General features: G+C 28.1%; 2 protein-coding genes across 2 annotated transcripts; one reads left to right on the top strand and one right to left on the bottom strand.

Moving 5' to 3' along the window:
- The first annotated feature begins 10,997 nt into the window (after positions 1 to 10,997).
- On the top strand, positions 10,998 to 58,379 carry LOC129984399 (nuclear pore complex protein Nup205-like). Its single transcript, XM_056094277.1, has 40 exons — positions 10,998 to 11,105; positions 13,092 to 13,237; positions 13,530 to 13,701; positions 14,577 to 14,795; positions 16,544 to 16,629; positions 17,285 to 17,513; positions 19,827 to 19,997; positions 20,350 to 20,468; positions 20,677 to 20,739; positions 21,203 to 21,319; positions 22,005 to 22,118; positions 22,917 to 23,064; positions 24,372 to 24,574; positions 26,052 to 26,231; positions 27,315 to 27,365; positions 27,979 to 28,188; positions 28,512 to 28,713; positions 29,649 to 29,838; positions 31,153 to 31,273; positions 31,655 to 31,730; positions 33,858 to 34,010; positions 35,078 to 35,317; positions 36,149 to 36,298; positions 36,891 to 36,968; positions 37,067 to 37,311; positions 39,041 to 39,232; positions 39,790 to 40,033; positions 40,698 to 40,784; positions 41,485 to 41,639; positions 42,631 to 42,822; positions 43,794 to 43,903; positions 43,986 to 44,130; positions 47,604 to 47,736; positions 48,606 to 48,842; positions 49,808 to 49,894; positions 50,583 to 50,752; positions 52,667 to 52,784; positions 52,955 to 53,080; positions 56,127 to 56,287; positions 58,104 to 58,379. The coding sequence occupies exons 1-40, from the start codon at positions 11,075 to 11,077 to the stop codon at positions 58,188 to 58,190; spliced, it is 5,958 nt and encodes a 1,985-aa protein (XP_055950252.1). The 5' UTR covers positions 10,998 to 11,074; the 3' UTR covers positions 58,191 to 58,379.
- A 1,631-nt stretch (positions 58,380 to 60,010) lies between these two features.
- LOC129983788 (catalase-like) lies at positions 60,011 to 69,864 on the bottom strand. Its single transcript, XM_056093417.1, has 11 exons — positions 69,672 to 69,864; positions 68,538 to 68,675; positions 67,951 to 68,098; positions 67,426 to 67,607; positions 65,996 to 66,175; positions 64,932 to 65,123; positions 63,870 to 64,022; positions 63,625 to 63,763; positions 62,572 to 62,723; positions 61,424 to 61,579; positions 60,011 to 60,227 (listed from the first exon to the last, which is right to left on the bottom strand). The coding sequence occupies exons 1-11, from the start codon at positions 69,723 to 69,725 to the stop codon at positions 60,207 to 60,209; spliced, it is 1,515 nt and encodes a 504-aa protein (XP_055949392.1). The 5' UTR covers positions 69,726 to 69,864; the 3' UTR covers positions 60,011 to 60,206.
- Positions 69,865 to 131,276: the final 61,412 nt, after the last annotated feature.

The raw sequence follows: 131,276 nt of genomic DNA, 5'->3' as shown, positions 1-131,276 counted from the left end.
AAAATCTACTCAAGACAATTTCATTGTCCTAAAAATATTAGATCCAATTTTTTTCCTAATATATATACATTAATATTAATATGTTCCAAAAATTCCAGAATTTATTACTTTCTGGGATTTTCTTACTTTATAAAAAAAGTATTGTAATCATCACAAAGTCGATATAGATATTTTGATTAACTTCTCATTTTGCCGTCTCTGAATCCGAAAAGTACATTTTTGGAATTATATTTGTTTGTCTGACGGTCTGTGAAAACAATAAATCAAAAGCTCTTTGAGATGAAACGGATGAAATTCGTACGTAGTCTTAACACCAAATTTATAGATTTCTACCAGATTTGAAATGAAATCCATTTGTAGAAAATTTGTCTGTCTGAGAGCAAGTGAATACCAAAACTATCAAGCATAAAGAACTAGGATAGAATTTGATATAATTGGTATCTAAAGTAAAGATTCATATTAAATTTTGAACCCAATCCATCATCGAATTGACTGTCTGTCGATCTATACAGTTGCTTGCAGCTAACAGAGATAACTCAAAAATGCAATGACTTAAATTAAATTAATGACTTAAAGTAATGAAATCTTGTAACTAAAACTGTTAGTACCTCATCAAATTTTGATTTAAATCGATCGGAAGAAAGATGTTCAAATTACATACACGATTTTCTTCACTTATTATATGAATCACAAGGCAATATAAGCGGGACTCTAAAAATAAAGATCTGCGTACTCAGTGTTTTCGGCCTTGATCAGTTTCCATGTGAGAGATAATACCTTTACTAGGGTGTATGGAAGAACGTTTCGGGAAGACCATTTCCACTAGTTTTATTACAGAGGTATAAATACAGAATCTGTTTAAGTTTTCTTTACAGCAACTATCGCGCGCATCTGTTGATATTTATCATCGTTCATTCATAAATAAAAATACTGATTATAGGCTTCATTTTGCCACATTCTCTAGTGCTTTCATCTCTGTACTGCTTCGGAACTTCAGAATTATTGCCTCTAAAGCAAATTCTTCATCCGTGGGAATCACATAGTCGAGATCAAGGAAATAAATTTGTTATAAAAGTTTCGGCATGTGCTTTTCTGATAGATTAATTTGCAAGTTATTGTGATGGAGAACCGATGTCTTTGCCTTCCCAGTAATAAAAGTTTTAAATGATGGCAATTACGAGCTACGCGCATGCGCTGTATGCGTTTGAATAGGATAAAACCTTTTCTGATTAATCATTCATGTGATATTTTTCTGCGGGAAAAAATCATAATTTTCATTTAGAGAATATTTAAAAAGTATTCCGGAACTTTTGGAAGGTATAATATTTCTACTGGAGAGTGGTGTATGAATAAATCAGTTATTAAAAAATATGTAATATTTCTCTTGGATGGGATAGTCACCAGGCATGTTAAAAAATCTGTAAATATGGGAATTCTATGCTTATTTTCATGTTATGAAAAAGAAAATCTAAAAATAACTCTCCAGCTACTTATCCCGCGATTTCCGCGTGTTGACAATCAGTTCCATTTTCTATTGCATTCCGCGCTTTTCGCAGTTTAGAGTGTTTAATTTTAAGATTGCAGATTTTTATTATATCATATTATTATCGTGTAACATATAGTAATATAACCTTTGTTTGTAAAATATATAAACTCACACTTAAACAGTGATTTTTAAAAAATATGCAATTGTAGGTTTAACTAAAGTACTTCTTTCTACTGATAGTTTTTATTTCTCTTCTGTCAAAATTTAACACAAACCTATAGTTTTAATCCAAACATTAATGTCGAATTTCAATAATCTAACGCCTTTCAGTTTATAATTATTTTTCTCATATACACACTGACAGATACACTGATATAATTCTACGAAATATTTTAAGCATTGAAATAGATCTCAAGCATGGAAATCTATTCAACCTTGAGTTTTAATTTTCTCGCCATTACAGCATTTTCCCTTCTTGTACGAAGTACACTAAGTGTTAATAGGGTCATACAGTGAAGCAATTAGGTTTTAAAACCTTTCCCTAGTGTTCGAAACAGTACAGGTGTTAACCATTTCTCTTTGATCTTTCGAAGATGCCAATTCGGCACCTTTCCAAGAGCATCGCATAATTTCCAAATTACTTCTGAACCTACAACAAGGGCTTAGTTCCGCATCATGGGCCACGTTTCAGAATTAGGAAATTCAAGCATTTTCTTTCTCCGGTTGAAAGCGTTTCTGAACCCAACATCTGGCAGGATTTCCTGACTTTAAAGAATTTGAAGTAGAATAAGTGTTAATTTTTCAGAATTCAAAAAGCTTTTTTTTTTCATCTAAATATAAGCATTCTTTTTATTTTCAAGAATGCGCATTTTTTCCCCCTTCATTTTTTTTTTCTGTATGTTTGAACGGAAAATTTTCTTCTCAACTTCCTGGTATATTTTTGTGCTTAGTCTCGCCATATGCTGACAAAAGAGAATCTATAGTAGTTTGTATCGTGGAATAAAAGCCCTTTCTGTTAATAGATTTGGATCAAATTATAATTCCTATCTACAAGTGCAATGTAAGATTCATGTACTAAAATTTACACATCTAGCTCGTTAGAATTGTATTATTATTTTTATACATACATGAACAAAATTTATTCTTAACAAAAATTAATTCTTTACAAAAAAGTCTTTCCCAAAATTTAATGAACATTTCAATTTTAGTGAAGAATTGATGAGCTGAGATTCATCTATTTAGCACTTACGTTTTTTGATTATCGTTTTCAAGTGGAAATGAACAAACTAACATTTTTCAACAAAATTTTAACCAAAAATCGACAGAAATAACAATTTTGTTCTAAAAAACCCAAATTAATAACTAGTTTGGCAAGTAGTTATTTCTTGGATAGTAAATGCTCACTAAAAAAGATTTATCAAAATATAGTTAGATTTTTAACATATATTTAAGTGTCGACATTTTCCCTCTATAATTTAGAATATTATTACACAAAAACCAATTTTGCACCACTTCAAAATTCAAAATCAAAAATTACAGTGATTATATATATATATATTATATATATAAATATATTACAATACTTTTATTGTTTTATTTACTGGATTAATACGCGCATTTATAAATATATTCAATATGCTTTTTTTGTTTATATTTTTATAGCTGCTGTATATTTAAAATCAAATTTTACAAATAAGATAAAAGTAGATGAATCAAATCTAAAACAGTATGCGATTTCGAACTAAAACTTCGAATCTCTTTCCAATCTCGAAATCTGTTTACCCCTTCCCCCACCTATAAAGAAAATAGATTTTTATCTTTGAAGCAATAACCTTCTTTAAAGGTCGGATGAGAGGGGTCATTTATTTATCTATTTAATTTAAATTTCGCCAATTAAGAAAAATCATTTGTCCTTAGTCAATTTCTTAAGCAGAAATTGACTGAAGATAAGTGCGCAAAATATTCTTGTTAATCTTATCACATTTAGAGAAGGCTCAATAAAAAATGCAAAATGTGTTACAACATTATCTATGTTTCCGTTAACGTCACTTGATTAGATAAGTTCACACATTTTTCCATATGACGCAAAATAATTTGTGGAAATATTTAGTACGGCATTAGAGTAGTAATTATAACGTTTAAAAAACCCCGAAATTTTACCAATTGATAAAAAAATGCTATGAGTAATTAGTTCTCCCTCAATAAAAAATTTTCCGTGCACAAATATGTAAAAAATTGTTAATTTTGTCACGTTTTAAGAACATACTGTTTAAAATACAAAATAGTTTAAATTATTACTATGTTTCTGTCAGTATCAAGTGATCAGATATATTAATACTTTTCCCATAAGATGTACTTATTTATAATTTCTACAATTAAAATATATCAGTTTATACATAATCAATATTCAGGACGACTCAAAAGTTTACATTTACATTAACTATATGCATATATAACTTTTACATTTCTATAGTGGTTTTTGTGAGCGTTAATATTGTTTGATGAAACTACTAATAGATTCGTGTAAGCACCAGGGTTTTTGCAATGTGCAATACTGAGATTAAATGGCGGATAACAGAAGAACTTGGTAGTAATTTAAATATTTTTACATACAAATTATTATTTTTATTTATACCAGGTATGACTAGGATTTCTGTTTTCCTATAAATCATAGCATTTTCAAACTGAAAAAAAAATCAACTTTATTTCAATATTAAACTGAATATCTGAATATCGATAATTAATTATACATTAATATAATTGCCGTTATGCCATAAAATTTGCAGAGCTTTTAGATTACAAATTTAATCATTTGTTTGCATTTTGAAATTTAAAAAAAAAAAAAGGGATGGGGAGGGATTTAATGACAATCGAAAAGATTTTTTTTTTTTTTTTTTTTTTTTTTTGCTGATTGTGATACCACAGAACTTAAAAAATGATTGTACAATATTTCCATCAGAATTTTTAAAAACGATGCAAGACTTTTTGCAAGATTTCTTTACGGATTTGTATTGCTGACTGTCACGTGTTCCATTTTTGTATCATAATTGCTTCTTCAAGGTATAGGAATAGAACAAGCACTCTTTTAGAAAGAGTAGAAAACGCTCCGACGTGAGAGAAAGTCTAAAATTGACATGCAGGTAAGGTTTCTTTCTTTTCTTTTTCTTTCTTCATTTTCTTTCTTTCTTTATTTAGCTTTTGGTTCCTTTAAGCTATCAAATTTCAATATTTGATCTTAATAATCAGGCCTTCCTTCCTTGAATATGTATTTCTAATTTTATTTCATATCTTTACAGTGAATTTTGAAACGTATTTTTAATAGGTATAAATATTTACTTCAGCATTTTATCTTAGAGCTTTTATTTCAAGAGAAACCTAACATCGCACATGCGCAACAAATAAAAAAGAAATTTACAAAATATACCAAATTTTTCTTTCGTATTGATTATCGCATCCTTCATCAATTTTGCACTTTTTTTTTCCTCGGGTCCTCACGCATTCACCCACATATACAAAACAGTGTCATTTGAACAATCTGTTATTATAATTAATAATTTTTTACTACACACATCATTTGGAAAAAGATTTGAAATGACGATTCTGAAAAAGAAGAATGTTATCATTTCTGTAAAAGGCATCTTTGAAGGTGTCTTAATCTGAATTCAAAAATTTCGGAAATTATAATAATAAATACACTGCCTAGGAGAATACCTGCAAAGATATCAAGGATTAATTACTGGAGATCAAGCTTAATCATGTAATAAAGCGCAATATAATAGAAACCTAGAGTTGGTTATGTTATTGATATTTGATTCTATTGAATTACTAGCCACCACAGGCGACCGTTGGTTCTCCGGAAATATTGATTATATTTGATTTCAGATAAAGCTTTAGATGTAATTTTATGATTCCGTCAATTTATTTGGCATTAAAACCGTGTTACTTTAATTGTCTTACTTAAGTTTTGTTTAATATATACAAGAACTTTTTTTATGGTGACTTTACTTATTACAACACAGCGCTATTAAAAACTTAAATAACCAGTTTATCTAAATTTCGCGATATTCTAACTTTTGTAAATTACACACAAATTAAACAGAATCCTTCTTTAGTTTTCAACAAAAGAGAAAAACTTCGCGATTAAATATTTGAAGAAGCAATGAAAACAATTTGAATTTCAGAACAACAATATAATTTATTGTTGAAAATTAGAATAAAAAAATATTCTTTTAAAAATTGCCGTAATTGAGGACGCAAGACTTTTAAAATGCTATCATTAAAAATACAATTTTTAAAACGGTGTAATTGAAACAAATAACAATGGAAACAAATTAAAACGGTGTAAATTTTTCTATGCAGCAATAATTTCAGAAGTTATTGTAAAAAAATGCCAAAATTCAGCTTAATTGTTAATTACTTAAAATTTTAATAAAAATTTATAAAAATTATTCCGAAGTGCACATACTCAGTGTCCAACGTATACATGTGCCAAATGTGATAACTGTAGGTCAGACGGTCTGTCTGCAGAGCACCAATACACACATACCTTCGTCGTTATTATTAGTAGAGATTATATTATTAAATAATTAAAATGAATTTATTTTAAATGATTTAAACAAATGCTGTTTTTGAATTATCAAAAGAAATATCGGCTCTTTTTTAAAAAGAATTTCTTTGGAGCTTAAAAAAGAGTTCGAAGAATTATAGATCTAATGTTCGAAAGTATAACTAAAAAGAATTCGGAGTATTATATATCTAATGCTCTAAGGTATTATTGGTGTGATGTGAAAATTTTGAGGCAAACAGGCATTAGAAAAAGTATTATCAATATCTGTACTCTTCACCCAGGCTTTATTTTAACAACAATCGGTTGTAGACATAAAAATTCAATTAAAAAAAAATAACATCGGAGTGGTTTTTCTGAAACTTTCTCGGATATCCTCCAATAAATGTCTTGTACTCCCCCACCCATGTATAAATTTGTTAACCTTGAGTAAGATTGCGAATGCCTAGCATCGCATTGACGAACTATTCTTATGAAATATAGCACTTTTACAGGATGTATCTTTCGAACATATGTATTGTATCGTGCGATATAAAACCGAATATGTAATTTGGAAGCCTTTTTTCCCGATTCATTGAAATCGCAAAGAGACAGTCAATCCTTTGACAGATTTTGTTCAAAATTTGGTAAGAATTTACATTTCAGGTGTTAAATATGTATGCTAATTTTTATCTATCTAATTCTTTATGTTTTGAAATTATCCAGCTGATTTGAATTTGAACAAGCAGGAATGAAATTTCTGAAGGGATTTTGTTCAAAACTTGATAGATATTTAAAAATATCGTATTAAATTCAAATACCATATTTCATCCATCTAGTTCAAAGCAGTTTTTAATTATCGCGTTCGTGGACATACCTAAAATTAAAAATATGTTTTTCAAACTCGGAGAGTTTTGAAAAAGTGTAGATTCTTCAAAAGCACGAGTTCGAGTTTTTTGACAATTACAATACTTTGTCTGTAATTCTTATATGAGAGAGTAAAAAGGTATACATTTATGTTATGGTAGTTTCTGAGAATAAAAGACACATTTTATAAAAGCTACGGAATATAACTTTTTAACTCTACTTTTAAGACGAAGCATCTTCGTCAATTTTTGTCTCAAGGAAATCAAATTTTTGTTGTATATTCGTTAGGATACATGTAGCTCTTTACTAACTGTAACTGTAAAAAACGGAGATCCGTATAAAAAGAGATCTGCATTCTTGATTTTTTTATAAAATTCCTTTTTTATTTTTAAGTATGTCCTAACATGAATGTGTACCTTATTTGAAAGGTTTGGAAATATATTTCTTCGACCGATGTCTGCAAAAATAATGACTAAATAAAGATCGCTTTGCGCTCTGAATATAATCATGTAAAATGTCTTATGATCAAGAATGCTACAGCCCCCCTCCCCTCCTACATCGATGGTTTTGCATTAAGGTATATTTTTAACATATTAATCTGCATTTTTTTTTAATCTTATGCCAGAAGGCCACCACTTTATTATGACAATCTTATCACTTTTTCGTACTAAAGTTCCACCATTTTATTATGACATTTCATTTACACATATTGCTCGTTTCTCCTTAATAAATGAGCATTTAATCTTACTAAGAAGCTTCTGAATTTATATATTAGAATAGATTTGGCTTATTTGATAAATTGGAAATATCAAAGCAATCTATCGCCAATATTTTATTTAACTTGACAACAATTCCGAAATTTTATTCTCATTTAGATTGGCATATACAAATTGGCTTGTAGATTTTTTTAAAAAAGTATTTATTGGTATAGAAATCAGAGGACAAAGATAAAATATGTACTTCAAACACCGGTCTTAGGAGAGTATTAGTGCATTTATACTATTTTTACAAGCAAATACGACGAAAGAAAGAAATTCTAATATCGTGCCGTGTAAAAATTTATGCATGCTATACAACGAAAAACGGTAAAGACTGGAAATGTCAAGTTTACGTCTTTTCCTTGCTATGTAACTGTATCCGTATCGGTCCTCCTCCAATTTTTATCAGTTATCCATTCTACTGTGTAACAGATGCCGACGTCCTAACATAGGGGTAGTGTGTATTCCCCGTGATCTGGCTGTCCTGGGTTCGAGTCCCGGTTTGGGCTTGGTTGTTTTTCCGTTGTTCTATCTGTGAGATGTGTGAATGTACCCTCCTGTAAAAAGGGGTTGTGCAAGTGAGCGAATGATTCGTGAGTAGCTATGTCGTACTCTTGGCCTTAGTTCGCGCTACTAACAAAATAAGAGACGCTTCCCCCACCGGCTTAAATCGCTGTCTTTGTAACAGCAGGTTTGTCCATGGCAAAATGCCATAAGAAGCAAGAACAGAGATTTCGAAACACGCAGGGAGCAATCTGCAGTACATACTGATTCTTGATGCATCTTGTGGGTACTGGACTCATTTTTTAATGAAAGTTATTATTTATTTTTTATGTTTCAGACCTACAAGAAAAATCCCCCCCTAGAGAATTCTCCCTAGGTGAACCCCGTAGATGAACATAAGCATGCAACGTATTTCGCTGGATCTCTCTTTTTTTAAAAAGAATTACTTATCATCTTGTAATATAAAGAAAATGCACTTTATAAAGACGAATGTAGCGATAATCTTGATGACATCGAGTCATACCAACGGACCAAATTTTGTATTAAATTCATCAAAATCTCAATGCTTTTTTTTTTTTTTTGCAAACATTTGTCATAAATAGCTTAGCGAAATTAAATTATGGCTGTGGCGTGGTATGACTTTTTTTTATTTCTACGGCATGCTTTATTTCAAAAAGTGACATAAAGGAACTAAAACTGGTACACAGTGCATCTATATTTCCTTCTTCCCCCATAAGTTGTTACGCTATTGATCATCTTCAACGGGAAGAACCCAGCTCTACTTGCTCGTAACATTTCTCATCATTTTATTTTTGAAACACTAACTGATTTTGCCTTTTTTTTTTTTTTTTTTTTTTTTTAGATTGACCACACTGTTGGTGACATTCCTCACAATGATATTTTCAAAATTTCAAAATAACTAGATTTTACTTTCATACATTTGAAACATTTGTTTGAATTTTCAACAATCATGGGGCTTGGGGGCAACAATAGCCTGGTGGCAAAGTTTCACTTCCGTAGATGAAAAATTCTGAAACTGATTTTACAAAAAACTATATCTCAAAATAGGAAATTAATTAGCTAAATTAAACAAAATAGCTCACTGTAATTGCTGTAAGCAATTATGAAATTTCTATTCAGTCACCAATTTGAAACTAATATCATTTTTTTTACACAAAAAGTAAACTTCTGTTGTTGTTTTGTTATGTGTAAAATTATTTTGATTGCTAATACTAGCTACTTTTTTTTTTCTCCCATACGTAATATTGATAAAGTATTAAAATCATCAAAAAATTCGAATTCGAGAGCCCTCGTTTCAAACCTCACTGAGTTCGAAAAAGGCTTTTTCTGAAAATTAGTTTTCTGTCTGTTTGCCCGTGTTTCTGTTTGCTACAAAGATAACTCAAAAACCCTTTGTGTTAGACGGATGAAATTTGTATAAGGTTTAACACCAAATTTTAAACAAAACCTGTTCAAATATCTGTCTGTCTGGGTGCCGAATATAAGTTTGTGGTGAAAGCTTATAAGCCAGCTAACAGCTACGCTACATGGCCAATTGCTTTTGTATTGTGGTCATGTTACTCGGCTGCGAACCACAAAGTCTCAGGTTCTATCCTCGCTTAATTCAATTCGCCACAAGTTTAAATGATAACTACAAAGCGAAAAGGGCTAGGTAGATAAAATTCGGTACACAGAATTAAAATCTAAAATGTAAGCATCTATTAAATTTTAAGCGAAACCCGTTAAAGGGTTGACCGACCTTCTGTGTTTGTGCTTTCAGAAACACGTAAACGGGATAACTCAAATATAAAATGACTTAAATACATCGAATTTGGCATCTGATTTTGTGATTACAAATGTTGTACTGTATCAAATTTGTGTTTTAATCGATTGGGATAAACGCGTCTAAAACACAAATTTGATTTTTGAGTTCTATTAACCGTTTGTCAGGGGTTAATAGTTAAAAACTCGCTAAGGATTACATGATAGTTTCATAAAAATGCTAGCTTCACGCCAAGCTTAGTTCTGTTTTAAAGCAACAATAGGTCTGATTTGAGATGTATTTCGTAATTCTGAACCACTGTCAAACGACGAGGACAACACCTGAGCTGTTAGCCCCTCACCAAACTCCCATACCACACCAGGGGGAGCACGCTTGACCTTGACGGTTTAAACGTCCATCCGACTAGCTTGCATGACTGCTCTTCGGTGGAATTAGCACCCGAACCAGAAATTCTACGGTTTCAAATCAGAGACCTTACCAACAGGCCACTGCGGCCCTCAGCTTCACGCCAAAGGTTAATATTTAGTAACTATTGTATGTCAATGCCGTGTAAGGCGCTCTCTAGGATAACACCTTTATGAGAGAGTATGCTAGAAACTTTTGTAGAGATCACTACCACTGGTTAAAAATTGTAATTAACTAATGGCTTTGATATACATTGAAAATACATAATGCTGAAAGGAGCTATAATAAAAGTTTTTCTTCCGAGATAGGCTCGCGTTTTACATAAACATAAAAATCTATAAAAAAAGTATTCACAAATTTGGTATTTCAAAGTAGCCATAATGAAAGGGGGGGGGGAAACATTTGTGCATGAATAACTTCCAACTGAATGGAGAAATTTTGATAAAGCATTATACTGGAGGCTGGATGATACTAGAAAACTTCTACTTAATGAAGACTAATTGATTAAGAACAGAATATCTCTTTTTAGCATCTCCCATCTAATTCTAATTTATGTTTGGTCTCATGGGCAATTAAATTCTCAAACCTCTAGGCGTTAATATTTAAAGATGTGTCAAATATTATAACTGTAACTTTCATCTTTAGTTTTGTGCGAACGCATGGCGGTAAATATTTATTATGAGATTTGAAAATTAATGTTCATATATTTTTTTTACAATTGATAAACCATGAATTCGGAACCTGTTGTGCTAAATTTGAGTAAGTGTAATGACATTAAACTTTCAGGACTAAACAGAAATGTCCTTTCAAAGTGTATAGCTCATTCAACCACAAAGCTGTTCTAAGCTATAAAAATAGAACTGATAGATATATTATTACTCGACATTCAGTTTTATATTTAGCTTTTAAAGAATGCCTGCTATTTAAAATTAGCTTTATGCTTGAGAATCAGATTTATATGAGATTAGATTATTTGAAAAATATTTATCAGTTGATTATGCCGGTTCAAACTCAACGGTATATTATTGTTTGTATCGTCTACACCAACATTTTTGCAAAATTAGTATAATACACAAAATTTAAAATCAATATGATGATTGCAAGTCTGTATTTGTAGAAATTCTTGTAAACATTAGAAATCTTGTCAAATATAGAATTAAATAATTATGGAGAAATCAAACGTTTTAAGGTCTCAACATCTGAAGTCATTGGTATGCAGCGAAATATGTTTAAAAACATAAATATATATGATATTTATTGCATTACATTCTATGAAGCATGTATAGTTGCATTTATAAATGATTTGCATAAGTTATATGAACATTTTACAGACCGGATATTTTAAAATTACCTGATTTCTAAATTTTGGATGTTATTTATGAAATATCTAGACATATTTCTTTGAATTTTTTATATTGTTGATTAGAAATAAAAATTATATATTGTTTTTTTGGGGAGAGGGAGATCCCTGATAATGATTTATAAATGGCTCTTTTTCTATATAAGAGAAAATTAGTTTTTACAGTTTCCACTTCACTTTATTGCATAAATTCATCTTTTGAATAACAGAATCATACCTTTATGCTGTAATCTGATTGATAATGATTTTTCTATTATTCATTTATGTGTATTTCTCTTTTCTTTTCATTTGAGATTAGAAAAGAATTATTTGAGATACAAAGCTATCAAACCTGCTATTAATTTACTAATGTTTCTTTCCATATTGGAGATATCATTAACAAATATGTCTAATCCTGACTATATCAATTATTGCCATACTCGTTATATCCAGAGATGTATTTTTTAGTGAGATCTGATCTTTGTTAAATATGTGGATTCTCCTTATCTGTCAAACTTTATTTTTGAATGACCATAGCATAAATCAAGGTGTATACAATATTTCAAAGTTATATCAGTCATCTGAAGGAGCTTTTGAAAAAGAATTTCTGTATTCAGAATTTCCAAATTTAAATATATTACTTACTTTAATTAAATATATTACTTCTGTAATTTTAAAATTGCTTGAAAATTTTTTGATAAATACCTATTTGTAATTCAAATCAAAAGCATTTTAATGAGTTTATATGAATAACAGCTTTTCAATATTTAAAAAAAAACACACTATGAAATGCATCAAAAAGCTCATTTTAAAAATAATTTATTTAAATTAATATCTAATGAAATTTACAATTTTTTCTCAGGCAAAAATTTAAAGTTATACAATTTTCTGAAAAACATGAATATATAAGAATCTAGATATCAACTATAGAGTGATTGAATCTATAGTTAAAGTAGTGTATTAAGCAAACATAAATGTGTAATATCCAGATTTTTTTTTTTTTCAAATTGAAAATTTTATCATTAATAATAAAATATACTACTGAGAATTGTAATTGGTTTCAATTCATAGTAAGTAATTACAAAAAATAAAATCCATTTTTCTTTGTGTATTGAATTAAATATAATGAATTGAATTATTTGCTAATTTTTTTCCTTCCTAATTTGAAAAAAAAAAAAAAAAAAAAATGTAAGTGTATATTTAAGCAAAGATGTGAACAAATTAGAATATTCAAGGTTATGAAAGCTTATTATAATTTAAAAATTATTTTAAATTATAACAAATCTTAAAAATATTAATGAAAGTTAATTTAAAACATCTATGTTAATTTGCATTTAGTTATGATATTTTTTAAGGGCATTTTTACATTTTCATGATGAGCTCTATAACATCTTTTACTCTTCTAGATGATAGCACACTTTGGGCACCTTATAAAGAATTATTCAATGTTATTTATAATGCTATTGGCCGAAAAGATTCTTCTGCTGTGCAAGATTTGGAAGTTGCATTGAAGAGACATAAACCTGATTTTATATGCTTGCTAAGAAATCCTGTAAGTGAAAATAGCTTTTACTTTTCTTCTGAGCATATATATATATATTTCTTACTCTGATTCGACCCCATCCCTTCTCAAATGCTAAGTTTCAGTATTGTTTTTAAGTATAAATAATAAATTTTTAAAAATAAAACAAGAAAATTATAATCATTTATAAGTTCTTCTATTTGCAACATTATGTATAATATTTTTCTACATTAATATTTCAAAAGCAGTTGTGCATTTTCTTATATATTTCTTTTTTTTTTTTTTTTTCTTTTCTTTTTTTTTTTTTTTTTTTCAAATCTAGCCAAGGAGTCCAATACATAGAGATGCTGTTAAGCAAGCCTCAACTACTGGTATTGCTGTTGTTGGCCGAACAGGTCTTCAGATTTTGCCGCAATCACTTATAGATGAAGCTCTTATTATAAGTGATATGTTTGACCTAAATGAATTGACATCTTTAGAACTTTTAATATCAGGTAACGAGATATCTTAAAAGTTCTCTTTAATTAAAATGCATTTGAATGAATCTTATATTATTTATGAATTAAATCACTTTTATTTCTGTGACCATTATCTGCAAATGATATAATGTTTATATCCTTGTATATTGTCTGTAAGTTTTAACTTGTATTTTGAAAAAAAAAAATAAAAAGTCTAATTTTTTTTCAATAGATGTTTACCATGAAAAGGTTAAATTTTTTTTTTTAAATAGATTTTTAATTAAAAATCAGTCAGAATTGCAATTTTTTCCCAATAATTTCAGAGTACATTATATCAGAAAAATAATTTTTATGCCAGTTTTAATTAAAAAAAAGGGGTTTTCTAGATACTAATTTTACTTTTAAGCATTTTTTCCTCCTTTAATTTCAATAAATTTTAAAAAGTGTTTTTTGAACACTTTATTTACTACACTACTTTTTATGTTTATTATTTTACTGTATTTTTATGTTGGATTTATTTTCCATACTGTGCAATGATATATTAATTTTTATATATAGTCTTGAATTTTTTTTTATACTTGTTATTGTTACTATAAGATTAAGAGCAAATTTTAAAAATAAAAGGAAGATAAAAGAACATGTCTAAAATATTATCATTCTAGAATATTATTATAAGAAGCTATATTGTCTTTAAGAACATTTATTTTTTCTTTATACAGTAGCTTATTTGCCATTCTATACATTCAAAAAACTTTATGTTATTGTTTTACTTTAAAAAAATTTAAATCACTCTTGTTCAGTGCTATTATTTATGTAATATTATAAAAAGGATGTATATTTCTGTTTTGTTTGTTGTCTCATTATGTTTAAAACTTATTTACTGGAATGTTGAATGAAATGATCTTTTCAAGGTCAGCAACAACAACCTCGTTTCCCTGGTTTGACTCGAGGATTGGTTGCCATGCTACTCTACTATGATGGCCGTCGGAATTTGGTGAATGCTCTTCAGCTTCTGGTGCAAGCTCGAGAAGGTCGAACTTGGACTTTAGGAATCAGTTCTGAACTATCAGCAATTATTATGAAATACACTGACCAACTCAAGGAAGAAGGAATTGTTACAAAAATTATTGGTATGCATTACAGACATTTACTTTTGTATATAAACTTATTTCATTTGATATTAAATTATTATTGGATAATTTGCTTTTCTTCAGAATATAAAATGAAATATGTATTCAAATTCAAATAATTACTTTAATTTAAAATTTACTCAAAAATTATAAATATATTTTTATTGTATTCTATATTACCCCCTTTTTATAATTAGCTGGTTTGCCAGGAATAGTGATTGTATTTAATTTTAAGAAAATCTTTGATGTTTGTGACTCCCTCAATAAAATAATGTTATCAGATTATGGCAGACAATACAGCCTTGTTATTTTAATAGCCTTAAACATTTTCTCTTTATTTCATGCTTAAACCTTTCTAATCGAGTAAGTTCCATGTCCATCATATTGCTATAAAAACTATTTTTGGAAGTTATCGTGGAGAAAGGCCAAAAACTTGCTTGATTGCTATTTAACTACTGTTTATCAATGGATTCTGAGATGACTACATTTTGACGATTCCATCTCATTAAGGAGGTAGACGCGGAACAATAAGAGCATATCGGGTATTCACCTTCGACCTTGGATTTCCTCCATTAGATACTTTTTAGTTCAATTTTTTTTTCATGTGTATGTGAGTGTTGTGTTATTTCTGACAGCATTTTATTTTAACTCAAAATTTAATATTGATTTGTGTAGCCAAAAGTGATAAAAAACCTTACAAGAATGGTACGAAGAAAATTTTATATAATATCATTAAATATTGTGATCAAGAAGCTGTAAACGGGGAATTCAAATATTCTTGAAAAAATTTAATAACGTATAAAAATGAAACATTTTAATATAAAGAAGATCATTATTATTTTATAAAAAAGTAATTACCAAATTTTAAGAACAGATTTTTTTTTTTCATAATTTAATGTTTATGTCCCTTATATTAAATAAAAATTGCACTGAAATATTTTACTGTGCATTAGTTTCTTTTTCCTTTTGTATTACTAATTATCTGTAATGTTTATGTCTCATAACACCACAAGTCTTCATTGTTGAATGTAAACATCTCCTCCTTTCAACTTTCCTCTCACCACTATTTTGTTGAATTAAACCCATCCTAATGCATGCACAATAGTGCGGAGGGTTTTACAATCCGTTGTCATACAGTAGTGCTTATATTGCTTTACCTTCTTGTATTGAAATGGTAAAATACTAATTGTGACAGAACTGAAGAAAAACTTTTATCAAGTGCAAATCTCCAGTTTACAATTTGAAAATTTGCTTGCTATAAAATATATGATTGGAACATAACATTCTCTGTGTACTTTTTTTCCTGCGCATTTACTTAATAGTGAAAAAAATAACATTAATTTAAGAAAATGTTTATTAACGTTTGTTTCTGTGGTTCTTTAATATTATTTCTCTATATTTTGATGTATCATAACATATTTAATGGTCCTCCCATTCAATTTTTTTAGTGGTAATCCACTTTTTTTTTTTTGCGTAGTGATTTATATTATATACTAAATATTTCCAACAAAATGCTTTAAATCTTTATTCATATTTGCAATCTGAATTTAAATGGAAAATTTAATTTTATTTTAAATCACATAAATTTTATTTTAAATTTATGTGAATGTTTATATTTTAACAGGTTAAATTTAGTTTTATGCAACTTCTACTCAATCAAGTAATGAATAATATAAAAATTCTTGCTTCAAAAAATTGTTAAAAAAATATAAAATTTTTATGCAAAATTTTATGTTTCCATTTTATAGATCTAATAGAAAAAATGGATGTTACAAAAGAATTGGAACTATTGCATAGGAATCGTGCCTTAGGTGGGCCCAGATATCGAAAACAGGTGATGATACTCCTTTCTAAAATTTTCTTTTGTAAATGAACCTAATTAAGAATACTGTTTTCCAAGATTATGAATTTTTCATTAATTTAAGGTCATTAATATTGCTATTGTTTTACTTAAACATATTCATAATTATGATCAGATCCTTACTTTTAATTAATTTTTTTTAAATAAAAGACAAAAAAATGATAAAAAGAACTTCCTGTATTTGACTCTGAGTAGTTTTTTATAATAATAAAAAAATGAAATTGCATATAATTTTTATCTCTACATTGCATGCCTCAGATTAATTTTGGTGTGATTTTGAATATTTTTATTGCATCAGAAATATTAAGAAATGTGATAAATAATTACTTCATATGTCTTCTGAAATGAATACCATTTCAGCAACAAATTAGATAGCATTTTATGTTTGAATTGTATTTCTTTCTTTCTCATTTTAAGAAATCTAAGAAAATTTAAACATTTTTTCTTATAACTATGCAAGAAACTTACTAAACATATTTTCATATCTCAATGATAGATTGGCAACTTCATTTAATCTTATAGATTTTGAAACAATTTTTTATTTGTTAATTTATTCAATTAATTTTCATATTGATAATTCATTTTATTTCCTTATATATGTCTATCTAATTATAATATTTTTTCACAGGTTACAGATTTAATTTGTGAAATTAAACAAACACTTGCTGAAATTTTATTTGGTTGGGCATGTCAGGGATCTTTCACTGAAGAAGAAGTGTCTCGTTTACTGTCATTTCTTTCAAGGCAAACAGGTGTCAGCAGTGATGGTAGTATGGATGATGCTGCACTTACATCTGCTATGGCATTTTTGTATGTCATTGATGTCAGCATTCTGCAGACTTCTGATGAAATGGATGGTAATTTTTTTCAGTTTTATCACTTGATTTTTAATTTAAAATCATTGAAAAGATTATTATTTTCATGACATGTATATGCTAAATAATTTATAAGTTATATCATTTTGTAAATTTGTTCTTATAAAGATTTTATGATTCTGGTTGTAAATTGTTCGTTAAAAGCTTTAAAAAAAGGGTTTTTAAAAATTATAAATTAAAAGATTATTAGAATTTATGATTGGGAAATAATTTCCCCTTTCATTATCTATGATGAAAATGTATGATATAATTTGCGATAAAATCTGTGTATTAAATGGAAATTTAAATCATGCTGACAAATTGCCTTTCTTAACCATGTTCTCAAAAAAATTCATTTGAGATTTATTAGATAAAAAAGATTTCAGTATTAATAGTTTACACATGATCATTGAGAATTAGTAGGTGCTCAAAATAAATACTTTTGTATAAACATTTTTTTTAAATAATTTTTTGTGAATCCTTTATGTAATTATGTTACAATACGTTTTATTCATTGCAAACAAGTAAAAGATGCATAAGTTTTCTTTAAATAATTATTATTTAATTATTGATATCATTTAGGATTGAATGAAATATTTTAGGATATTAATATTTAAAAAAAAACTATTGGTGGCTATTCTAATTCTTACTGAAAATTTGGTTTGTTAATTCACTTCTGAATAAAAAATAATAGAAATGCATGAATAAATCCAATTTTTGGTTTAAATATAGTTAGATAATGGAACATTGTAAATGGTGCTTATTCAGTTGTAGAAATTATGATCTATGAATCTTAATTTGAGATATAATGCAAAGGATCAAACTTGTCTTTTTTTTATCGAACTGATATTATTGATAAGTGAGTTTCCCTTTTATGTGGAATGCATATAGTTATTAGATTATTCTTTGAATCTGTCAAGTAACTTAGAGAAATCAAGTGAGTAACTCAGTTGTTTTCCCTTAGATAGAACTTTTGCAATTGTCTGATTAAATGTGTCATAATTCAGCTTGAATACCAATAGACAGCATATAAGTACCAATGTTTAAATTATGACATCATAATAGTATCATTTGTTGACTACTTTACTGTTACAGAATTTTTTTATCTACATTAGGTTGAAAACTGCTATTATTGTATTCTTAATTGTTCTTGGTTATTTTAAAAGGTGTTTTTATGTTATAAGGTATTAAATTTTTTTAGGGAACTGCTGATGTATTAACAATTTTTAGTATTGAGTGTAATGCATGTATGTCAAAAAATAAAGTTATTTCCCGTGTTTAGTTTGTAGGTGCATTATTATCATGATTGAAATGATGTTATTCTGTGTTAATTCCTTTTAAAAAAGTTCTTAGTTACTATTAGGATTTCTAAATTGTTCTTATTTTCTGTTAAGTTAAGATTGTGTGGTGCATAAATTTTAAAATAAAAGCTGATTTTTGTTCTTTTTAAATATCTACAAGTTTTCTTTTTTTGTGAAAGAGTCAATGCAATAAATGATCAATTTATGAAAAAGTATTATGATTATCTCAAATTTATACACTTTGGAAAAGTAAATATCATATATATATATATATATATATATATATATATAATCACTAATTTTCAACTGTATTCAACAATGTGTGCTTTTGGAATGCATCTTATTTAATGTTGTAATGTAGAATGTTTGTTGTGGATCATTAAAGATATTAATCCAGTATTCCATTGTATCCAATGAATACTTCTTAATAATTATTGTTTTAACTCACGTGTATATATACATGTAACCATTTAATTTCTGAAACAAAATCATGGCCAAGACAGAGAAAGAAGGCACTTTGAATTTTTAAGTTCGCTTTGTTTCCATCCTAGGAGGCATGATTTATTTACAAGAGGCACAGACAAGGCATGTCCTTTCACAGCGCAGCACTAAAACAGAAGGAGGGAAAATACTTTTCACAGTGCTTGTATACAATGAGATTTTGATATGGATTTCTCTACACATGTTGAACTAGGCAAGGGAATCATAGGGATCTTTTAAAAGAATGTAATAGGCTTGCTATTTTTTATCCCTTCACTCAGTATGTGGGAACTTGCTGGTTTTTAGCCGATTCAACAGTTTTAGAACTCATGTTGAATTAATTAAATTGAAAAAGTGGAATGGGGTAAGGGAATAAGAGAATATTTTAGAATAAAATTAATATGTGCTGAATTGAGTGAAAAATTAGAAAATTAAGTTTAAATTAGATTTAAAAATATCATTATACACACACACACACATATATATATATTAAAAAAAATATTTTTCTAGAACAAGTTTATTTTTTCTTTTATAGCTATAATTCAGAAATTAAATCTAGTTTGTGTGCCAGATCTTGCTTCTACCATCCATCGGCAATTAGTTTTGAATTCTGACAAATGGCAAATGTCAGGGTTAAAAGCCATTTTTCAACTGGCTTGGGGTGTCACACTAAGAACTTTATCTCAGTTTCCTGTTGCCACTATTGGTATGATATTATATATTTCTTAGAGATATTATAAATATTTTGAAAACTAAACTTTTTTTTTGTAATTTTTTATGAAGTTATGAAGCATTTAAAATAAATAGTTTTTAACTTTTAAATAAAATAATTGATATCTCACATTTTTTAAAACTTAAAATAATAATTATTTAAGATTTCAACTAAAAAATAAAAATGTTATTGAAACTTAATATAATTTTTTTTATAATAATTTTAATTATTTAAAGTTAGATATTAAGAATTTCATTCTGTTTTTGTATTTTTAAAAAGAAAACATTTGTAGCAACTAAAATGTAATTTTGAAAAATGTTGATTATCTATATCTATTTTCTTTAAGGCGGAAATGTAGGTGAATGTTTAGAGGATGATGAAAAGACCATTGACATTGCTATTGAAGATAATGCTTTCCAAGCTCTAAGGAATCTTGTTGTGAAGAATTCTGTCTTTCATGAACAAGTAACTTTCCTTAGACTTTGTTTAAATTTAATAATGTAAAGATTTTATTTAAAATATTGTATTGTATTTTTTAAAACCAATTTTTTAACAGTTTGTTCAAAAGTCAATAGTTTATTTTTTATTAAAATCTTTAGAAAATTTTTATATTAAGTTTTAATTTTGTGGCAGTTTGTTTTGTTTAAATTTAATTTCTTTGTGTTCTTTGTAGGAGTTTTTCTTGAAACGCATTCATAATGTAATTACAGATTTTATTGTTCTGATGCCAATTAAGGTAAGTTTTCTTTGATCTTCAGAAAATTTACAATATCTTGAAAGCATGTTTTTAAAATTTTGATTATATTTTTAAAAACTTCGGAGATAATAGTCAATATATTTTCTCTTACTTTATTTAATTTATTTAAAATTTGATCATTTAAAAGTAAATCCTGTATTATATAAATTATTTACTAATTATTATGTACGCAAGGGGAAATAATGCTATAAGAGAATTGAAGAATAAAAACTATTCAGTAGTGCATTCTAACTTTTACTTATAAATAATGACTTATAAGCTGAATATTATTTACTAAGTCATTTAATACATGTGTTAATGTATTTCCCATAATTTTTATTAATGGAATTTTTATTCCATTGTTTTGAGTAATTTTATAAAAATAAATAATTTTAAAAATTTCATTTAAATAAATTTTACAAAGATGTGTTTCTGGTAATTTTATATAAATCTATGTTTCTAGGTGAAAGAGCTTAGGAATCGAGGAGATGAAGCTGCAAGAATCATTGCTTCTCATTCACAAGAAGGTTTAGAACCTCCAACTAATCTTCCATTACATTTTGAACATTTATTAAATTTGGTACAGAATTTATCATTATTATTTTTTTGTTTTTATTTAAATATGTAGAATGTAATTTTGTAATTAACGTTATGTAATTTCTAAATTATTATTATGACTCTTTAAGGTAAACATATATTGCTACCTAAGAGACCATTTATTTAATTGCTTAGCCATATTCATAACTGTATATATCTGTAAAATGGGATAAACCATTATTCATCAATGGATAAAAAGAACAATTTATTTGCCCCCTTCCTATTCAGATTAATATTTCAATGTACAGACTTCAAGCTGGTAAGCCTACATTTTATTTTTAAAGGTGGTTGAATTACTTAATAAGACTCTGATCAGTGTACCTGCTAATATCACTAATATTCAACTATATTCAGCGATGTGTGTTTTTGGAATGCATCTTATCTAATGTTGTAATGTAGAATGTTTGTTGTGACATCATTAAAGATATTTATCCAGTATTCCATTATATCCAATGATACTAACTAATTATTGTTTTAACTCATTTTTGCTTCAGCCTCTATTAATTTTTTCTGCTAATATTTTTTAAAACTTGGATTTCTATTAAATTATGGTTGCATTTGATATTATTTGCTAGACTCAAACATTTATTCTGATGATTTTGAGACATCTTGTATATTGTAGCATTTTATGATATTCTAAAAATGTGTTATTTTCTTCTCTAATACAGATTTCAAGTATATATTGTAAAGATCCATTGAATTTAAAATTAGCATCTGAATTTTGGTGCCCCTCTGAGAGCTTGATGGAACAATCCTATTTACAACGACCATCCCAAAGACAGGTGAACAAATCTTTGATATTATGTCATTTTCATTGTTATAGATTAGTAATTATTTTTTTATTGAAGTTATATATGTTTCATGTCTACTTTTTCATATTTAGTTTTTAAAAAGTGAATATGGTAATAAAATGTAGTATTTGAATATATAACTAAAAAATACATGAAAAGTGCATTTAATAAAATTATTACTGTTATACTTTACTAATAGCATGTTGAAGACAAAAGGATATTCTCTTGATAGGAAATTTCTTCATATCAAGTATTGTGCAATTATTGTATTAATTTAGATCATCTGACTTAGAGAATTAATGATTTCTCTCCGAAAGTACAATAATAATAAAGAATATTCTTGTAAAAAACAATGTAAATTATTCCAGAGATTGGCTGCATCTAAGGAGGAAGAATGTCTTTGCTCAGAATGAATGCTGCATTTAATTGAGTTTATGGAATGACCTTGAGTTCTCCTACAAAGCAAATTTTACACTGCAATATTCCCCATTACTACAAATTTGGGGTACTTTGCTACTGAAATTGCTTTTTAAAATAATATTAAACAATGTTGTTTGTAAACTTTTTCAGATTATGGGCACATTTAATTGATTTGTTTAAGCAATTATTCTTATATTGACATATGTGAATTATAATGTTTTGAATTTTTTGTATAGTGTCAAGAAATTCATAATACCAATACACTTTTTTCTTTATATTTGGAATTAATAGCAGTTTCCAATTTAATATATTGCAAAATAGGCGATTTTAAAATTTATTTTGTGAGAAATTATAATCCTTTCATTTCAGATTGCTTTGTATAAATTTATTCGGGTTGCCGGTGATTTGTTGCCACCACCATTGTTTGTTCCTTATCATCAGATGTTGACAAGTTTATCGAATTCACCAGCTTGTGCTCATAATTGTTTTACAATGTTGAAAATGAATGGCAGAAATGGTAATTTTTTAAAAAATTATTTCTTAAAGGTGCTGGTAAACACATAACACATAAAAATGTGTAGTGAAGAATACTTATTATTTAAAACCCATGTTCCCTAAGAAATAATCTTTCTTAAATATCTTTGTTAAAACTTGCTTGAAATGGTTTAATTAATTGTTCTTAACCTCTTCTCTCTCTCTCTCTATATATATATGATGTTAATGTATGTAGTATAGAAATACTGCTATTTCTTATTGTCAAATATGAATAGTCAGATGTAAACAAATTGCAATATACGTGTATTAGACTGTTCCATTTAACATTTCTGCAATTGTGCTCAATTTAACATTTTATTTAACTAATTGATGGAGTTGTAAAATATTAATAGAAATTCTCAGCAGAAGGCTCAATTGAAATTGAAAACTCCATTCAGTTAAATAAAAGGAGATATAAAAAAATGAAGATTCTAGAAATGAATGTCAAACAACAGGTTTAATCAAATGCAAAATAAGCTAACCAGTTATCAAACGGATAATTGTTGTGACTCTCTTATGGAAATTAAATATCCATATTTTCTAATACTATTATTTCACAAAAATGCTTTTTGCATTATTTTAAAACTTGAAAACTTGACTTTTTTCTGTACAATTTTCTGTTTCATTTCTGTACAATTCTTTATTTTTGATAAATTTTTCAAATTTAACTTGATACAATCTTTAACAATGTTTTTAATGTTATGATGAACTTATGTATCAAGCCATTTAGTATCGTGCTTTTATTAATGTTAAGACGAAAATGACTGTTTTTTGTGGGCATTAACTCCAAATTAGGATATTCACTTACATTTTTATTTTGTAGTATATCTTTTTATTTTCACCCAAATTTGAAATAGACTGATTCAGTTGAATTCTTATTTTTCTGTTCTATCAAATAACAAGAAATAGTAATTAAAAAATTACTTCCCATATTAATAATTTAATTGCCTAAAAAGCCAATAAATATGGGCAAACTAACCAAAGAGTGCTATTGGTAAGAAATATATTTACATTGATTATTAGGAAAGTAATTTAAATAACTTACAATGCATGAAATCTATTTCAAATAATATTTAGTTGTAAATCCAAACAGTTAAAGAAACTTGATTTTGCCTTCAGTATTTTTTAATGATTTTTATATTAAAAATTTACTATTATAATTCATGCTTTCTTTTTTATTTATCACTCACTTTATTAGTTTGTAAATTTAAATTGCTTATTGCAATATGATTTTTTAAAATTATTTTTTGCTTTTGTATTTAATTATTTCTGTGATTAATTAATCTTCAGGATCTGGACAAGGTAGTATTGTGTCATGGGATCATTTCTTTGCTACCTTGCATCGATATTATAACAGTTTACATGAAGAAGTTCCTTCTGCTTTAGATAGGCAATACACATATCCCCAAAGAATGCATTCAAAAGGAATAACACCCCAAGAAGTCCAAGGACTTATTGCTGTTCTCCAATTGATTTCTCAAGTTGTTCGGCTTGTATGTTCTATACTTTTCTTTTGAAATATTTCTCTTTTTTATTTCTAAACCAATTTATATTCACATTTATATGTCTTTTTTTTTATTAAGAAATTTACTATTTAGTTATTTGTCACAAAATTTCCTTTATGTTTTAGTGTTTGTGACCAAAATTTAAAGTATTTACAACCTCACAAAAGTTTTCTTTTATTCAATCATTGTTGTTAATGGCAATGTATTGTTAATATACAGGAAAGTAAAATTATTTGAAAGTAACATTTAGTGAAATGCTAATTTACCTGTAAAATGTTTTTTTTTTAAAATAATATATACAATATTTATATATTTTAAACACTTCTGAATAAACTATTATACATAAAATCATTATTATTAGCAACTCTAATTAAAATGAGAAAGTTACACCAAACAATTTTAAAAACCACTCAAATCTAATTCTCCCTATAAATTATTAATGAATTTTATTGAATGACTCATAATTTAATAATATACTGAATTGTATACTTGGATTCTAATAAATAAAATTTTAAAATATTTATTATTTTTATTTATAGAAATAATAGCATTGAAGATAAAAAAATATTTTTTTTAATGAATACTCATTTTTTTAGGTACTAAAAAAAGAGTGAATTATTTAAGTAGTTGCCACAAAACTGCAGTAGGACCTTTTATAATAATACAGAGGCCGGGATAGCCTGGTTGGTAGAGCGTCGGATTCGCGTCCCTTAGGTTGCGAGTTCGAACCCCGCCAGCCGAAGATTCCCCGCATGCTTGGTGGCTGACACGCGTTAAATCTGTCGTGGTCACAAAGTCCTCCATGTCGAGAGTAATACTACTGGGGGTACTGGATCAGGGGTGATCGTTCTCTGATTCAGGTCTAAATTATGATCTGTGAGTAAATGATATGTGTGAATGAAGTCCGCCCCGTAAAAAGGGTTGTGACGTGTGTGTAGCTAAGTCGTTCTCTTGGCCCTTGAAGGCGCTACTATAGAAACAAGAGGCTCTCCCCCTCAGGCTAAAATCAGCTGTCTTCGAACAGCGAGCTTGTCCATGGCAAGTGCCATAAGAAACAACAACAATAATAATACAGAGTGATTACAAAATCTTTCCCTGATTACATTATATATAATTTGCCTATATGAATGCATGGAACCAAAGAGCAACTGAAACATTTCCCTTTAACTCCATTTAGATGATAATCAAATGTTGCTATTTTTGTATTAGTTGCACTATTTATTGGGCCGAAAAGAAAAAAAAAATGTTAGGAACAAGTCTATTCCATAGTAAAAATACTACAATATTATATTGATTGGTTCTTTTGTAATAATTTTTTGTATTCAGGACAAGATTTTATGACCACCCTATATTTGCAAGTAAAAGAATTAATGAAAGTCTATTTATAGTTTGGATTTCTGCTCTATATGAAATGAATTTTATGTATATAGATTGAAGGGATATTAAATATAATTTTTCTTTATAGGATGAAATTGCACGAATTACTTTGGCTGAAAATCCTCAGTTACCAACTGTTGTGATATTGGGCTTGGTGACATGTAGCATTCCAGCAACTCTGAAGGCTGCTCTTATTAACTGCTTAGCTGCTTTTGCTGAATCACCTGAAATTGCTTTAAATATTTGGCAAGGATTAGAGATGGCACAGGTTTCTTTTAATGATTTTTTTTTATTCTGTATGAAATATTTCTTATATATATTATTTTAATTGGCATGTTGAGGTCATAGGAAATTTTTTATCAAATCTATTCATGATTCAGTGAAAGCTATTTAAACTAAAATAACTCTTAAATTACAGCATGAAAGCATTTCAAATAAAAATTTTGAAGATATACTTGAAACCTATAAAAGGCATTTTGGGACAATTTTCATGGAGATTTTCTTATTTATTTAATGGTATAATAAATATGGGAATTTGAAAGAAAAAAGTTCACAATACAATTTTTAGATATTATTTGGGATGCATTTCAGTTCATGAAGATACTAGTTTATATTATTTTAGTGAAAACAGTGTGTTGATGTTATTCATTTACATTAGTTAAAATTTTGCAGTCACATTGTTTATTCTAGATGATTAAATATCTTATTTTTATATTTTATTTATTTGTATAAGATTAATGATTAAAAATACAGAAAATTGAATTTACACACCAGCGGAATTGTATAAAATATATTTAATTTATTTTTTGATGAGAATGATTTTTTAATGAAATTGGTAATAATCAACCTAGACGATTTTCTTTATGCATTTGTACATATTGTTCAATTAAAAAGACTGAAATATTATTTTAAAAAAATAATTGTGTTTTGTCGAAAAACAACAACAAAAAAAGGTGGAGGATGGAATGATTCTTCAACAGATTTGTAGTCAAATTGCATTTTGATGAGTTGCAAAAATATAATCTATCAATTTTTACATTGAATTAAATTCAATACAAAAGCATTCATGTAATTTTGCACCACCATAAAAATATATGCAATTGCACTCACATTCTCAAATGTGTTAAAATAAAATCTTAACATTACTTTTTTTTGTCCGAATTTTATTTTTTAAAGTTTTATTTAAACAGTTCAAAAGCATATAGAATTAATTTATTGCCTTATGATTTATAGTTTTTGCAATATAAAGTTCTCTATAATAAGAGATTAATTTCGCAGATTTTTCAGTTCGGATATTGGAATGTGTTAATTTTTTTTGGCCTGAATTAAATGAATATTTTTCATTTTTTAGATTATACCTACTGTGAAATCTCTTACTGTCTATCATCCTTCAGGAATATTGGTAAGTAGCAATGGTAATATAATTGTAATATTTGTAAAGCATACAGTCGTTTGCATCTTTTATGATTTTTTATTTCAATTTTTCTAGATCACAGAAGTTGTGACAGTTATTTTATTTTCATTTGAAATATCTGCATATAATTATCCATTATTCATAATATGTATATCAAAAATTGTTTATGTTAATTAATGTTAAAAGAATATCAGTATACATTTAAGAAGTAAAATTATTTTCCCAGTTTTTAAATTTTTATATATAGTATTATTTGCTTTTTTTTAATGTTACATATAATATATGTAAAATTATTTTAGTATTTTTATCTCAGCAGATTTATTTTGATCATTATTGTATTGTTATGTAATTGATAGACAGAAATTTAATCAACAGAGACGTAGACATATTGTTTTAAAGACAATTTGCTACTTTAAAAAATTATTTAACTTTAAACTTTCCATGAATAAAATGTTACAATCGAATTATAAAAAAGAAATGTATAAAGATAATTTCTTAAATTTTATATTTTGTATTCTTTTTCACATATCTATGATGTATTTTCTTTATACATTATGTAATAAAATAGATTTTCCTAACACTGTATTTAAACAAATTTTAGATGGAATTAGAAGAAGTGGAGACTCGAATGGAAGAGTATCCTGTGACCCGTGCTATGCTGTCTCTCTTGGATTCTCTTTTAAACCATCCTTACCCATCTAATCTGGGTTCAGGGTCTCGTCAGCCTGGAATCGAACCATATTTACAATTTGTTAGAGAGTCTGTATTACTTCGATGCAATTCAAGAGCATATAAAACAGGAGGAGAAAAAGTAAGATTTTTGTTTCAGAATTCAGCAAATATTTGTTTATTCACCTCTTATATTTTGAAATATTTCTTTGTTATAAAAACAGTTGGACAAAAATTATAGTATTTGTGACAAGTAAGTGAATATAATTATATTTTTAAAATATAAGATATCACATATAACATTTTATTTCTAGCTTATACTGACTGTATGTACTAATAAAATAAGTTGTCAGGATGAAAAATAATTTATAATAAAATGTTTATCAGCTATTTAAAAGTTGTTGAATATATATATTTTTAATTTCTGTATCATGTATATATATATAATATGGTTCTTTTTTTTAGTGGAAAATTATGGCTTTATGCTTTAAAATCCTTGAAAAAGTCTTGAAAACGAGTAATTTTCAGTCACCAAATGCTGCTTCTAAATCTAGTGTTGGAATGTCAATTTTATCACAAATGTTACAAGACAGTGGATTATTGAGAACTGTACTTTTTATTTTGGATGAAGGAGTAAGAGTCTTGGATCAATATGCTTCTGTTCCAGGTAAATATTTGCTATTATATCATAGTGTAAATTTGGGCAAGCTATTCGTTGAAATAATTATCCAGTTCTTATTTAAGCCAAATGGTGTTTTTACAATTGTAATGCCTTTTAAATATTATTATGCTGTGAATTTATTATGTGCTTAGCACTTTCATTGTGGCAATGACATGCCTTTGTCCCACCATCTGTGCTAATATATATGAGATGGGCTGCAATAATATAGAAAAACCTTGAGTAGTGGATGAGTTATCTCATCCCTTGCACATAGCGAGTGTTCCCGGAAGACGAGTTATCTTTTCCCTTGTGATGAAAGCATTAATTAATTTTTTCTAATTATTTTGTAACTACTTGTAATTTTTCTAGTTATTAAGAGTCATACTTAGGAGATACATTGTTTTCCTATTGAAATACAATATATATATATATATATATATATATATATATATATATATATATATATATATATATATATAATATAGGAAATTTATTATATAATCAATTTATTCCTTTCCAATGATTTTGCAACTATTTTTACATTTTTTTTGTTATTGATAGTCATACATAAATAAAATATTTCTTAATTATTTTTTTGGAAGTTTCTATGGCAGTGGCTTAAAAACTTTCTGGAAAAATGAAAATAATTTCTTCTTGGAAAGAGGTTTTTCAAAATACTTTTATTAAATTCTTTTTGAACTTTCATGCCTGCTTAATTTTTTCTATTTTGAATATTTCTGTGGATTTCATTGTTTTATTTGTCTCATAAGTAAGGCATGTATATACAATATAATTTAGCTGTTTTTGTTTTGCCTATTTTATTATTATTTTATCAATTACATAATGCAACTATTTATTATCTTTGAGTTGTCATTTTGTATATCTAAAAATTTGTAAACACTTTTATTCTACTAAATAAAATATTTAATCATGTTTTATAGGCCAGTCCAATTTAGAAGAATGTACACTGTTAGCTTTGAAGTTAGTTCAAGCCACTTTAATCAAACAAGAGCCTTTCTTGCAGCAAGTACGTGACAGTGGTTTTGATTTGCTTGTTACATCTCTTGAGAACTTACTATTAAATATAAACCCTAGAAGTGGCCAAGCTGATCATCTGCTTGTGATTGCCAAGTAATATGTTTTTTCTTTATAATAACCAATTTTTTGAATAATTTTTGCTTTTTATTTTCTTGTTTTTAGGTATGAAAATAAAAATATTATCTTGTTTTTAAAACTGATTAAAATTATTAAAAAGAAAAATCATAGTACTAATATTTTTAAATGATTTTAAAAATGAATTTATCTGTGTTATGACTTCACTTAAGTCTTGTGAACTGATTGTATATTTTATTATGAAAGCAACTTTTATTTAATTATTACACTAAACTTTAGACATTAAAAGTTATGGTAACAAATACACCTAACAATTAAAAAATGAATTATAATACCTCCTATGACAATATTAATTTTTTCAGATCTGCCATCCCATGCTTAAGACACCAAACTGTACTTTTTAAAATGCCTCTCATATTAATTGAAATTTTTCTAGATTTTAAAACATTACTACATGGATAAATTAAATTAAAAGATTATTACTTGATTTGTTGTAAGTCTGTATGGCATTTAAAAAAAGGTACTGATTTTCTGAAATGCTTTTCTGATATATTTTGATGCATTTTAAACTAATTTACTCAAAAATCAATGCCATTTATTATTCAAAGATTTGGGACTTGGGAAATTTTTATCAAAAATGGGAGGAGGGAGTGGGAAGTCATGTACCTGCATATGTCATCACTGATTATTTTCTTTTAATGCCTTTAACATTTCCTTTAGCTTAGTTAGTCCTTTTGTTACATTATAGAATCATTGTAAATAATATAATCCACTGAATGAATTCTAATGAAATGGCTATATTGCTTCTTTCACTTTAAAAAATTTTACTTGCTTATTTCTATATGTATTATCCTGTTTGTCTTTGAATCAAATAAAAGAGGAGAGGGCGATCATTATATTGCTTAGTTAGTAACGTTTTAGTATGTTTTTTGTACGAAAATTTTTAGTTATTCAAAAATTTACTGTCAAATCTATATTAATTGAAACTAAAGCTGAAATACAGCTCTTCTGTAATCATCTTCATGCTATCAATTGAATTTCTTCATGATATAATTAATGATGCAATTATTTTATAACACTTTACAAATCAAATAATATAAATTAGTAAATTTTAAAGATCCATTTTATTATGCTACTTCATAATTGTGCCCAATGCTTGAAATTAGTTATTATGTGCATTGTTTAAAGTGATGTACCAGGTAATCAAATTTATTTTATTGATGTGTATTAGAATTGTTAAATATTCAAATAATAATTATTATTTGATTCTTGCAAGGTAGTTCTGTATTATATTTAATCGATGTTATTTAAACATTATTTTCTTCTTTCTAGGTATGTCACATATAATGCTTTCATACCTAAACATAGTTTGTATTCCATAACCATCTTGTATGCCTTATGCACTTCTATTCAAATATCTCAACATTTAGTTGGAGTATTTGATAGTGACTCGGTGAGTACTAATAATTTATGTTGAACTCTAAACAGTTTTATTGTGCATATAAGAAATGTTTGGCTCATATTTACTTATTATTGTTAATAGAGTAAGAAAGAGAGTATTAGTTCAGTTAAAAAAATTATTACAATAAAAAAATTACCATTAAAATATCTGAGCTGTTACAAATTAAGCTATTAAAATAAGCTCAAAATTAGCTAAACATATTCACATGATTAATTTTTTTATTATATTAGGAAATTATAAATATTTCAGATTTTAATCTTTATATTTCTTGTTTTTTGTTTGTTAAAAAGTATTTATTTTCATTTAAGATAAGATTTTTTCCACGTTTAAATATCTGAAAGTTATGATTTTTTTCTTTTTCTTTTCTTTCAGATTGAGAGTGAAATATTGTTAAAAGGGTTTGTTGAAATGCTTGAAGTAGATGCTTCTGGAGACGAAGATGAGTCTGGTAATATTTTTGCATTCTTATTTCTTTTCTAATTTTTGACTTTTCATTTCCACTTCAAATAAATGTGATAAACCTATTAATGTATTTTTATTTTCTTATATATATGCTTTTGATTATATTTTTATTCCTTTACATGCTTTTTCATTCAATAACTCAAAAGACTTTTTTGAGTTAAATTGCTGTTTAACTTTGATTATCTGGAGCTTCTGAGACATAAAAATGCTTGTCGGATTGGATCTGTGATATAAGACTAATCTTACTTCTCTTAACTCTAGAAATATTACTTTCAAAATTTGCCAACCTCAATATTGATTGTGATAAAATAATTTTTAATGATGATGATGAGTTTAACTTTTCACTGTAAAGTAACAAAATTAAAAAAAAAATTAAGTAAAGTAAAAAAACATTTAGCAATGATGTGAACAGTAATGAAGTTAGAGGTGCAAATCATATTATAGACTTAATACAAAATGATAGATATGATAATGATACCACAAAAAATGGTTAAAATTCAAAGTAGATATGATGTTCATATTTTTATTCAAAGAAATGCCACAATTAGTAGTCTCGGAAAAAGTTGGTAATTGATGCAATTCTTATGAAATATACCCTGACAAGAAAGAGATACATCTGGAAAATTTTGTTAAATACCATACAAAAATAATTTCAGAACATAATATTTAAAAGATTTTTTGCTTGATAGAATATTTTATTTGTATACACGTATTTGAGTTAAAATCTATTTAAATGCAGTTGTAAAAGATTTGTTTATTTTAAGTTTGTATTGTTTACTGTATTGTATTACAAGTTACTTACTTGTATAAGCCATAGAATTAGTTTTTAATTGTAAAAAAATAAACTTAAAAAAATTATTTTGAATTAATACATTTTTAAAAATAAATTATGAGGATTATTCATTATTTTTAATTATTGCTGCAAATCAGGCAAATGTATTAATTACTTGTTTTTCTTTCAAAAATAAGTTCTGATTATATTTTTATTTAAGAAAATGGCAATGGTAGTTAATTTTAATTAATTTGAATGGTATTTGAAATTTACTTTATGTATTATCATAAATGTGTCTGATTTCAAGATGGATTCTAGAAAAATTGATTTAGCCATTCAAATTGACTATCCTTTCTCTCTCTTTTTTTTTTGTTTTTCAGTATTTATCCTGTTTCTAATCATTGTGAAAACTTTAAAGATAATAATTTTGTCATTGATTTTATTATCATTAATCTACTAATTCCAAAAACAGAAGCCACTTGAATCCAGAAATGCAAAAGTGGCCAACATGTCTGTTGTCTGTTCTTGTGAAGTCTTGGATTGTAATATTTAACAAAACTTCATATATATTTTTTTACTTAGTGTTTACCTTTCTTTCTTTTTTGACATCTTATATTTCCTTTAAGTTCTCAAAAATGTTCCCTTATATTTTCTTATGTCCTTTTCTCTCTTTTTACTGGCTGTGTAATCTAATGGTTGTGAGATCTTGAGGGCAGAGGATTGTAGGTTCAAAATTGGATTGTATTAAGATCAGTTTTGCAGTGTTTGATGATAATATCTTAGTTTTGAAGCCAGAGGGTTGCAGATTTAAAACCATATTCCACCCAAAAAGTGCTATGAAAGTGTGTCTGGTGCACATTATTTTCATTCAAGCCAAATGCCCCTCCCATTGATGTTACGTGGAGGTTTAAAGATGGAGTTTCAGTTCAGGTGTTATCCTCACCATCTAATCACAGATCAGAATTATAAAGTTTGCTTTAGTGTAGCCCTATTATGGCTTCAAAATTGGACTAAACTAAATTAGCTCTGAAATCTTTGTGTTTCTTTATAACAGAATGCTATTTCAACTAAACAAACTATCTTTGTTATTAAGCAGAGCAATCACACCTTCAAACTTATATTAAAATATAAGAAATTAAAAATGCAATTTGACTGTTAATTTAAATGAAAATATTTTTTTATTGTTCATAAATGTTTTAAATTTTATTTTAAATGAATAAAATTTATTGCAGAAATTATATACTTTTCTAAGTTTCTTGTTTCTTTATTGAGTGTTAAAAATTTATAAATTGATTTGCTAAGTATTCTGATTTTTGTATTTTTACCAATTTAATATTGCAGAAGATACCACTATTCAAACAAGAAATAAAGCACGACAACAGTTGCTCCAGTTAATTTTAAAATGTCTTAGGCAACCTGGTCCTAATTTATCTCATTACTTGTTAGGCTTTAATTTGAGAAAGCCTATTTCTCAAACAGAAATACAAGAACCTGGTAAGCTGTAAATTTATGTGTACACTCTCTTTAGTGTTTTAATATGCATTATGTTAAAGTTGTTCAGATGCAAGAAGGAAAGGATATAAAAGATTTAAAAAATGATTATAATATGTACTGTTTTAAAAATGTGTATGACAATTTTAACACTTAAATGTCCGGGATTTCGAATTCCCTTAAACATCTGTTGACGTAGTTTTGACACTGCAATATAAAATATATAAAATAACTGTAATAACTAAATAATTGCAGGACTACTCAGTAGGGTTTAGTTTTAAGACTTTTTAATATTTTCTGCTCTGCGCAAGGTTTGAAAATCGAACAAAATTTTTTTATAAGCAGATAAGCAAATGCTGTGTAACGAAATACTTATACACAACAATTTTAGAATAATTGATTCATTTCCGCTGTGAATCCAATAGCTCTGCATTCACAGTCAAACAAATATGCAAAGAATTTTGTTCTACTAATGGTATTACTATTTATAATGATAAATTGCCTTAGTGTCGAAATGACACCAGCGTACATTCTAGGTAAACTTAGTTGTAAAATCTCTTCTAATTAACCTAGAACCACAAACTTTTTTTTGTGTAATCACCATGGAAAATGATTAAAAGTCATGAAAAATTATCAAATTCCCTGCTAAAATGCGGAAAGGAGAATCAGTGTCCAATTGATACCAATTGTCTGATACCGTTCTAATATTAAAGAAGTTTTGATTATTTTATCCTGATCTAAGTGAGAATAATAATTCAAAATAATTTAGTACATTTAATTGTGCTTTTAAACTAAAATATCTGCATCTCTAATTTCTGTTTGTTTTGGTACATTTTAAATTTATTCTCAAAATTATGAATTGGAGGAGTTCCCATTTTTATATACAATTCTGATTATGTAAATGAAATAACTTGTTTAAATTTTTAAATAATTTTTGATGAATGATTCATGTGTTAGATGATTGTAAATGAAAATTATGTGTTCAAATGTTGAACTAAAGATGAAAATGTTATAATTTTTTTGAATATATATAATAAAGAATTATTACATAATTTTTTAATTATTTGTAGGTGTAATGGGATCCAAACGCACATGTCTCCATGCTATTTTATCTTTCTTGGATTCTGGAAGCTATTCTAACACGTGTCCTTCAAATGTTTACAATGCACCTCGATCAGCTGAATTTGCTTATCAGTTGATTTATGTATTGTGCACTAATAATGATACATCTGGATCCACTTTAAGATATCTGAGGTCTACTCATGATTTTCTTTTCCGCCATCTCCAGTTTTTGCCGTTCAAATTTGCTGGTGAGTTTTTATTTTAGTTTTTTAGTCTTATATATTTTATTTAGCTATATATATTACAGTATGAAAATTCATTTAGTAAGCCCAGTTTACAAAAGCAATGTCTGAAGAAAGATAATTTGAAAGAATGTATGAATTCATATCTCCTTTAAAATAAAACCTGTGTATTTTTGAATTTATATAAACAGATTTATGATTTGCAATTATATTTTTTGAATAACCTATTATCTTTCAATATTTGATTCATCTAAATTTTGTTTTAGCAAAGTGTTTACATATATTAAAAAGATTATTGTTGCTATTTAATAAAGTGCATTACTTTAAATCTTTGATGTTCTTGAAATTAATTGCTTTCAAAAATTTATTTCTGATTTACTAACTTTCTTCCTTGTTCAATTAAAAATGGTTAAAGTGATTTATAAAAAAGCATATTTTTTTATTCTTTAGTTTCAGCTAATAGGCTATATCATAAATTACATGTAATTTGTGATTTGACTTTTAATATTTGTTGTGAATGACTTATTAATTTTGACTTGTAACCTTGTAGATAAAATAGTTTGATATTTAATTTGACTTCTAGACCTCTTAAAAGCATTATTATGTAAATCTATGTTTGCTAATTAATACAATTGTTTCACAGTCTAAGCAATTACACTTTTATTTCATGAAAAAAAAAATCTGTACATTACTTCTACAGTTTTTTAACTAAATGCAATCTTTTAATGGAAAAAAAAGTAGCATTTTTTATTGTTTTTGATTATTTTACTTTCAACTATGTGCTATGCCCAGACTTAATTTGATTTGACTTATTATTTTTAAAATTGTGGTTGATAGGTAACAATGATATAAAGATTCTTCGGCAGCAGTCTTGGTTATTGCGAACATTAGCTGTTGAACTGAGAATCACATCTGCTCACCATCAACGCTCGCATGTACAGCGTCTACTAAGCAGTCTCCTGGATGATAAACCTCCCATAGAAAGTGGTTAGTTCACTTTATCTTTTCTAAATTTTATGTATTAATGTTTAGACTAAACTGTTCAATTTCAGTACAATAATATTTGACATTTTTACAATTAAGCTTTTTCAACATTTTAGTTAGTGAAAGGATGGTGCATCGAAAGCAGCGAATCTCCTATAAATATTTCTTTCTCTAGCATATTTCGAGTCTCAGTTGGGCAAATGGATCATATGTTGTATAGATGCTTGAATTAATATTCATATGATTTTAAGCAAAATTTATCCTTTAATAAACAAGTAAAAATACCTTTCTTGGGAATGCATATTACAAAAAAAAAAAAAAAAAAAACTATATCTTTATCAAATTCACTTTCTAAAATAATTCCTTATTTCTTCAAAAAAAAAAAAAAAAAAAAAACTTTCAGGCATTTTTATTTATTTATTAAAAATTTTTATTTTGTTTTTGTATCCATAAAAGTCTTCTATTTCAGTTTTGCAAACTGTTTAGTTTTGTTTAAAAATATTAATTAGTATTTATAATCTGTTTAAAAAATAAAGATTGAATGGTTTTAATTTTCTGCCTTAATCTACTAATGTATGCATATATGCTTTTTCAGGTACTTTAGATGCTAGCTTAGAGCCATCATTTGGAATTTCGAATATCTCTTCATATTCTTTTATGAAGCCTACTTCTGGTGTGTGTTCTTTTTCTATTTTTTAAAAAAATATTTTGCCATCTGTTATTTTTATTTTTATAATTTTATAACATTGAAAGTTTTACTTATGTTTATAGGTACATCTCGGAGGAAATTAATGCAAATTTTAGATCATATAAGTTTTCAACATTCTTTGCCTATAATACCTGGTTGGGAATATTTTGAAAATGCTGAAGTTGAGCGTGTTTTAAAAGAATGTGAGATACAAGAACCAGACTGTCCACGTTTAATTGATGTGGAGGAATTACACAATAGACTTTCAGAAGAAACAATAGGATTGCAAAATGCTTCTTTTCTTGGGCAAAGACCAGTCATGATGCAGGTGAGCAACATGGAATATTTGCTTTAAGGAATCATTGTCTTAATCAGTAGACTATGGTTTATCACTCAAACTTATTTTGTCATTTCTTTCATATTTATTGAGGGAATTTAACTATAGATTAAAAACAAATCGGGTAAAAGTGCTTATGAATACATGTAGTAAAGATCAGTGGCAAATCATCAGCTGAGAAGCTAGTATGGTACACATTTTTTTCTCAAAAGAGTACTATAACAAAGACAGTTTAACTGTGTATTCAGAATTTTTAATTGTGATAATTTAAATTTTATTTAAGAAAATCATTGGTTCATCTTTTTTTATTAATGAGTGAATTTTAACAAAAAAAAAAAAAAAATGTGGTAAACTAGATTTGATTCTGTTGGAAAAATACAAAAACAGATTTAAAATCATAAAATAGCAAAGGAAAAAAAAAATAGTTTTGTCTGGTTCAAAATTTTTAGTTGAACTGCAACTAAAATCAAGAAGAGCAAAAGCAGCCTTTTGCTTTATTGTTACTTAGTAATGTACAGTGAATAAATTTTGATACTTTTGAGATTAAATTGGTTTCAGTTTTAGATTTATGCATCTTTTACTTGCTAATTCATTTCTTAAATTCTTTATTATCGTTAATTATTTTGTAATTTTTGTTTTGTTTTGTTGTCTAAATAATGAAATTAAACTAAAATTTTAAAAATCTTATTTTATTATAAGAAAAGATTAAAACAAAAAACATGTTTAAAAATAATATCAGTGGAAGTGCAGGTGCAGTTAAATGAACAAATCATAAGAATATAACTCATATTTATGCTATCTCCCATAAAATTATTTTTTTAATCAAAAAATTGTACAAAGTGAAATAATTATCATATCAGCATGGCATTCTTATCTGAAGGCTTTTCTATGCTACCTCTTCTGATTTAACGAAATAAAATGTCATTTTATATTGATAGCCAAAGTATAATGTAATTACCATTTCCCTCCATAAATGAAAATAAAGATTTTTAAGATTTAAAGATTTGCATTCTTTATATAAAGCTATTGCAGGATATAGAATTTGTTAAATTGGCAATTTCAAATAAAATTGTTTTGCTGCAAATATATGTAATACTTAAATTAATTTAAAATAATTCTGATAAATTCTATTATACATAACAGGACTATAGAATTTTGTTTTTAAAACTAACATCAGAAGAAATGCTAGATAAAGCTAACATTGTAATATACAAAAGCATTTGAAACATCCTGGTTGTTTTTATCATTCTCATTGATCTTGATAGGTATAGTATATCAATATATAATAATTGTAGATAATTTATTATCATTATATTATAATTTGTGAAATATTAATTTAGAGGACTAATTATCTAATGAATAAATAAATAAAAAATAGTTTGAGTGACAAGACAGCTAAATTAAGTTGGAAAAAAATTATATATTTAGCAATAATAATGTTAGTCTATTCCAAAAGTTTAATTTTTATATTTCTAAGGCAATATTATGAATTTTTCCTTACCTGATAGCTATAACCAGTTTATATATATATTTAACGTGCAAGGAAATTTGTATTGTTTCTTACTTAAATTATGATTGAGTTTAAAATTAGTTTGAAATTTGAAAATATTACTTTCCTTTGTGTGGTAAGAGGATCTGAAGTTATTAAATTTACTTTAACTTGATCCACATCATCAGATGCTTTTTAGATAATAGCTGAAATATACTTTTTCTCCTGCAGGAAATTTCAAAGGTTTTAGAATATGCTGTAAGTTGTAATGAAGCTCGTGAGTCTATCTTTGCTAAAAGATTATTATTTGATGCTTGGAGACAAGTGACAGAAGTTCTGCTTATTGCATGTCCTTTGGAAATGCTTGGTACAGAAAAGAAGGATCAAATGGTACTTGAAGTATCACAAGAATTATTAACCAAAGTAAGTTTTGATTTTATATTTTAAACTATTTCAAATGCAAAAAATAAAAAGTAATTGTAAATAATTTTCGAGATTTTTGAAAGCTAAATAATATATAATATAAAATAATATAAAATTAATAATATAAAAATATATGATGAATTTTTTTAATTAATTACAATTAAAAAATTTGTTATGAAGCCATATTGCCATCCTCCAAAGTATTTGTGTGCCAAATTTGCTAGCTTGAGTTTTTAACTATCTGTCCTATGAAGTATCAATAGATATACACAGATTTTTGAAAAATATTAGTGAGGTGATTGATTTTATACTTTTAATGTCAAGATTTTGAAAATTATACTTCTATTTGTTCGATTACAAAACTAAAGCTTCTTTTGGATTAATTTGGATTTTTTTTTTAATGTTCATTTATCATATAATAAAGTCAAAATTAGAAATAATTTCTTAATGATTTTTTTTTGTTGTCATTGTAATGATATTAAATGTTTAATTTTTGAAATTAAAAATTAAATAACTGTTCACTAAATATTTTTTAATGCTTTGTTGAACTATTTCAGATAATGCAACCAGATGTATTACCAGAACTTATGCCACCTGCTTCAGGTGTTATCCTAACACTGATGTCAACGTTACGTCATAGCATGGTTGCCTCCTTATTAAAACCTGTCAATCAATCTTTGTCATCCATCAACAACAACACTTTTGATCCTCATGTTGCTGAGGCTTCTATGATCCCACTTACTCATCATTCTTCATTACTTGCTGTTTTGAGAGCTGTTATAGACTGTTTGCTCAAGACTGGTTAGTACTTTGCTTTTCAATATCAAGCTGACCATTGACTTTGAACCTCTAAGTACCAAATCAATCATTTGTTTATTCTGTACAAGCCAGGGTATCAGATCAATCATTTGTTTGTTCTGTTTGCTGTATTATTGTGGTACATGAGACAAATAATACAGCCAAATTTGTCTCATGAACCACTAAAGCATAATATCAGATCCAATCCATCGACTTGAATGGTTTTTAAGAATATGGTCTCTTATATAGAAATATTCTTATTTTAAATAATAAGAACTTTTATTTTTGAATAATAGCCAATTTTTTTCATTATAATTATTTATATAATAATGCTGATTTTTGAATTATATAATTTGCTAAGTTTTTATTGTTGAAATAAACTTTTTATCTGCTACACAAAAAATTTTGAGTAAAAAAATTTCCTACTATTAATTTATTATTTGTGTACGTCAACTGTATTTTTAAAATATTAAAATTTGAATCTTTTAAAATAATTCAAATTATTGTTAATTTAACTGCAATGATGAATTGATAATGAAAAATTATTGTTTGCAATTCTGCATAATTTAAATTACTCATAGGTAACATTTGCAATGTATGAGATTGCTTGATTCTTTGATACCTCTAAGTCTACAAATTACAATTCGATTTTTTCCCCCTCTTTCAGGAACTGGTTTCCAGAGAGTGAGAGCTAATTTCTACAGTGCATTTTTAAATTTATTGTGTATTGTTCAGAAACCTCAGGATATTCAAGGTAAGTAAATATAAACAATCTAATGAAACAATAAATATCTTTATTTATTGTTTCTTTTCTGTTAATGCAAAATTGCTAATTAATAATAGAAAATTTTTATTGTATGCTAATCTCATGGCTGTGCTGAAATATGGTTGATTTATCAGATTTTTGTTGATCTCAAATACATTTTAAAAATTCACAATTGCACTCAAGTATCACTGGTGCTAGCCATTAAATTCTTGCAAATGTGGATGGTTGTGTGACTTCCCTGATTTATAGCAAATAACATGGTATTTAATGATTATTAGCGTTTTGTACAATATTTTTCCTGAAACCAAGACACTTTATCCATTCTGAAAGCTTGTCTGACTTATTTATATAAAGTAATCAGTTTTATGTGCAGCATTTGGTGTGTATGTGTGTGTTGATTGTACTTAAACTGATATAAAGGGCGTATTTATGTAAAGCATTTTAGTTTATTTAAATAAAAGCTTATTTCAGCATTTGATTTATTGAGGAATACATGAGCAAAGTATTAAGAGCAAACTAGCTTTTCATATTTCATAAAATTTAATTTTTAGATTGATTTTAAGGTTTTTACTGCTGAAGTGTTTTATTAAAATTTGTAAATTGCAGATATATATTAACTATGCATTTTTTTACTATATATTTCTAAAAATGGTTGTTCAAAAAGGCTTTATTTCTTTTTTTTTTGTAGCTTCAACACCAAAGGGAGTTGCTTCCTCAATTTTAGATCAGGAATCTGAAGCTAAGAAACTACGTACTGAGTATATGGAGGTAATTCTCAGTTCTGGAGAAACCATAACGGAAATAATTTGCAGAGATGCTTGCACTGGACATGATATTACCAAGGTAAAAAAAAAAAAAAAAAAGTTCCATTTGTGTTTTTCCTTATTATTTTATATATTTGTGTCTTGTGTTAAGATGTAAATTTCAATTTTTGCTTTCTTTCATTTAAAAATTGTGTATATGTATATAAAGGGGAAAAAAAACAAGTAAAAATAGAACAAAAAATATAACAGAAATAACCAATAAAGTGAAAACCGAAGTAAATCGTTGTGTAGAAGAAAGATGCTTAAAACATATGAACAAAGAGGTGGGGGGGGGGGATATAAAACACATGCAAAGTGAATACTGCTAATCAGTTATTTAAAACTAATATTTTTCCTTTCATAATCGTTCTAGCTACTTTTTAAATTAAAAAGGTTTTTAAACTTCATTTTTTTACAATTTATTCTTCAATCGATATCTTCAATGCACTTATTTCTTTAGCCCTCTACTAACAACTTACATAAATGCATGCCAAAGTCGCATTACTTGACATACTTCAGTTACTTCTGACTTCAGTTGGCTTTCTGACATGAAAAGAATTCATTAAGTCTTTTCTTTTTGTCATTTACTATTTTATTTTACTTCCATTTTTGTTTAGCGTTGATATGTTATGCGCTTTCATTTTTACTTCAGATTTTTATTGCTTCTCTATTTCTATACCATTGATGTGCTATAGCATTTGGAGTGAAGACAATATCATTTCACTTAATTGTCTGATATTGTCTGCAGAAAATGTTCTAATCCCTTTTACGATTTACATGTGATTTAATTCCCCAGTCAATAAGTCAATGTGTCCTTTCTAACATTCTTTTTCCACTTTTAATATTAGTTATATTATTTATATATGAAATTGGACAATAATAGTAACTGTATAATTAAAAAAAAAATGTTTGTTAAGAATTTCTTTTTGCGAAATTGAATACATTTTGTGTATACTTTATATGTCTTAACTTATTGATATAATTTATATGTAATTTGTATATTTTTGATAAAGTTTTTATTTTTATTTCAGATGTTGTCCTTAGCTGTTCTTGATGTTGTTGTCTCATTAGATACTCAACAACAGTGGCTAGCATTCTTAGTTTCCAAAGGCTATTTGAGGCATATTTTAGACAGTTTGTCTAAGGATGATGAAGAATTGCAAAATCTTTTTAATAGGAATTCAAACACTTTCAGAATATTTTATGTTTTTGAATCCAAAATGGTAAGTAAAAAACGATATAGAATATTTCCTCAATTTTATTTTTTTTTATTGATCAATAACTGTGGACAAATCATTATGACATCATACAGAATTTTTTAATTGTAATTTTTTTTTTCTCATTTCATGCTAGATAATCTGATGTTTTCATGCTAATTTGTCTCTTTGCTATTAAACTATGTGTTTTCTTCTTTTTTTTTTACTTATTACATATTAAAATATTAAATTATTATATTATATATTATTATTATTTTTTACTTATTACATATTAAAATTTCTTTACAGATTTTTAGTACCCCCCCCTTTTTTTTTTTTTTTGCTGTAATTTGTTTGAATCTTCTAATATTTGGATATTCTTGAAAAAGTCTTCAAAATATAAAAATCGGGTAGCTGATAAATCTGAATAAAAAATTTTGTGATTTTTTTTCTTTGTTTTAAACATTTTGATAGAATTTGAGTTTTTGAAAACTGTGAAGACATATTTCTAACAAGATTAATCATACTAAAAAGTTATTTGGAAATAGTTTACTTTACTTTATGTTCTTTTATTTCTTTTCTTTCATTTATGCTTTAATAATTTATGATGTATTTTGTTATTTTAGGGTTTAAGGAACTAAGATAATGATATATGTATGTATGTATTGCATTGCATGCTATCTTCTTTTTTAAAGGATTTTTTCCCCTCTTATTCTGTGATTGTTATTTTTACTTCCCCCCTCCCCTTCTTTGTCTATTTCTTTAGCTGTTATCTTTCTAATATTTGTATCTTTCTTGTATATAATATATTTCTAATATCATTATGTTTTCAAAATTAACAACAAAAAAGGTTTATTTTATAATATGTATTATATTTAATTAGAAATACTGCTGTATGAATTACATGTAATTGTATCTTAGGAATATTATTATTATATGTAATGATTTTATTAGAAATATTTTAATTTAGATAACAAAACTTTCATTTATTTTAATAGGCATTATTGACCAGAATTAGCTCCTCTACAAATGGTGCTTTATCTTTATTAAGAAATGGTGCTATTCATAGACTTGCTGAATGCAGAGCATTAGATTTAAGACCTGATTTGTAAGTAAATATTTATTACTTAAAAAATTAAATTCTCAACATATTAAATAGCGTTTTACAAATTAATTTTTATTGATTTCAGACCAAGTGAATTCAAACAAGACAGTAGTAATTGGATATATCCTGATCTTTTAAAATGTTATCGCCAAATGTTCATGGCCATCATGAAATTAATTTTATCAATTGCAATGACTTTGGGCTCTGGTCATAGAGAGGCTACTTTACAGGTACTAATAAATTTTAGTTTTAACCTTTAAGTTTTCTGACCTATGTTCTTATTATTAAATTTTATTGATACTCTTGAAATAGAAATATTGAATAGAATTTTTTAAAACATTTTGTCGTGTCTGTATGTGCATCTCATAATTATATTTCAAGAACAACAAAGTTAAATGTTTAGAATTTTTAAAAATCAATATACGCTTTTAATAATATTTATATTTCTTACTTGTAAACTGCTGTTCAGCTAAAGAAATTGTTATTGGTATGCTCAAAATATTGGACTTTTTTTTTTTTTTTACTTTAGTCATAAGCTCACATCTGACTAGCATATTTTGAGAATTCTTTTGGATTTAACTCTCTTTTGTTTCTTTTTCAAAGTTTCCCCTAACTGATTTCTTTAATTTTCTATTTATGTACCTTTTTTATCCATTTACGCTTTATTCCATAACTTGCATTTACGTTATAAATAAAGATAACTGTTAATTAAATTCTAAATGCTTTCAATATTTCTTTATGAATAAAACTGTACAGAGCTGGGACATCGATAGTTGCATGAACCACATAAACTAAGTTTTTGTGTGTGTATTACAAAGACAATAATTTTTTAAAGAAATGTAGGTTTATTTTGGAACACTGAATGGAGAGGGGGGAGGAGTTATATTTTTTTCCTGGCATTTGGTATCTTTTCTTTGTTATCATTTTTTCCTACTTTAAAAGATATCTTGTTCATATCGACTATTTTCAAAACTGACCCATTTTAAATGTCAGTAACTATAGATCTGACAAGTGACATTTTATAAGTGAAAGTTTATGCTTTAAAACATGGAAGTTACTTCATCTGCCAATTTTTCAAATGCTTTAATATGAATCAAGCTTTCTAAGACTCTAGCACTCCAACTTTAATGAATTTAACCTTCAAATCTGAACATCAATAAATCTTAGCTACTGCCATTTGCATACTGTTAAACACCTTTTCTACGTATGGTGAAAAAATTGTGATAAATAAAGAAAACTTTTCTTCCAAGTATTTAAAATCTTCAAATCTTATATTAAAATTTTTTTTCTTAAATGTAATGCTGTTTGTTAAAATTCAGCTTCTCATAAATTTGATTTGCTCATGTTATATGTTGTACTGGTACATCTGATACATGTCCATTTATTTTCTTTTTCTGTTTTTTCTCATAGAGATAGCTTACATCTAAAAGCCTTCTTACTTGGTCACACATATTCATAGTATTCTGATCTCTCTTTTTTAAAATTTAAATTTAAATGGAATTTCTATTTTGAATTAAAATGGAATTATTTTTTTTTTTTTTTAAATATCAACCGTAGGAAGATAAATTTTGCAACCATATTGGATCAGAAAACAAACTATTGTCTAAATATTTGATTATTAAGTGCAAGTTATAGCTATTTCTTTTCTACATTCTTTAAGAATCATAGAGCAGAATATCCAGTGTTCTTTGATATAGTAGAGCGATCTTGAATATTTTATTTTTAATTCACTTATGAAAATATAACTGTTGTGAATTTATGCTACACAATCTTATCAAATGGATAATTTTTTTAAGTACAAGATATGATCCGTTTTTATCACTTTTATGCATAATTCTTTTTGATGTATTTTGTAATCTATCAAGTGCCTGATACATCTGCTGTAAAGTTCACTTCTATTTTCTTCTTCTCAATAATGCCATAATTCTTCGATTTTTCTGATCGTTGAAGGAGCATCATCTGTTGTTGTGGAAGTCAGTTTTGAAAGTGGTAGACTATATTTTTGCAAAAGTTAATAAAGGCAGTGAAATATATCTTATCCTTTATTGTCATTACATTCAATATTAGTGTCAATAATTCTGCAAAAATGTTAAAATCCTAATCACAAGCAAAAATAAATAAAAAAGTCTGTATTCCTTAAAGTCCATATTCCAATAATCAGCAATAAAAGAGGTTTCAAAAATAAATTATTTCCTTTGACCTGACACTTAAAAATTTCAAATCAAATCTTTAACTTTTTATCACACTAGTGTTTCAATACAAAGGTATTTACAAAGGTTCACATTTCCAGGACAAACAATTTCTTTTGCTTTCTTGTAGCATTTAAGTAAACATTAGCTATTGTCTTTCTTCACCCATCTTGAACTTTTTCAATTTCTTTAGTCTCATCAGCATTTCATATCTGTCACACTGATTTATAATTGTTCATAATGATTTTTATGCATTATAACTATGGTGCACTAATAATATTCATACTAAGATTATTTTACATTTTATTTCACAACAGAAATACATCTTTCTGTTCATCATATATTTTTCTTAAAAATTACTGATATTTGTCATCAGTTTTTTTTTTTAACACTTCAACTGAATTTCATTAAAAAATTACTGAATGCATAGGTCTAAAAATAAAATACTGAGCTTGCTTCCAGTTTTGAGCTCACATTAAGAAAAGTGGATAAAATGTTAAAAAAAGAAATAGGTCCCTGTTTTGACTCCTGGTTAGAAACTACTGAAAATTCCTTAACATGGATGATGCTATTAGTAGGGCAATAGTGATCACAGTTAGTTGCTGGTCATTGGTGAATATTTTGTTTAATAATTTATCATTATACATTATGAATTTTTAAAGTTAAGCTATGAAATCTTTTTTTAAACATTTTTACATACTCTTATGTTTGCTACACCATAAAAAAATTCGTTGTGGAATGCATGTGTCTTTTAAACGTGGAAGGCATTCTTGGAATAAAGGATATTTATTAGTTCATATTTTCAGAAAATTTTATTTTAATCACTTAATTATTTTTAAATTCCAAATGTTGGTTAGATATCCATTAATCATATAGGAATGTAATTGTATAGACAAATACTGTGCGCAAACAATGTAAAAATATTTATCTGATTCTTCAAAATTATGGTTTTTTTAAAAACCAGTTTATGGTAATTTACTATCCTAAGAGTATCTATTATTTATTTCAAATATATACTATTATATTATTTGAATCTGAGGACACTGAAATACAAATCTTAATTTTTTTTTTGGTAAAAAATGTTTTTTTTAAGTGCAGAAAAGTTATTAAATTTTTATGTTTTTAATTATAAATGATATATTGCATTTTTTGGTTTTAATATTTTAAACACTAATAAAAATGTTTTTTCATGGTGTTTATCAAGTGCCTAATTTTTAATTTAATTTTGTGGTAATTTGACTTATAGTAATTTTGTGATAATACTTCCCTAAGTAGACTAATGGCGAAACCATTTATTACTAAAATATAATGTGATGATACTGACCAATGATACCTAAACATAGGCTCTTGAAAGAGCTGAAATTTTAAATTTAAGCAAGAGTTAACAATAATTCTGAAGTTATGGCTTATGAGTAGATTTCAGATTGTTTTACATGTCCATGTTCATAACGTATTGTTATTAAAAAATCTGGTTTTTAGTTTACTTACTTATTTTATCATAATTTTATTTTCAGTTGTTAGAGTTTGTGGTTTGCAATGGAGAACTCTTTTCTCATGTGATTCGTGATCCATCTAATTTGTATAGTCTTGAGGCATTGGAGGAATTAAGTGTTATATCTGCGGTTTTATCTCGTGCCAGCTTTGATGGTAAGATTTAATAAATAATTTTTCCCCTTTTGTATGTGTAAAAATTAAGAATTTTATTAGGTCAGTTTTGAAAGTCATTTTTATCTTATGCAGTAAAGCAGTCTTAAGAAAAAAAAAGTGCTTTTATTACTGTAAATTCTGAAAAGAGAAAGTAATACGAAATATAATAGCATTTATTATTTGACAAATTATGGAATCTCTATTGCACATGAATTCAAAATGAAAGCTGCATATTCCATTCTAATATTTTTTTTTGTACTATTAAATTAATTCAATTATTGAATGAAAAATGCGAAGCTTTATAATTAGTTTTGCATAAAATCATTGCTTATTGAATATTACTTGCATTTCTTATTATTCTTAAAATACATTTTTTTTTATCTATACTCATTTTTAATGTTTCCTTTGTTCTCCAAATTATGTTTATAATATTAGTTAAAGATGTCTGTTTTCTAAAATAATTATATAAATTTTTTGAATTGAAATTATTAAAAATTATATAATGAAAAGAATGAATATATTTTCTGCTTAATTATGTTGAGAATAATTTTAATGTGTTTTGTATCATAATTTATTCCATTTAAAATCTTAAACAGTTATTTTTAAAACTAAAATATGAGCAGTTAATCAGTAAAATGCCTTGCATCATTTTTAATGGATTTAATATTGGTTAAATTTAAATTATTAATGATAATTAGCAATTTTCTTTTAAAGTAAGATTTCACATTCTGATTTGAAAAGAAGTATCAGTAGTTTGCATTTTAAAGATTTTATTTATTTAATTATATATTAAAATAAATTTATTTGATTTTTGTTTGGAAGTATTTAAATAAATTATTTGTAAAGGATATTTATTTATTTTCTTCTAGATCCCAATACATTAACTGGGGATACTTTCTTGAGTGAACAGAGAGGGCATCTGTTATTATTAAGACAACATATGATGATGCTAATACCTAGACTCATGGCCATTGAAAGTTCTGAAACTTCTCATCAAAATTTAGGAGTTAATAATAATCCTGAAGTTTTAGCTCGCATGAAAATGCTACGTCTTCAGATTGCATCCCATGTTCTTGGTTCATGTTGCAATGTCATTACAAAATCTGGTAATTGTTAACGAGAGGTGTTTTCTTTTAAATTTTGCTTTTCCTTAATTTTTTTATATGCAGAGTTATGACTTGTTAGTTATCAAATTAATAGTATTTTATTGTTAATATTGTGTAAATAATTTTATGAATTTTTTAAAAATTAAATTGTTTTTTTTTTTTGTTCACCAGATATAGTAAATGGTAATTATTTATTAGTCATAATTTTTTTAAAGATATCATGCACTGAATTTATTCCATTTTCTTGAATGACCAATTATACTTAAATATTGTGCATTTTTGAAATTAATATTAAAATGTTCAAATAATGCATACTAATAATTTTTATTTATGATTTCAGTACTTTCGATAAAATGTGAACTGTTTGTTAGATTTGCCATTTATATTGGCTACATATGTGGTTAGAGAATAATCTAGACTTATATGAAAAATCATGAGTAGAAGAATATTTCTTATTTAATATGAAACTATTATAATTATTTAAATTTTTATTTCTTTACCAATTTCTCTTTTATCAGTTTAAATGACTGTACTATTTTCCTTTTAATTAAATAGCATATAATTAAATAGCATGCATTTGATCTCTTTTAAACAATGTATTGAAAGTGTTGCTTTGAAATTGGAGTTGTTAATGAAATCTATTCATTAAAGCAAGAAATATTGCTGCTTGAGAATATTTAAATTTTACTTAAAAAATTAATTAAAGTATGAAACATAATTTAGTTTAATTAGCATATTATTAAGTTAGATTAATCTTTTAGCATATATCATGCAGTTAATATATGAAGTAGTATATTCTGTACTTTAAATGTTGTATTTATATATTCTTTAAATAAAAATATTTTAGAATAATGCTGCATTTTATAAATTTTAATGATTAGTTTATTTTCAAATACATCAATTTTTAAAATGGACTGTACTTTTTATTTACGATTATTATTTTTACATTAATATTTCATTTTCAGGAATTGATATGCAGAACTCTACTATTCTTTTTGGACCTTATATTGCTGAAGCTTCTACTTCAGATTCATTTAATTTAGCTCCTTCAAGTTAGTATATATGTGTGAATGTACTCTTACATAGTTGATGATGAATTTCATTTCTAACACTAAAGTAAAGTAAAATTATCAATACAACAAAGAGAATAAAATAGATTTTTTAAAAGTCTTCTTTCATTAAATTTTTGAAAGTAATCATACTTTTTTTTTATCTTGGGGGAATTACTCTCTAAATAGCCAAATATGTTATTATTTGCATTTTTTTTTTTTTTTTTTTTTTTTTTTTTTTTGCTTTAAAAGATTTATGGTTAACAATTATATTTTCCACACCAATTTTTTCATTAATTGCATTATAATTTCATTTTAATCTTTTCTGATATTTACAAACCATATTTAATTCCAATATTCATAAAATATCTATACAACTAACCTTTTTTTCTATTATAAATGAAACATCGTAAAAATAAAAATAAAATCATTTTTGATTATTCAGTGCTTATAACATAGAAATGAAATGTGAAGAAAATATTAATGTTTTTATTTATACCTTTTATTCAATATTTGATATATTTCTTTCTTCTGAAACTCTTTACTTTTTCTGTATAACAACACAAAATTATAGTTATAAAAGCAATTGGTTTCTATAATACTTCTGTCTGTTGTGATCCTTCAAAACACTATTTGGATACTTTCATTTAACAGCAAAATTTTTTAAAAACTTATTCTATTATTGTTTCAGGCTTTCAAAAAAGGTTACCATTGAGTATTGGTCGTTCACCTGATTTAGGCCTACTGATTACTCTTCTATACAGATCAGCTTCAGAGTTACAAATCAGCATTGATGAACAGAAAGTTCTCACCCACAGACTTCAAACTCTTTCAACTCTAACAAGCGATGAACTTGCAGAAGTATTAAAATTATTTATTTTTACTTGTATTGTTTAAATGCTGTCTTGAATAATGCTTTTCTTCGCCCTGAAATGTTTTAGGTAAAAATTTCTAGAGAAAAGTGAAATAATCTGTGCTTCATGATTGCTTATATGTGGTTGAGTAGACTGTTATATTATTTTAAATATATCATTAGAATTATATGTAATTTTTAGTAAAGAGTAATATTTAGAGCATTTTGTGAGAATCATAGAAGCAAGCCTCTAAACCAGGGTTTCCCAATTCTTGAAAACTCATCGAATTTTATTTTGCAGTATTCGGGGCCCCAAAATGGTACTTGAATTTTCTCTGGGTCCTTGAACTGTTCTTGAAAATAGACAGAACATACATCCATTATTTTTTGAGACAGTAGAATAAGCCAAATCATGACAGTTTCGCTTTGAGAATGTGAAATATGTACCTAGTAATAGTTGGTGCAAAATTAACATCTATTTGTGAATGCACAGTGATTTATATAGGGTACTTGCATTGTGATCTCAAACCCTATTTTGAACTGTATAAGTATTGATTTATTCACTGCAAGATAAGCGTAACAAGTGTCCTTAGTACTCTTTATATAAAACATAAAACATCTAGCATTGATAGCAAAACAAAATATGGTCCATTGGAAGGCTAATTTGAAAATATTTTATTAAAACTTAGCATTTATATTTTTATGCCTAATATATATTTTATTGTCCTTCAATTTTTAAAAAAGTCCTTCAAAGTCGGTGTATTTTTTGTCTTATTAAGAATGGGAAGTCTGTAAACTATTTACTACTAGTTGAATTTGTGGAAATTCATCTGACATTGGTATATTCAACAGTAATTGAAAACAATTCTTGCTATGTTTCATACATGATTGACACAGTGTGATATCAATTGTCACAATGCAGATTTTGTTTTGTGATGAATTGTACAAGAATAGATTTCTAATATTTTTCACTTAAAAGTGCATTTTATTCATGATGAGAGATACAAACCATTTTTATTTGCATTTGAAATGCTAAATACATTCTTTTGAATTATTTGTCTGCTGTTTATAATAATATTTCCTTTTAAAATAAATTCATGATCAATTTTAGTATAAAGCCGAAGATAGAAGACAGCTATAAAAAAAAAACAAAAAACCCTATTATAAAGAAGAACAATATCTTTTTTCTGTCAGTTACTTGAGAGGAACTTTTTATGAGAATGTGTATAATTGCCAAATTAGCTAATTTAATTCATTTAAATTAATATTAATACAAATATTACAGATTTCAAGTGGAAACACAGATTTCAATATTTTCAGAATCACATTTTATCATTCTTGAGTTGATTAATTTTCTTTTATGTAAGAATCCTACAGAACTGTAATATCTCAAGTACTTTTTATGTATAAACGTTCTTTTCATTGTTAATTAATCTTACTTTTCCCCCGTAAGTGTTTATATTTGATACATTTTATTATTGAATGACATTCAGCCCCCCCCCCTCTTCCCCAAATCTGTATCATATCTGTATTAATGATTTATTATAGTTTAACTTGTGAAATATATTAAATTATGGTGTAAAAGACTAAATGATGTATTGAAAAGTAGTGTAAAGTATTTCTTTTTGTATTTAATTTATATTCTTATGCTAATCACACTTCTAATTTGAATGGTTACTTATTATTTTTTTTTAAGCAAAACTTTTGCAAGATAAATACAAAAATATGTAATTTATCAATACTGTTCACATGGTCTGTCGTAGTGCAATGGAACATTAAAATATACATATTGTACCATTAAAAGAATTTATATTTATCTGTTTTGACAAATAGCTGTCAAGGATTATGAAAATTAAACAGACTTCATTAAATATATACATTTAGGAATTATAAGTCTTAACTAAAAAAATTTGTCTTTATAGTATCTTACATCTACAACTTCTGAAGAGCAGCCAACTGTTCAGCATCAGCGGGAGTTTGTAAGAGCATCTCTTCAAAAATTGATTAAATACAAAACTAAAGAAATATCAATTTTGTCATGTATCCTTCAGTGCATAATAATTTGGTTGTTATTTTGGAAAAAATACTTTTTATTTGCTTGTTTTTAATATGTAAAGTTAATAAATTATTATTATTATTTTTTTTTTAATTTTTGAAGTTAAAAATTGTACTTAAAATATTCTTTCTAGTTTTTCCTTAACAAGCTATAGATATGATTGAAACAGCAGCTTTTATTCTTCTCAAATATTTAGAATTCTTTTTCATAACATGTAAAAAGGAAAATCTTCCATTCTCTGTATCCGATAAATCTCACCAGCAAATTCGCCGTCTCCAAGGTAATGATTCCATATGTATTATATTTTGTTGTAAAATATATTTTTAATTTATTTTGCTTAGTTAATTCATCTTTAGCTAAGTAATGTTGTAGAGGAAGTAATATAGTTTCACTCTATATCTTTTTCCCTCTCTGTAATGCAAATTAATTGTTTTGGGAATTTTTCCTTAAACTTTAGTACTTGATGGATAATTATCATAATTATATTTATAATGTAGTGAACCATATTTATTACACTTGGTTGTATTTTTTATATTTTGAATGAAAATAAAAGGAATACTTTATGTAAGATTATATGATAAGGAAAATTATTGGAACAATTTTAATGTTATTTCCATCTCTGAGAGGATTTTATTTAAGAAAGGGTGGTATCTAAACCAGGAAATTGGGGAAATTAAAGAAAACTCAGAAAGTTTTATTGATTTAGAAAAATCAGGAAAAAGTAAAGAAAATTCGTAAAAATATCTAAACATCGAGGAAAAGGATCAATGAAAGCATTTCTTGCCAAGTATGTGTGCAAACATTGTTTTCACACTATTATTTTTTCTATATTTGATGTCTAATGCTGCCAAAATGATCTTAACAGCAACTTGGAACAGCTTTCTTTCGAATTTCATTTTGATAAGATAAGTTGATGAATGTAGCTTCCATCAATTCCTAATAAAACCTTTGAAAAGAACGTTTCTTCACTTTTCATAGAACAGTGAGAGTGAACAAATTTCGGTTCGACCTGTCATTAACTCAAAACTTTGCAATGATGCTATACCATTGTTAAAGCTGGTAATGATATTTTCTCATGGGAAATGTAATGCTAGAATTTTTGATCAATAAAAATTGTCTATAGGGAGAATTAACACTCTATAAAGTTATAACTCATTGCATATAAAGCTATGACTCCAATTATAAAGAATTAATGCTAATTGCAGGAAAATTGTATATGACAACATTTAAAAAATAGTGGAATAACTAATTTTAATTAAGTTTCAAAACACATATTTTGAAGTCTTTGCAAGCCAATTATGAAGAGTATAAAGGAAGAAATGGAGTTAAATGAATATTTGAAAAGGGAGAAGGAAGCAGAGTATCACTTTAAAGAATTAGATCTATAAACGATCTATTATTTATTTATTTTACTTCTAATTCTCAATGAATTAGAAGCAAAATAAATAAATGAAATTCTATAGGTAGCTCAAAAAGTAAATTTAAGAGCAATGGAAAAATTTATAAATCTCAAACTTTTTGAAAAAAAACCTTTTGAAATTTATTAATTTATTTAAAGTAGGACTGGTTGTTTTAAATATGGTATTTTTGTATTAATATTTTAATCATTGATATTTCAGTTTTGAAATTAATATTTGTAATTTTTTTACATTTTAACTATAATAGGCAAGCAATTGTTTTTATTACATGATTTATTATCTTTAAAGTAGTATATTACGTCTAGCATTATTTGTAATATTAAATGAAAATTAAAAAAAAAACTATAATATAAAACTAAAATTATCATAACCTTTATGCTAACATAATTTAATTTGGTTGCAAAGAGTAGTTTTTGTTTCTTAGGATTCTTATGCAGTTTTAGAAGCAAAGTACTCTGTTAAAATTTTCAGTATTTTTTACTTTGTTGAAATTTCTACTATTTTTCATACATGAAAAATGTAATATATTGTTTCTACAGATTTTTAGTTCTGTTCATTTCATTTAAAAAAAGTTAAATTCAATGAAAATATGTTATTTTTTATAATGTGTAATAATGGGAAAATAATTTATTTTTTATAATTAATTTTAATGAAAATTTTTATTTTTAATAATGTGTATTGTGCATGTACACACACAGTGATTCTGAGCAGGGAAAAGGCAAAAAACTAATATAATTAGTAGCCGTAAATCAGGGTAATGTTGCAAGTTTAATCTGGGAAAACATTTTCAGTTTCTGTAGCCACCCTGAAGAATACTTTGAGGAATCTATAATGCTTTTCTGTAAGGAAATTTGTAAACTGAAAACTAAATTATAAAGAGAATAATTTTAAGTTTTAGTAAACAGAAATGTTGTAATTATATTAGCAATTATATTATTTATATCAGCATTTCCTAACCTATTAGTGCCCAAGATTATTCAAAAGTTTTAATAGGGCAGTTACATTTCATTTCTATAGCTAAACTGAATGATATTTCATTTTGCTTTACTGTATTTAACAAATCAATATGTATTCTCAAAACTTTTGAATAATCTTCTACTGTTATGTACTTACCGTCATTCAGTGCTGAAGTCAAAATATCTGCAATTTGATTGAAAAAAAAAAAAAAAATTTTTTTTCCTGAGATTTATTTTTGAAATAATACAAGAAACTCAAAAGTTATCTTTATTTATCTATTTTTTTATATTTTATGATATTTCAGAAAGTTTTCAACACATATCTAGAAAAGATTTTTTTTAAATCTATTTTCTGCAAAAACAAACAAACAAATAATAATAATAGATAATAAAATTTTATTTTTCTGCTATTTTAATCTTCATACTTTCAACATAATTTACTAAAATCTTTGTTTTATGTAAGAAGCTATGTATAGCAAATTACTGGGATTTGAAAATTTACATGGTCTTTCTTGAAATATAAATAAATAATTAAAAATGTATTTATTTAGAGCAGAATTTTTTCAGATTAACTTATTAATTGTCTTCTGACTTCTTATTTATTTTCCAGAATTGCTATCAATAGCTTTTTTTTTTGTTTGTTTTAAAAAAGGACCCCTTTTTTCTCCCCTTTTCTAGAATAGGGGTTGTGAGCAGAAAAAAAACTTTTGCAAAACTTCATATCAAGATCGTTTGCAAGATCATATAATAAAAATAGATAAAGATGTGAATTATTTAAAATTCTTTTTTTATTATTATTAAAGGTTTTTTTTGTCTGATATTTTTTATTCAATATATAGGGGACTTCAAAATTCCCCATTTTCCTGTTGTAAGAAATTTTTTTTTTTTTTGCTAATTATACCAAAATTTGTTTAATATGAAGCTATACATACATGTGTTGCTTTTCTTGCAGATCCAGGGTCTGTTAGTCCTCTTAGCCCACAAAATGCCAGAAATAAATTTCAGGAGCAGCCAAAATCTATTCCTTCTCAGTTTGACTTTGAAAGCTTTAAAAATGATGTCAAAACAACATTAGGTGACCCCTTCTTTAGAAAAATGAAATCAGTTGAACAGGTAAAAAGTTGATTTATTATTCCTTTGTTTGATATTAATTTTATGCAGTAATAAATTACACTGTTTTCATTTATAATTAATATCATACTTCCCTAATGCTTATATATTTGTTAATTAATATTGTATACATGTGTGTAGTAAAGTAACGTAATTGTTTGTAATAAAATAATATAACATAAAAATCACTGCTGTTAAATGACTTCGAAATATCATAAAAACATTATTGCTGCTCTGTGAAATGGATAGCTATTCAGAATTTAATTTAATCTATAGAAGCTATAATTGCTAGGTGGCAGATTGTCTGTTTCAGGTTTATAGTTGTGTGACCCAATTTCATGAAAGCTTTAATATATTTGTAAACATGTTATATCTTAAATCTATTATTGTGGTTGAAATATTCTCATGTTAATGTAAAAGTTCAGAAACTAGAGTGCTGAATTGATAGGATATTTATTGAAAATTATATATATATACACAAAAGTATTAGAATCAAGTTAATAAGAAAAACAAAAAATCAAATAAAAATTAAACCAAAAAAATATAAAAAAAGAATCCAGATATAAAGAATATAAAGAAAGAATTTATATTTTTTATAATTTTTTTGGTTTAATTTTTATTTGATTTTTTGTTTTTCCTATTAATTTGATTCTAATACTTTTGTATCAATTCATCTGTGTTTTAGAAGTACCTGCAATTGCGCTCTCTAAATACTATGAAGTTCTTTTTTGGTTTTAGTTTAAATAGGTAATAAATTTTAGTTGCGATTTCGAAACTGTTTTGTTTCGTTTTCATTTTAGTTTCATTTTCAAACTTTTTCTTACTTTAGATTGGTTATATATATATATATATATATATATATATATATATATATATATATATATATATATACTGGGATATTTAATACATTTCTAATCTTTATTAATATAAATATTTGAAGATCAAAAGAAAAATAACAATTGGTGAAAATCTTTCATAATTTGTCTTCTCCTAAAACGCAGCTGAAATCCAGCTTGTTGAATGTCAACATCTTTTTAGAATCGTAAGGGTATACAACAAAATTTTTTTAATAATTTTTCCTATATACCTGATATGCTAATTGTGGAAGAAAAATTATGCAATATTTTTTGTATGTGTGCTGTTAAAACTTATTTTATCCATATCTCTTGGATATACAATGTATTTAGTTTGCTTACATTTTCTGTAAATTTTGGTTCTTGATTGAAAATGAACATGACATCTTATAGTTAAAATAAAATAAAAGAAAAGGAAAGAAAATCTGCAAGTGAATTTGGAATTAAGAAAAGAAAAAAAAGAAAAAAAAACAACCTTTATATCTTTGCAAGTATACATGCTATTTTTTTACAAGGGAAAAAAAAAAAAAAAAGCAATGAAGCTTGTAAGGTTATTGATGAAAGCTGCTAGTCATTATTATGCAATGATGAGGCTAAACTAAATTATTTTCTTTATCAGTGGTTGGTCCCTCATATGTCCTCTTGACCAAAGTTGAAGGAAATTTATCCAATTTTTAGTGAAAAAAATGTGTTAATATAAGTTTTTTCCCCTTCAAATTTACTGGCATCTGTGAATATATAAAGTATTTGAATGAAAGAAACATTGAAAATAAGATGCATAAGTGAGCTAGGTGAAATTTCTAAAGGTTTTAGAATTTTCAATGTTGTATATGCAAGAATGGGGGGGGGATGGAAAAAAAAACATGCATTTTAATTTATGAAAATATGTTGAATGTATTAGAATAAATTTCATTACAAATTTCATTTTACATATAAAATTTCTTATTATAATTTTTATTTTTCAGCTACTGGGCCAAGGCAGAAATCAAACAAGCTTTTTAGAAGCTATTGTAAATCGCTTGAAAAGATTAGTGAAAATTCAAATTAGATGAAAAAAATCTTGTTACTTAAAGAAAATATATTAAGTGATCCGTAATTATACCAGCTTTATGATGAACTTGATTATTTATTCTGGACTATAAAAAAAAGTTATGAATGCCTTTGCTATTCAATATATGATATAGTTTTGAAAATTTGTATTTGATATTGATTTTTATTGTAAAATAAATATTTTTACATATATATTTATTTCATTCAAATAGACTGAAATAGAAACTTCTGATGTAGATTGAATCTGCATGTCTTTTTATTTTATTCATAGCTTATTTTTAGTTAATTTAAGTTTGGCTTAATCCTTTTTATCATTGCTAGTGAATGATAACAATAATTAAAATATTATATGGATCTAAAATTATATATTCATATAATAATATTTAAATACACAATTTAAGAGAAAAGTTATATAAGAAGAATATATTGGAAGTTCCAATTTTTTTTTTTTTTTTTTTAAATCTCTAAAAATTGATTCTCATGATCTTTTTCTCTCAAAATAATTACTTTAACTGCATATTCGTTCTTTATCTACATTATTGATATAATAATCTTGCCAGTTTACTCACATTCAAAGGACATAGGAAATAATTATTAGAAAAATATGAAATTTTATGGCATCGCATTTTTGTTTATAGGAAGATGTTTTAATTATGAAATGTTTTATTATAACATTATTTTTAAAGAGGGTCCACCTTAATCTTTCCCTGATTAACAAGAAAAACAAATATGTGAAAAATATACATCTGTAACTTTTTTTGTTTATATTACTTATAATAATAATTGTTTGGAGCCTGATTTTTCTGTTACTATTTATAAATATTTAATTCTCATTCCTATGAACAAAGCAGAATAACTAAAAAACAAGTGCTTTAAGTTTATTATAATTATTTATTGAAATATATATTGACATATTTTCAACTGCTGGAATTTGCATTTTATTAATCCAAATATCTGCAATGCCCTCAAAATTAAAATGGGAATCGATATGAAATGAAGACATTATTGCATCTAGGATAGTGGAAACATAAATTGCCGAAGCTCTTGGACAGTGTTGTTAGACTGATACAAAGTGGTCATTTAAATTTTTTTGGTGGTGGTGGTAGGAATTATTGAATGCTAACTATTTTCTTTTAAATTCCTAATCAAAGATATTTGTGGATTTTTCTAGAATTATGTAGCAAATGGAGTATATTGGATCTAAGAAAAATCTCAAGATAACCTCTGAAAACAATCAAACATCATAATAATTTATCATTACCTTTGATAAATAAACCAATAGAATGTTAAAAAAGACATGATGTTTGATTAAATTAATTGTGTAGGATAATGCTGATTTCTGAGAAAAAGAAGAGAAATGGGGGGGGGGGGGAGAAGACATGTTATTAGCAATTCAAACTTTCTTAGGGCATTTTTTTTAAATTAACAATGTAACAATGAAATAAATATGAACTCATATATGTGCAACTGTTTATTAGAGGAATTCTGTTATTTTTTTTGTTTAGAATTTCTGAACAGTATAAAAATAAGTTCTATATACCTTAGAAAATTGATGAACAAATAACTTTTCAGTTTTGCATATCAGGTAATCAAGATTATTTGCTAATACTTGCATTAAAAGCAAAGGCATGTTTTTCCAATTAAATTCATATATTTAATACTTTTTATGTAAAATTATTAGATTTTCATTAATTAGACTACTGAACTTAGTGCATGAAATGTTTCTTCTTATAATGAAAATTGATTGGACAGTTTAAAATTGTGCATTCAAAAATCTTAATTGAGAATGTGTTATTTTATTTTAAATATTAAAAACTACCAGTAAACATAAGAAAAATATTTATTTTCACATAAAATTTGCACTAATATTTAAAATAAGGAAACACAAAACACTTATAACACAATCTACATTATTGCTGGAATGCTCATATACATTTTTCTCCAATCAAACTCAAATAATGTAGTTTTCATTTGTTAATTGAATTTCAAATGTTCATCATGATTGCAGTCCTTTCTGTTTACATCTTAGCACGTTCCTTCTGAAATAAAATTTTAAAACATAGATATAAATAAATGATTATAAGAAAAACAATACATATCAAGATTGTAGAAAAGTTTTTTTAACTGAAAATTCTCATTTTTTTTTTTTTATTTTAAAAGAAATCAAGTATTATATGCAATATTTAAATTGATTTCTGTTTGAAAATAACATTTCAACAAACTATTTTTATAACTTGATTACTGAATATAAATTGACATTTATTGCTTTAATCTACACATTAATATGTTTTCTTATCTGTTATACATTTAGTTTAAATTATTTTTGTTTTGTTTAGAAATGATAAAATAAGTAAGATATTTAAATGATATATTTGTGTGATTGGAATTTCCATTTAAATACAGTTATTTAATAATGGCAAAAACTAAATCAATAATGTAAAGATTTGAAGATAATTGCATGCTTTAGTGATATTTTCGGATTCATAATAAGGTAAATTTCTCCTCACTAGACATTATCTCATGACCCCCCACCTTCCAATAATTTAAGTAATTGTGATATCTGGTGAGACATGATATTTATTTATTCAAACTGGAGGAGGATTCTACTTTTACTTCCATGTCTGGCAACTCATGTTTTACAAAATTTGAAACCAGTCATTTCATCAACTTAGATTTAAAACGCAGTAACACATTTTGAAATTCCAAAGCATTATATTTAAGTTTCATACCAAACATATGTACGCAAAATATAAAATAAAGTATGCCATAAATATTTGATTATTTTTTAAAGAATATTTATAAATAAAAAATGTTCAGAAAGTTTTTAATAAAGTTAATAATCTTCAGTATACAATTTTCTTCTATGTCATTCAAGTGTTACATGATTTAAAAAAAAAAAAACTACTGATGGCCATATTTGTTATTATAATGGGAGGACAAAATTAAGAAGTCATTATACTGATAAATTAAGTTTAATATTGCAGTCTATCTGCATTATAAAATTGACACATTTGAAATAATAGTTACAGAACAGTAAATTATCTGCAATTGAAATATATGGTAGATACAATTATGAATAATTTGAAATATATCTAATCGTGCATTTCTTGACATAGAATAAAAACTTTATTTTATGACAATTGCATCTGTAAAATTTGATTCGCCATTGGCTTTTATCATTCTAATTGTATAAATAGAGATCATTAGGGTTTCAATTCTGTCTAAAATCAAATACCTTCAGCTTAGCAAGCCCTTCTTTGATTCTCCTTCCATAGTCTGGATCAGCCTGAGAGAAGTTCTTGACTGCTCTCTCTTGAATGAAATCTTTAGCATCAATAACGTGGTGCACGATATTGCTGACAAGCCTAGATTTTTCTTCTTCATTCAAAACCTGCAATTATAATCCTCCATTTAATATGATCATTTTATTCTATTATAGATGTGCTTGAAATAATATTTCACATAAAATCATTGGCTAGTACTATTGTCCAAATAAATTTGGAAATATTTTACTTAAGAATATTTGAACAACTCTATAATTTTTAAAAATTCAACAGAAAAATTTAGAATAGGAAATTGTTTCAAAAATACTTAAAAACTTTTTTCATTTATATTATAAAATCAACTATTGAGGTGTTCAAATTAATTAATGCTTTCAATAAATGTCATCATTGATTTATCAAAAATGTTATCAGTAATTCAATAAAAATAGTATTCTGTTGACTGCAAGAAAATGAGATTGTCACTTTTTAAAACTATTGAAGTGAATCAGACAAATTTTTAATAAATTTAACAATCACAAACAATGAGGAAGATGCATATATATAGCATAGAAATTAATATTATTTACAGAAAATGCATTGATACCAAAAGTTAAGTTTCTGAATTTATACTGCTATTAATTATGTAGCATAATAATAATAAAACAATAATATGTTTGCATCTATAAAAACATTCTTAAAAGATCATTAAGTTAAAAATGTTTTTGAAACTTAATGATCCTTTCAGATGTATTGCAAATTCTGTCATCATCTAATCTTTTATATTGCAATTATACTAAAAAGTAATGCTTATATCCTTGTAATATGACCTTTTGACAATGAGTTGTCAGAAGCTAAGCTAAAAATAATTATTTAATTACTAATTAAAAACTTTTACATCAAACAATTTATTCTACATCAAAACTGATCTAATGATACAAAAATGAATTAAATTTAAAATGTCATTGGAAAGTCAATTAGTAAAGTCAAGATATAATGTGTTTGAAAACTTGATCAATTTCTTGCAAAAAAAAAAAAAAAAAATCAAAATAATTATACATAGTTTCAAAATTAAATTTTTGATATTGCTAGGTAATTTTTTATTATGTCTACATCTACATACCTCTCTGTAGAATATTCCTGCCTGAGTAAAGTTATCATCATCAGCACTGTTGTACCTATCTACATCACCAGTTACCTTGAAAGATGTTTCTTTGGCTTTAATGTCTTCTACTGGACCACTGAAACTGTTGGGATGGTAGTTGGGAGCACCATCTGATAGAAACAAAATATATTAAAAAAAAATTATATAATTTTTTTAAAATAAACTAAAATAAAAATATTGAAATTATAAATTAGAAAGCTGTAAAATACCTGAGTATTTTTATCAGTAAGGAATAGTAACATAATTAACAGTATATTAATTAAATATACATATAGTGTAAATGACTGAAAAAGAAGAGACCTCAGATGCTATTTCAAATAAACTTAAGAGAAAAGTTTTTAAACATCATTTTTTATATTATATTAAAAAAATCATATGAATAAAAAAAATATAACATGTAATTGTTATTCTTCCACTTGATAGAAGTGGACTTCATATATACTTGTACATACTAGATATATTAGTTGATTTTCTGTTTGCTTTTGCTATGTAAGCTGCATTCAAAATTGATAATGCAGCTTACATAGCAAAAGCTTTCCAACTGCTTTATAAATTTGTTTTAACTAAAGTTGGATCTCCCTTTAATATTTGAAATTATCATATATTTTAATGTTTTTGGTACAAATTATTTATAAATAGAATTAAAATATATAAGATTCTTTTCTGATAAAATTACATAAGATATTTGATTAATTTATGTTTTCAAAATAAAAAAATAGTGCCTTGGGATTAAATAAAATCCTATACTAAAATTTTGTCCATATTTGTTTATAGTGAGAAGTGGTCAAGCAAGAGGTTCAATATACTTTAAATCATACAAATTACTATTTCCCCATATCCCTCCCATTTTATATATACTTGATGAAAAAGGAATTAAAGCAATGCATCCATTCCCATGCCAAAATTTATTAAAAATTTAATTTTTTTTATTCCATTAAAATCCCAATATCATTTACACATTAATTTGACTTTTATAAATCTTTTAAATAATATGTGAATTACTACACATACTTTGATTTTCATCCACACACTGAGGTCCATCTCGCTGATAGTTTCTTGCTCTCGCACGGTATGGACAATTGACAGGAATCTGTAAGAAGTTGGTTCCCAGTCTGTGTCTGTGGGTATCAGTGTAAGCAAATAATCTTCCCTGAAAGAAGGAGAGCAAATTATTTTTTACATGATTTAGATAATATGCATATATTATAAATTCTTTAATTACATCATTTTAGTTTAGAATAATTCTTTTTTCTTACTTGAAGCATCTTGTCAGGACTTGGTTCGATTCCTGGCACCATATGGGCTGGAGAAAAGGCGGCCTGCTCAACTTCAGCAAAGTAGTTTTTAGGATTTCTGTTCAATACAATTTTGCCAACTTTAATCAGTGGGAATTCTTTGTGGGGCCAAACCTATTGAGAAGATCATATTTCACTATAGAAACAGATAAATTATTTTTTTTTCTTTTATTAAAGTGTTAATGTACACTGTACAGTACACTAATACTGTACTTTAGTAATGTGTTTGTAAAACTTTTGGTAATGAGTCAGGAGTATTTTCAAGTTTTATTCATAGACACTTCATAACATTTTTTTGAAAATTCAGTATATTTAATGATATCTCTTAATCTAATTAAAAACCTAATTAATTTATTCACTTTTATCAAAAATTGAAATCTTTGTTTTGTTGAAACATGGTCAGAAAGTATTTCTCAGCTATAATTTCAAAAGGACAAGTGAATTATATATATATATATATATATATATATTCACTTTTATCTTAATTTAGCCCATATTAAATCATTCTCAAGTTCTCTCATTTGCTGATCCAAATCCCACTTTTTATTTAATTATTTTTAACACATGCTTGAGAAAATTGACGATTTCAGTATTTTCTCATGTTTCAAGTAAAGGGATAAAAATCCTTTTCCTAAAAAATTCTTTTAAAGGTACCCAAGATTCTCTTTTCTAAGTCTACATGTGTCAAAGAAATTTATCAAAATCTCATAGTAAAATCAATGAAGGGAAAATTTTTTAGTATCTTTTGCTTCTGTGTCACAATATAGACTGAAGTATCGCTTATTCTTTGTAGGAAAAGTATGCCTCCAATGGCGAAATAAATCAAAGTAAAAGTTCTACCTTCTTGGCTAAGCATTGTATATAATGATTTACTTCTAATAATATAAATGTAATATTAATATTTTTATTTATGGAAAACTATTGCTTAATCAAAGTCTTTCCTTCCCACAAATTTTTGATTATAATTCCTATTTTATAAAATACTTGAGAGCAAAACTTTTAATTCAGCAAAGACATATATACCTTTGTTAGATCAAATGGATTGAACTTCCAAGTTTCAGCTTGCTTGAATGTCATAATTTGAACATAGAAGGTCCATGAAGGATAGTTACCAGCTTCAATAGCATTGTACAAATCTCTAATGGAATAATCTGGATCAGAGCCAGCTAAATCATTAGCTTTCTCAACTGGACAGCACTTAATACCCTGATCAGTCTAGAAAAAGAATAAAAATACATATAAATTTTAAAAAAAATCAATTGTTTATTTTAATACAATAAAATAAATTTGAACTGATGCAGAGTTTAAGAAAGAAAGTATTGAACTTTTAAAATTTTTAATCTTATATTAATGTTTAATTGCTTATTAGTAGTTACATATAGTACAATATTTTGAATACTGTTACTCAAATTTGTATCCATCTCAGAAAATTTGAGAATAATAATATATATAACTAAATGAAAACCATATAAATTACTTAGAATACAGTAATGAAAAATTTAATTCAATTATATCATGATGGTATTTAAAAAAATTCACATCTCGGATACTTCAACAAGATTTAAAAAATAAGAATAACACAAAGATTGTTAAGAAATCATTAATTCAATGCAGCCACAGTAATGGAGTAAGACATAATAAAAGTTTAAATATAAGCATTTATTAATCTTCTTATAGAAAGGTATTCGATCAAGACACTATAAGTAAAAAATGATTTCCATCTTTTGAAATTATCTTTAAAAAAATGGATAAAAATCAAAATTTATTTCAGAAAATTAATAATATAGTAATATATTTCTATATATACTAGCTAGTCTTCTAAAGATCCTATAAAATGGTCAATAGAATACAGAAATATTGTGGAATGTTACATTTGGGTATGGAAACAAGATTCAGTGTGAATCTTAATTGGCAGAAGAATTTCGAATGAAAAAAAAAAAATTGTGGTTATACTACAGATATTTGATAATATTTCTATACTAATAGAGGAGGCATTTTATTTTATAAAACAAATTTGCATCATAAAGCATTTTGATGTCAGAACTATCATTCTGTACCTAAGCAAAGAGACAAAGTGCTTTTCTTACTTTGTAATGGAATTTACAATAGACAGCTTCACCATCTGCATTAACAAGCTTGAAGGTGTGGGATCCATATCCATTCATGTGCCTGTATCCATCTGGAATACCCCGATCAGAAAACAAAAAGGAAACTTGGTGTGTGGTTTCTGGTCTCAGAGTTATGAAATCCCAGAACATGTCAACATCCTGGATAATAAAGTATGCATATTTAATTTTTCACATTTTTTTACAATTAAAGATTATATATGTGGGATTAATACCAAATATTATACAAAAATTTACAAGACAAAAAGCAATAAAAAATTTGTTATTTTACAAAGTTGGAAAATTTTATTAGTCAGCATATTTGTATTTTAAGTATATGCTTTGTATTCTCATACCTTCGCACGCAAAAGAAAAAAAATATATTTTTCCATATATTTAAAAATAAAAGATGTTGTACAGTATAGCATATATAAAAGTGTACTATAATTAGAACATACTAAATAACAATTAACAGTCTTATTAAATTATTTAATCTATTGACGGAAGATAGAGTTTTTCTAGGCCTCTCACTAAAAACAGCTTTACAGTAAAAGGAAAACTAATAAGAGCAACTTATGAAATTTAACTTCTGAAGTAAAGCAAAAGAGAGAAGCAGTAGTGGGTAAAAATGCTCTAATGTTAATTTTAAGAAACTTAATCTTTATAAAGCCAAATATCATGAAAAAAGATTTAAAAAAAACTTTTCAATAGATGTAATTTATCTTAACTACCATACTATAAAAAATATTTAAATAACAGCAAATTGATATAGTTGCTTCTTACAATAGTGATTCATCCACTTATTCTTGATTTAAAAAAAAAAGCATTTAAAAAGAAATTGAAAATTAATCGATATTTAAAAAGTGTTGTAAAAATTACCAGCAATTAATGATACTGGCCTCTACCAACTGTCTTATCAAACTGCAGTTTTGAGTAAATAATCATTATGCTGCAAGCATATGTTTTTTACGCCTTAGTTGTATTGTTAATGCTTATGTTTTACATCAATGAGATAATGAATCTTTTGCCTTTCAACATTAGAAACTAATGGGCTAATAAATAAATGTATTAAATTTCATTTATGTAAAAACCTAAAAAATATATCTATATACAGATGCTGAAAAGTAATTGATAGCACATAAAAATTTGTTTTAAATGCATTATTTTAAACAGAACATAAATATGATAAGAAAATCAAAATTTCAATGCTGATGATGGAAAGAGAAAATGTATAACAATAGCTCATTATTAAAGAATAGAATAATAACTAAGTAGTTTTCATATATTATGAATATAATCAATAATCAAAGAAGAATATAAGTAAACATATAGCAAATTTTATATGCAATATTACTTTCACACATTAACAAGATTTTTTTTCTTTCAACTTTCAAATACAAATAAACATTCACCTTCAAATGTGTAACAGGATTTCTTTTTTGGGTGTGAATGAAGCTAGGAAACAGCAGAGGATCTCGAATGAAAAAAATCGGAGTGTTGTTTCCAACCAAATCCCAATTTCCTTCTTCTGTGTAGAATTTCACAGCAAAACCACGAGGATCTCGGACGGTATCAGCAGAGCCAGATTCACCGCCTATGAAAAAATAGTCAGAATTAATCTTATTTATTCTTTATAATTTATACATATTATATATATAATATGCCCAACAACAATATATATATCAACAACAAATGTACCATAAATTTTGAAAAAACACAATTGTTTCTAAATAGATTTATAAAAATAAAACTAAATATATTTTTCCTAAAAATATGTATAATTATGTTCATTCTTTTTACTATTATAGTTCTTTCATTCAATAAAGAAAAAGTTAAAAAATTGTTTCTTATAATGTAATTTTCTCAATATATTTTCTGTAAAACATTACAGAAAGTTTAATATATCTTGAAGTAAGACACTTAAACTAGAAACTTACCAACAGTGGAAAATCTAACCACAAGAGGAGTCCTCTTTCCAATTTCACTGAAGATTTTTGCTTTGCAGTACTTAGAGATGTCATCTGTTACTTCAAAATAACCAAATGCTCCAGCACCTTTGGCATGCACAACTCTTTCAGGGATCCTCTCCCTGAAAATAGACAATAACATTAACTAATAAGTATTTTTATTGTTTACAAAGAAAATTTCATGATATGTTTTTATTTTAATAAAATTTTTATTCATGGTTAAAAAAATATTTAATAGTTTTTCAATAGAAGCAGAATATGCATAATAATAAATCATATTTATGCAACTTTATGAAGTAAAAGAATTTTAATATTTTTTCTTTGTTTAAATAAGTTAATAAAGCAAAAAAAAAAAGATAAAAATATTATTACTGCACATAAATATTAGAAAATAATAAGAAATATAATAATTATTAATTTAATCTAAGTGTTTAAAAAATATACCTATTTATTAACATATTATTAATGAACTAAATTTTAAACTTTTTTTTTGTGCTGAATAAATAATATTTCTTAAAAAGTGCAAATTATTTTTCTATAAATCACAATAATAAAACTTGCCTGTCAAAGTGTGCCATTTCTTCCAAGTAGACAACATCTTGCAATAATAAAGGTCCTCTTGGCCCGATAGTCATAGAATTTAACTTGTCACCAATTGGACATCCTGAAGCAGTTGTTAGGGTTTCATTTTTTCCCTATACACATTATAAAAGTATATGAACATTAGTAAAAAAAAAAAAAGTTCAGTTTTGAAATGCATTATAAAAACATGAACATTTTGTAATATTACAGAATTTTTTTTATCAACAGAATTTAGCAATATGATTGATTTATATGGTATAAAATATATGATATAAGTCAATATAAGAAAGAGCTTGTAATCACAAAAAATTTAATATTCAATATTTCAAGATGATATGTTGATGAACATATCAATTATGAAACACATTACTTTAAAAATAAATTATTAAACACAATAAACAATTTATTTTTCTGTTTATCTTTATTTTATCTGTTGAAGTATGAAATATCTTCAACAGATTAACTACAATAAAAAAATAATAAGAAATTAAAAGTATAACAGGAAACAAATTACAGCAAATCTTATCTGATAAGAGCAATTTATCAGCTATTTTAAAAGTCTTGACAAATTCTACTAACCACAATGAACTTATCCATAAAAAAATTAATATTGCTTCCTAACTCTTATCACACCTCATTATTTTTTAATCATTTCAATTAAAGAATTTATAAAAGAAACAGACAAGCATTACTTTAGTGAAATATTGATAAATACATAATTTTTACCTGACCATACTTCTTGACTTTTCTTAATTCCTTAAAGCAGCACAAAAAATAATAAATTAAATTTTAATCAGTTCTTAAAAATTGATACATATTGACTTTGAATACATACAAAACACTTTCTTGCAAATAAATATATGAAAGATAAATCATAAATTATTTCTCACAACATACAAAATCATGCAATGATTTTTCTTATGAAACAAAAAATATAATTACAAATATATTTATAATATAAGGCATTTAAAATACCCATTCTACTGGCAAAATGCATTAGTAGAAATTCCGAATAACGCATTTCAGATTATCTACTTGAGTATGTATAGAGGAAAGCTGTGTTAATGTAAACAAGGAAAACTGACTTTCAAAAATAACTATATTTTTACCTTTTGTGCTTCTTTGAAATCATTGAGTTGTTCAGCTGCTTTGTCTCTCGGCATCTTTGAATATTATTAGATACACTTTATTAGTTTTATAAAAAACTTAATACACGAAAGTACAAAAATCCGGTGAAAATACTGGGCCAGAGAACTACACCACTTCCTCAACCTGCCAGCAGGAGGACTCCTTTGATGTTTATCATGAAGTGAATGGTTATTATTAACTTCAACAAGGGTTGCCGTCATTATTGTTGGCGACGCCAAAAGCTCTCATTCTCGCCAACCATTTTTATCTCGGATGAGGAGAAACAATTTTTGATTATTATCTTTTTATCCTCCAATGTTTTTGAGTTTTTTCAAAAGTATTTCCTGAAACAATAATGCAACACATTAATATACTTTTTGAAAACTGTATAATTTTTGTAAAGAATATTTTAAAGAAGAAAAGAATATTTTAAAATGCTTATTCGTTTTATATTAAAAAGCATATCTTACTAATTTTTGCTTATGAGTAATTTTTAAGTTAATGGATTCAAAATCTTATTTAATATTAGCCACTTCTGGAGACCAGTCAGTTCACTGGGATTAATAATAAAAAAATTTTCAATTAAATATATTTATGTAGTCTTACTAGTATAGAAGGCTTGCTTGTTAAGTTGATTGCCTTGTGTAATACCCTAATTTTCTATCATCTGCCTTAAAGTGCGAATTTTAATTTGGAATTGAAGTGATAAAACTTCTTAGATGAAACAAAGCATGTTTTTTAAAAACATGAATATAAAAAGAGAATCATTCAACATTTAAGTTTTATGTATTCTACAAAATATTTTTTATAATTTATAGTGTATCTCAAAAGACTACTTTATAAAAAACTCACTGATTTATCATAAAATTCAGTTTTAATTTCAAAGAGATTTAAATTATGTAAATATTATAATGAAAAAATTATAAAATCTAAATTTATAGGAAATAAAATTGATAGTGCCAAGCATAGCTTATAAAACAGAATAATATTGTAAACGAGGAATAAATAAAAATTGGCATAATTCTCCTCTTCTTAATGATCGATTGTCCTGATGGATATTAGAATGCTTCTCTCTAAACTAAACTTGAATTTAAAAAGTTTTTCTTTTCTTTTCTTTTTTTTTATTTGTAGAAAAATACATCTAGAATAATCATGACCTTTGTTCTCTTATATATTTTATGTAGAGTGATATATAAAAAAAGTCCCGAGAATATTGCGTTCCATTCCGTTAACCATATCTGAAAATCATTGTTTACAGCAAATGCAAGACGTGTACAAGAGAGCCACCGACGCGAGACTCAACAAATCAATTGATGAAACATGCCAATATTCAAATGCTTAATTATTGTATATTTTTTCTGAAAATTATATTAACATTAATTTACGCCTTAATAAATTGCAAGATTTTAAACAATTCCTTTTAATAACAAAACTGAACGTGTGTGCTGGCGCTCTTCAGGATATACTGTTAGACCTTGAGCTATCAAATTTATCTTACAATGGAACCTCGTTTAACGAGCTTAATTTCTTTCTGAATCTTACTCATATTTTCTTTTTTTTATAGAAATAATTTTTTATAGAAATTTTCTGTAGGAATATAATTTTTTTCCTATAGGAATAATTTATATAAAATAAGATAAAGAGATCCATTTCGAAAAGAAATGCTCAAACAAAATTATAATAATGTATTTATTATTAACTAATCGCCTCCGGCGACTAGCTAGTTCACTGGAGATGCTGGTTATATTTAAATTGCTTAGAGGTAATTTCATGCCCATAATTGTCAGATATTAAAGTCTTGTTATTTTAATTGTCTTGCATACGATCTGTTTATTATGTACATATACTTTTCTAGTGAGAAAAGTTCAATGAAATCATAGCGTTATTAAAAGCGTAAATTTCCGATTCAACTATATTCTAAATTTAACGGTATTCACTTTTTTATCTTCTTGTATACATCATCTAGAGAAAGTAATCGTCATAATTTGAGATTAAGAAGATTCTCCACATTTTGGACCCCCAAGTTCAAACCACATTTTTGGAAAATGTCCGTTTATTTGTCTGTGATAAAGATGACTCAAAAACGCTTTGAGCTAGACGGATGGAATTTGGTATACATTCAAACCAAATCTGTAGATTTCTATCAAATTTTTAATCAAACTTCGTTCAGAGGAAATTTGCATGTCCGGCTGTTTGAATATAAGTTAACACGATAACGACAAACTGGAGAAAGCTAGATAAAAAAAAAAAAAAAATCGGTGCATAGATTTAACATGATAGCGTAGACATCTAATACATTTTGAGCCAAATTCAACAAGGAATTATCTGTCTTTTTACTTTCAGAAACATGTAAATGCGATGAACCCAAAATGGAATAAAATTTGTCTTTAATATATCAAATTTAGTATATAATTTTGTCATTACAAGAACAGTTTTGTGTCACATTTTTGTTTCAATCGGTTGGAAAAAAGATGCCCGAAGCAGAAATAAATCTCCAAAGATCATACTTTAAATTCATTAAAAATGTTAAAGTCACGCCAATATTCGTATTTTATAACTATTGCACGCCAATGCCATGCAAGCCGTTCTCTGTGATAACTCCTTTATTAGATAGTTTGTGAAAACGTTTCGAGGAAATCACTCCAGCTGTTTATTCGTCCTGTATCGATGTCGTTACTAGCTATTTCTAAACTCATATTTTTGACCATAATATAATTTTGTAGATTAAGGTCAACAGGTACTTGATCAAACTCATCAGAGTCACATTCGACAACGCTATCCTTCCAAAACTTCTTCTATGTCGGTATAATGGCTCTCTACAAACGTTCAATGCAGCCCGATACAGGTCAATTCAGGATGTGACGCCACGGTTCAGCGTTCGGTCCCACTCACTCAGCGAAACATCGCTCGTTAAGTGAGTCATTTTCCTTTCACCTTTTGCTTGGTGCGTGAATTGCTGGTTATGAAAGGTGCTCCTTAAACGAAGTTTGACTGTACTTTGAAGGGTGGAAATGTATATTTCGGAACGATTTTTTTTTTGAAATTTAACTAAGATATTAATTAATTACAAACTAAGCGAAACTTGACGTTTTCTTCTCATAATTACCGAAAATATTATAGTTGAAACAGTTTTAATCACCCTAAAATGCAAAAAAAATTTTCTTTCTTATGCAATTTAATTCTGCAAAGCTTTTGTTTTTTGTGAATTTTTAATTAATTTTTAAAAATATTTTTGTCTTATTTTACAACAACATATTTCGCTGTTGAGAAATACAGTAGACTCCCGATTATCCCCGGGCGGGTTATCCGCGGAGCCGATTATCCGCGCCTGCCGCACAAAGTTTTTTTTTTTTTTTTCTTTCTTCCAAGCAAAGAGAAAATGCTTCCAAAGCAAGTAGCAAACACAAATGACTGATTTCTTCAAAAAGGTGTAGTTTTACAGTTATGCTTTTGTAATTACATAATACATTATAGTATTAAAACAGTACATATGTATTAATTTTTCTGTGTGTCCTTGACGCCTCTCGTAAGTACAAAGCACTTTTCGGTTTTCATTAACAAAATGCATTTTAGGTTAGTTTTGAGTGATGTACTAAAATATTAAGCGTTAGTTAAACATTTCCTGCTGTTTATTTTACGTTTTATTGTACATAAAACGATTTTTCAAAGTTGGAATGACTGTTTTCTCTTTTGCTATACCCGTTTTTAGCTTTTTTCGGATTATCCGCGATTTTTGTTATCCGCGGCGGCCGAGCCACCCAATTCGCGGATAATCGGGAGTGTACTGTATATTGTTTTAAAATAAGAACAATATATTTCGCAATACTGAATAGAAACCTAAATTGTTTACAATGTTGCAGATAGTATAGTATATTATTCTGGATTTTTTTCTTCATTTGTTAATGATAATGGTATCCAAAGAGAAATCTGACTAATACAAAGGGATTGGATTTCAATATATAAATAATCGTGTAAACGCAGGCACAAACAAAGCAAATCAGGCAGATGCTTTCAGATTTTCCGTATTTTATAACCTTAATAGCATCAATAAAATATAAAGCAAATTTTACATGCAATTTAATAAATTAAAATTTAAAAAGTATGAAATTTACAATTCTAACAGAATTTAAAAGTAAAAACAGCATAAAACAGAAGTTTAATGAGCAAAAAAATAAAAAAATAACATAAAATACAAAATAACAATCGTATGTAAAATATAAAATAATAATAATAAGAGGATAAGGCAAATAAAAAGTATAAATTATAAAATGGATCATACAGTAAAAATAAAGAATGATGATGGCATGAAGATAATCATAAGTAAGCAGTGATCAAAACTCTTTAAATAAGTTTGTTTTAAATAAATAAAGCTAAATAATTTTTATATTAGACGGAATTTAATCATTCCTGTTTCAAAATAAAGTTCAAATTTTAAGAGCGATGATAAAAAAAAATAAAATAAAAATAAATAGAATGATTTAAAATAAAATGAGCCGAACGGCATAAAATTTTTTAAATAGTTCTTGCCTGATACCTAACAAAATTAGAAATTTAAGAATATTTTATCGAGGAAGCCAGTAAGAGCTATTAGAAATATTTAATTGAAAATTTTAGCAATCAATCCAACGAACAAACTGATCGGCAAAGGCGGATAGTTTATAATGTTTGTAAATGCACAATACCGGTGGGAAAAAAAAGAAAGAAAGAAAATGAATCCATAAATACCGAGCATTTTATTGGAGTTTTTCCTCTGAAGAATTTTTTTTAAGTACAATTTACAAGGCCTTTTAAATTATTTCGTTTCGGGATTTCAAAAATTATTTTTTAATTAATTAAGAGTGCAATATTTATATGTTTTTACAGTATCGGATGCAGGAAATCATTTTACTTGGACTTACTAAGTTTGAACTAATTGTTACGAGTCATTTTACCTCTACATGGAATTTTCTGACTGACTTCCTTGCAGTGTAATGTTCATCTGTACATTTACAGAGATAATTTACAAACAGCAGTTTCAAACAACTTTACTTGTCATCCAAAAATCTATATAAGACATTTATTCAGAATAGAAAAAATGCATATTTTATTTTTATATGAGAATTTTAAAATGTTATGTAAAAGGTATTTAAATAGAATTGTTTTTATAAAAGATTCGTTATACCTTATTTAATGTTTTGAAGCAACGTTTGTAAATGAAGAAATTATAAATATTTAATAGTGGTTTATTGTGGAAAGATGAATAGTTCAAAAGGGAAATATTAAAAAAGGGATTGGAAATAAAAATAATTATATTAGAAATAAGCAGACGATAAACGAATATTATTTGCAAAAGAAATTCAATTTCACCAAAAAAATTAATATCAGTAGATGCATATGATTATACTTTTTATGAATCTCTTTGTAACCTCATTCAAATGAGAAAAAATTCTAAAGGGTAGTCTGTATCTCAATCTCTGCTAATAATAAAGAGTAATGTGTGCTTGTGCGTTAGTGCTCTACAGAACAGATTCTTTGGTCAAAAACAGTCACATTCGGCATAAATATTGAAGGGTGGAAATACGGATCGCCGAACGATTTTTTAAAAAAAAATTTGTTTTATAATTTTAACAAAAAATTAAATGAGATTTTGACATTTGCCTACGATAACTCACGAAAATATTATCATACAAAACTGATTATTTCACCACTTCAAAATTAACTTGTGGGCGTGATCCCCCAAAGATTTTCTCGCATAATGGGAGAAAGGACTTATGAGTTAACTTTGTCACAGACAGACAGCCATTTTCTAAAAATTTGTTTTTCGAACTGAAAGAGGTCTAAAACGGGGAGATTCGTTGAATTTTTTGGATGATTATAATATCTATTCTTTGTATACCAGAAATTAAAAATATTATTTTTTTTAATGAGTTTAATCTATTTGTTGAGCAAATTTTTCATCAATTTCAAAAAAATATTTTTTGCATAAATTTAAATAATAGATCGCATTATTGCAATGAAATCTGTTTTATAAAATATTTATCACTTGATTTCTTACCATTGCTATAAGCTGAAGATAAAATATTCTACTTATTAACAGTGCAGCTTACATGAAAGTCAGAAAGTAAAATAACATAACTGCAAAACACAACGTGCAATTAGAAGATGAATTTCCCAGACATTTAAATATTTAATGACGCCATGTTGTCATGAGACTCGACTTAGGAAGATTCCGGTTGACAATAAACAGACACAGGTGAAAGACTATTAAAATAACAATTTGATGTTTAAAAATACTTGTTGAGGGAATGAGCATCATGTTATGCATAAGAGATTTAGCTGAAATTAATGACAATCATAATTCCTGTTATACCAGCTGTTCACCAACGATATGCGATTAAAAAAATGGTACTTGTCGGTTGTAATGGGGATCAAAAAGAGCCAAGAAAAAATTTCGCCAATTTGGCGATTTCAATCGTTAAACTATATAGCATGTGATTCTTTACGCTCTTTTCTAGACGTTAAAACCGAAATGTACCAAAAAAATTATAATTATCAATGTACGCGAGAAAAAATATCCTGTAATAATTCTTTCTCCATGAAAAATCTTTTACAATTAAAGTGATGTTCTGTCAATAGTCGGATTATAATTTTTAAGAACAAATAAAAGAAATGAAGAACTGAAAAATAATATTCTCATTTGAAAATTATATTGGCACAAAAGACCTTTTGTATACTTTCAAATATCTACTTACCATATTTCTTTCACTTTTACTGATAATTAGTCGCCTTTCGCGACCAGCTGGTTCCAGGAATATTGACTATTTAATTTCATTGATATAAATTATTAATGATAAGCTTTTATTTAATGCTAATTATTTAGAAAGAGAGAAATATAGCTTAGTCCTTTCGATTCGACTTTTGCAAGAGTAAGATTTTAAATTCCATGCAAAAATGGTTCGTTCTGCAATAATCCATGCAAACGTTGTTTTTATTCATTCAATAGGGAATGAAGTCGATCTCCAAGACATATATATATATATATATATATATATATATATATATATATATATATATATATATATATATATATATATATATATATATATATATATATATATGCCCATTAAAACCGAAAAGTACTTGGTTATTATACTAATACTGAAGCATTTCGTATTAGGTACAATCATAAGGCGTGTCCGCTTTTCGTCTACCCTTTATGCTTAATAATCTACGGGTTTTGTGTTATGCTTTGTCATTTTTTGTTCATTATTCCATTAGATAATAAAATCGCCTTATTTAATTGCATTACATATGTTCTGTATACAGTTTCCTAATTGAGATCATACATCATAGTGCTGTTAAAAAAGCAATTGTCCCTTTTATCTTCCTTTTAATTTTTGCGATAATGCAAATTCACATTTTTTTAAAAATTCGTTTTGTAAACTATACAGATATTAAACAGAATCCTTCTATCTTAATTTTCAACAATAGAAGAAAATTCCGCGATTAAATACTTTATAGAAGCTGAAAGCAGTTTTCGCTTCTGTTCAATAATGAAATATATTCTTGAAAACTAGGCAAAAAATATTTTTTTAAAAATTGTTAAAATTTAGGGAAAGTTTGTTCGATTATAAATTGATATCAGTGAAAAGATTTTAAAATTTCTGAACGGTGTAAAGAACATATTTGTGGAATAATATTTTCAGGAATAATCTTCCGAAAAACGCTTTTTATTCTTTTTGCTTAATTTCTAATTAATTAAAATGTTAACTAAAATTTAAAAAAATCACTTCGAGAGATATATTGTCGCTTTCCAAGTTTATATAGGTCAATTTGGTAGTTGTAAGCCAAACAATCTGGTTTGCACAGAAACAACACATACATAAAAATATAGACATATGGAAGCTCATACATTCATCTTTATTATTAGAAGAGACTGCAACTGCTAGAGGATCATTCTTCGCTATTTTTTAAATAACAATAATAATAATAATACGTTGTAAAAATACATAAATCTGGTTCATTCATGTCCAACACAAGTCTGATTAATTCAGTTCTCCAATGAATAATAATAATCCTTTATTTTCTTTTTTAATGTTTATAAAATTATCATTTAAATAAAATTTTATAAATTTTAGTTTTTAGTTACTGAGATTAGTTAAAAAGAGAAATGCAATTTAATCCTTTCGTCACAACTACCGCATGATTAAACTTTTAAATCTCATGTAAAAATGATTCTTTCTGCGATAACCCATGTAAACGTAGTATTTATTTATTTATTAGATAATGACATATATGCCTATTAAGGCCGAATGAGTACTTGATTATCATACAAATTCAAAAGCATTTCATATTGGATACAATCAAAAGGTGTGTTCGCTTTTCATCTGTCTTTTATGTTTTATAATCTACGGGTATTGTGTTAACTATTGTAAAATACTGAAAGGAATCAGGCATGTAAATTGATTCTCTTGCCTTTGTTTTGGTTCCAAGATTAGATATAAATCTATAATTTTAGCGTCAAAATTCACACGCCAAATATCAAATAATTAATTTATGATGAATTTTTTAAAAAAAATTTATGTAGAATGCATCCAGACAGCCAAAACGCATCCCTAATAGTAAAATGGAATGTAAGTTAAATTAAGCAGATGTCTGGAGGTTTTAAGGGGTATCGAAAAATAGAATAAAATAACGGGAAAAATTTATAATCAAGAATTATTTATTAAATAGAAAAGGGACACATTTTTCTGGGGGGTGGCTAAATATATTCACTAATATAAATACTTCAGGAGTGGTTCCATTACTTTATATAGTTAATAAGGGAACTGAATCAATTATTTTAACAGAAGGCCTTTTGAAGTTTTAAATAATCTTTTTGCGGCATGCATATAACGAAACTTCATCTTCTCACAAGAAAAAAAAAGGTTAGTGATCAAAAAATTACTATCATTACTGCTAATCCTCACCAGCAGTGGGAAGAATAGGAAAAGAGTGCTTACATTTATGAAAGATTAGTAAGAAGCCTGCGCCGTTTATCACGTGCATCAACATATTTATTATAATTTGCGCATGCGCACTGAAAGGAACTTTTGGTGTCTGACTGACAAGCAGTCTGCTTTTGAGTATACACTATATTTAAAATTAAGCATAGGTCTAAAATTTTGATATAAAGAACGTAAAACACATCCATACAGTTTTATGATATTTAGTTTATTGAAATGCACGAGAACGGTTAAATTAATATGCAGTGCACGTGTTTGGAGCAATGCTTAATACAAATCAACAATCTTATTAATAAAGCCATAAGTCAAATTTCATCTAACTACTTGAATTGTTGAGTCATCGTGGCTACAAGTACACTAAGGGATAAGCAAAATAATTTCTTGCTGAAGGATTTCGTCCAAAAGTTGAAAGAAATATAATATAAATATCGTGTACAAAATTTCATCCATTAGGCTTATGATATTTTTGAGTTATCATGTTCAAAGACAAATAAAGGTAAAGCCCCCGCTCCCGCCCCCCAAAAAATGGTTCAAGGAGGTCTAAAATGCAAAAATATTTCAGAATCTGAAAGTAAAATGTTTGGACGATTATATTAACTTTCTGTTTAATATACAAGAAAGTAAAAAAAAAAAAAAAAATGAAATATTAGAATTTTAGTATTAAATTAATTATTTAATTATTATTTGCCACCCTTGTTTACCAACTGAATCCCTATATTAAATATTGACAGCTGTTTAATTTTATTTAAATTTCTTAAGCGTAACTTGGATGTTCATGATTCAATCAATGAAGTATTTTAAGCTCGAACTGTGTAAGACATTAAAACCGTGTTATTTTAATACCTTTACTCCTGCATTATTTATTACGTGCGCGAATCCACCAATGGCATCGATTTCTATGACAAGTGATAGCAATGACTTAAGTACCTGTGTAATCTATTTTTAATGGCACTCTGTCTTTCTGCGTAATGTAATTTCACTTTCTGATTCCTCATGTAAACTGCGTAGGGAATTAACAGAATCTTTCTTCCCTATTCTCAACAAAGGAAAAAAAAAGTCAAGGAATTAAACATCTGACGAAACAAGAAAACGATGTGAATTTCATTATAAAAAAAAACCATTTTAAAAATATCCAATTAGAAATTATCAAAATGTTGGAAAATTTTTGTGGTGGGTAGACAGGGATTTTTATAAAGGCAATTTTTAAATTTTACGATAGAGTAGAAAACAGATTTGTCCAATATTTTCGGGTATTATCACGAAAAATCTCGTTTAATTTTTAATTAGTTAAAAATTTTAAAAATCAAGCAGACGTGTAATTTTTTACCCTCCAAACAATAACTGTGTCAAATTTGGTAGCACTAGATAAAACGATTTATGCAATAGAATATGAAGGCACGCGTATGCACGCACACACCCACACACCTTCAGCAACGAGAAACCAATTTTTTTTCCGGGTTTTTGAGTGTTGTATACAGCGTTACGAAAGGCATTCTCTTTCTTAAATATGATTGGTTATTCCTACTAAGATGATGTTCTGAGATATCATCTTAGCAGTAGGCGGACGAATTTTCCTCGAGTTTTATACCATTGAAAAGAAAACCCACAAATAATTACTTTTTATGAACTTAAAGCTCAAAAGTTTACTTCTAAGATTGAAGTGCTTCCATGATGTGTTCACTAAAAATAGCACTCAAGTGTTGAAATGCTTTTGAAGATAAATGTCAACCAGATCTCAAAAACCGGGTGATAATGAATCTCGCATTAGTTGGATTGGATATGTTTATCGCACTTTCTTCTACTAGCCTTAAAATATTTGAAATTCCCCATTTAATGCAAAATAAATTTGGTTCTTTAAATAGCATTCAAAACGAAAAAATTAAATGCCTGTTGCATTCATTGATTAGACTCTACTCTAAGGTAGAACTTAATAATTTTTCTTTTTTTCGTTCTCTGTAACACTTGAATTTAAAGAAAGTTTTCGATTTCATTTTGGGAAAGGTTTTTTCGGATCCTTCAATAATAGAATACAGTAAGGGCAGAGTAAGCACCAGTTTCCTTCAACTAAACTTATTTCCGTTTCGGAGCACCACATGCGCTATTTTAGTACTGATTTTCTTCGTAATTTTGAACCATGGTCAAATGACAAGAATGACTATTTTTATCCCCTTTTCCATACTTCCAATTACCCCTAGAATGACATTTTGACTCGACGGATTTAATAAGTAATAGATCGGCTTAACCCGCGTTTTTTCAATGGAATTGAATTTCTAACCTGGAATCCGCTTGTCCTCTAACAACACCCTATCATAAGCAGGTAGGTATCAAGAGCATTAATAGACGTCAAATAGACTAAATTTTGTTCTATTTGATGTAAATATGTTTATAGTTTTATTATACATTCTATGCATTTAAAAAAAATATGGGGAAAAAAAAGAAGAAACCTAGAAGATATTTATACATTATCAAAATAATTAAATATTTTTAACATATTTGGACAAATAGGGTGCAAGAGTTCCATAATGTTCCATAAGAGTTCAAAAACTATCATAAAGAATTTGATTATACTCAATATATCATTAAACAGATGTAGATGTATTGTTACCTTTATTAAATTGTAATGAAATGTTTTGGATAAAAAATTATTTGTGAAACGAATTTTGTTCATTGATATTCATTAGTTGTCGAATTTCTATTTATAAAATTTATTTACAATCGTTTTACTATCTATTTATTTTACTTACTATCTTTCAAAAATATCAAATTTACAATAGTTATTTTTACTTTATCGTATACGTAGTATAGTAATCGTCAAAAATTCTATCTCAAGATTTTGGCGAACCTCAATGAATAAAAGAAATTCAATTGGCGTGAAATGACTAAATTCACGCCAAAGTTTAATATTTCTTAATTATTGTGCGCCAATGTCATGTTAGAGAGTATACGAGAACGTTTTGGGGATATCACTCCCGCTGCTTTTTTGACTATATTAAGAAATGATGGAATATCACGCATAATGGAATATCACAATGAATGATGATCACGCTGGAATCAATGCGTGATCACGTGATGCAAGTCAAATGAGCATAGAAAATGATTTAAAATGATATTCTTTATAGGCCTTCGTGTTATTTTTTTAATTTCATCAAAGCATTGTTGAGGACATATTACTCGATTTACAGCAATCAAACTTTACAAATACTAATTACTTCTAGGTAATGGGGGCTCATTAAGAAAGAAGCCTTCAAAATTTTAAGTAAGTTATTAATTAAAAAAATTTTTAACATATTACCTCAATAATTTCGGGTCATGTAATCATATAAAAACTATTTTATCGCTGACTTTGTCAGCGGGCTTGTCTAGAGAAGTACCATAAGACACAACAAACAAAAAACAATTTTCATACCACTTTGAAACAAGAAAAATGAGCTTTTCTGTGATATCAGTTTTATTTCGATACAATGTTTTTCTAATCTTAATAAATTAAAAAGTATTTTAAAGTGTATTTTACAAAAATACTTTTCGTTATTTTAGAAATGTGTTTATTATGCGTTGAGACAATATTCAATAATTTTTTATTTTATTTTTGCATGCACTTTATCGCTAGATAATTAAGAACAATTTTGAAAAATAAAGCAAAGATAGACAAATTAAATCTAAAGCATCATGATGGTACGATGTTCCAGACCAGAGGTTCTGGTGATAAAAATGAGAGGGGACCTTCTATAATTTTTATTTTTTTGGAACACGAAGTATATATAGAGAAAATACTGTAATCGGTAGAAAATTCAAACTCCAAAATTTGACGAATCTCCCTGTTTCAGAATACCCTGAATCCGGAAATCATATTTTGGAATGATGTCTGCCTGTGAATAAGATAATTGAAAAAACCTTTCGAGCTAGGTGGATGAGATTTGGTGTACGGTTTTTATATTAAACTGCATAATTCTATCAAATTTTGAGCGAAATCATTCAGAAGACGGTCCGGCTGTCAGAATATAATTTAACACAATAATTACAAAACAGTGAGAACCGATAAAATTTGGTGCACAAATTTAACATTTAAAATGTAGATATCAATTAAAAGTAGATGTAGATATTAATAGTAAATGTAGACGTAGAAATCAAGTAAATGTAGATATTAATAGTAGATTTAAATGTATTGACATATAAAATGTAGATACTATGAAATTGGAAACCAAATCTGTTTAAGGAGCTTACCGTCTGTCGGTCTGTCCGATCAAAAGTATATAAATGCGATAACTTAAAAACGTAATGAATTGAATATATGAAATTTGGTATATAAATTTCTGATTGCAACTGTAATTTTGTACAATTTGTATAGTTTTTAATCGGTCAGAAAAAGATATACAAAATGCATATTCGGTTTTCCAGTAATTTTGTATCACCCGCATCTTAATAATCAGTAGCCGAAAATCGCCAAGATCTCTATTTAAATGGCTCTTTCGTAACTATTGTTCGCCAATGACATACAGTTATTAATATAGAAGTACATTTATTAGAGAGTATGCGATAAAGTTTCAGGACCACCACTTTTCTATAGTTTCTTTTCTTTTCCTTCGTGTGCATCTTGTAGTAGGAACGAATCCATAGAGTTACAGACCGCGGAAGATAGCATGCAGTTAGATATTAAATCACTTCAGAATTTTCGTTTCTCACATGGCATGACTTCATGCGAATTTACTGTAATTCCAATAGTTCGTGAAGCGAAAAATGAATGCCAAAAGCCAATACATGCTCACACTGTTTCCATCAAATTTGCCATATCAATTTTGTTTTGAAATTCTCTGCTCCTGAGTAGGCGTGGTAAGAATAGCACAGTATGTTGTGCATTTAGATACCAAATGTATTTAGTTCTTTGTCATAGGAATGTAATGAGGCGGCTATTGGATTCATTATTCTATATTTTGAAATTCATTCATTCAGCTTTCTTTTATACAATCGAAATATGAACAGATTAATAATCCCAAATTTTTTAGTGAGTTTCCTTTTTTTTTGTACTGTTATTTTATCCAGAGGAATTGTAATTCTAACCGCAATCAGTACAGTGCATATAAAATAGCCTTAGAATAAATGTTACATATAAATCAGAAGCTGTAAGTATCTGGAGGAAAAAAACTATTTTGGAAAATATCCCAAGACGTAGTAGGAGAAATTGGGTTTAGTTTAGTTTAGTTATATTCAATTTCCGTTTTTAAAGCAACTCTAGGGCTATTTTAAGACGGAATTCTGAACCTCGGTCAGATAACAATCATGATAACTGAGCTGGCCTTCCCTCGTCCAAATTTTCGCACCACACCAGACAAGAGGACGTTTGGTCCCGACGAATTTAACGTGCGCCAGACTCGCTTACACCAAGGTTCTTCGGCGGAATCGGGTCTCCTGCCTGAAACCCTCCGGTTCCAAAGCCGAGACCTTACCAACAAGCCATCACGTTCCAGGAGAAATTGGAACTGCATAAAAAAGAATTTATTTTCTATTGACTTTAAGTTTACTTTGTATTCAATATAACACGTAAAACATGATTCACCATCTTTTTTTTTTTTTTAATGACAAATAAGTATTCTGACACAAAGCATTTTCTTTATAAATTTTGTTTTGTGACAGTGCAATTATTAGGAGTCTTGCTGCAATAGAATTTTGCACCAAAAAACCAAATTGCATAAAAAGCATATATTGTAACCAAGGATGTCCTGATGTCAACTATAAAACAACAAACATAAACACAAGCAAGTTTATTGGAGATTCATAAATAACATGTTATTTTTGATGAAATTCTATACTGAAAATAACAGCATGGTGAACATTTTTATTTACACTGTTGGTTCCGATTTTCCTAAGAAATAACAGTGAGAGCGCCGTCTCCTCCATTTTCTTGTATATGGAGGTATATTTTGTGTTTAGCTTCGTCTTAAAGCGAAAAGAGCTGATTTGGCATTTTGAATCTCTTCTTTTTGACTAACCGCGATTTGAATGTAGGTGTAATATTTTGATGTCGTCTGGATACCAAATTTCATTTACCTAGCTCCCATTTTCAAGTTATAGTATTCCTGTTATACAGATAAGAAAACAGACAGATTATCTTTGGATGAATTTCGCCCAAAATTTGACACAAATCTATAATTTTGATGATTCATTTCGTTATACTGTCATCACAAGTGATGATTTCATTAAGATACATCCAATGAAATCAGTGCATTTACAAGTAATCGCAATCGCATACGTACGTACAGCCAATAAACTAATGTATTTGGTTCAAAATTAAATGCTTATCTATAATTTCAGTAAAACAAGTATGTCCAATTTCGTCGTTTTGATAAGAGTTCCCAACTTTTTATGTATCTTTGGAGCACATAGTGGACCAGTAGGGAATGCATGAAATAATGTTGGTAATGGGGGAGAAAAACACCGGAAAATATGAGGGACCATAAACGGTCACTTCGACCCCCCACTAAAGAAAGCACACGAAAAAAAACTGAATGACCGGACCGCCACGACAGCAAACTGGCGGGAACAGTGGTTGAGTCCTTAGGGCCATCACCGACCACGGTACAAATCTTCCCATGGGAAGTACGTCCCATCATCCATAGGAGGTAGCAGACCACCATCATTTGTGTACCCACTAGGGGGCGAGAACCAACTACCATACCGGAAGTTTTTCATTCTCATTTTTGAGGTGTAGATAAAAAATCTATTGATTTATTGACAATTAGTTTTCTCTAGTTCCATTTGAGTTTAGAGGAGTTTATAATATTTAATAAAGTTAAAAAAAACCGTAATATAAGAGGATACAAAGACTAAAGTTGCCGTTCAGACTGAATAAATTAAAAGCAACTGAACTGAAACGACTGTTCAGAACTGAATGATTCGAAATTCTGTGAAGCAAGTAAGTGGATTTTTCAAGAAGCTAGAAAAAGACTCTTTTCTGCAAAGAAAATTAGCTTGAAATTTCAACTGATTCTTTTATTTTTAATATCATTAAAAGGAAAGAAATTTGATTGGCTGTGAGTACGCAGTGAAAGAAGAATACCTCGAATTCGATATTAAAGCAATAACATACTAAACACTTTTTTGGGAATACAGAACTTATGGAAAAAGTATTATATTCTGATACGTATATTAAGAACAAATATCAAAGTAAACTTGATATTTTTTCTTAATATAATGAGATTAAATCAATCTGCTATTAAACCTAATTTCATGAAAGCTGAAGGAAATAAATTCAAGGATTGCATTTAAATTATCTTTTGCTTCATTAGTTGGTTACTACAATGAACAAATGTTAGCCTTCAGGATAAATGAATGCGAAATAATTTCAGTACTGTTTCAACTAGTTTTGGCGTTGAATTCACACTGGAATAAAAGTGAAATGGAAAATAAATTTTGCAAATGTGTTTTAAGCAATTCAAGTCGTTTGACTATTAAGTTAACATATGGTGTTAATGTTTTTTTACTACTAATAAAGAAGAATCTGTGAATGTGTGTGTACATTGACCCTCTACAACACAAACCGTTTGATTTAAAATTACTAAATTTGGTATCGATATATTATGCAAGATGGGAATGTGCACTTCGTAAAAGATTTTTGAATTTTTAATTAATTAAAAATTGAGATTTTTGTGACAGGTTTCGAAAATTGCCCAAAACCGAATTTTGCAGGCTTTTAAAATAAGAATAATAAAAAAAAACATGTATATTTAATGATAAGAGCTTAAATGTAGAGCAAGTTCTCCCAGAATTTTGGCAATAAAAATTACTTTTTTTGTGATTTTCAAAAGCAATTTTTAATGTTGTCATGAAATGCAAATAATTTTCATTGCTTTATCAAATATTTAATCACTTGAATTTTCCTCTATTATTGAAAGCTAAGAAGGATTCCGTTTAGTTATATAAATATCCTTATTTGAAAAAGATATATTCTTCTCATTATTCGTAAGTTCACATAATCAGAAAATGAAATTACATACCCGCAAAAGATAATGTGCATTTAAAAAAATATTATTCGGACACATAAGTTTTTAATGGTACTACGATATCATTGGACTCGATTCCATTAAGGAGGTTTATATACACAATAAATGGAGTAGGTGTAAAGCTGTTAAAATAAAATAGTCACGATGGGCATCACAATTCTCTCATTCATCACAAGTTATGAATGAGAGAATTGAAATGTAATTGAATTGAAAATAAAAATCACACAACCAATATTACTATCAAACAAACTGGTCGTCAAAGGCGACAAGCTTTTTAACAAAAATCTTGCAAAAAAAGATGACTGAGTTAGGAGCATGGCGGTAAGAAGCATCTATAAATAAATAGAATTATTATCTGGAGAGTAAGAGAGGAAAGGAAAGTTTAGAGTCGACTTGCCAAGATCATTGCGTTTTTAAACTATCACGTTGACATGCGTACGGACGGACATCCTTTTGGGGGATTCCTTCCAAAACTTTATAAAATCCGATAATTTTGTTTTATAAAACGTAATATCAAACTTTATCTCCTTATTTCGTTTCACTTTAATTCAGTTACTAAGCTGAACGAGAGACCGATGTAATTAAAAAAATGTTTTTTCGAACTAAAAAAAAAAAAAAAATCTGAAATCTGAAAACTGGACAAAACCAGGATATCAAATTTTTTTAACGATTGCAATTCTTTCTATATTAGTATTTGAATAAAAAAAAAGGAAAAAGAAAAATATGATTCCAAGTATCAGCGAAATTCTCATTCTATATGAGTATTAATATAATTTTGAAACGGAAATGAATTATTTTTGACGCTTTGGTAATAACTGCTTTTGTCTTGAAGGAAAAAAATATTTACTATTTTCTCTAAAGAGATTTTACTAACCCAGTTTATGAATGCTTTTAAAAACAAAATGTAGTTTTCAATTATAAATATTTAAGTAAAATTTAGAATATGATATCATCATTTAGTGATTATATTAAGTGTAGTTATGACTTTTAAAGTTGAAATATTCTTTAATTTCACTTGTAAGAGTGACAGAAAGTTATTGTGAAGGCCATATAATTATTTAAGTTAAATGTTTTTTTTTTTTTGTTTTTTTTGCAGGCAGAATGACTAGAATACTTTTTTTAAATTTGTTCTTTTAATTTATACATTTAAAAAATTTTCATAGAAACATTTTTTAAACTTTAATTACTTATCATTGTGATGCTAAGCCTTTTTGACAGTTAAACATAGTTTCTTATCTAAGGTATTTTTTCAGGCGCAGAAAGTGTATATTTATATAGGTACAATAAATAAATGAAACAAATGGAAGACTTAATGTACAGCAGAACGATAAGGAGTTGAATGATCGAAAAACAATAAAGTGTTGAAATTCTGAGTGTTTAAAAAGAAAAACAAAGATTATGTGTCTGACTCAAGTAAAATCACGCATACGAAACGACTTTGTCACTTCTGTAACTTTGTTCCATTTTTAAGCAATAAATTGGTGTATTATGGTCTAAAATTAAAAATGGATTGCATAATTTACGTCGCTACTAACTTAATGTGTTCAGATAACAACAGAAATTTATGATTATAGTGTGAATTTCCTTTATTGTATTTTTTGGGTCCTTGCTCGTAGAATATTTTCCAATACTTTTTATATTATTAACTCAGATTCCTCAATAAAAGCAAAGGGAATGAATTTTCATTTCAACTTTTGAAACATTTAATAAAAAAATTTCAATAAATTTTAATGACTATGCACAAAAAGGTAACAAAGATTTAAAATTATTCTTATAAAATACATAATATATTCTTTTTAAAGCTTTGTAACACTAAGATTGTTTTGCTATGAAATTTATTACTAAGTGAAATTGAATCATGTATATTTTAAATTAAAAGACGCATGAAAACAACTAGAGCAACAATGAAGATATTTAATAATATTCATTCATATTAATATGTATTTTTAGATCAGTACAATGCCGAATTTAGGTTCTTTACGGCTCTATGCAGTGCATATTATGAGGCCAGGTATTCTATTCAGTTTCATGTTTCACGCACATGTTTATGATTAACTTTAGGCTAATATTTCTTATTTTTATAAGTTTGTAAATAAGTATTTTTTTTAAATCTGCAATGACTCTAGATTACCCGCTATCTTCATTTGTACTCAGTATCATGGGAGCCAATGTTTGGTTTTATAAATATTCTAATAACTAACTAAATATAATGAAATAGAAGAATCCGATCAATTCATTAATGCTAATTATAATTAATAAGGGGTATTTGGCAGCTTCTCTAGTTTGCTTAGGCCACTGGAATAATATGATAAAATATTAATTGCTCTTTTGGATCGTATCTTGTAAACTGACGTTTTGCATTAAAATAAAAAAAATTAATTATTCCAATCTCAAGTTATTATGTGAGAGCATTATTATTTTTAAGTCATTATTTGTCTTAATTAATTTAAGTCATTAATCAGTTTAAACGGTTTGAAACAATCACGGGACTTCTCTATCCATATATATATATATATATATATATATATATATATATATATATATATATATATATATATATATATATGATTTTTTTAAACTTCAATTTTCAATTTTTCTAGCTGCCAAACAACGTTTTGGAGCTCGACCGATTTTGAGATGAAATAACAGCTATGATGTCATAGTTCTATATCAACCTTTTAAAAACGCATCTGCTGTCAAAGAAGCATACATAATAATAATGCAATACTGGTAAAAGCAGGTAAAAAAATATGTGCGATTAAAAGGTGATGATGAAAATTGCCATTTATGCTTTATTCAATGCCTACGCGATGCCTACTTTATTCAATATTCATTGCTTACGCGATTTCGAGTTTCAAAACTCCTAACCAAAACAACATCATGTTCACACATGATAAAATCGAAAAAAATCTGCATATTTTTCTTAATATGATAATGTTTATAAGCCGATGCTCCATCTGCAAATTATGCAGGAGAAACTCGTGCAGGCTGTTGAATAATTTATAGTTATTTTGGGTTATTAATATAATTATCTATGCTCTAACGGGTAATATAATTAATTATACTTAATAAACATTAACTTAATTATACTTAATAAACATTAACTACAGCCATGCACATATTAATGCTAAAATAATTAATCTTACTAGATTTTTTGTTTCTATTTTTCCTTTTTTTATTCAATAATAATCAGTTTCAGTATAGTAAAAATTTTCCTTTTATGGATTTTTTTCAGAAAAAAAACGGATTAACAATACGAGCAATGATACTGAAGCATGGCACAAGAAAAATTAAAAGTGTTTGCAGAAAAAAAAAAGTTTTATCTTATTTATTTATTCTCTCAATAAAATTAATTTCATGCCCACTGAGAACAAGTTTGATAAAATTTTCGATTTATACTAATATCATTAAACTGATGATTCAGAAGAATATTCGATTTTTTAAAATATAATGTTCGATTAAGATTAACAAAATTAAGAAGTGAGATCTTAAAAATGAGGCATTAAATATTTTATCGATTTTTTTTTTTTTATCTGCTCAAAACACATGATATTTTTCAAAGCAGATATCAAAAACTAACATCGAATGGATTTATAATCACCTAAGATTTTAAAGAATTTACAAGAAGCAATTTTATTATGATGAACCTTCCCTTAAAATTCTTCGAGAATGCTTCTTTCGGATCTTCACATTTTCTCATCGATTCCTTTAACGTTTCTCATTTACTCGAAAGAAATTCAGTACGATCCATATTCAGTTTCTTAAATGCGTATTAAATGTGTTCTCTCCATTTTACGACCTGTTAAGATGTTTCCAGCGAGACCTCCATTATCTAGGAAATAGGAATTAAAAAATCTAACAACTTCAGGTGACTGGCCAACTAATTGTTCTAAAAGATTCCTGTTTTCATGGTTGAATGCATCTGTGCTTTGAAGGCCACTTCAGATTACGATATTCCTTAAAAAAACCAGCAGTAATATACTATAATGGAATTAATATGTTCGGATTAACTTCGAATTTTATTATATCCTTTATGATATGATAATTTTTTTAATTGATAATAATACTTCATTTTTATTTTTTCCTTTCCTTAACCATGATTATTAATTGCTAAATTTTTTATCAATGAACAAATTAAAAATAATTGGTAGATTAATTTTCGTTTTCAACTTCCTCAGTGGTCGTTTATACTCTAAAACTCTCCATTTTGGACATAAAAATCAAAAACACAACTTCACTCGCTGTACATACTCTACGAAGAACACCACAATAGAGTTCCTCCAGCCCTAATCAATTGCAATCCAACATAACCTATTTTGACAATTTCTATTTCTTATGAAAGTTTATGACTCCTAGATACGCCATTATTGCTTGAACGTCATTATTTCTGATCTTTTGTTACAGGAGTTATTATAAAATAAAATTTTAGCAAAATCTTCAACCTTAACAACTAGACTGATTTCACCAATTAATTTCTCTATTTTGCATGCATTTGTCACTCAGAATTCTCTATGTCTAATGAACAAGCATGATTTAAAGTAAACTGTCTTTTGCTGCGATAAGATGTAGCTCAACAAAGTTTATTGTTATTACTAAGTTAATATCATTAATATGAGGGGTGACCTTATCTGGCTACTCCAATCCGCCTGAAGGCTCACAGAAAGAACTGAATGACTAGAACGCCGCGACAGCAGCACTGACAGGAACTATGGTTGAGTCCTAAAGGCCATCACCGGCCACGGTACAACCTTTCCCTTGGGAAATACGTCTCGACATCAATGGGAGGGAGCCAACACCCACTTTTCTCTACCCACCAGAGTGGTGAGAACTAACCATCACACCGGAAGCTTCTCATCCTCATTTTTAAGGTGCCCCCCTCCGACAGTGGGAGTTAATATAATGGGTATAAGTCAGCCATCTAACTCTCCGACCCGCCACGATAAAACCATAAAAAACCGTAAAAACTGAAACCATAAAAACTGAATGACCAGACCGCCGCGACAGCAGCACTGACAGGAACTATGGTTGAGTCCTAAAGGCTATCACCGGCCACGGTACAACCTTTCCCTTGGGAAATACGTCTCGACATCAATAGGAGGGAGCCAACACCCACTTTTCTCTACCCACCAGAGTGGTGAGAACTAACCATCACACCGGAAGCTTCTCATCCTCATTTTTAAGGTGCCCCCCTCCGACAGTGGGAGTTAATATAATGGGTATAAGTCAGCCATCTAACTCTCCGACCCGCCACGATAAAACCATAAAAAACCGTAAAAACTGAAACCATAAAAACTGAATGATCAGACCGCCGCACCAGCAACATTGGCGGGAACTATGGTTGAGTCCTAAGGGCCGACACCGGCGGCGGTACAACCCTCCCCGAAGTAAGTACGTCCCGTCATGGATGGGAGGAGTCAGATCCCCCACCTATTAGTGTACCCACCAGGGTGGCGGGATCCAACCACCATGCCGGAAGCATCTCATCCTCATTTCGAGGTGCCCCCCGGGGGGTTAATATAATGAGTATATAGATAGTCACTGAAGGCAGCTAATATCATTTTAAATCTAACGGAACATTGTCTCACTCTGAGTTGTGCATATTTTTTTCACCTGCAAAATGCAAGAAATGAATTTCAGAATTAAATTAGCATAGCACACTCGTCACGTTTTATCTGATCATGTGTGGATTCTCTTCTAAAAAGGCTAGAAGATAAATATTTCCACATCAAATGTATATAGATGCCCCTTTACATTACTGAATGATAAATAACACTTGAAATTAGATTTCGAAAGTCATCAGATATATCTTTCGTTTCTATGGCGCCGGTTCATATCAGATGAATAAGTAAAAATTGTAAATCTTTTTTATTCTGAAAATGTTTGGAAAGTTTAATGGAAATTAAATATAAGTAATTTTAAAAAATCTGTAATTGAGGCAAATTTACGTATGATTGTTGTTTAAGTGTATCTGTGCTCTTTTCAAAATTTGATATTTAATTTTATTCAATATTTTAAGTAGAACAATGAAATAGATTTTAAACGCTTTCACGGTTTTTTTTTTTTTTATATCTATGAAGATGAATAGCGAGAAGATAAATGATATCGCATGCAGATAAAATTGTGATAACGTTGAACCATTTCGCACATAAATTTCAACGATATCACCATTTTGTTTCCCTCCTAGCTTCTGAATTAAAAAAAAAAAAAAAAAAAAAAAACCTCAGATTTATTTGTTTTTCTGAAAGATATTTCTTAAAAACAAGTTTTTGAGGAGAGATTAATTAGTAAATTTTAGGTCGTGATCAAAATTGGATTCCTTTCTTTAATAACTTAAAAATATCAGCTTTAGTCCTGCATTGCGAAATGCAAACAGGGATCATCTTTTTTTTGTATATCTCGAAAATGGTTAGTTAAATCATTCTTATAAAGAACAGAATCAAATGGGTGATATTAAACGAGACCGAGTAACGCTACAAGAAAACCTTTTGATAGATTACTTTAGACAAGCTTGTTTATTACGTCAGGAAAGTATATTATCGACAGAATCTCATTTCTTCTTATGAGATTGTCTAAGTTTTAGACAGACAGAATCGATGACTAGGAAAGTATTAGTATCGCCATGGAAACTTGAAGGTATCGAAAGTCAAACATAACAATGTTCATTTTAGTTAGAATACCATTGAACTTCTTTGTGAAGCTTGAATTTGTGCTTCCCTAGAATTAAAGGCAAATGACATTTTTAGTTTTTAACGTCTACAAACTTGTTTGTTTCAGGAATAAAAGTAGTTATTGTGCAAACAAAAATCCTGTTTTTTTTATTACAATTGATCGTACTAAGAAAACGCATCAATACTTGACTATCTAAAGCGAAAAAAAAAAAATATTAGCTAGCTAGCCAAGAATTGTGATTTATTATGTGCAAATAGTACTTTAAAGTGCATGCATTTAGATATTATTGATATTTTCTGAAGCTTCTTAAACGATTTTATATGCCTTTACCAATAATTAAAGAGAATGTGCGTGTGTCTCTCTCTATATGTGTTGGGTCTCTACAAGGCAGACTGTTGTCTAACAAATTTGATACAAATATATTGTGAAGAGTGGAAATATGAATCTAGAAGTGATGTTTTTGAAATTTTAAGTAGTTAAAAATTGAAGAGAAATTTTGGAGTTTTACCTCCATAACTTGCACTAAAATATTATAGCACAGAATTACATATTATAATGTTTTAAAATTTAAAGAAATCTTTTCAGTTATATCATTATAGCAATCTTGTAATTTTTTTTAAAAAATTGAGATTTAAAAAAAAATTAATTTATTTTATCTAATCATTTTAATTTGTTTTATCAAATAACTCATCGCGAACTTTTTTTCTCCTGATGAACAGTAAAAAATATTATGTTTATTATTTGAACACTTTACAAGGGGAATCAGAAAGTGAAGTTACAGTACTACGAAACAGCAATGTACAATTAAAAGATAGATGGCCAGGATGACTATGTTTTTAACGGCACTATGATGCTAGAAAACTTGACTTCATAAAGAATCATGTATACAACAAGCAGAACAAGTGTACAGCTATTTAAGCAACACGTCTTTAATATCTATCAAAACTTGGGGTTTAAAATATTTTTATATCAGGAATATCAATGTATAACTATGTATAACTGCACATTGACTGCTCTGATCCGCTACTAAGGCACACGGATAAATCTTAATGATCAGATAGCCACGACAGCATTGGCGGGAACTAAGGTTGACTCCTAAGGGCCATCACCGGCCGCGGTACAACCCTTCCAGTGGGAGACACGTCCTGTCATTGGTAGGGAATAGCCGACCTCACAACATTTTCATATCTCACCCGGGTGGCCAGAACCAACCACCGTACCGGAAGCTTCTCATTCTGAAATCTGAGGTGCCCACATGAAAGAACATGTATTAGAAATTTAATGGAAATTAGACACAAACAATATCAATGAGATATTGTTTGTGTCTATCTCAATGAGACAGTTAGTTTGGTCGATAAAGAAGGCAAACAGTTTAATAAAAACCAATTTAGTTCAGAGTTGAATATTGTAAGGATACAAAATTTCTTGGGTTTTTAATTCTTTACATATTTCTCATAAAAAACTATTTTTTGGATTTTTTTGTAATTGTAATTTCCACTCAATAAATATAAACTTTTTGCAAAGCCGTTTTGCCCCAAATATTTTCTACTTGATAAGTTCTATAAATTCTTTATCATTTATAATAAACCAAATAAAATATTAAAATCACAAATGAAAATTAATTTAATTCCTTAAAGTATTTAGGAAACGTTTATATTATCACTTTTTCTAAAAGAAGCATGAATCTAGAAAATTGACAATGGGTAACTTCACAAACATAAACAATCCCTTTTTTAGGTAACTAAACCACATTCAAAACACCCTGTCGTAATATACGTTATTTCACACATTTTTTATTGTTTTTAGGATTGCAAAATTTCTACCGTTCCTTTATATTGTTACATTTCTAGGTTATAAGAAATGTGCGTACATTTTTAGACAGTAGCTTTCCTACATTTCCGGCTGCTCTATAAATAACGAAATTACAAATCAATAACATATTTCAAAGGTGAGTGTGGCGAAACGTTAACAAGTTGGTAACCTATTTTTTCTGAGCAATAAACTTTTATCTCTTCGAGCGGCTATTTTAATATCTAAATTTTTGTTTCCATTTTGCTTCTAATCGAATATTTCCTTTCAAAATACGTTTCGCGTGTGAATCGAAGCGTGACAAATTTGGATCGTTTTTAAAAGGGGAAAGAAAAAAAATGTTGACCAATCTATCCTTCAACTTTTCTTTCTGAAGCTCAACAGCATTCGTCAGAAAGGTCAAACATGTTGGAACTGGTTTGAGAAGGAAGTGAACTTCACATAGGTAGATTGAAAGCATTGTCTGGGGTCAACTTACTAATACACAAATAACTGTCTAGTAAGACCTTCCATTGAAAAATTTGAAGCGTTCCATTTTCTAGAAAGGAACTGAGAGAGATAATCTTAGTTCTTTTTTACATTCTGTTTAGCAAAATATGCAAAAAGAAAGTAATGTAACTGTAAATAAATAAATAAAAACGAAGATTTTGAAAAATCTTCACATTTTAGATAACACTGAATTCGAAAAACAAAAATTTTGGAATTACATATTCCTTGTGAACATGACAATTCAAACGCGCTTTGAACTAGGCAAATGAAATTCGGCATGTATACTTAACAACAGATTAATAAATTTCTATCAAATTTTGAACAAAATCTATTACGAAGAAGTCTGTCTGTCCAGTTTTCTGATTACAATTGAACATGATAATTACAAATGTAAACAGCTAAATAGATTAAATTTGATACACATTTTTAACTTCTATAATGTAGAATCTTATCAAATTTCGAACTAAAATCGTCAAAGAGTAAACCGCCTTTCGGAATGCCCTTTTGCATGCATGCAATAATAAATAATATAATATAAATACTAAAACTATAATTCAAAAATGTAACAGGTAAATGAAATTTAGTATATGATCTTGTAATTAATATTATAGCTAAATGCTAAATTTTAATTTCAATCAATTGAAAAAAGGAAAGCGCTCAAATACATTCGATTTTCTAGAACTTATATATTAACAGCATGTCAGTGATTAATAGACAAGCTAGATTCAATCTAAAAATTGATTTTTCGTAATTTTTATTTGCCATTGTCATGCATTTAATAATGTACGGTTTTTCAATACTATGCTACGAAGCACACAACTCGCATGTGTGAAAAAAAAGCATCTGAGTACTCATGGCTTTCATGGCCTCCTCTCTCAAGAAAAGAGATTCTTTATCAAAGAATATGCAAGAAAGTTTCGGAGAGACCACTTCCACTAATTAGAAGAATATGTAAGTAATTGCAATCCAACAGCTGATTAGTTTCTGAATTTTATAAATGTGCAATAAAGTTGGATTTATAGAAAGATAGCCAATAAATATATTTGTTTACTAATGCTTATTTCATAAACTTGGTTGTTTTAGAGATCAATAATTTATTTTATTCAGATTCATAGAGGAAAGAATCCAATTTACAGTGGCTCAATTTATCGAACAGAGTTTAGCTTAGTTATATTAACGTCCTGTTTTAAAGCAACATAAGGACTATTTTTGGGACGGGCCTCGTAATTTTGAGGAACCGTGGTCAGATAATAAGGACGACACCTGAGCTATCCCCCTCTTCAATCGTCTACATCGCACCAACTAGAGTAACTTCGCTCCGACGGATTTAACGTGCACCATATCCGCTCACACGACAGTTCTTCGGAGGAATCAGATCTTGAACCTGAAACCTTCCGGTTCCGGAAACGAGACCTTACCACCAGACCACCGTGGTCCAATTGCCGAACAGAAGATCACAATGAGAGAAAAAAATTATTAAAACATATCCTGCACGAAAACCATGTTAGAAATCGAGACATTTTGATGTTACCATTGAATGTCTCACATCCATTCTCTCTTATATTTACATACTTTAAGTTTAATTCTAGAAAAATTTCAGAATTTTATTGAAATTCCTGTAGAAATTTTAATTATGTTGAAAATTTCTGTTACTTTTATTAAAATTTTTGTAAAATCTCTGTAGACAATCGTTAATTTTACAGAAAAAGAAAAGTGATTTAAAGGTCCGAAATGCTACTTTTAAATGTAATTTTATAAATAAAGGATGTTTTTTTTTTTTGATAAACATGTTTAAAACTAAAAATAACCATTATGTATGAGTTTGGATTATTTTGGCATTAAAAGACGCATTTGCTTCATAATTTATAGAGTATTTTCTGCAGCATGATATTCTTACGAATCTGTGATGCTCCTTCCCAGCATAGTTAGTTCCATAGGAGCTAAATGTTCTAATAGTTCAGCAGAGCTTGGCAACAAAAATTTGGTGACCAGTTGGCGACTTTGGCGCCAAAATAGATTATACCCGAAACATCGAGAATTTTCCCGACCCGTCCAGTAGGAACCGAGATACGCCTCGAACGTTCCTGATTGGTTGAGGGGCTTCTAACCCCGCCTCCTGAGACCTATAAAAGGAGCAGCCTGCAGCTGCCGAGTAGTCGTGGACCAGTGGAGTCGAAGAGTAGTCGGGATCGACGGTAAAGAACTGGCCTTCCAGAGATAAGCGGAGCAGCGACGGAGTGAAGCTAGTGCTGAACTAAGCTGTGCGCTACTGTCTACAGTAGAGACTTGTTGTATGCTGCTGTTTATGCTGTTTTGTATTCTGCTGTATATGCTGTTGTATGCTGCAAGTCTCGGCTGAAGATAATCGTCTTCTGTGCTGTATATAGTTGTCGTCTTTGTGCTGTCCTGTGTGTCTTCGTGTAAATAAACGTCGTTGTTTTATTTTCTACTGCTGATTGAGCGTTCTCCACACCATATAACTCCCACTATCCAAACGAACCCGGAAATTTCGTAACAATATATTGTTTAAAAAATCATTATACACGGCTTGTTTATTTCAAGACTTTTATAAATCCCTTATGATAGATAGATACAAACATTGTATGCTCACAGGTAAAGTAAAATAAATAAAAATGATATTTGTTGAATTTTGAGAAATGTTTGCAAAAGTTATATGCAAATATTTATTTTTAATGAAAATACTGACATGCATTATTTTAAGATTTTTACAAAATACCTTACATATCAATTAAACAGTATTTTTGATTATATTTTATTAATCTGTTTAAAATTCATTATTCTATCATTGATTATATAGTTATATGATTATCACAAGTTTTACATTTTGTTGATATAATGATAAATATTTTGCTTCTTTTAAACACCATCCGAATGAGAAAAAAAAAGCAAAAAGCTAATAGAAATAAAACTCCTTTTTATTTTCTTCCTTAAAATACAATTTCGTTTACGATGGCTTAGGAAATTATCCAGTATAAAATAATTAAGAGTCACGAATGGTTAACTTGCATGTAAAAGAAGAATCCCTCGATTGTTTTCAGAAAATAATTTGTGGAATTTTTTGCTGTTGGAACCTTTAATAATTTTCAAAACGCAAGGATGTATTTTTCATGGTTTTGAGTTTTTAAAATACATTTCTGTGTTTTTGTCCATAGTCTGATTATATAAGATTTATTACTGTCAATTCAACAATTTCTATGTATGCAGATCACAAGGATGTAATGTTTTTTGTTTTATTTTGAGTTATTGAAATACATGTAGCATCGATTATCTGTTTTCCGATTTAGAGATATTAGTTTCTCTATTTTAAAAAATTTGGTTGCATAAGAGTAAATAACCAAGAAATATTTCATAACTAAACATATCATTTGAAACTTAAAAAATATATAATGTTTCCCAGAAGAAATAAAACTATTTTACAAGAAAAAAGGTTTCGTCTATGGATGCAATTCAACTTGTAAACTTTGTTATAGTTACCATCATTTTTTTGTATTTAAAAATCTATTAATAGTACCTAATTAGGAAATAAACTTAAATAATTAAATGGTTAGCAAATTTCCCCAATAATCTCTGTTATAGTACAAAAACATAGCTTTTAATCAAGTATTTGATTGACTTAAAAAAACATTCTTTAATAAAAGAGTGTCCGTTCAAATCAATTCTACAATGAATAAAAGAGAAAATAATACACAACTGTTAAATGTTTACACAGTTTTGTGCTGCATTAAAGGTATTCATATGTAGCTTGACATAAAATGATTATTTTTATATTTATGCACACGTAAGACTTCTCTAAATTCAAATGTTTCTCGTTTTTCAAATTTATTTCAACTGGAATCTTCATTTCTCTGATCAGGTTGCTGTATCAAAATTTGACTATGAAAAAACAACAGCACTAGGATTTCAGTTAAGATCATTTGAACCTGAAAAATGTGAGCATCTTTTTAGAGCTGCAATCACTTGTAAAACTCGTTAAAATAGCGAACGTTAGATTTGTTTAAGCCAGTTTTCGCAAGCAATTAAAAGTCGTTACGTTGCTCCTAGTAGTAATAAAGACCTTTCGCCTCTTTCTTTGTTCAAATTACAAGGACGCTCAGAATCCTGTTTTTTTCAAGGACACTTTTATTTCCTTTTACTCCACTTACCACCGAGTAGTAGTTTTGTTTTTTAACAGATGGGAAGCGTATAATTTGAGCCTACTAATGATAGTAAATGCCACTTACACAGACAAGATTTTCAAAAGATAGTTAGTTCATGATATGGAAATAGTTATTATATAAGTTGTCGGAAGGCACAGATGATATCTCATTTCTAAATAATATGCTAATAAGCAACTCATGTTACATACGCTTATGAAAAACTTTTCAACAGATTTTGAGTGAAAGGGTAATGTAGTTACACTCACATGCACACGCACGCACGCACACATTCTAAATTATTATTCGTAAGAAGCTCATCACAGTAGGGCAACCACATTTGCTCACATATGTATATATTTAAGCATGTGCTTGGCTTTTGTGAATGCTATAATAAATAAGATACTCAAAAGATAGCTCATGTTACGGAAACAGTTATTTATTTAAGTTTTCAGAAGACATAGATAATATCTCATTTCTAAATAAAAAGCGTCATTGTTAGTAAGTAACTCATGTTACATACGTTTACGAAAAACTTGACAACAGATTTTGAGTTTAAGGTCAATGTTAAACAGGAGAATTGTTTCAACTATATTGACAAAGTTTAGAACTTTATTAAAAAACTCACACACAAACACTTCGAAACTTTTAAATGCTCTCTAATAAACAAGTAATAAAAAAAGTCAACAAGTAATAAGGTACATACAAGTAGTAAGGTACATAAGGTACATACAATTAAGGTAAGTATAAAAAAATCAACAAGTAATAAACATACTTGTATATTATTAGCTGCATGGTATTAGCGAACAGTCGATACGAAAGGGCCTATTGGTGTGCAATCTTTGTCTTTTTTATTTTCTCGTGTTCGTATACGTTATACGTAGAAAGTATAATAAACTTCAAAAAATTCGAACTCGAGGTATTCACGAATATCCACGTTTTTAAAGCACCATGAGTTCGTTAAACACATTTTTGAAGAAAGTCCGTCTGTCTGTCTGTGGCAAAGATGATTCAAAAACGATTTGAGCTGGGTCATTGAAATTTGGTATAAGGTCTTTATAACAAATTTGCTGATTTTGTGTAAAATCTGTTCAGAGGAAGTCCGTCTGTTCGACTGTTCGAATATAAGTTAACACGATGATTATAAAACAAGAGCAAATTCTGTGCACAGATTTAACACCTAAAGTGTAGACAGTATCAAATTTTGAGTCAAATATAACTACGAGTTGATTCTACATTCAAAAATAAGTAAACGCAATCATTCAAAAATGCAATGGCTTAAATATATCAAATATGGTATGGGAATTTCTAACTACAAGTGTAGTTTTCTGTCAATTTTGCTTTTCAATCGGTTGAGAAAAGCGTGTCCAAAACACATATCCGATATTTGGGTACTATTAATGCATGCCAGGTATTAATCGACAAATAATTCGTCAAGGATGACGCGATAGATACAGTAAAAATGCTAAATTCAATCCAACAATTAATATTTCGTAGCTACTGTACGGCAATGTCATGTAAGGTGTTCTCTGGCATGACAAGTCTATTAGAGAAAATGCGAGAATGTTTTTTTATGGGGGGTTGGAACACTCCTGCTGGGTTTTTGGCAATTAATCATTGGATTGTTACACATGCCCCAGATCACATGATGTATATTTTGGATATCTTTTTTTATGGCCGTTTGAAATGAAAATTGGGTGAATATCTTCGATTATAATCATAAGACCCTATATCATGTTTGTAAGGTTCACTTTGTGTATCGATGAAAGAATTGTAATCGTTTAGCTTATGTTAACTTGTGAAAACGAATGTTGGCAACAGTTGTTTGGTTGTCGATGTTCGCCATGGTTGTAACCTACGCATATGCTTTACCACAATAATAGATTTTTATTTTTCTAATTAAGAACTCTTTCTTAACATTTAAATTTCAAGAGGCTAATTATAAATCAGCCTTATATGGCGCAGCCGGAATCTAATGGACTTGCAAAAGGAATTTCAAATAATATTTTATAAAAAAAACATCGCACTAGTTAAGCCTTCTTTGGAACTTTCAGAATCCTCGCCAAGGAATGATAATCTCGCCAAGATTGTTTCTGCCTGAACGTATTCCAAAAATCGCCCACGCATAGTAAGTGAAGTTTATGAGATACTTTATATACTTACGTTTTACTTGTGATAAAACTTTTTACAAATCAGTGCGAGTATTCTAACGAATGTTGAATATTGATTTCGCATTACCTTCAAAAAAATTATTCTGTTTGCAAAATTTATTGCTTGCTTTTTAAACAAGAACGTCGCCAAGCAATCTTCGCTTTTTAAACAAGAACGTCGCCAAGCAATCTTCGCTAATTTATTTCGTTCGTCAAGAACAGTGAACAGAAATAAAAAAAAAATGTCAACAAAAGATGACATCATTTTTAATTCTTTAGACTCGCAACCGCTACAAACTTTAACGATAGTTCAACTGAAAAAAGAATTACGTTTCAGAAATCTTTCGCTAACTGGAAATAAGAATGAACTAATTTTGCGTATTGTAGAGGATAATAATAAAAGAAATAGTGAAGGAACTTTGGAAGAATTAAATGTTCTTCGAGTGCAGAATCTTAATAACGCTGAGGAGGCAATTTCTGATAATGCACATTTATTGACAGAGATTGAATCTCTGCGAAAACAAGTAGAACTTTTAAGTAATTCTTCTACACAATCGCCACTTCCTATGCCTCCGCCCTCTCAAATAGATCCGAATATCGCAGCTATTCTTTCTACATTAATGGAAACGCAAAAACAATTTTTAGAAAGACAAGTAAATCCAAATGTGATTCAAATCACATCTACAAATGACACTGCAAATTCAATTCAAATATTTAAAGGTGATATAATTGAAAATGCACTTGAATGGTTAAAGGAAGTTGAAAGAATTTCAACTTTAGCTAACTGGTCCGACGAATTAAAATTAACTAATGCTATTTCTCGTCTCTCAGGATCTGCAAAAAATTGGCAATTAACAACAGGAAAAAATTTTAATGATTGGATTACTTGGAAAAATGCTCTCGCCTCAAGATTTAAAAGGCGTATTACAATGCAAGAATTTTTGGCTCACCAAAGTGAACGAAAGTTGAGGCATAATGAAAGTTTAGTAGATTATATTTATTCAAAAGACGCTCTTTTGGAAAAAGCTCCCTTCACCATTCCCCAACCTGACCGTATTTCTATGATCATAGGTGATATTACCGAGGAAAAATGGCAAATTGCATTAGCTACTCAAAATACGAATACTGTTGAAGAATTAATTGACAGAGCAACTGCACTTGATGCTATTCGCAGTGCAAAACAAGAGCATAAGAAACATTCTCCGAAATCTCAAATTCGATCTTCTTATACACATGATGAACAACGTCGTAAATACAATCCAGTAACTGACGATGTTCGTGATATTACTTGTTGGAGATGTGGAAACAGAGGCCATGCATCGTTTATGTGCAGTTTACCACCTCCTCCACGTGGTTCAACCATAGCTCAACCAAGAAACACGTCACAACAAAATCAATATACCAACAGTCAAACTAATGCCCAAATCCCATCTTCTAGCAGTTCAACTAGTTCTGATAATAACACAGTAGTCAAAACTATAAGTTTGAACTCTTCAAATTCCCGCCGCAACAACAACAATCGCAACTCGACATATGGAAGATCTACAACCGCAAATAGTGCAAATAATAATTCCATAAATTGTATTAGAACTGAAACTAACAGACGTGCCTTAATACCTGTTATTATCAACAATGATACAGAAATTCAAGCCCTCTGTGATCCATGTGCAGATATCACAGTCATTCAACAATCTTGTGTTCCAAATGATATTGTTATTAACCCGTGGACTGATGGACAGTTCCAAGTTGTTGACCATGAAATAAAGCCAATAGGTTGGATTTCTTTAAACATAATTGTTGGTAATTTGGAACATATGATGCCTAAAATTGGAGTGTGCACCCAGCTTCCATTTAAGCTTATTTTAGGATTCGATTGGCAACAACAAGTTCAAGCTAGATGCACTTACGACCCTAATGGCTCATTATGTATTTCTACTCCAACTTCATTTCATTTGTACGAATGTATTCATGCTTCGAAACCCAGCATCAACTGTGTCGCTCTTCATCCACCCTCACTACCATCATTAGATGATGTTACTTTGCCAGAAGCAACACCCAATATAATTTCATCCGAAACAAACCTCATCCCTAAATCCGCAGGACTCTCTACAACTCAACAAGCTCAACTTGATGCAGTAATTGGAAAATTTACTGATGTTTTTTATTCGAATGATGATAACATTGGACTATGTCCATATGTGGAATTCAAAATCGAATTGCAACATGAAAAGCCTATTAGATGTAGACCTTATAGACTTTCAGAGCCTGATCGCCAATTTCTAAAAACGCAAATTGAAAAATGGTTAAAACAAGGAATTTGCCGTCATTCCAACTCACCGTACGCAGCACCAGCTTTCATTGTGGAGCAGCCCTTTCATGAAAGTACTCCTAGGCGAGTTGTGGTAGATTTCTCTCGCACTATTAATCCTATCACAAATATTGATCCGCATCCAATCGACCAAATGGAAGACGTTATTCAACGCATGGCAGGAAAGAGCTACAGTTCTAAAATGGATGTAAAATCTGCATTTCACTGCATTCCCATAAGAGACATTGACACCTACAAAACTGGATTTGTCACTCCTGACGGACATTATGAATTTCTTCGAATGCCTTTTGGTGTCACAAATGGCCCATCTACAATGACAAGAGCGATTAAATTAGCCTACAGTCATCTGGCACCCCACAATGTCAACACATACATTGATGATATATCAACTTCTCATGATGACTTCAATTATCATCTCAAAGTGATATATAAAATCTTTGAAGCAACTCAAAAAGCTGGCTTCAAGCTGACACGAGAAAAAACGCAATTAGCAGTATCAGAAATAACTCTTTTTGGTCGAATTATTTCTGAAGATGGTGTTCGTCCTGATCCTGAACGCATAGCAGCAATTGAACGTTACCTAACTCTCAAATCAATTCATGAAGTTCGTAGTTTCCTTGGATTTGCTAATCAGTTTCGTAAGTATATTCGTAACTATGCTGTTATTGCTAAACCTTTAACAAGCGTTTTAAAAGGTTTAGAAAAGAAGACCAACAATGCTCCCATAGTTTTAACAGAAGACCAACAGCGTACATTTGAATCTTTAAAAACTGCAATTACTACTGCTCCAATTCTTTCGTATTTCAAACAAGGATTACAAACCTTTGTAGAAACTGATGCATCTTATTCTGGACTAGGAGCAGTTTTATCTCAAGAACAGAATGGAAAGCGTCGTGTCATTGAATATGCTTCACGTACCTTAAAAGATGCTGAAACACGCTACCACAGTAACGAACTGGAATGTACTGCTGTACATTGGGCCCTAACTGAAAAATTTCGACTCTATCTCCTAGGTCACAAGTTTCAACTCATCACAGACAACTATACAACCGCTTATGTAGTTGCAAAATCTGCAATTAATCGAAAATTTGCACGATATTTAGTGGATTTGGCTCAATTTGATTTCACAACTGAGCACCGACCCGGAAAGCAAAATGTCATCGCTGATCACCTTTCACGTTTTCCAACACCACCTGTTTGTTTAACAGTTACTGCAAGTTATGAATCAGACATTTGTGTGAAACAGAAAAGAGATGACTTTTGTCAGTATATTTTTCGCTTACTCAGAGAAAAAAATCCAAATAAAAGGACAATGTCAATCATATGCAATTACAATATCGATAACAACACTCTTGTGCGAGTTAATAATTCGAAATCTGTAGTAGTGATTCCTAAGGCAATGAGAGAGAAAACTCTGATCGCTTGTCACGATGATGTTGGACATATGGACGCAAAAAAAACTCTTCACAATTTGCAATTACGTTATTGGTGGCCAAATATGCGCAAGGACTGTAAAGCATATGTTCGAAGCTGTCATAAATGCCAAATTGTCAACCGACGTACTGCTAATGCCTATGGTCTTTTGCAGCAATTGCCGATTCCATCCACACCTTGGGAAATTGTATCTGCTGACCACATAATCTGTTTGCCAGAAGCAAGAAATGGAAATACAAATATGCTTGCCCAAATTGACCACGCCACACGCTATGTAATTGCAACACCTTCTGCATCTCTTGCCGCTCATACAGTGACTGATGCTCTGTATCATAATATAATACTTAGATATGGACCGCCAAATATGTATTTATCAGATGGAGGAACAGCATTTACCGCACGTCACACTCAGCGGTTTCTTCAAAAATATGGAATCACACAATCAACGACACCACCTTATTCACCACAAGCTAATAGTATCGTTGAACGAGCCAACGGCATCATTGTGTCCTCTTTGAAAAAAATGATTGACAAAAACCCGAATAAATGGGACGAATTACTTCCAAATGCCTTACTCGCAATTAACACCACAAAACAAAATTCTACTAAGAAATCACCATTTTATTTACTTCATGGATATGAGCCACGCCTTCCACGGGAACTTCACATTGGTAGCTTCATAGATGACACGCCACGTGAAGACCAACTAGACCTTTTAACTTTGGCCAGGGCCGAAGCAGCAAATAATGTGTATGAAACACATTTGGAGAACAAGAAACGATTTGATCTCCATCGCAGATCCCATTCCTTCAAGGCAGGAGATCTCGTATTGTACGACTGGCCGAAAAAAGGAGATCACAAACTTTCTCCTATTTTCAAAGGACCATTTGTGATTATACGTCCAGTCGGGGCCGTGTGCTACGAGATCAAGTCTACAACACAGCAGAACAAATTTATCAAGGTTGTCCACGTACAACATCTTCGCCCTTACTTTAAACGAAATTCACCAACCATCGAGGAAAGCAGCACAGACGAAGAGAATGAGAGACACTGAGCCATCATCAAAAAGATATTAACTGGTCTGTGTTCCCCAGAGACTTGAACTATGATTTCATCAAAAACTTTGTTTCTTTTATTTTTACGCTTCAATTTAAAATTTCTTCTGTCTGTCTAAATTTTATATTGAGCGGGGCCGAATGTAAGGTTCACTTTGTGTATCGATGAAAGAATTGTAATCGTTTAGCTTATGTTAACTTGTGAAAACGAATGTTGGCAACAGTTGTTTGGTTGTCGATGTTCGCCATGGTTGTAACCTACGCATATGCTTTACCACAATAATAGATTTTTATTTTTCTAATTAAGAACTCTTTCTTAACATTTAAATTTCAAGAGGCTAATTATAAATCAGCCTTATATGTTTCATATATTTAAATCATTGCGTTTTTGATTTATCTCGATTGTATACTTGTGAAAAATCAACAGACGGTCAACCCCTTTATGATTTTAGCTTTAAATATAGCACGAATCTACAATTTGAATTTTAAATATAAGTATCAAATTTATCTATCTAACTTCTTACATTTTGTAGCTATCGCGTTAACAAATTAGAACAAATGAATCGACAGATTTCTTTTGACTGGATTTCGTTTAAAATTCCATAGAAATCAATTTTTTGGAAAGATCATATTTGAAATTTCATCCCTTTGACTCAAACTGTTTCTGAAATAGCGTTTTCATACCGACAGATATATATATTTCTAAGAACGCGTTTCACTAACTGAGGAAGGCCTAAAACGTGGACATGCATAAAAATCTCGAATTAGAATTTTTTGAAGATTGCAATACTTTCTCTTTGTAAAACTTCGTAAATAAGAAAATAAAAATTATAAAAAAAACCCCATCTATTTCTGAAATATTTTTTAAATTTCAGCTCTCCGCTATTAAAATCACTAAAAAAACAATTTATGTTATGTTTCTAAAAATTCTTAATTCACCAATTTCATTTATCTAATATATTTCTCCTTTCATTTCAAAAAAAAAAAAATCACAAAAATCCAAGTTTTAACAGTTTTAATTAAAAAAAATTTTCAAATGAAAATTCGCTAATTTTTGGCCATAAGAATAAAAACTTTAATTAAAAGTATTATACAAGTGTGGTCACAGTTCTCCAGGTCCTTTAGTTACGTTTGACTTAACTGCACTTTAAGAGAGTGGATAAGAGAACCGACAGCTAAAAAATAAATTAAAAAAAACTACAATTTCAAATGAATTAAAATCTAAATTTTTGATTCTAAACATAGTTAAAGGGGGGGAAAAAGTGGTAGATTATACAGAAAATTAAAATTGTGAAAGCTGCTAATATCGAAAGGCAAAACATAGATTAATTTTATAATAAAAATTGCTCTTGTAATAAGTTTTATTTGACGACTTTTAATTAATTGTAAAGCAAAGGCAAGAAAAGCATGCTAGCTAGTTATAAAAGCAATTTATCATTCACTCATGAAGAATAGCGACGCAATTTTAAACAGGGAAGATTTAATGGAAATTTGATTTTCGGTATTTGATTTATGTGAAATAAAAATAGGCTAAGAAAATTTCCATAACAGAAAACGAAAATAAATTTCAAAAGAGAAAATATCATAGCACGAAACTCACTAAATTCAAAAAATTTATCAAGTATTATTACAAGATTCTACATAAACCTATTTGCAAGTGAAATAATCCGTACAATGCTACTTGCAATTATTACCAGCCAATAATATGCTCGCAGCTATATCATCAAAAAATGAACACATTTGCAAGGGTAAAATCAATAGCATAGCAACTAGTGGACAAGGAGGTAGATATACATGACCTTCACGCCAGTCTTAAGGGGAGCCATGTAGACAAAACATTAGTGAGATGCCAATGCTAAATGCAATGAGGAACGAAAAAATAATACTGTGGCGGATGTTATGAGCGAGGATAGAACCTGGGACCTTGTGGTTCGCAGCCGAGTAACATGACCACGATACAAAAGCAATTGCTCGGGTTGCATAGCTGTTAACTGGCTTATAAGCTTTCACCACAATACCATGATCCGGGGCCATTTACCTTTGTTAAAATAATAATGATGACAGAAGTGAAAAATTTATATTTGGGAGCCATTTGTCTTCTATATACTATTATTCATTATCTAAGGGCTTTGAAGTCTGCCCCAAGTATTTTACGGGAGATGCTTCTCCTAATCACATTCTTATTTGTTTGAGACTCTCCAGGCAGGATTTTATTGACAATCCATTGTTATAATCTGTGTATTTTCTGTAGGCGGTTCAAGGTCACATTTTCTACCTCTTTATTGGTTATCTAGTACCAGTAACGCGGTATAAAATGTGACCTTGAACCGCCTACAGAAAATACACAGACTATAGTATCGAATTTCTTCAGGGAGCACAGTTTCATAGACTTGATACAGCTCTGCTGTTCTTGGGCATATACAACAGCAACAACGTTATTACGCTGTTAATGGCAATTAGTTGACGATTTCGGATTATTGTGCGAACAGAAGTCAATCGATTAAAAACAATTTCTCCCTTAGAAATAAACAATTTTTAATAGATTATTTCTAAATCAAATAATTTTTATTTTTAAATTATATGATTTTTGTACTTAAATTGCGTTAAAATTTGACAAGAGCACTCTATGCATTTACCATTGCATGTTTTGATTACTCTCCACTTTCTGGGGATGATAAAGAACGTGAAAGACCAATCAAGATACAAAAATAAGTATTCCATTTATATCGACAGGAAAGATATGAAGATGAAACTTTTTAATATGCGATACACGATGTGCTTGCATTTCACTGCGCTATTTAAATGCGCTTAATTTAGGATAATAGTAGAATTTTATTCCTTTGAAGGCCGTGACCTTGAAATGTGTTTTCTGCTGTATTTCTTACGGCGATGAGCGAGTAACTTCTGCTGCTGTCAGTTGTAAACATTGAGAAAGATCCATTAATAAGTGCTTGAGGGAAAAAAATTATTATAACATCGTTCATTATGCAAATATCCTCAGAAAAAAAAATCAAAATATCAGTTGCTGAATACATTTTAACAAATGATAGGTTTTCTTAACAATAACACCCATTTTTTTGTGCATATTCAAAAGAGATAAAATTGTTTAGTATCAAAAGTTTAACCTGCACAATATTGAAATTAGAACTTAGTTATAAGGGATATCACTAGTTCGAAGACAAATTTGTATTTTCAGTTCTTGTTTTTATTACTAGATGCGCATACGATATTAGGATATTTTTTTCTTAATAAACATTCATACGATTTGTACTGAATCCAGTGCTGATTCTTTTGCAGAATATTAATTATCATGTTTTCATATTGGAGATATTTCCTGTGATAAAAAGTATTTTTGAATAAGCCAATTCCCGAAAAGTACATTACAAGAATCTTGTCGAAAAAGTAAGCAGGTTCTCACGCAATGTTATGAGATCAAGTTACCTCCACATGAATGATAGAATGTTCTTCTGTTAAGTACATTTTTTGCCATTCCACCAAGCTGGCAAGCTTCTGAACTAAGGCTATGGTGTTTTATAACTGTGCAGGTCTTGATCCTCCAGAATCAGAATCATAAGCGGACGCAGTACAGTTAATGTTGAAGGAATCCAGTGTCTTCTTTTATTAGAATAATCCCCTTTCTTATTGTTAGCATCGTTTTTATCATTTTGGTTTCACTGCTTACTCTTCATTGCAGTCTACTCTATAATGGACTTATAAGTTACTTTATTCTATTTTATAGCTACACCGCTTTTGCTTTTAGTTTTCTGGAATTAATAATAGCTATCATCGGTCTCGGCAATCTCATATAGAAAAGAGTGAATTCGACTATTTCAGTCACGGCTTTTAAGTCTGCAACTATAATTTCCCACTTCCTGCTCTTGAGACGACGATCATTCAAATAACCCCGGATACTTAGGCAGGAAACTAGGAGAGTCTTCTTAATTCTCTTTACCCTGAGCAAAATGAAGAGTAATGAATATGTGAAATCGCTAGATAAGTAAGTGGAATCTTGCTTCTTCCGTGGTCTAGATGGGGTATATAGTGAACAGTTCAATTATTTCCATTACGATGACGAAGCATAATTCCTGAGAAAGGCTCTGAGGCGTGTCAGGTTATAATTACTGAGATTCTACTCTGCTTTTCCATGTAATTGTGGTAATGAGGGTCGTTCAATTTAACTGGATGTCTTGAGAAAAAAAGGGAAACTCATTTTGGTTGGGCATTACAAACCACCCATTTCCTGAGGAGGCACTACACATAAATAACAGGTGTTTGAAGAACAGTAATGATGGTATTTATATATGTTATATTACTAATAACAGTGTTTACCTCTTTCGGGAAAAATTGATTACGGACAAGTGATGGTCATTTTGCAAATGACCATAGTACTCGCGTTTTTATTGCCCTGATCTCTCATTCAGGATCCAGATGGTCAAATAGGACATGAGCTTATAATTTTACATATTTCAAGCCGAAATTAAAACTATAAACTATATACCAATAAGTATACAAAGAAAAAACGATCTTTCATTTTCATTTTTCTAATCAAACTAAAAACGTAAATGGAAATGGAAATCGATTCTCCATCCTTCTCCTGTAAAGATAATAAAATCGAAGTAAATGTAAAAATGACTGCTTCATCTTATATTTATTAGCTTTATTCAAAAGCTTTAAAAAAAATCCTCAATTGACTCTAGAATTTTAGAAAAATATGACGTTCAGAAGCATTTTATGGAGTTTAAATTATCTTGCATGATCGGAAAACTTTTTATTCCAGTCTTCAGCTCGACTGACCTTAGAAAGTTGGTTGATTCGGAATGACCTGAATACATTTTTAATGAAACCCATACCTTGTAGGTTCTTAACTCCAAATCAGTTAATTGAAAAAATGATGAACACCACCTGGTCAAGGTTACAAATGTAAATGTCCTCTCGTCTATGATGAATAAAAGACTTAATCATTTTAGGTGCTATCCTTGTTCACATGATTGTCATTCAAAATTATGATATTATTTCTTAGACATCCTTGTGTAACTTCGAAATATGAATGCTCCAATCTGTCAAATTGAACCATTTAAACAATTTTAGGTATTTTTGTCCATACGAGCATTCTTTTTCTGCAATAAAATTACTTAAATGATACTAAGCGAAATATAAAATTTTGATTACATCTATATTAGGCAATATGAAAGAAAAAGAATTACATCAGTACTAGATAAAAGGAAAGAAAGAAAATAGATTATCCATTAGATTCATTTTACTGTTCCATTCGAATATTTTCCTCGAAATTCCCGGTTTTGTTTTTGGTGTTAAAGCAATGACAGAATTAGGAATTTTACTATTCCAAGTTGTGTACATTATGATTCCTTAAAAAAAATTTGTGCAAATTTTTAACTTTAGATTTCAATACAATTTGAATTTAATATATAAAATATTTATTTTAGATTAATTTTTATGCTCTCTTGTATGAAGTATAGAAAAAGAATTATAATCGTCATAAAAATTCGATTGACGAGTTTCCATGCTTCAGACCTTGAAACCAAAAAACGCATTTCCGGCTTTATGATTGTCTGTCTTTCTGTGATCATGATAACTCAAGAAAGCTCTGAGCTAGATGGATGAAATTTGGATATATGTATTTATGACTAAATTTGTATATTTATATCAAATTTTGAACGAAACACTTTCAAAGAAAGTCTATCCACCAGGCTTTTCGAGTAAAAGTGAAACTCGATAACTACAAAACGTAAAACGTTAAGTAGATTTTTGGCACATAGATTTAACATCTAAAATATAGATTATTATCAGATTTTGAACCAAATTTGTTTAACGGTTGACCGTCTGTGAGTGTGTACTTTCGCATGCATGTAATGTAATAATTCGTAAACGCAATGAATGAAATCAACGAAATTCGATATCTTATCTTGTAATTGTCAACTGTACCTCCAAGTCAATTTTGGTGTCAATCAGTCGTAAAAAGGCGTCCAAAATACTCATTTGCATGATAAACAGTAAAAATTCTAGATTTACGCCACAGATCTATATTTCGTTGCTGTTGTTCACCAAAGCCATGCAAGGTGTTCGCTGCCTTACCTAAGATTCACTATTTATGCGCGACGTGGGGGGGGGGAGGAATTTATTGAGAGTATGTGAAAAAGTTTCGAAAAATCACTCCCACTGGTTTATTTTAGTAAATTTGCGAAAATCCGAATGTTTTTATTTATTTTGGATGGTTCAGTATCCTCATTTGTGCACGATATTTTTAAAACAGATGCCCGTTATATATAAATACTATATTAACTAAATGAATGTAGTAAAACAGGTTGGAACTAATCCATTTGTACTAGCTAAAAAGTCAGCACGTTATTTTATAATTCACATAATACATAATTTTTACAAATACACTTATTTGGCCATTAATTTTTAATCAGCCTGCCTCCGACTCTCTCCGACACAGCTCCTAGGTAGTAGTTCCTTAGTCGGAAAACCGCCAATGAGTTAAAATATTACACATACTTAATTAAAACATGACATTTGTTACGGAATCATTTTTGTGCGTGTGTTTTCTGTTAGACATAGTTTAGTTTAGTTATATATTAACTTCCTGTTTTAAAGCAACACTAGGACTATTTTGGGACGGACCTCGTAATTTTGAACCGCGGTCAGATGACGAGGACGACATCTGAGCTGGCACCCCCCTCTCCATTTTAGCGGGAGGACGTTTGGCCAGAATGTTTAACGTGCACCAGACCCACTTACATGACGGTTCTTCGGTGTAATCGGGTCCCGAATCTGAAGCCCTTCGGTTCCGAAGCCGAGATCTTACCACCAGGCAACCGCGGTCCTTCTGTTAGATATAAGTGATTGCGCTAATTTTAATTTTGACAATTGTCTTTCTTTATTTTGAAATATAAAATCTTTACATTCCGACTTAGATTTAATAGCTTTGGGTATATAAGAAATATTATGGTATAGAGTGAGCTAGTCCTGTAAAATGAAATGATGAAATAATATAATGTGAAAATATTGCCATATAAAGTGAAATATGCAATAATTCGTTCCATTTAGATTTTTTTTTACTTATAAAAATATTTTTAGCGATTAGGTTACTAATAAAAAATATATAAGTATTCTATAATCGCAATGATCCGATAAAAATTTCGAAAAAGCAACAAAAAGTAATTTTTTCTTTTCAAATTTTTCTTAATCTAAACGATGTAAATAGAAATTATTTTGAATTAAGGCATACGTATTTATTTTTTTCTGTAGTAGAATATAAAAATATTTTGATGTAAGATTGCTTTTAAGTATTCAGGTCATGCAGAAAATAGATTGTAAGGTATCAAGGTTACTGTTTGTTGCGAATGATATCTGGTGATGTTACATGACGGAAACTTTTGTTTTTCATTTAAAACCAGTTTTTTTTTACTAATAAATATATCATTCGTCAAAAATAAATTTACATTTAATTCTAAGCTACTTACTACTCCTATTTTTAGTTTTTTGCGCAGTAAGCCAAGATGGCTTCCTCTATAAAAGATGTTGCTATTTTGACTACAAGAGGGTGGGATTGTAAGCTCGACTCAATTCTTCAAAATCTTCAGGGATTATACACGTTAAATTTAATATCCTGCCAAAATGCAGAATTTTGGGACAGGATTGGGCCTTCTCGGTTGTCGTCCTCGTCATATGACTATGACTCAAAAATAATTATCTGTCCCAAAATAGCTCTTGTGTAGCTTCGAAATGAACGTTAATTTAAATAAACGAAGCTATCATCAGATGTTTTGATGGTTCTATAAATAAAGTTTTATAATCCAATTTCCACTCATATTCCGATGTTGTCGAGTTATATCATGCTAATTGTGCATTATAAGCGGCAAAACATCATTTTAATATTTTCAGTACTTTATTTTCAATTAATCCTGTATTTTTTTTTTCCTTTGAAAACCTCTATTTTTGAAAAAATTAATTCCAAGATATCACAATACCGATTATAACGAATTATAAATCAAGAAATAAGCATATACATTTTTTAAAATTACTTTTTATTATGTGAGAAATTAAAAAAAAATGTTTTATAAATTGATTGAAATTCAAGTACAGTTCAATATGGTATATTTTTAATTCAAATGGAAACCCGAGCATTTATCGGATTATAAAACTGTAGGGAATTTTTTCTTATTAAAAACAAGATATTAAAAGTCGCCGTGTACATGTCAGGTAGCCTAGAAGCCAACATGCATTTAGACATAATTCTTTACTATATTTTTATAATAATTTTGATGACATTAAGTTCTTTCTTAATCCAGAATTTTGAAAATTTATTCGATTATGAGGTCTTCTACTAAACAGCAAAAATAGTCTAAAATCTATATTCATAGAATTCATAAAAGTATTAAATATATATTCGTCGAATTCATGAATGTATTAAATGCATATTCGTAGAATTTATACTGTAGAATTCTAACGAACTTCTAGTAAATTTTAATGATCGTGACTTTTTTTAAAAATCTAGAATTATGAATTTATTCTAATACGAATTTCATATTTTCTACAAAATAAAAATAAGTAAGAATCTATATATTCGTATGATTTATATTGTAGAATAAAATTTTGTTATAATTCTTTACCGTATTTTTATAACGGAATTAATTTATTTGCATTTATTTAAAATCTAAAAATTTGAATTAATTTGAATATGAACTCAGTTATTCTACAAAATAAAAATAAATTAGAATATATTTTGATGATATTAAGTTCTTTCTTAATCCAGAATTTTGAAAACTTATTCAATTACGAGATCTACACAGCAAAAATAGCCTAAAATGTATATTCATAGAATTCATAAAAGTATTAAATATATTTTCGTAGAATTCATGAATGTATTAAATGCATATTCGTAGAATTTATACTGTAGAGTTCTAATAAAATTCTAATAAATTTTAATAATCGTGACTTTTTTTAAAAAAAATCTGAATTATAAATTTATTCTAATACGAATTCCATATTTTCTACAAAATAAAAATAAGTAAAAATATATCTATTCGTATGATTTATATTGTAGAATGTAATTTTGTTATAATTCTTTACCGTATTTTTATAACGGAATTAATTTATTTGCATTTATTTAAAATCTAAAAATTTGAATTAATTTGAATATGAACTCAGTTATTCTACAAAATAAAAATAAATTAGAATATATTTTGATGATATTAAGTTTTTTCTTAATCCAGAATTTTGAAAACTTATTCAATTACGAGATCTACACAGCAAAAATAGCCTAAAATGTATATTCATAGAATTCATAAAAGTATTAAATATATTTTCGTAGAATTCATGAATGTATTAAATGCATATTCGTAGAATTTATACTGTAGAGTTCTAATAAAATTCTAATAAATTTTAATAATCGTGACTTTTTTTAAAAAAAATCTGAATTATAAATTTATTCTAATACGAATTCCATATTTTCTGCAAAATAAAAATAAGTAAAAATATATATATTCGTATGATTTATATTGTAGAATGTAATTTTGTTATAATTCTTTACCGTATTTTTATAACGGAATTAATTTATTTGCATTTATTTGAAATCTAAAAATTTGAATTAATTTGAATATGAGCTCAGTTAATCTACAAAATAAAATTAAATTAGAATATATATAATCTTGAAGCCGATAATTCAACTCTTCTAGAATTCTTATCGTTATTTTAAAATTCACCAAATACTTTTTACTCCCGCATTCATAAGACCAAAATTAAGCTATCTAAAATGTCTGTTAATATACCGAAAATAGATTGATACAGTAATGTTTTCCATTATATAAGCTGATAGTTTATAACTGTCATTCAATATTTCTGGAAAAAATGTATAAAACGCAAGTCACGTATTGAAGATGGAAACAACATATCATCGAGTTAGTTAACAGCAGATAAACTATATCACAAAATTTTATCATTCTTAATATATCTCGAAAATGGAATGATTGTAAGTGTACCTTGATATTCAGAATGTCACTTATTCAATGTTATCACTTCATTCTCCAAAAAATATTATCAGTATCACATTCATTGTTCTTATCGGCTGTCCGTCCATGCGGAGAATGTCAAAATGATTGCACAGAAATGTGATGAAATATTATTCTAAAATCTAAGTGATAAGTTTTATTTTGCTTTATCAGTTGTCTGTTCTCCTATTTCCATGATTTAATCTCGAGTAAGAAAGTGATAAGATCTGTGATTACAAACTTTTGCCAAACTGTAAACTTCGCTCAAAGAGGATCAGTGTATTACCAAAAAAAATATATTGTTTAATTTCGATCAATAATTAATGGATTTTTAAAAATAATTCTTTTAAGACATTTAAAATTAAATCATTAGCAACTGCCATATCTTAATCTGTGAGCTAAGATTAGGGTTATCAGATGAATAATGATGAAACTGTTCCGAATTTTAATTCTATCCCAAATTTTGCATGGATTATTCCAAATTATATTTATGAGTACATAATCGATATAAATACATTAAATCGATTTAATTTTTTAAAAAGTTAGATAAAAATTTAAATTCCCGATTGTTGCTATATGTATAAAGTCAGCGGACTGACAATTCTTGCTAAATACAGACTGATTCAATTTTTAATTCTTTAAGCTTCGATTGAAAGGAAATTCTCTAGTTTAAGATAAATACCATATGATATCCATTTTTTGCTTATTAGTAAATAGTTTGTATTAAAAAAACTACTAGGATATGATTTTTAACATGCTCGTGGCGTATGTCACTGTACTTGTAATATGCCGTCCAAATATGTGACAAGCTAAATCGTAAACAGCCCACTTCGAGCATTTTGTACAGGTATACGATTCAAAGAGCTTAAGTGTTCTAACAAATAGCATAAAATATATATATATAAAAATTAGGAATTTTACAAATGCAATTTTATGATACTTTACGGTAAGCTAGATGACCTCTAAAATGTTAAGAAATTAGTTTCAGACGAATCATCCATCCTAATTTTGACAATAGAAAGTATATGTTCTCCTGCACCTGATAGACAAAGGCGAATCAGCCAGAAGAAAAAAAAATTAACAGCTATAGAAAATGTTTCTTATATTTTCCTACTTTTTTGCATAGTTAAGTTCAATACCAACGGTATTGCACAGACAAACTCTCAAATTATGCTTCTAGGGTCCAAAGCATACATAACTGCGATTCAAAAAGTCTCAATACATTGATTGCTACTTCCCGGGGTGAATTTGGGCTTGTAGATCTAGTCATTACGAAAGCTTCTCTTTTATTTAACTGTATAATTCAATTTCACAATTGAACATGTTTTTAATTTAATTAAAATATTATTATTTACTTTTTGATTAATTTTTCAGTTTAGTAATTTTATCTATCTGCATATTTTATTATTTATTTATTCATTACATGCCACCTACTTCGACTAGCCTTGGTTCATCAGAAATATTGGTTAGATTTAATTTTAATTAAATCGTTGAAATATATCTTAATGTCATGACTCCGTCAACTTCTCAAACATTAAATACGTGCTATTTTAATTCTCTTATTTTCTGTTCATTGTGTACATGAAGTTCCGTCCTATGACATTATAGCGGCTTTAAAAACGCAATTGTGCACTTTATTTATTTTCTGAACTTAATGGTAACTCCACTTTTTTACTCGTATTGTAAACTACACAGATATTAAACAGAATCCGTTTTCTTTTCAATTTAACCCCCAGGGGAGGCACCTCGAAATGAGAATGAGATGCTTCCGGTATGGTGGTTGATCTCGCCATCCTGATGGATACACAAAAAGGTGGGGGATCTGGTTCCTCCCAGCGACGATGGGACGTACTTCCTTCTAGAAGCGTTGTACCGTGGCCGGTGATGGCCCTTAGGACTCAACCACAGTTCCCGCCAATGTTGTTGTTGAGGCGGTCCGGTCATTCAGTATTTATTTATTCCTGTGCCTTCGGGCGGGTCGGAGAGTTAATGATGTAACTTTTTTCTCAGTTTTCAACATTGTAAGGAAATCATGCTATTAAATATCTGATGAAACAATGAAAATGGTTTGAATTTCAGGGGGGGGGATGTAATTTATTATTGGAAACTAGGTAAGTCAAACTCAGGTAAACTCGATTTACGATTATAAAACACGATATCGTACGATTATAAAACACAATATCATAAAAATCAAATTTTTTTAAATTTCAAAATGATATAAAGTTTATATTTGATTGCAATATTTTTCTCCATATTATATATATATATATATATGGCCCATTTCATAGCTGTAGGTCAAATGGTCTGGCTTGTATAGAGCCTACACACAGAGAGACACACACACCATAGAAATACATAATTATTATTATATGATAACTCATGACTGCAAAGCAACCACATTTGTACACATATATATTTAAGCATGTGCTTGGTGTTTGCAAATGCTGTAATAAATTAATGAGCCTCAAGAAACGGAATGTTTAAAAAATGGTAAATTATGCTAATATTCTATAATTTATAAAATTTTTACTTCTGTAAATTGGCTTATATGGCAATTAGACCAATCTACTTGGCCTCCTCAGCTTAGTGGTTCATTAGAAAATCTGCCATTGAAACTACCCCATTAATGGATCGATACTCTTTTCTATATCATGAAAGTAAGACAAAATCAAATTGTGTAAATACCCGAAAAAGCGGAGTGGAGAATATTCTCACTGTTTTTACATTTTTACAGTCATGTTTGATGTCTCATTTAGAAAAAAAAAGAAAAGTCGCATTTTAACTTACGGTTAAAAAGAAAGTCCAAATTTTAACTTACGGTTGAACATTATTTCATTGTTAGATTTTAGTATATATGCATAATAGATTGAGTTTGCAATTATAGATAATATGAGGGAATATTTATTCATAGACTTCTTCTACTGTCCTTGAAATTTTTGAATATTAAATTTCATCATGATGCACTTATTTTTTTCTTCTCCATTTTCATAATTCAACTGTTTCGAGTAAATGCAAAAACATACCTCTCAGTATTAACCAAATACTTTTACTTTCTCTTATACGTAGTATAGAGAAAATATACTAATCGTAAAAAGATTCGAACTCGAGATTTTGATGAATCTTTTTTTGGAAAATGTCCTTCTGTTTGTCTGTGATAAACATAAATCAAAATTCCTTTTGGAGAAAGTCCATCTGTCCGACTGTTGGAATATAAGTTAACACGATAATTACAAAACGAAGACAGCCAGATAGATAAAATTCGGTACACAAATTTTTCATTTAAAGTGTAGACACCTATGAAATTTTGAGCGATATCTAACTACGGGTTGACTGTCTATCGGTCTGTACGTTCAGAAATTAGAAAACGCGTTTATTCAAAACCGCAATGACTCAAATATATAAAATTTGGTATGGTATTTTGTGACTATGTTAAATTTTTATTTCATTCGATTGAGAAAAACGAGTTTAAAATAAAATTTCGATTTTTGGATACTATTAAGGCATGCCAGCGATTATTCGCTGATTAACTCGCCAAGGATGACATGATGGATTCAGTGACAGTGCTAAATACACGCCAAACGTTAGTATTTCGTCTCTGGCATAACAACTTGATTAAAGAGTATAAAAGAAAATTTTGGGAAGACAAATCCAGTTTGTTTTTTAGATTTTTGGTCCATATGATCTTTTATACCACTTGCAATACGAAAACGTTTCAAAACCAGCCATATCCCAACTGATTATATAATGTTTCGTGTTCCAAAGCGGCAGAACGTGAAAAAGTGGAGACTGTTATTTTTGCAGCAACACGTCATAATTCACAACGTTTTAAAATTAACTGAAATTATCATTAGTATATTCATGTAGCTAAAGCAACTTAACTAAAATAAAGCATTTCAAAATAATTTTGGATGCAAATTTTTAGTTTTACAACGAAAAATATATTCCTTTCATGTCACATTTTGATTTTTAAAACATAAAATAATTTACAAACCACCTTAAATTCCGTGAAAACAACTTCCTTATCTATGAGCATGCAATAAATAGACGCGTTTCGATTTTCTGGGATAAAACTTACCGATAGCACAATATCTATTGTATTTTAAGGTTATATAACGTTTTGTTGAACGCATTTTCCAAATTGCTGCCTCGCTTCGGTTGGTGTGATTTGTTGACGGCTCCGTCGCATTAAGTTGGTCATTCGTCCGCGACCGATAACATATTTAAACAAAGCATTTCGGAAAACAAAGCGCTTATATAACCATACTATAAAATGCATTTTTATACAAATCAATACATTTGAATGGTTAGGGTTAAATTTATAAATAACATTCCAACACGCTGAAAATTTATATAATAAAATATGGCATTGTCTTTGAATAAGGCGAATTATAAGCAATGTGTTTTTAGCAACTGGAAATGATATTTTATAAACTTTAACTGCAGTCACGCGTGCTAATAAAACAAAATCATAATGATATATTTCGCATTTCATCACACGACAATAATCACTGTACTTTGAAAGAATGATTGCAACTGATTACAAGGCTATAACAAACACAATTCTAAATAATAGATTTTATTCTTTCATTTATTCATTTGTTGTATTTCGTAAAATTTTATCCAAGATGATGAATGTTTATGTGTATCCATTTTTTGTATAACTAGAATTTTTGTCCTATTTCTAGATAATTAGGCACGCGTTTTCTTCTGGTGGAAGGTTAAAAAAATTCACACTTTTCAATGCTCAAAAGTTAATTTATATACCTTAATTAAAAAAATTGCAATTTTTTGTTTTTTCAGCTATATATTACCTGAAAGTCTTATGGAAGATAGTGTAAAAAGGTTTCTGCAGTATATTGATACTCAAAAAATAAAATATCTTTTATTGATATTGACTTCATTTCATTCAATTTTTTCTTATTTTAATAGTCTGTAACAATACAGATTGTTTATAGGTATAATTGGCTTGGTTGTTTATTTCTATAATGAAATTCAAACTAGTTTCACTGGTTGGTCGTCAATGGCGACCAGTCATATGATATTTGTATGCCAAAAGCAGGTGAAGAAATCTGTTTCAAAATGAGGTAAAATAAATGTTTAAATTGCGTAATACATTTGATTTCATAAACAATTTACCCTATATAGAACTACGGGGTAAAAAAACTTTTTAATAATAGTAATTTCGTTTCCATGTAACTCTTTCACTAATTAGAAAAATAATTTAATACATAGTCTGTAAAATAGTTTTATTGTTATGATGGAAATTGAATTAATTTCCATTAAACTATTAACATCGCATGCTTTGGTCAATGTTGAAATAAAGATTTAAAAAAAACCCCGCCTTCTTTAAATGAAGAAAGTTTTTCACTTCCTTTTTTTTCATTTCGCAATATGTAACTTTTTTTTTAAATTTCACGCACAATACTTTTTAGTAGACCGATTTCCATTAAAATCATATTTTTCAATCTAATAACAAGGTGAAATTTTAAAGAAATCTATTTCGGGTTAAAAGTTTGATAACAAGAAAAGGCAATATTTTAGGCGAACATGCTGGTCGCCGCAGACGGTTTATTAGTTATTTTTAGAAAGTTTTTTTTTTATTATTATTTATGAATTATTAGAACTTTTGCGCTTTCTCGTATAAAAATTGAAATTCTTTTAATCGTCAAAAATTCGACTTCGAAATGCATTTCCACGTTTTAAATATCTGTGAATCCGCAACAAAATTTCTAAGGCTTCAGAATCCCTAGGCAGTTGCTCACTTTTCTTGATAATCCGTTCCTGAAAGCATCAGAAATTCAACGACAGCTTTCTTAGTTTAACTATAGCATCAGACTACTTTTCACTCATTCAAAATTGAATCTGAATGGTGCATTTCATGTACATCACATGATTATGAAATGGTTTTGTTGATAAGCCATATGAAAATTTTGACTTCGAGCAATCAGTGGAACGGTCTCAGGTCGAGCTCGCTTTATAAACATAAGACGCGTTGCACTATTTTATTTCCACTGACCATATTGAAGTCAGAAAACGGATGTGACATTATAGCTCAGTGTGTGTAAAACATCCAATCAAATGTTAAAGAGACAGTGGTTACATTTGTCATATGATTATGATATCATATGAATTGACTCTATAGGTCTATCTCTGTCTATCATATGAATTATAATACATGTTCGCTCTTGCTATTTTTTTAAAAATCTTGGTGGTCTCGTGGTGAGGTTTCGATTTTGAATTTGAAGTTGCGATATTATCCGAGAACTGTTGTGTAAGTGGACTTCAAGAATGCCAAATCCAACTGGACGTAATATGTTCTCCTCCATGAGCAGAATTTCCACAACTTAATTTGTTGCTGTTTTTAGTTATCTTACTCTTAGAGAATATACAGATTGGCAATAACAGAGCCTCAGTGGTTTAAAGTAAGGTCTCGGTCTAGCGATTAGAGGCTTCTAAGCTCTAAAACAGACTTCCGTCTTTATGTAAACCTGAGGACCAAGCATGCTTGAGAACTAAACACTGGGGGTTCCGCGTTAAGCTGACCATCTAACCGGGACATATGTCTTGTACCCCAGGTCAAGAAAGGTCATAGGTCAGGTCAAGGAAAGGCTTAGGTCAAGAAAGCAGATATGGGTACTGTAGACCTTGGCCCACAAGAGCTATCGTGCCATTGGGTCTAATTTTAGTTTAGATAAACGTTCAATCCGATGTCTCGGGTCTAACTATTTTCTGTTGGTTGTGTAGTGGAAGTTTGAAGAGAAGGATTACGGCCCAAACGTCGTTATATCGTCCTCTGACTACGGTTCAAAATAACGAAGTTCGTTTTAGAATATAGGGTTGCTTCAAAACGGAACATGAATCTAACCAAACTAAGCTTGTTAATTATTCATTCTTTTAATTATTTTTTTTTTCCAATTTTTATCGTCAAACGTAGGTTTTGTATCGAAACTAAAACCAAAACAAGTTACAAAAGATTTCCGGACATTGTAAAGCTTTTATTTTCTAATGCGTTATTCAAAAAAAATTTTGAAAAGAAAATAATATTGCTTAGTTTATTAATGGATCGTTGTATGTTGTAAAATCCTAAAAAGTTATTTTTAATTAGAATTAGGTTATGCCTTGTAAACCTCATAAAGTGGAAATACATTTCTATGAGTTCATACAGGAAATGAACTACATTAGAAAGAGAATAGGACAGAAAAAGCAATATATTTATAACGGAAATTATGTTACAGATTTTATTCGAAACAATTATTGCAAAATATAGAAAAAAAATAAACAATTTCGACATTGTTACAAACGTTGAAAAACTTTTTTTGTTCAGTGTCTACATTTGTTTTTCTCAAGAAATTTAAAAAATATCTGTAAATAATGCTTTTAGATATTAAGATAATTAAATGATCTTATATATTTTAATTTAAACAGTTATGATTTCTAATTTTACGATCGATAATAATTTAATATGGAAAAAATAATAAAATAAATAATGACTAATTGATGGATTTTGAAAAATTCAAACTTATAATCTTTTAAAAACAAAGCTTTATTGCGTTATATGCATTTCAGTCGCGATATCTATTTTATTATTTTTGCCATCTATTTTTCAGTTAAATTTCTCTATTCTGATAAAAGTAAAACAAAATTACTCACTACCTGTACACTATGACAAAATTATGTAATTCCCAATCAAATTCGAACTTCAGGTTTTTATAAATTTCCAAATTTTAAAAATTCCTAATTTAGAACTAATTTTTTTTTCGGATTTCTGTCTTTGAAAATGATAACTAAAAACACAACAAACTAGACTAATAAAATTTAATACGCGGTCTTTGCACACTCAAACTAATTTTCAACACATTTTCGACTGTCTTAGCTGAGTGCATGTAAATACGAGGCTGCGATGAAAACTTCCTGGTCTGACCTAGAGGAGGCGCTCCCGGAATTATTTCGACTAAAGCACTTCAAAGTACCATCTTTGTTTCCAACGGATATTAAAAGTTAGACACTGCATTGGGGAATCTGCTCCTTCATTTACAATTGCTAAAACATGGTTGCGGACTTTGAACGTGGACGTACAAGCATTCTGGAAGACCAAAATCAACCACAGCAGATGAAATGGTTAGGAAAGTTCATAAAAATATTATGAATGATCGCCTATTGAAATGGACAGAGGTTGCTGAGTCTGTTGGTATATCCAAAAAACGTACATATCATATTTTAATCGATATTTTGGTTACGAGAAAGTTGTCAATAAGATGAGTTGGTGACATTTGCTGGGTCAGAAACTGCAGTGCATGATGATATCGGAGCTGCACATTTCTAAACCAACTGATTTTTTGCGGCGTTTTCTTACTGTGGATGAAACATGGATCCAACACTATATTCCAGAGACCAAATAGCAATCAAAGCAAGGGACAGTGAAGGACGAATCAGCACCAAACAGAGCAAAAAGTGCGCCATCTGATGGAAAGGTTATGGCAACAGGTTTGGGGACTCTAAAGAGAATTTTATTATTGGATTATCTAAAAAAAGGCAGGGCCATCAATGTTGAATATTATGCTAATATTTTGGATAAATTGCATTCTAAAATCAAAGATGAAAGACCAGGTTTGGATAAGAAGTGTAGAAATTTCGGACTTGGTTGGATTCATTTTTTTAAAAATACGAAGCACTGATTCTTCATAGGCGAATAAAAGATCTGTATTTATCATTAGGCTAAAATTATAATTATCTCTTAAAAATGGATTTTTTTTTGTATTAACTGCATTAATACATTGCTTTAAAATGGATAAAAATTGCATTATACCAAAGGTTTCTTATCACAATAACATATCACGATTCATGGTCTACTTAGTTTAAGCCTTACTGCCTTTGCAAAACAATTCATTCAGGGGGAAATTCTACGTTTTAACATTTGACCAGACTTAGGTGTCGATGCAGTCAAGTGGAAATTATTATAATTTAATTATATTTGAAAAAAATATGATTTTTTATGATTCGGAATGCTTTGGGCTTTTACAGTGATGTTTGTGTAACAATGGTGAAGCTAGAGTAAATGGTAAGATTTCATAAATGGATTAGCAGATAGAAATGGCTTCAGAGTATTGCATTATAATTCTGCCTCTTCATCAAATCTGACATTTAAAGCTGAGCATTGGCAAATATTTCCTTACATAAATCTTCTTCTAAATCTTCACCTAACGCTAATCTTCTTTTAACGCCTAAATCTTCCTCTACCTCTGTTTTTTGTTCCCTCATCAGATTTGGCTTTAAAACAGCACAGTACTATCTATTTCCAGATAGGGAAATTCTCTACATTTTTGCGCATGCGCCAGTAGGGCTTTAGTTTCAGAAAAATAAGATTAAGATGAAAGAGGGTAAATAAGATTTAGAATTTTTTTAAATCAAGCTATACAATGAAATAATACCCAAGTTTCGATTTAAAATATATTAATGTGATAAAAAACATTACGATAAAATTATACAATTAATACGATAAAAAGCACTGAAAATTAACTTCAGAAAAAAATAGTTAAAAAAAACGCATCAAATGAAAAATCCCAGAAATTGTTTTGTTTTTAATTCTTGCTAAATGACTCCTTTGGGGTGTAAAATATTCCAAAACAGGTTGATACGGTTTCTTGAAAAATAAATGTATTCCATTATTGTATGAAGATATTATTTATTTTCCAATGTTAAGTGGGTTTATGTTGAAGGTATGATTTTAATAAAAATATTAGTTGCAGTTTAAAAATTTAGTTTAGTTTAAAAATAGTTGAAATTCCATACTAAATTAAGGATTTATTTTAAAATTAGAGATAATGTTTTAACTCTTATTTAGCCAAATGAACAAAATAGTGTATGATGTTTAAATATTAGGGTTTCATTATTTATCAAAACTTAAAACTTAGAAACACGTTGTTGGAGAAAATGATGTTACATAAAATACATTTTTAGCAGTATTGATCTCGGTGGACAAACTAATCATCAGTGGCAGCTAGTATTAAATAAAATTGGCAAAATCGATACAGAGGTTGAAACTGGGTACACTACCGATATTTTCTAACTTTAGAAAAAGTAAAGTGAAGTAGCGCATTTTCGATTTCTTTCGAAAATCGAGAATGACTGACCTCTGAGTCAAGGAGTCAAGAGCTTAATATGAAATAAAATTTGGCGAAATCGGTATAGTAGTTGTGGTTGGGGAACGAGCTTTGTTAATTATTTTAAATGTATTGATTTCCGTCTGGTTTGTAAAGATATGGTCAATCAAAGTTGGCTGGCATTTCTATATCAATTTTATTATTATAGTGGGTGGATAGCCAGTTCTCTTTGGTGGCTACTAAAATAACTAAAAATTAAAAAGTATTTTAAAAACTAGTTTTTAATCGTGTACATAATACAGAAAGTTGTTTGAAAAAAATTGAATTTCAAAACAAAAATTTTAAACATTGAAGCGGTGATGGAAATACATGAAATACAATGAAATTTTTATCATATTCATAACAGATATGTTTTTAACAAATGTTTATGCATTTTATTTATGACTAGCCGCCTTTGGCGACCAGCCGGTTCGCCAATCTTAATGTTCGTTAAAATTTTAATAATTAAATATTTTATGCAATTTCTACTTTAATAGCTTCTTCATCAAAATATTTTAAAACTTCAAATTTTGATTATCATATAATTCATTCATAATATTATAAAGGCCTTCAGTCATAACGTAATATGTATCTCTCTCATTTTCTGTTAGCACCCGTAGAATTTATGCTTTAAATTAAAGTGGAAAGAATTTATCTTCAATTAATATAATAATATTTTTTACTGAAACAAAGCATTTTTTTATAATCTGATTACTGAAAATAGAGTCACTCAGCGTTTAAACTTTATGGGCACTAAAGAATATTTTTTTAAATTTATGTAATATCTCAAGAGTTGGTCAACAAAATTTTCTTAGATTCATTATGAGCAGATCGATTCATTAACAATGTTTAAATTTAAATGCATCAAACACTAAGAAAATAAAACGAATCGTTTAAAATAAACGGTTGAAAACAGGTTTTAAAAAAACTATTTAAAAAACGTTGTACTTAAAACTATAAGCATATACATGTTGTCATGGCAACAATCAGAACAGAATGCGCATGCGTGAATTTTCTTCGCCGGTTACGTAACGCAAATACGTGATTTTTTCTACGCCAGTTGGGGTAACGCTATGCGGATTAGAAATTTTTAATTTCTTTTATTCTGTTTTATTTTAATTCAAAAGTACTTCAGAATGAATCTGAAAGATTGATTCATTAACAATGTTTAATTTTAAATGCATCAAACATTAAGAAAATAAGCAGAACCGATTGAAATAATCCGCCGAAAAATTTTAACCCTAGCCTCATTACTGTTGGGAGAAAAAAACAACGGAAGCCTTTCTCGTTTGGCGCTGGGGATAATGGAAGATTTTTTTGGCGGAAAAGTTGGCAGTGGGGAAAATGGAAGATTCTTTTGGCGGGAAAGTTAGTTTTTAATTAATAATTAAAATTCTAATTAAAATTTCAAAAAAGGGACCCCAGGTGCACATTCCCGACCTCTAAGGTATACATGTACCAAATTTGATAGCTGTATGTCAAATGACCTGGCCTGTAGAGCGCCAACACACACACACACACACACACACACACACACACACACACACACACACACACATTGAGCTTTATTATAAGTATATAGATAATTCACTGTGTTATATCTTGATAAATATTGCATAATTGTTTTCAGAATCTTAAGATTTTATAATTTTGTTTTCAGTTCCGAAATTTGTATAAAAATATAATTTTTTTTATCTTTTAGCATATACTAATGAAAGAGTGCTTGAAAAAACTTTTTATTTTTAGTATTTACTACTTAATTATACTTTAATCCATAATGCATTACTATAAAAATTATGAAATTTTGTATAATTTTGCAATTTAAAAAAATCCAAACAGAATCAAAATTTTAATAAAATACTGTATTCACACAAAGAATACACATCTGTACAAATTCTAGCACATCAAAAAGTGACTAAAAAAATAGATTTGAAATTCCTTACATAAATAAATGTTGTAAAAAGGTAAGATCTGCTCGTCAAAAACAAACTATTGTTCTTCCCAAAGTATTAAAATAATTAGGTTTCAATAAGTAGGTTGTAGTAGTAATAAAAATAAGTAGGTTGCGACAGTTCCTTTTTTTTTCGGAAGTAAAAACATCTGTTGAATTTCTCATTCAAAATGTTCAAGTGACTTACATCCATGGGATTATTTAAAAACCTGCTTTAATTGAAAGATCGCATGATAAAGACATTCAGTTTTGTAAGAGAGTTAATACCGTGACTAAATATTGTGGTTATTGATGAGAAAAATATTTTAATCTGATGATTCTGACTGTGTGATAAGGTTATTAATATTTCGACATTTAAGAGGAAGACAAGTTTTACAATTAATATGCAGGGACATTGGTGATGTTTTAATGGGTTATTTTTACTATAATTCGTAACAATTAATTTAGTATCAAGAATTAATGAATGAAGATATTTTATTCGGAAACTTTTGCTGCATACTGGATTTATTTGATGGATCAGAAATATTAATCTTCCGGATATATTTCATGATAAGCTTAAAAAACTTTATAAGGATAGAATGAAATTTAAAAAATTTGTTTCACGAATTAATGTCAAAATGGATCGATTTTCGGTATTTAATTTTTGAAACCTTGAATTGAAATACATTGTTGATATTCTTGTATAAGAGACTGTTACATAACAAAAATAATAAATCTAAAAAAGTTTTCTAAAATGCGTATTTTTTTTGTTATAATAAAATGTATAAAAATTATTTCTTTAAATAAACAATTTGAATGATAAATTGAAAAGTGTAAAAGCTTGAAGAAACAATACATCGAATCTCTCTCTCTTTATATATATATATATATATATATATATATAAGCATTATTTTGTGTGAAGCAAAATGCAGCTTGAAGACAGTGAAGATACTTTTGATTTCGTGACGTCGTTTTATTTCATTTTGAAGAAGCAGGCATATGTATCAGGAAATGAGGAAAATAAATAAAAAAACTCTTGAACATTTTATCCCTGGTCTTATATAACCAGTGAAATTGATAGGGAAAATATTCCTTCACAGTGCTAATATATTTTTAAGATTCTGATAGGGACTTTCGTTACACGAGGCGAAGAGGTAGGGGAAACACGGGGATCTTTCAAAAGATGAATGTGTCTCGTCAGCGGTATTTTGTCACTTCACGCGGAGTGTGGGAAAGTTAGGATTTTAGCCGATTCAGCAATTTTACAAAGCTCTCTTGGATTAATTACGCAGAGAAAGTGGAATTAGATCACGAAATAAGAGAATATTTTAGAATGAAGTTACTATGGGCTAAATTAAGATAAACCTCGGAAATTAATTAAATTAAAACTAGAGTTAAAATATCATTATCATATATATATATATATATATATATACTTTCAGTCATAAAAAGTATCTAAATATTATAGAATTATTTTTTATGTTGAATACGTCAATAAATTCCTTCTGAAAAGATTACGAAATTTCAATATATAACCTGAAAGTCACCCTGTCGTATAAATCATAGTTAATCAAATTTATCAAATAGAATAATATTTTAAACAAAAACAAAGTTCCAAATTTCTACGGTCAATGCAGATTGAGTTATAAAATTTTTCTCTATTTTAAGTCCGCCAATATTCATATGAAGGAAATGACGGATTGAATTGCTTTCTTTGATGCGTCCATTTAATGACCAAAAATTATCTAAAACAACGATATTTAAAGGTGCATAACTCGATCAATTTTAATAACCGAAAACTGTTTTTTTTAAAACTTAGCATCGCAAGAATATTTTATTAAATATGAATAATAAAATCGAGGTACTGCATAAGAATTAAGCATCATAATTCTCAATTCAAACTTATAATATAAAATATAATTCTTTATGTCATTTAGAGTATTTCCCAAGTGATAACATTTTATAATGTCTTTTATTGTGTAGGAATTAGCTATTGCACAAGTGAACATTAATATATATTTTAAGTAAATAAGAATTTCATTCCCATTTTAAATAAATTTTAATGAGCGATATAGAACATTTTCCTTGTTTTAATATTCTTTATGGCTTATTTCCTTATTATAATTTTTTCGGGGCTTCATACTTTCACAATTTTTTTTTTCAGGACAAAGTCAAACGATTTTCTAACGTGATTCACTCAAGAGGTTTTTCCTGCAGTAGCACCTTTTGACCTTATGTTGAATTCAACTGATTCATTAGAATTCAATTTTGAATTCATTCTGAATTTATATCTTGAATAGCTGAGAAAAGTTTTCTGAATAACTTTCAAAAACGCTTTATATTACGAAAAATTAAAGATGATATTTTGCGAATTAAGTATGTGCGTAAAAATGTTTAAAGCTTCAATTCTCATGTTATCATTTCTTCAATTTTTTAATT

The sequence above is a fragment of the Argiope bruennichi genome, chromosome 9, assembly GCF_947563725.1.
Source record: "Argiope bruennichi chromosome 9, qqArgBrue1.1, whole genome shotgun sequence".
In the NCBI taxonomy this organism is placed as follows: Eukaryota; Metazoa; Arthropoda; class Arachnida; order Araneae; family Araneidae; genus Argiope; species Argiope bruennichi.
Note: the sequence above shows the minus strand (reverse complement) of the source record. Positions and strands in the feature narration are given on the sequence as shown.

What these genes read in the sequence shown, in the direction of transcription:
- LOC129984399 (XM_056094277.1), top strand. Translation starts at nt 11,075, where the DNA reads ATGAATTCGGAACCTGTTGTGCTAAATTTGA. An exon ending in GAAACCTCAGGATATTCAAG is followed by an intron (nt 40,785 to 41,484) that starts GTAAGTAAATAT and finishes TTTTTTTTGTAG; the next exon opens with CTTCAACACCAAAGGGAGTT. An exon ending in AAATGAAATCAGTTGAACAG is followed by an intron (nt 56,288 to 58,103) that starts GTAAAAAGTTGA and finishes TTTATTTTTCAG; the next exon opens with CTACTGGGCCAAGGCAGAAA.
- LOC129983788 (XM_056093417.1), bottom strand. Translation starts at nt 69,725, where the DNA reads ATGCCGAGAGACAAAGCAGCTGAACAACTCAATGATTTCAAAGAAGCA. An exon ending in TGGCACACTTTGACAGGCAA is followed by an intron (nt 68,099 to 68,537) that starts GTTTTATTATTG and finishes ATTTTCAGGGAG; the next exon opens with AGGATCCCTGAAAGAGTTGT. An exon ending in GTCCTGACAAGATGCTTCAA is followed by an intron (nt 63,764 to 63,869) that starts GTAAGAAAAAAG and finishes TCCTTCTTTCAG; the next exon opens with GGAAGATTATTTGCTTACAC.